At 30.7% G+C, this 144179-nt stretch overlaps 1 long non-coding RNA gene and 6 other non-coding genes across 7 annotated transcripts; all 7 read right to left on the bottom strand.

Annotated features, from left to right (window-relative positions):
* Positions 1-47530: 47530 nt before the first annotated feature.
* LOC132918349 (uncharacterized) lies at positions 47531-100796 on the bottom strand. Its single transcript, XR_009660455.1, has 4 exons — positions 100573-100796; positions 83933-84036; positions 70003-70236; positions 47531-47690 (listed from the first exon to the last, which is right to left on the bottom strand). It is a non-coding gene; the product is annotated as an uncharacterized LOC132918349 (long non-coding RNA).
* Positions 92703-92774, bottom strand: Trnap-ugg (transfer RNA proline (anticodon UGG)). The gene has a single exon. It is a non-coding gene; the product is annotated as a tRNA-Pro (tRNA).
* Trnap-ugg (transfer RNA proline (anticodon UGG)) lies at positions 92919-92990 on the bottom strand. Its single transcript has one exon. It is a non-coding gene; the product is annotated as a tRNA-Pro (tRNA).
* Trnap-ugg (transfer RNA proline (anticodon UGG)) lies at positions 95317-95388 on the bottom strand. Its single transcript has one exon. It is a non-coding gene; the product is annotated as a tRNA-Pro (tRNA).
* Trnap-ugg (transfer RNA proline (anticodon UGG)) lies at positions 95546-95617 on the bottom strand. The gene has a single exon. It is a non-coding gene; the product is annotated as a tRNA-Pro (tRNA).
* Trnap-ugg (transfer RNA proline (anticodon UGG)) lies at positions 95752-95823 on the bottom strand. Its single transcript has one exon. It is a non-coding gene; the product is annotated as a tRNA-Pro (tRNA).
* Positions 95949-96020, bottom strand: Trnap-ugg (transfer RNA proline (anticodon UGG)). Its single transcript has one exon. It is a non-coding gene; the product is annotated as a tRNA-Pro (tRNA).
* Positions 100797-144179: the final 43383 nt, after the last annotated feature.

The following is a 144179-nucleotide window of genomic DNA, read 5'->3' as shown; positions in this document are numbered from 1 at the left end:
GTCTAACATTTTTTAATATAAATAAAAACTACTTATTAAAGTCCTTGTATATAATGTTTTATCCTTAAGAGGATGTCACACACTGTTTGTTTTCTCTCTCTAGCCCACGCGCAACATAGACCAGAGTACCAAACGCATTTACGCAGTCTGAGTAGAACTCTATCAGTTTTGGTTCTAAAGTAAATATATCTATTATAAAACTAAATTTCTGAGTACAAGACAATGAATTTTTTCCATTATTCCCAATACAACGTTAATTATATCGTTTAGAAATAACTATAAATTTCAACATTTTTAAATAAAATAACCTTTAAATTTTCAAAATTTTAATTTTTTTAAAAAAACTCATCGTCTTGTACTCAGACATATTATCAACATTTAATTATATAATAGGTTTATTTACTCTAGAATCAAAATTGAGCGAGTTCTACTCAGACTGTGTAAATGCGTTTTGTCTATGTTGCGCGTGGGCTAGAGAGAGAAAACACAGTGCGCTGACATCCTCTTAAGATATTTTAATTGTAATTTAATGAATTTTTAAGTAGGTACCTATATAATATTAATTTACAAATGTTAGTGGCCTTAAATATATATATATATATATAAATTATCATTTTGTAAAATCTATTACAAAATTGTGAAAATGCCTTTTCAAGTGAAGCAATACATTTTTTTTTGTAGCGTTTAAGTAGGTTTTTATTAAATAATAATTATTTAATAGGAACCTACTTAAATTATTGGTCGCCTTTCTTGGCTATCCGATTTGGGTTAGGCATTACACTAATAATAACTTAAACTAACATTTTGTTGATATTAAAATGATATACAATTATAAGTGATTTTGAGCAAAGTGATGAATATATTGATTTTACAATGATGTGCGTTTTTTTTTGTCTGTCATTATTTTTTTCAATTTTAAATAATGAAGAGGGGATGGTTTATATAGTAGAAAATTGGATCTATTTAGTATTTTGAGAGATCAAAAGTAAAAAATTCCCTGTACTTTTTTATAATCGGAAAATAACAAACAAAAATTAAGGGAAAAGGAAAACTTTTATACAAATCCAATTTTCAGCAAAATCGATTTTGTTTTTATGTGTAGGTAACTAGAACAAAAAACCGTAGATACCTGAAATTTTTATCAAATGGCCGGTTACATTGTTTTATAATCATTATAAAATTTAAAAAATATTTTAGTTATATATTTTGAGCTATTTATAGGCATGACAAATTAAAATATTTTTTAAAAATTTTTCGTGTTGAAATGTTTGAAAATGTAATACAAAACTCTTCACAAGTTTTTAATCACTCAATTAAATAATATCGAATAACTAAATAGTCACAATATTTTCTATAAGCGTTTAAAGTTAGAATTTGTATAAAATTCGTAAAAATGTTTAAAAATTAAATATTTTTGTAAAAATTATATCGCATCAACCTGCTACAATAATATTAAAAGTAAAATAAACAATTTTAATAGATATTATATAGCCTAAAAAACATGAATTAATATATTATACTTATAGTAATATATGCTAACAAGTAACAGATCGTTTCGTCTCTGTTTAAAAACCTTTTTCCTATATAATCATATTATTGAATTTAAATTTAACACACCCATGATTGTGACCCATTCGACACCTAAAGTACATTGTACATGTCTACAGCAGAACGGTATTCGTTTGCCTATTTACTTAAGACTTACCTCTTTTATTTCTAATAGTCCAGACTGCCTTGCCAAAATATCTGGGCGTAGACCGTTTGGACGAATCGACCCAAAATATGGTCTGTTTGAGCGAATAAATATATACCGTTTGGTCCGTTTGGGCAGTATGAAAATGCTTATAATATACATTCAACAATTAATTATTTTAATTGTCGATAATAGTGATTGATAATGATTAGCAATAATATCATCCGTATCTATCACCAGGTTTTTACCTCGCATATAGGTGAAAATAATTTCACTCGCTCAAACGCCTCAAACGGTACAATTGTACAAATGATAGTCGCCCAAACGGACTATTATTTTTTTGGTCAAAATTATTATCTTCGCCCAAACGACCACCGCCCAATTATCTGTGTACACTGTAATACTGTACATCAAACAACACACCTACTATTTATACTTAATATTTTTAAAATATTTGATTAGTTAATTTTGATTAAAATTCGATTTTATATTCATATTTTTATAACATATAAGTACTTACCGATATAGTTACCTATTTGCCTTTAACCTTTTTTTTTTAATTCTTGTTAGCTTCCACGGGTGCACCATGTAGTCACCAATTTTTTTATGCTTTTGTTATTCAATTATTTTTTACAAATTTTAGAAGTATAAAAAACAGAATAATTTCTTTTAAATGGTTATATTAAATTTAAAAGTGGACTGCTTAAAAAAATTTTACCAAAAACAAAAAAAATATAAAAAACGGCCAATGAGGGGGCATGGCCCCTGTACCCCTTTGGATATGCCACTGATAGGTACCACCACACGAACTTATGAGTTATTGAAATTTTATAATTTTTTTTTTAAATTTATTCAATTAAAATAATATTCACTACCTATCTTTATTATTCTTATAAAATAATAAATAAATTTGATAGAAAAATATGACAAAAACAAGAATAACGTGAGAAGGGAGGTCCATCAGTGTAGAAATCCTCTGACAGGGAGGGGGATAGAGACTTTTTTTAGTTAATTAATTTACAAGTCGGGATTCACCAGTTTCCTTTTTACTCGATGTGGGGGAAGGAGTGATCTGGGACGAATTCATTAGGTCTATGGTAGATTTGTGTGGTTTGATTGATTTGGTGTGGAATCTTTTTATATTAATGTTTTCTGTTTTTAGCTGCTACAATAGAAATTATTTCAATTTGTAAGTCTTTGTGTACCTAGTGAGAAGTCAGAGACGCGTACCATGGCGCAGATGTTATTTGGCGAAACGAAATTGACTGGAAGGTCACCTGCCTGGATGGTACGTTTTTTGGAAGGCTTGGCACATCCTCATACTCGGATTATCCATTTCGTACCTGAGCAGAAATAAAACAATAATAATTCACTTCTAACTTATAAGCACCAGAAGTGGATTTTTCAAACGACAGCATATTCTGATAATCTATATGATATAACGTTCAATTATCCGCGCTCGATTATTCTTTTAACTAGCAGCAAAAAAAAAATGTGTGATTTACACTAATCGTTAGTAAGTATTATAGGTAATTATATTGTACAAATAAATACAATACTATGGTAGGTACCTTTGCCCGCGTATACACCTATAATTGCTAAGTCTGCAGAACGAATATCGGGAAAAGGGAATTGGGTTTTTCTCGCGTTTGACTCGAAATGTTTATAATTTATTTACACTCGTGTAGCGCTTAAAAAAAAAACGTCTCGCGAACGCGGACGCTGACGAAATATTATTATTTTTAGGTCTGCGCGTGTAGGAGATTATCACCGTTCCCCACGGCCGTTATACGTCTACATCAGAATATATCACGGTATAGGCAGGTAATGCGGTTGGTTCGGCGTTACAGCCGCACGCGCGTGTGCGATTCGCAAATAATAATATAATCTATGTATATACGCGTAATACCTTTATATATATTATATATGTGTGTGTGTGCGTATGTAGCTAATATTATAATGTACGCGCGGAGCGACATACCCGCGGAGCGCGTATTATAAAATTACGACGTAATAATGCGCCGCTAAGTTCGCGGCCGCCGAGCAAATGCCGGATTTAATAGAAACGTGCGGCACTTGAGCGGAAATGATTGCTTCTTTATCCTCTGGGGAATTTTTCGAGTACAAAAGGGTATAGTATAGTCGTGTTGTTCGCATAAACGGTATGGAATAATAATATAATGTTATAGACACACACGCGCATTTAATGTTTTAAAACAATAACCACAGTATAGGTACACTGCAGTTGTAGACTGTTGGTGGGTGGGGAGGGGGGTGGAGGCCGTGACTCGGGAGGATACTTTTATAATGTATATATATACTTGCGTAAATTATATTATAAGAATATTATTGTATGTTGAGATATTGTGTTATTTATAGAAATACGAATAACAACGAGCGACGTTCGTTACAATAATATTATGTTCTATCGCGTCGAGGCCTTGCAGGTGGCTCCGTGTTTTTAACGAGATCAATTCAGGTTTTTAATTAGTTATGCACATTACCTCTGTTCGAAAAAATTATTTGCGTTACATCAAATGTATGTTTACATTTTTTATTTTCTATTATATTTGACGATAAATTCCACGGCCTGCAACAGGAGTTGTATTACACATAATAAAAACAAATTCGCGAAAAAAGTAAAATCTTGCAACAGGTAAATAGGTGGTAGGTTAGGACGTTCGTGAAGTTGGCCCACCTAATATAATATAAGCGGTTTTATAATTACGAATGTCATATTGTCATGTCAGTGCTTCTTGAGTTAAAAACATCATTATTAAGCATCATTATAAAACTAGTACAACAATTGATAATAATTGAAAAATACGGACAATACCATAATATATAATAGTTTTATGAAGTGTGTGCGTGACAAATTGGATATATTTTTATTATATTTTATACTGCAGAAGTACAGTGGGTGAAAAACAAATAATCAAAATCACATAATCACAAAATCCAACGGTCATATTATAATAATCATAATGATCAAAATGTTTAATTAAATAAATCTTTGTTGAATAAAAAAAAATCAAATTAAGAAAAAGGGCAAGTTAAATTAAAAAATCTAAAATTTAATTTTTATCCATATCATATGTTTTATTTATCTTGGTCTTTTTTCAATTTTCCTTTTTGTTTATTCAACTTAAATTTTTTTTATCGGTTGATTTTACTATTTTGTTTCGATTTTTTAATTCATCTTGCCCTATTTCTTAATTTGACTTTTTTTTACTCAACTACATTTTTTTATTCAAAGGGTGTTATAGTTACACCAAAATTAGAGAATTCCATAAAGGATTGAAACACCACAATGGTGAAAATTCTTTTTGAGGTATGTACCTGAACATCTAAATGACGAAAACTATGAACAACGATTTCGAATTTAAATAATAAAATATTAACAAAGTAAATTTAAATTCAATTAATATTTTTTAATGTTATTAGATCTTTTTATTGAATAAAAAAAAAAGAAAATTGAAGAAAGACCAAGATGAATAAAACATGGATAAAAATTAAATTTTAGATTTTTTAATTCAACTTGCCCTTTTTCTTAGTTTGATTTTTTTTATTCATCTTAGATTTATTTATCTATTAACCAATTTGTAATTAATTTTTAAAATTTTGGCATATTTTCCTAATTGATCGGGGTAGGCAAAAAAAAAATATTGATTTGCAAATTCTAAAAACCAATTTGCAAATGTTTGCAAATTATTTGCAAAATTTTGGTGTCATTTTGAAATTCGTAGCTCAAAATGAGGGGGGGCTGCGGGAAATGATTTGCAAATTCTGAAAACCAATTTGCAAGTATTTATGAATTATTTGCAAAATGAGTACATAATTTTCAAAAAAATCGGTCATGGTGATTGGTGGTGGGAGCCAACTTCACGCACGTGAAAATTATTGGATTTTGTTATTGATAACTATAGTTATAATTATGAAAAAATATTTTCGATCGAAATTTCCAGCTTCAAAAGGTAATGGTGGCCGCCATAGTGACTTGCAAATATTTGATATAATCATCATCGTTTGATACCAATTTTAAAGTTTTAGGACAACTTGGGTGGGCTAATTTCGTAACTTTGAAAGCTCTTGCTGGCCGAGTAAATCACTTGCAAATTCTTGCTAATCGTTAGCTTTCGTTTGGTACTAATTTCAAAATTTTTGGACAACTTGGTTGGGCTAACTTCACAAATTCGAAAGTTTATATAGCGGCCATTCGAATGACTTGTAAATTGCAAAAATAGGCCTAAGATTACTTGCTAATCATTAGCTTTCGTTTGATACCGATTTCGAGGTTCTGGGTCAAAGTGGGTGGGCTACGTGAAGTTGGCCCAACTTTCAATTTTTTGATTTCACGGTGAAAGTTTGGACTTGCAAATTCTAAAAACTGACTTGCAAATACTTGCAAATAACTTGCAAAATAATGGCATAGATTTAAAAAAAATTGCAACACTTAGGTGGGCCAACTTCACGAACGTAGATCAGGTATAGTATAGGTTTAGTATACCTTCTAGTGCAGATCCAGTTTGGGCAAACCCGGTAAAGTCGTTTTTATAAAGTTAAACATTTTGATCATTATGATTATTATAATATGACCGTTGGATTTTGTGATTATGTGATTTTGATTATTTGTTTTTCACCCACTGTACTTCTGCAGTATGATGTTTTTAACTCAAGATGCACTGACATGACAATATGACATTCGTAATTATAAAACCGCTTATATTATAATATTATATACGAGAATTTCTAGTATAGATAAACTTAAGTCAATAACCCGTTATTTTAGTATATATAGTATTACTATATCCATATTGGTACTTTAAGTTTTTACTTTTTACTTGCTTTTTTCCCGACTCCTGACAAGCATATATTAGGTAAACCAAAGGAAATTTTACATTTCGTATAGAATGTCGAGCATTTGTGGGACTCCGCAGTTTTCTTGGACGTTTTTTGTTTATGAATTATTTCCTGATTCAAAAATATTGATTTCGTTTTAAAAGACACTGCAGGAGCATTCCCCAATTTTAATTTATTGCGTGGCAACTTATATTTCAACATTAACAACTTTGTCAATTTTATCTCGAATACAAATTTTGATTTCGATTTTATGAACATTATTGGAGCACTATATCCAATTTTTATTGGAAATAATTTTAAAGAATAGACTTTTTTTGAATTCTTGTGCTTCGCTTCAACAGCACATATCTTTCAAGTATCATAATATTATAATAAGGCCAATTTTGCACACGTGAATATTCGCTTTTTGCGGTAATTACTATTGTATTTGATCCATAACGCGTTAATGACATGCGAATAACGCGTTGTTTTCCGTTTAACGGAACAAATTGTCCGTAAAATAATATTATACAGAAAGTCGTATTCGTATTGTACTTCGGTGATATTTTGCGCTACTTTTTTCAGTTTTTAGGTAGCTTTAAAGTTAAATTAAATACATCAACATTTAAAATACTAAAATATATCAGACTCTGCAACATCTATTATAATAGGCAGGTACAGCATATTGTAAACAATATGTATTATATAATATGTATAGATTACTCATAGAAATATAATACATATTATACACTCGACGCACGCATGCGCGAATATATAATATATCGCTCTCTCTCACACACACACACACACACACACCCACATAGGTATACGTTGCGCTGCCGACGGAAAGTACACGGTCTGTGGCCTGCGGGGTCGGTGGGCGAGCGGGGGACGGAGAATAGAGATAAAGTTTTGCTCGACCGCGTCCTGCGGGATTACCGCTGCCGCCCCCCCACCGCCGCCGCGCGCAAAGACCTCATATGGAAACCATCGTGCGCGGATGACGCAGGTCGGGTTGTGGGTGGCGGGTCGGGAAGCATCTCCGAGCGGTTTATATGTACATATATATATATTTATATATGAATATACACCAAAGTCCCTTATCTAAGCCCTATTCCCAGAGTTCCCTTTTCTTATATATACACACGTCCAAAAATCCTTTGCGCTCCACCACTGTCCCGCCCGTCACAGTGGCAGACGCCGCCGGCCCGGACCAGGACCGACGGCCGACGTTGAATGATGATTTTAACCCTCTTATCAGCTACTCATCCATTTCCCCTGTCGCGGCACACCACTACTATACCGTATATATATACATATATTTACTACCCGCCACCCCCATGTGCAGCCCCCGTACTCCTCTAACGGTCTTTCGCCCGCCGCCGCCGACTATAGGTTTCTCCTTCATCCCTTCGCTGCATCACTCCCCCGCGGCTTTTTAGATTTAATGTATCCATAATGCGATACCCCCGGTCCCCCACCAACCACAGCCATCACGCCGCCGTCGAGTTTCCGATGATCCTATCCACATCCTTCGCACACAAACACACACACATACAGTCACCTCCTACCGCCACCCCTACCGGTGCAGATATCGTCTTGTCCGCCAGCAGCACGCTGTATATATTATAAAAACCCACACACCCACATATACCCACACGCAGAAACTGCCAAACATACAGCTGCACATACACGCACACATATTATAATATACACTGCGCACAACAGGCCTGCGTGTCGTGGCTTTTATATGGAAATTTCTAATCTGTCTTTTCATTAGCCAGCTATCTCCGAGAGAGGCTGCGTCGTGCGGTATACGCGTATATATATATTATACTTCGCAGTCTGCTGCCGACACAGTCTGTTGTGTGCGTAAACCACAAAAACCGCACTGGCTTTTCGCCTCGTCCCTTATTATATTTATACACACACGTATATATATATATAATATTATATGAACTCTACTCTCGGTAAATATCATCCAACACCACCGCCGCCGCAGGGTTAATTAATATTAATTTCCTGATGCGTATATTATATATAACGCATATAACGATCACACGCTAGCGCCGTTATAAACTGTAATATTATAGAGAGGAAGAAACTGTGCATATTATTCCGGAGTTATGATATGCATACTCCTCTAGCCGTTCGAAACTCACCGGGTGATAAGCCGTGTGTATAAGAAGAAAAAGGGGTTTTTTCCCTCCCACATATTAATGCTGCTAGACGACTGTTTGCGGCTCTCGTGTGTGTGGGTCTTGTACTCGGTTCTATATAATATATAATATTATTACCATTATATATATGTGTATATAATATGATATAATATATATGTGTATATTATGTGTTCACATTGTAATATCGTCGATGCAACGAACCACCGGAGGCTGTTCCGGAAGTCCGTGATGGATTCCAAACGCGCGGCGCACTATAATAATAATATAATGTATAAATATATACGCCGCAGAAGTAGCATCGGCAATATCAGCTTTGGCTGTAGTCATATATTTTGTCTTTCTCGTACTTACTTCTGCCATTAAAATATCACCAACGCGCGTGTATCCTACTCTATATAGGACATATAGGTACACTCACACACACACACACATATTATATGTATTATATATTTGTATATACTATATAATATAGTGGATATTTTATAAACATAATAACATTTATCTGCAGCAGTCGCGAGTGGTACGCGGTGAATATGATGGTGGTGATCGCGAATTTTAATCATTTTTATGTATTTCGTTTGATCGGAATAATAATAAAATAAAAAAAAATACCGATGTTCTGTTTACGGTTAGATTATTAGGTATTTATGAAAAAGTGAAGTTTTAATTATGTACAAGTAGATACGATTAGGTTATTTGATAATATATAGCTAAGATATAGCTAAGATAGGTAACCTATCCATAGTTCCGACTTCCACTACTTTTTAATATCGCTTGTCACAAAATGCATAACGAAAACAAGTCAAATATTAATACTATACAGTATACACTGTATAGTATGCACTATATATGCGTCTTTTTCTATACTAAAAAATTAAAACATGTAATATGTTATATACAATTTTAGTACTAAATACGTAACTTATTAGTTATCTTCAATCATCATCATATAATTCAATTAAAACTATAATAAATAGCTATATAGTTTAATAGTCAAACGGTGTAATTAATTAACACATCGCGAATTTTAATATTTCAAATTTAATCAAAGTTCATTAGAACTTGTATGATGAAGTGTTAAGATATATAACTTAAGGAAATTATGTTTTTTATACTACTTGTCTACTTCGCAGATGACAGTCCTTCAGTCTAAATAAAAAATTAATATAAACCAAGCTATTATAGTATTATAAATTTATAACTTAATGTCTTAAATCTTAATATAATGGAAAACGATTAATTGCAGGTACCTATACAAACCAACGACCGTGATAACATGTTTATTAACAAATATAATATGCTATACGATTTGCAATATTTTATCTTTAATTTTACACTTGGATTTTTATTTGTTTAAGTAGATTCAAATTAACATCACGATTATTGCTCATTTTTTTCATCAAAGTTTAGTTTTCCATTGTTTCGAAATAGTTTGAGAGCGCCTTTTTCTTTCACAAGCAAGTTCCATCATTCTATAATTGCGTACAGTACAAACAACATATCAATAATAAACATTTAAAAAATAATCAATAGTTGACAATTTATTTTTTACGATTTATCCGAGTACATAACCTTAAAACAAACGATAATCAATAAATATCAACGATAAATTGGACGGTATATGGTATATTATATCTTACGAGTTATAATGTGGCTGTTATGAGTTAGGTATCCTGAAAATAACCAATGATGAGTTTCCAATTTTCAACCAATTTTTCTAGACTGTTTTTCAATGTTATCACTTGTCACATATATTATCATTATATTATCGTGTCAGAGCTCGTTATGTATGCCATATGTGTATGCTCGTTAAAAATAATTCTATTGCGGAGACTTCAACATCATGCCAACCATATCTTCTATCTTTATCATATGTATTAGCAAGTATTGTACATTTTTAGATTAATATAAAACAATTCAACTATAGTTAGCTGATTTGTAGTAAATTCCAAGTAATATAAAATTAATAAAATTCGAATTAGGTTTTATGTTAAATTTCTCGTATAATAAATTGACTGTCATCATAATGTAGGTGTGTATGTGAGTTGTCACGTTACTATTCACGAGAATACTTTATTTTATTACTGTATAGTTTTCTCTCAAAGATTGTTTGTGCAGGAATTTTTATTTCTTATTCGTTTTATTGTTCGAACGAACAAAAAAAACAAATTGTCGGACAGTCAGTTATAGCATATTATGCACAGCTAGAGTTTCAAAAGTGAATATTTATTAATTTGAAAATTTGAAAATATTTTTCATTAGGTACATTACAAAAATTAAATAAGAAATTTTAATTAAAAAAAAATAAAGATATAATATAATTTATGTTAATTTTATAACACGTGAAACATATGATGTTTGTCAGTGATGATAACTAAATGTGTTATATCCAATACACCTAGTAAACAAAATTATAAGTTATAACTAATTTTATTTAGATATAGCCGATATAGGTAATATAATAAATTTAGAATGTGTATTAAAATAGACTCTATTGAATACATCAATTATGATGAACATGATATTATTATGAAAAAATGTTTATGAATAAATTTATTATGATCACACGTTATTATGAATAGGCAATTTTAATACAACACCGAGTGTTTTTCTCATAATAAACTATTGCAATGTTGTTATTGTGATCGGAATACCGTAGCCTTCGGGGCATCAACAACTAAGAAATGTTCAGTTATAATGCAGTGCAATACTTACAAAAATAATGAATATCATAATGATAATGATCTGCGTCGAAAACTACGTTGCAGCCTGTAATGGCAAACTGAATATTATATAATATAACTAAACTATTGTACGCAAGTTAGGCGTCATATTATTATTTTGACTATTTGCTTACATATTTTATATAACGTTGTATATATTTAATTTTAAAGATACTTTTGGCAGAACAATCCCCTGTTGTGTTCAAGTTTGAATTTTCTTCGAAAAGCGACGTAGACAATTATTTCAGTTTTCTAAGTTTCTTGCGCAACGTGTGACACGACATAGTTAATGTATTTTAATTTACTAAATTCAGTTTCTAATGTTCGTGGAAATTGTCTTCGAATAGTTCACCAACTTAAGGCTGCATAGCATTTTATGGGATTAGCGAGTAATCATTATTTTTAATTAAAGAAACGAGAACTCTTGCACTTTTTAAGACATATTATTATTTATCTTAATGATTTAGATAATAATTAAAATCATAATATTATTACTTGTTGAAATCAGATTTATTGTTTATGATCAGTTTTAAACAAGTTGTATTGTTTTCGACAGGTTATAATGTATATTTTTGTTTATATTGTAGACGTAATATTAATTTAAAGCAATGTTTTCACGTTTCAATAACTTCGCAATAAGTTATAAATTATAATTTATACCTACATGTAATTAATGTGACTTTGTGTAGATACCTATTTTTTAAGGTAGTTTTATAGTGTTCTGGCAACGGAAAATTTTGAGTTGGATGATGAGATTGATATTTGTTCTGACATATAAAATTTAATAAAATATCTGATACGAAAAAAAATCTTCAAATTAAAACAAATTTTGAATTAACAAATTAACAGTAAAAATACTTATTAAGGTGCTATAGTTAAAACAATGAACATGTAAAATAATTTTGATTATATTATTGTATACCTTTAATAATTATATTATTTATAATATAATATATAAAAAAAAAATTAAGTATAATATTTAAGTAATTAAGTATATACAATTCATTTATATGTGTGTATTAGATAAATTCACGTACGCATCTGTTTTAGTACATATAATTATATTTTTAAACCGTCAACTTGTTTACAAAATGATTTTATACCGTACTTACAACATTATTATAAAAGTAACCACTCGAAACTTTAATAGTTGTCGAGTTTTGCACATTTTTATTTTTTACATAGGCAATTATTAACATGCGTATATAAGAGTATTTTTCAAAGAGCAAAACTTGCTATACAGGGGTTTTACGGGAAAAACTGTTTATGTGTGATATTTAAATAAAAAAAAACCTTTCTTTAAAATAACACACGTGCGTCGTGCATGTGTAATAATTGTATAAAAAAAAAACTGCTTTTGCATGTATAGTGTTTGTAAAACACATTTTTCACAATAATAATAGCTCAGCAAGACAAAATGAAGACCTTTACGGTTAAAAACCTTTTTTACGCGAAATTTTAAATGAAAACAAGCTCTCTCTGTGAATAATATAAAACTGTGCGGATGTATGACATACTATGTTATTTATAGTTTTAATATATTCTACTGTTAATAAAATTGTAATTTTTCAATAATAATGTTTACGCGCGTACGTACCACTTTACAATTACCTAATATACAATAATTATCGATGATGATTTGGTTGTATTGAACATTGACTATTGGCTTGAATTTTTTTTATCGATCATTTTCATTTTATCAGCTTGACCACATACGCGTACTTCCAAATATTTACAAATATATCGTTTATAAATTATACTTATACACAAACACAATAAATAAAAATAAAATGGGCATAATATTAATATTATTTTCAAAATAACAGAAGACCAGCTTTTCTATAGCCCTTTGAGCGACGTTAGAAAAGCCAACTTCAATTTAAGTTATATGACAAAAATACAATAAAAATGAATAAAAAATATGTCCCAGGAGGGGATTTACGTTAAAAATGCAGATCCCCCTGTGTTAAGGCTCACGAATTTACGATTCGTATTTAAGGATATGTATAAATGTCGAGACACTGATTGGTCGACTGTGTAGATTTGAAATGGACGTTATTATATTAGTTTATGAAAATAAAATCTAATTATGTAAAATTACAACGTAGTTTTTGAAGAAGGTATACAAATTAAAAGCTACAAATTCTAGTGGTTGAATTTATTATTTTTATAGGATGATGGTTTTTCAAGATGAACACCTTTAGTATTTTTTTATTTTTAAAAAACTTAATTTTTTTTGTATAATTTAATAATCAGAAATTTGTATTTATATTTTATTATTTATTCAGTTATTCTTAAAAGAAATATTCTTAATTAATATATTCGTAAGTACTAAAGTCAGGAATTATTATTAATTAAATTGAGGAAACATAATATTTTAAATCCTAGATTACAGTGGAACGTCATTTAACCGTCACTCCAATTAATCGTTATACTTAAAAATAAATATATTTAAATTGTTATAAATGAAAAATATTTATCATTATAGAAAATTTCCGTGATGCTAAAAATAGAATTAGATAATTCGGCACACTCATTCGATAACTCATTCATTCGGACGCATATCAGTTTGATTTTGATCACCAAGCCAAGTGGTTGATGTATCATTGTTGGAAAAATGTCTACACATTTTTTTCGTTTTTTTTTTATAAAATTTTTCATACATCCGATTAACCATCTATTTGATTATTCGTTGGGTCTTTAGTCCAGTGGCTCGCGAATAAGCGAAGTTCCACTGTATCTTATTATAGTACACAATAAATTATTAGGTTGGTTTTACGGCCCTTAATTTGAATTTTGTTTATGCACGAACATGCACGAAGTCCGGTAGTTTGTGCTCAATTTTTTTCGGAATATTTTTGCAATAACAAATTTTGTTTTTTGAGGGGAAGGCCGTAGAAATAAAAAATGTAGATTATTTGTGCGCTATTATTTTTTTAATAAAAAAAATGGACGACAGAGAGCCGTAGAATTGGTACAGTGATGTTATAGTGTTAGGTATGTTAGTGTATCGTTTGTAATGAAAATTATTTTATGTTGAAACATATTATTATTTATATTACGTATAAGTATAGGTATTCATAATAACTGTAATGCCAAGACTCCTCAAAAATCCAACAAACCAAAGAAGACTTATATATTTTTATACCTTACAAGTGTAAGGTTGTTATGCATATAAATTATGCTTAAATATTATACTAAATTATATTTTATAAATAATAGCCCTCTGATTCGGATTTTTTACAATCTGGTTGAGCAGATCGTTACTCACAATTATTTCCACGGATATCACAAAAATAAGTAACCCTTCAACTCATTGAAATTATATTACCAAATTGAAAGTAATATAAACCTCCATACAGCAGTAATTAAAAATTTCTTCAAAACTCAGCGCTTCAATATTATTTGATATTTCCGTTATTTTCATTTACATTTGGTTCTATAACTCTTGTGACGATTCTTCGTCGAAAAAATTGTCATCCATTTCATCTCACATACCTATGTACATTATTATTATACCTTTTAAATACATTTAGAGAAATCGGATTATTAACTATATGAATATTGTAATATATGTATTATTGTATTATGTACATTGAACGTATTATACAAAAAAATGGACCAGTGGCATTCAATTATTAACCCTATGACTTTCAAGCCGTTTTGAGTGTAAGGCTTTTATATACTATCTAATATATATAAACAGTATGGGTGCAGGCGCAGAGTAGGACTGTAAACAATTTTGCCAAATATAATCTCGAATGCAAACATGTTTAATGCGAAAACTTGAAGCCATAACAGATTTTTGTACATGAATGAAAAACTAAATAACAACCTCCAGGCGCACAATAACAATTTATTATACATTTCACTAGTCTCTTTCGTATAAGTGTTCTTTGCGTAATAAACAAGTAGGTGAAAAAACCGAGAAGGAAAAAAAACACTTGTTATATACGCGTTTAATTATGCACAGGAGAAGGTTAAGCGTATAACTAACATATTTTATTTACTTTTCAAATTTTTCGTAGTTAAACCGTCTCGGAAAATAAAACTAAATCATATTATGTATATTATAAACTATATAATGTGATTTATATCTCAAACTAAAAGTTAAATCAACATATTTATTAACAAAATATTATGTTGTATAAATATTGTGTATGCCACGAGTGTTTTTACGGTTTTAGCTCGATTATCAGTATCGTCCTTATAATAAATTTATAATAATTTAATAGTATTGGCGATAGTGCTATAGTTCCAAACACAACTGTTTTATTTTCATTTTTTATACAGTATAAAAACCTTTAAATATTCATATTATTTACAGAAACTTCGTATTTTAGTCCAAAAGTTTATTTTTAAACAAATTTCATAAATAAATATATGTTTTATGGAGTATTTATAGAATTGAGTCCGATTTTTGGAACTTAAAAGTTTTTTTAAAAGACATTCTGTGTAAAATTATCTTGACACCTATATTTTACATGAATATAATATGACAGAAATGAAACTTTAACACGGGATTAACCCTTAGTCATATTTTTCATTTTAAAATCGTGTCGTGTACAAATTATGAGTAATTTATACCTACGCAAGTAGATATATTTTCAGTATTTAAATACAGTTGTATACGAGGATACCCTTTTCAAAAAATGTTTTCGGTCAATTCATATACGTCATACTTTAATAAATTTAAATTGTTTTGTTTTTGATTGATTATTACGAATTAACTTATAATATGACAATAAATAAGTATTGAGTTATTGAATTTTTTACTATGCTAACTTTTATTGTACACCATCACTCGACATCCCAAATTGAAAGTTTTAACGTTTACTAATTAAAGTACTATTACAAATTATAATATATTTTTCTCAGCCACTGTTTAATCGATTTAGTAAATCAATAAGTGACTATAATGTTGTATTGTAATTTTAGTTGCTAATGTATCTATATTTAATTGGGCACATATAAATTCTACCGATTGCGATCTTTTTAGACCTTTTTTTAAATTTTTTTCATGAAATTCCACTGGTACCTATGTAAATTTTTATTTTTATTTAGATATTCGGGATTTAGCATTTTGCATTTGAGATAAATTAATTAAGATTACAGTGTAGGTATGATATAAAATTATTAAACACGCAATTACAATAAAACAAGTAAGCAATAATAATAATAAGTTGCAATAGGTAATAAGTACATAATTTATTTATAGATTAGTGAGATTTATAATTTGTAAGTACATATTATTATATTTAGATACTTATATCATTTTTTACAAAAATTTAAAAAAAATATATAAAATAATTAATAATAATCACTAGTTTGGTAGTTAAAAAAAAAATAAAATAAAACACACACACTTTACAGTTCTATACTTCAGTATACTAAAAATAGCTTTAATCTGATTTTACCATTTGTGAAGCTAACATATTTTCAGGTAAAAAATACATACCAGTGGAAAAAAAATCGTACCGGTGGAATTTACAATCATCAATTTAATGAAGACCCTTCCATTTTGAGAAGTTAAAACGTTCCAACAATTTTCAAGAAACATTATAAATTTCAAAATAATGCTGTCTGAGATGTATTGAAACATAATGGACTAAAATTATGTCTACTATTGCATATATTATCTTTTATAATGGGAAATATTAGATTTTTAGTGGATATATTGTTAAAATTGGATCGGCCGATGAAAAAGATATTATTTATTTTATAATTGATGCATATTATGTAAATACTATATCATGTTAACAATGATAAAAAAATTTTTTTCAAAATAACTTAATTAAATTATGCACTGACATTGAGTTGTAAACTATAGAAAATAATACATTTTTAATCATTTTAATTTTTAAAACTTTCATTATTCTTTAATACTTAGTATTTACATTTAATAATGTTATATCAATGTTGTAGAGAAATATAACTGTTCTTCATAATATTATTAAATGTATGATGATTTTTTTTTCTTTGTAATATTATTAGAAGTATACAGTGGTAAGCGGAGCGATAAAAAAATTGGTTTTTTCAACGGTGTGTGTTTTTGTATCTATATCATTATTTTTATCAGGTTCAGTAGAAATGTGTCAAACTTCAACTTTAAAGGTGGTTTCAAATTAGAAATTATTGGTACTTTAGGGAGTTAAAAATATAAAATGTATAGAAATTTTTAAAATAAAAATTGGGGAAAGTATATAGATTATGTTTTCTTGTAATATAAAAATAATTTACCGTAGAGAGAGAGACAAGAAAGTTTCACCAAATATTTATATTATATGATATTATAATTTTTAATATAATAACAACGATGTGGATAAAAACTTTATATCGATATTACTGAAACTTTAATTTTGAATTCTTTAGAATCCGTGCTGAAATAGAAATATTAATTTTTATAGTAACTAACTGAAACTTACGAAACCATTAAGATTCCAGATTTTAATTTGAACCTAATGTTTTAAAGTATCGATATTGTCATTATTCGATTAAATTAATTATGTTAAAGCTAAAACTGTGGACATTATTTCGCATAAAATTCTGAATAATATTGACGATGTGTCAATTAACTTGAACACTTTACGCGTATAAATCATACCCATAATATAGTTTGGTTAACTTCGAATATGGTTTGAAACATTATACCGAACAATTATTTTATGATACAAGTTTTAGAACAAGCGAGATGGAAAGCACCAATAAATACTTTGTACGACCGTCGACCTAAATGTTGAATTGAATTAATTTTTTTTTTTAATAATATGTATAAAGCAATATTATTCATTTTAAAACGTTACATCCAGTATAAAAACTATTTAATTTGATATTATTATACGGTATATTAATGTATTATTGTTACAGATTCTGGTTATACGAAAGATCTTAAGATTTGGAACTATATTCATGTTTTTTTAAAAATTTGTTTAAAGTGTAATAGTTATTTGTACTTATTACTCAGTTGATTTTTAAATTATTCAACATTGTTGGAAGGTTTAAGTAACATATTTGAATCAAACGGTCCATTAATTGTGTTATTACGATAATATAGAAAGTTTATTGAAACGATTAAGATAAAAAGAATCCCTAGTCGTTTAATTAAATTCGTGCTGAAAAAGAAAATAGTAAAAACAAATCAACAGTTTTATTTAAAGGTTAGTGTTCACTAATATTTAAAAGCTTGGGTACAAAATAAAAGTTTAAATTGTTATAAAGCCATGAAAAATAAAATCAAAATTATTACTTTTTAAATACTTAATTTCAATTCTTATTTATTACAAAACATTGCTCACAAATAAGTTTCATTATTCAAATTAGCGATGTTTATTCGTTCGTTTTTGTTTCTTAAAATTAGATTCATTTACAAATTACAAATAATAACAATAATTTAACGGAGTACTAATTTTGGGACATAATGTTATATTAACAAGATAATGTGCTGGCCTATTTGTTTTCTTTCTCTGACCCACGCGTAACACAGTAAATTAATTTTCAAAAGCACTAATCTTGTATTGTTTAGTTTTAAATTTTATTATTAGAGTGATAATTATAATTATACAACTATTAAAGGCCTATTATCATTTATCATAGGCTCTTATATTGATTTTTAATCTTAATGTGAGTCATTGATTAATTAAATTTAATCAATATGTGAGTTATACTTATAATTATGTAGATTATTATATTTTTAAAATTTTCATAACTCGTTTTAAAATTAAAATAACAATATAAACCTAAAAGATGCCCTTAATAATATTTTTACGTTTAAGTTTGACTATAGGTCAATTCCCTTTTACAGTAAACTTTACAACGCACATTTAAAACATATGTATAGATGTAAAGTTTAGAATAACAATGTCGTATATTTCATCATACTCTGCAGATTCTAGATTGCATTCTTGGAGAGAGAAAACAAATAGTGCGCTGACATCCTCTTAAAATATGTTTTATGCATTTCTCGAGAAAAACGTCTCCGTATTTATTCTAAGAATTTGTCCTTATTTGCCAAATAGGATTTTGAGATATCTATTGGCTGTGAAAGGGTTAGTAGGTATAAGTCATTTTTTAATTCAATAATTATTTAATAATTTTGATATTTTATGGTATTGTTGAAAAAGTTTATGAGAACTTTAGAGATGAATATAATATATATGTCTATTTTACAGGTAATTATGATTGATTATTTTTGTTAAGTCATTAGTATTTCTCTTGCCGTCAAATTTGGATTTTACTAGCCGTTTGAATATAGAATAATACCTGAGTGACTACTGTTAGTAACGTCGAAAGTGTTGTAAAGAAGAAAATGTATGTTTGGGGTAAGAAGAGGGTGACCCTGCCCAGCAAACGTAATACACACACATGCACACATCTACAACCAACACACAGTCACACATACTTCACAAGCCATAACACGTAGGCACACATACACACACATATAATCAATGAAAGGGTCTCTGGTTTTGCGCATACGCTGTCGGACCCCCGAAAAGTAAGTTTGACCCACGCGCGTCGTGGCATCGGAGACGTCGTGTTTGTAGAAAGAAGTAGGGGAGAGGAGGAAAGAGAGAGAAAATGAAAGAGATCGAAAGAGAAAGAGAGATAGAACTTTTGTCCACGACACGCGTGCAGATATCCTACTTCCATCCCTGCTTCCGCCAAACCACCTCTCTCTCGCCCACTACTCCTGATCCGCCCATCGCTAGGACGCGGGCCACCGCTGCTGCTGCTGTCGGACACCCTCGCATGCCACGCGGGCAAAATCGATCGAGGATGCCACCGCACGGTCGTACGTTCCTATATATTATAGAGTAGAGCCCGCCCCCCAGTCGCGATCGTATCCTTACTTCGGCGATCGTTATGTATAGTAGATAAGACATATATATATATATATACATATATATATATAACAGAATATAATTTGCAAAATTTATTATCGTTTTAGTATGTGGTAGAATATAATATTATAACTCGGCCGCTTAGGTTAGGCGCCTCTAACGGTATTCACGATAAAATATGTACGACGTGTACGTAAATATTAATTTCAATAAATATATATAAACCTACCTATGTTATGTCATTACACCACATAACTGGATACCTGGTTCGAGAAGCGTACACACGAGTGGAATGTGATCTACACTGATAAAACAAGTATCGTTCCCCCTTGGAATATTTTTATGAATCATTCACTTGTATTGGTGATGCTACAACTACAGTTTAATTAAAACAATTGATCGGTTTTCAAATAGATATATTATAATATTCACGTCGAATGAAATCAAAATGTTGTTATTAATGTTATTATACATGTATTTTATGTTGCGTATTTACGTCGTTATATTTAGATACAATAACTACCACTTGAATCAAGCTAAGTTTTCGTTAATAGTTTTTATGTTCTATAGTACTTACCAAATTGTGTTACTATAGAATACATTAAATTATTTTTATAAATTGTGTTAATTAAATCAAACGATTTGTTTTTATATGCATTATGCTATAAAGAAAACAATTCAAAGTAGTTTCGGTTCAAATTTGGCATTTCTGGTATTTTGGGCTCTATAGCTTTTTATACCAGTTTAAGGGCTCTGCGAATGAAATAGTTTCATAACCACTATGTTAGAATATATTTTCAACAAATACATTTTTAAATTAAAACAAATATTAATTTTGTTAACAATGTAGAGAACTTAAACACTTTAAAATAATGATATGTATAAAATATTTTTATCAATTGAATACTAAGCCACTAAGAAGAGCCCATAATAAATAATATATTGTTTATATCAGAACGTTTATAGTCTTTGTATCTACGAGTATATATGTATTATTTTTGTTTCTCGTCATGAAATGTATTTAATTTATTATGTTAACAGTTATGATAGTAGAAATAAATTATGTTTAAAATTGTTACTGAATTTATATTTGAATAAATTCTACAATTAACAGTTTAAAACAGCATTTTTAAACAAATAAATGCGTACAAATGTTTTCTGATTACAGTCTACAGAATACAGATGATATATTATAGGTACTTTAGTTTAAAATTATATTAAAATGAGTCCAAGAAACAACATTATAATATTACAATGTTTAGCCATTAATTCTGACGCAAATAATTTTTCATACAGAAAAAGTTTAAATATTTTATTTTTTTGATTTATGTGGTGCATACAAAGTTTTGAAAAAGATTTTGGTGAATCTATGTACTTTGACTGATGTTTAAGTGAAAATTATTAAAAACATTATAACAAGTTTTATTAACTATAATGAATATATACATTTTCACATTTGACAAAAATATTATCTCATATTATTATACCGAATGTATAATAATAAATTATATGAAAAATATTTAAAAAAAATAACTTTTTTGCTTTGAAAAATATTTGTTTAAATTGTTGGAACATAATATGCTAATCTGCGCAGTGGTATTAAAGTATTAATTAATTTAGTGTTTTATATATATTATATTATACCACTTGAGCAAATTTGACAATGGACTCATTAATAGAGAATTAAATATACAATTTTATCATTTTAAAATGTATAGGTATATTAGACAGTGAAAATCTGTCAATTTATTTTCAAAATCTTGTAGTTTATGCAGTTTTGTTCTTCACTAAAGAGTTAATTAAAATTGGATTTATATTTTAGGTGGTTAATTGAGTGGCATACATTGTTGACGACGTTGACGTACGCGACAATGAAAGTTAAGATTTTTTTTTACAATATAGGTGTGTATAATAATTTATAACATACTTAATATTCTGTTATATATTATCTGAAAAGAATTATTCATTGTTAGAAATGTAATTTGAATATTTTTCATACATTTTGAAATACAAAAAAAATATAATTATTTTAATATTAAACTAAATTTAAAAATAATCTTTAATTTCTTAACGGAATGAGAAATTTATTGATTTTATAAAATGATGTCCTTTTGGAATGCCCACACTCTATACATTATTTATTTTTTTAATTTAAAGATTCCTCTAAAATATTACACACACCGTCATCCTACTATTATACTAGAGATTTAATACTAGTAACTTAGTAACTAATATTACTTATTTAAAAAATTTAATATTGGGAATTCCCGTAAGGTTATCCTTGTTAATCTGGGTATGATGTCTAATTTCAAACGTCAGGATGTGTGTAATATATGAGAAACCATAAATCATAACTATAATATAGGTGGGTACATTTATATAACATGAATAAAAAATCTACATGAGAGTCCATTAAAAGAGAATTAATTTGATATGGCACTATGATTTAATTATAATTATAATATTAGAATAATATTATTATCTTACATATTATGAATATTGCTGGTATCTAATTTTTTCTAATTCCTTTCTCGTAGGTATTTTACAGTTAAATAATAAATATTTAATTATGTACACCTCATTTTTATGACGACAATATTATACGACTGTTAAGAGTAGTAATTTTTGATGAAATACATACCGTAGTGCAATAAAAAACTGTTTTGAGGAGAGGCGGTGAGTCAAATTTAATTTCATAATTTAGATAAGTACCTATTTATATTAGTAATTGTTAGTAATTTATTTTTCTATTATAAATACGATGTGTTGGACTAATTTTTGTCGAAAACGTCACATATTTTATCATATGTAGATAAATGAGTACAGAGTATTTAATTTCCATAATATATATACATATATATATATAATATATTATATCCATTTTCATCATTAATATGTATAGATTTTATTAATATTTTTAAAATCTCATTACGTGATTTTTTTAAACCTTGAAACATTTAACATGCACCATTGTATTTGAATAGATACTTATATAAAAATGAATACCTCAACTTTTAATTTATTTAGATGAATCAATTAATTTAGTACATACGCTGAATTTTGGAAAGAATAAGAATTTTAAAATAAGACGAAAAAAGTTTTAAATATTGAATATTTAGTTAAAAAATCTAGAAACCTGCTTTGCGTATATTATTGTGACTGTTTTATCGTAAACTATTTTTTAATCGACAATTAAGTTTTTGAATAGTGATATATTTGAAAGTTCTTTACTTTTTTCAAAACATTCTTCATATTATTAATTGCAAACTTTAAAGTAAAACATTCCTTATGCAAATTTCAATGTACAAACAATAATATCAAACTAATAATAATAAAGTTTTCTTTATGATTTTATAAACATTGAAAGTTTAGACGAGGAGATCATTTCATCACACCTGTTAGGTAAACTTAATTTTTTTTTAAATAATAAAAATAGTAACTATTACTTCAATATTAATTCATGAGTTTTATAAACCTTTTCTGTTTTAGAAAATTAAATATCAAATATATCATTAAAAAAATAAACAGAGGAGTCATTTTACTGTACCTATAAAAGTTATCGAGTGCACCTTGTCATTGAGTAGATGTTAAACTTGAATTAAATGATAAATCATTGTATAATACTATAAAAATGATTATGAGCAAACAGACTGTCTTTACTCTATTATATACATATTTCCTGTAATATTATTTTTTTCTTTTGGTTATAAGGTACATGTAAGTCAATACTACGATATTCTATTGAAAGGTGTAAATAAATTCATGGTATAAATAGAAAATTTAATTGTGCATACTGCATAGTGAATAGTAACAAACGTAATGACTAATGATGAAAAGTTTTGGTCCTTCTGAATAGTATTATTATTTTTTTTTTTTTAATTACAACAAAAAAACTAAAATTGTTATTTTTATTTAAACATTCATTTTTGTCAAAAATTGAACTTGAAGCACTCATAAAGTATTAATGTGTATTTACTCAAGTTTGTTTTTAAAACCAGCAAGAACTATTCATGCGGAACTTTATATTAAATTTTTAAACTTTTTTGTCGAATGTACAATTTTTTATTATTATTTATAAAAAAACTAAACTAAAAAAAACTAGTCGACAGTTTAAACTTTAAAATGTCTATGAATAGTTCAAAAAGAGCCAAAATATTTTGAAAATTATATTATGTATAGAAAATTCTGCTAGTATAAATATTTGATGAAAACGTCAAGTATTTACGTTGTATAAATATTCCGTTTTTTTTGATTATTTACGTTTATAACCACATTTTAGTTTTTTTACTTTTGACACTTTAAATACTAAATGTTTCTAATTTGCTATCAAAATAACTTTTAAAGTTAAAGATTGAATCATTTTTAATGGTTCAAAGGTGATAAGAGATCCTTAAAAAATACACACCTTTATACGTCGTTGTTTAAATAAATACATGCATTGCTTCCGCTCAAAATCTAAAAAAATTTAAGTTTTTCTCCAGAAAGTTTGGATTTTTCCAACTTTGATAGTATTATGAAACTCTCAAAAAATATTTGAAATACAAGACCATTCTATTTTTGTTTGTTATTTATTACATCTGTGTATGCTAATATTTATGCACGTTTCTTGTTTATGTTTATTTATTTTTTTAATATTAAAATGAAACGGATTTCAATGCGTTTAATATAATAATATATATATATATATATATATATTATTTAGAACTTTAAAAAATACAATATTGACGTCTGTATAAATTGATTTTAAAATATTTGATCAGTTTTGAAATATTGGTTTTTCGATTGGGATGAACGTATAATAGATCGTGCGGAGAATCTAACAATGATTAAAAATATACAATGAACACGAATTTAAATGTTTTATATAATAAAACTTATGTGCCATATATATAACGTATAAATATAATATGATAAAAAAAATAAAATTGAATTATTAAAAGTACATAATACAATAAGATTAAGTTTAAAATCTAAAAATAAAAAAAAATAAATTTTTTTTTCAAACATTCGTGTTGTGGGTTATTGACGGTCCGGATAATATTAACTCACGAATAATCGACGTTCCACCGTTTTAATAATGCTATTTATTTATAAGTATAACAGGATACGTGTATTGCTTTAATATTTACAACAAAATAATACAACCTCAATATAACGGCAGCATATTATATTATCTACAGTATGTAATTCTAATGTTTATTAAAACCAAATACCTGAACATAATATCCGTATTATTATTATTATTATAGTGATTATTATGCTAGCTGTTTGATAATACGAGTGAAGGTATATATAATATACATGGAATATACACATACTAAAATATCACAAGAATTATACCCAAAAGCCTCATCATGTTGTTATAACATTTAACTGACACGTATATATTATAATAATATATTTGCTTTATCACTGAGAACCCTCGCCCCATTTGAGACACTTGTAATTCAACCTTCGGCTTAAAATATATCATCCTCGAATATTCTATATTATATAGTGCCAAACGCGCATCATAACATCAATGGGATGAAACACATCTGAAATGATAGAAGCCGCAAGAGAACAAAGAAGACACAGTGCACACAGTTATTCGTAATCAAATTACCTTATGAAGACCTCCCTACGCCATACAATATTATACGAATGTAATTTAATATAATATAGACACATATTAATATAATATTATATATTGTATGGTTTGCAAAACGTAACACAAACATACAACGCAGCGTAGTGTGTTAGCGAACTAAACAAGTCTACTATATACACTCTACTATAGTCTTACAATATATAAGACGGACGACGGTATATACGGTAGTTAAGATGTCGAGAAAATAACAAATATTTTGAAAGAAATGAGTGTTTATTGTTACTTTATTATTTTAAACTCAAAAAACTGGATTGCAGAGTTCATTATTATTTAATATAAAAAACTCATAAAACATAATTTATCATAATTAAATATAAATATATCTACTTTATTTAGGCAAAATATTAGATACGCATGACTATAGACACTGTAAATTAAATCGAGCTTATTTGTGTATTACCTATCAATATTCAATGCGATTATAATACTATACTATGGCAGCTGTTGTACCATCAAAATACTTCAGAATCACTTGTAAATTATAATTTAAAATTTCACCGACCACGGTATATCACATTATATTATGAATATTAAATCATTAATTTATCAGAATAACTGAACCATATGCGATTTTAATTGCTATAAACATTTTCAAAAGAAACCTTCGATTTCTCAGACGCAAAATGTATAGTTCATTTACGAGCTGTGTGTATGCCGTAGGTATATGCATCATATATTTGACACAACTCAATCTATGCCTAGGTGTATTTTACGAATAATTCTAATAGAAATAATGAGATCGTCAAGTAGCCATGGTATATAGTGGGTATGGGTAAACAACTAACAAGCGTCAAATCCTTATCGCGTCGAGAAGCGATTTTAAGTGCTCTTCAAACAGACAAAACGGCCGAAATGGAACTGAGCACTGGGGAGTAGATGCACATTAGATAACATCAGAGATGTCGATGGGGATCCAGTGTAGTGCTTCAGTCGGAAGTCAAATATGCTATTAGTCCTGGAACCCCTGTTGAGTTAATAATAATAACAGAAAAAAAAAATTTGGTACTCAAGTTAATTATCTAATTTTCTATTTTCAACGACTGTTAATAGCTAAACGACTGAGGGAGAGACCTGACATAAAATATACAATTACGAACCGATTGGCTTCATGAGAAAATATATTACATTTGCACTATCTTATCGAAATACATTTGCATTCAAATCTCTTTAACTTACTTTTAGATGTCGAAGCAAACCCTTTTACATCCGGTTTCGTAGCTATTATAGAATATATTATTAGTATGACCAAATTCGTAAATTCAAATACAAAAATAAAAAACCAACTTCGCATATAATCATAAACCAAATTATTTCTTTGTTCGTTTGTTGTTATACGTATTCATATTTGGGGCTTTAGAGTTTTTCATTTGCAATAGTTTACATTTTCCGAGATCAAAGCATGTAGGTAATCCGAAAGTTAAATAAGAAACTTGACGGTTCAAGCTAGAAGATACCTACATAAGATAAAGTAACATATTTAGTAAAATTGGTGGAAATGATGGCTTTGAAGAAGACAATAGAGCGAGTGTAAGTCATCAAAGTAACCAGACGAGAAATTTCCTAAATGAATAGTTTAAACTTTATTACCTAGAGGCTCAAAAGTGTGTGTTGAGTTTTAAGTTTGGAATTTTTATGACTGAACTTTTTCTGTTAAACAATGAAGACAATAATTGTTTAAATTTATCACAGTATTTAATAATAATTAATTATAAAATATCGTGATCAGATTTAAGTATGATGTAAATTTTAATTTTAATAATTAAGAATAGTATTTTTTAAGTAAAAGCTAAACTAATTATTTTGACTTAAAAATATATCAATAAATTAATAATTTGAAAAGTATAATGTTCCTTTAAATATTAAAGTATTTAATGTATTTTGTTATTTATTAGTCATAAAGTCATAAGCAATAATAAAATAATCTCTAATAGTAGATAAATATTAATATTTATATTTTATATAAATAGTGAAACTAAATGAAATTTACTATAGGAGTAAAAAGTTAATTTTCAATAGTTGTTAATTTTAGTTGGGTTGATAAAGTTAATAATAAATGTGCAACGAGGTTTTTTCTTGAAACACAATTATAAATGCATGTTTGACATTTTACGGAAATTCTTACAATTTAATTTTAGAGCTGATTATTACCGGCTGGGCAAACTATTTGCTTTGTTTTATAAGCCGCATGAATGCATGATAACAAGGAATTTCATTATTATTCTGTTAAGAGTTTGTCAAACAAATGGTAACTTAGTTGCTGACGAATAGTAAAGTTTTAATAAGCTGTTACAATTAATAATAAATTTGTTGACATTGTTAAAAAAAAACTTCATTATTTGTCCTTTTCGATGAAAACTGCGAGATTTTATTTAACTGATTACTGTGATATTATGGTAGACATTGAATGTTATTTTTTTAATATTATTACTCACTTAATTGAGATTGTTAAAGTACAAAATATCTGCATTTCGAACATTTACTGATGGAGGTCAGTGAAACTTTACCGGTAAGAGTCCAAATATCGTACTTTTTTACAGTATAATTCACTAAAATTTAGTTATGTATTCTAAAATAATAACTTATTTATAAATTAATTAATTTAAAATTCTATAATATGTTATTTAAATGATTTAATTATTAATGTCACACATGACAAATGGCTATATTGACTGATTAATTTATTTTATTGTTTATAATCATTTTAGAAAAGCATATTCAGTTACAAAATCATAAAATTGTTTGTTTTTCTTTTAAATACGACTTATTAAATTATAGGACTTGTGTATAGAATGTTTGGTACTTGAAAATTTGAAACTAATTTTGTTAAAATATCATATGAGAGGGCGTGTGCTTACGTTCGTACCGGTGGTCAACCTCGGGGGACTGACTGAGTATTGCTTCGGGCCAAGTTTTCCCTCGCTTGTAGAGACTCAAAATTCAACAAAAGGATAGACGGTGCGTGGTGGACCAGACAGGAAGGTGTAGCCAAAGGGACGACTAAGAATAACAGTACATCGAGAATAAATTAGTGTTTCGCATAGCAGCTGCACACACGTCAATGGCCGGGCGGAGGTGACGGACTTTCGTGGCTCGGATGTGTCGAGAGAAAGAGGATACAGACGAATATAGACGGAGATTGTGTGAGTGCTAGAAAAAGAGGGAGGGAGAAAGACAGACAGAGCAAGGAGAGGGGAGAGAAGAGAACACAGAGAAAACTGATAAAGAGAGAAATGAGAATTCGGGCGTTCGAGCGAGAGGGAAAACTTTGAGTTATTAGAATTCCCTTGACAGGTGTAAGGCAGCGAGGGTTGTACGTGAAGAGTGTGCTGCAAGGGGTGAGTGTTGTATGTGTATGCAGATCAAAGGGAGGAGGGAGACGGAACCGTAGATTGTTGCGGAGGGATGGTGTTTGGCGAATGGGTTGGCGGGGGCGAGAATGAAAGACTCGGTTCGTTTTCGGCAAAAGTGACGTGTTGGAATTCCTGGGGAGAGGGTGGTTTCTGCTGCCCCGTAGACAAACACCAACCGACGTATACGCGTGCACATATAGGAATAGTAGGTAGAAATAAGAGGAAAAGAGCGAAATACGGCGTTATCGGGTCGGGTATAGCGTTTGGTCGGGGGGAGGGTGTGTAAGCCTATATGACGCGCACGCACACATGCACATATAAACGCGCACACACACGCCGTTAATGACGTGGGTTTCCTCTAAAAGGATACGGGCGGCGGGCAGCAGCAACAGCCTGCACGCACACGCGTATACACACACACGCGTGTGTGTTGGCGTGGAGGTGGTGCCGCGGGTTGTTGCGAGGTCGGAGGCGTAATGGGCAAAAGCGAGGGGCGAGGGGGGCGGGATGCTTCGCGGCGACGTGGCGGGTGGACCGTATACGGAGTGAAGTAAAGACTTACCCGTTCAGCCCGCGGTTCTCTCGTTTCCGCAGCATCCAGCCGCAGCCGACGCGCTGTCAGCTTTCGCAGCGTTACGCGCGTTTCGCCGAGACACGTTCGCTGCAGAAGTGTGTATATATAATATATAATAATATATAATACGCCGCAGAGTCGTTCGCACCGTCTCTCCGGGGAGCGACCGATTGGGAGGGATGGGCAGGGAACGACGAGCGGCAGTGTGACGCGTCCGTCCGCCAGGAAATTTCGCGTTCGGAAAAACATTTGTTAGAATTCCTGAACCGAATAACCGTAGTTGTGGTACACACACACACACACACACACACACACACACATAATAATATATCTTATGTATATGTGTATTTGTACGCATGTGTGTGTGCGCGTGTACGAACGTCGTCGTCGTCGTGTCTAGGGAGAGTAATATATGTTGTCGCGGCTATCAATCACACACACACACACACACGCCCTCGCTAAAACGTTCCCATGACAACTGCCCCCGGCGTATCCCCGAAAAACCACCCGTGCGTTTTGTGGGTTTTCCCGGGAAATCCGTCATTGCTCGCGACCGTGGTATTTCCACTCACTCGGTACTTTGTATAGTATAATATATACATATATATATATATACTCACACACATGTATAACGTATAAGCAATAAGTATACGAGCGACGTGTACGTACGTATTGTTGTATAACCAACCAGCGCGCCGGTGGCGTTCGTCGAATGCGAATTAAACGGAGAACGCGCCGAGTTTTGTAATACGGTATTGTGTCGCGGCAGCCGGAACTATGTACGACGCAATTTTATAGGTTTCGGTTCGTCACGATGAACATTTAAGGTTTCAGTTACAATCTAAATCAATCGGTGTACATATATGTTTCCGGTTTCATTTTCTAGACTATACTAAAATACATTTAATATGAATGTAAAATTTAAATAATACGGTACAATTTCATTCATTAATTACCTTGGTTCGAAATGTAATTTTTACATCTTACATAATAATATAACACATCTACGAGTATTTAAATATATGATTTTGGTGGTCGTAAAACTAAATTGTATATAAATATTGCAGTCGAGTATTATCTTTACGATGAAAAGTGTTCGAAAAAGCAAACTATTTGTCTGTATTTAATACAGACTGTATAGTGTATATATTATGATTTATAACAAAAAAAAAAATTATAACGCTAAATGTTAAAAACGTCTTAGGTAATACATTTTAAATGTAGATGCACAGTAGTATTGAATCCTCTCTCAATTTAACACTATATAGATAGATATTATACTTGAGGTTATCTGTGTGAAATTGAAATGAATAATTTTCATTATTTCACTTATTTTATCGAATCGATATTTTTCAAACTCTGTACAAGTAATTTTATAATCAATATCACTTCTCGAATGATACGTAGGTATTATTTTTTAAGCACACTCCAAGCAATAGTATCACGAGCAGTGTTGTAGGTAAATCAAGATTATCATATTATCTTTTTTATGCATCTAGATGCGGTTCCTTTTTTTTGTTGTTCTCACTCGTACACGACGTGCATAGGTACGGTTACAAAAAGGGTCAAAAATCGGTTTCCACACTGTCGTATATACTGCACGTTGGCACGTTGTTCAACCGTAAACTGGTCGACGGTTTATTTCAACGACACCCGTGGAATATTGTTTCGTGAATATAAGTAGGTTATAGGATGTACTATATATGCAAAAGGTCTCCGGAACCGGATTGACCACGCCTCCGGGTTCACAAAGGGCTTGAGGGGCAACCCGTGCCTGGCGACCTATTCCCTCGTGTTGTTTGTCTTGTTCGACAGGAATATTGTACAAATAAAATATATACGTGACACTTAACAGTTGACGAATCAATAGAGTACATACTACTATCGTACATTTTTTATTATTTGCTGCCGCCGTGACATGCATACTTGACGTATACTGGCTTTGAATAATAATAACTTATTATAAAAAAAACCGTTTGACACTTTTGATTGAATAATCAAAAAAATTGTTTGTCTATTTTATATACTCCAGTTTTCTAATATAAGAAACAGCAGATGTCTATTTGTAGACAATTACAATATTAGAACGTATAGCCCTCCCCTTGACGAGTACTGAATATATAAAATAACTGCAACTTTAATATGTCACTTTATAATGTAAAGTGATTATAAATTAGATTGGTACTGATCGTTTTTAGATTTCAGTTATTTTAAATCGAACGATTTAACTAAGATACTTAATTATTCTTATATTATATTATATTCATTGACGATTGACTAGATTGTATTAAGGAACTGATATCCATGTGATTTACCACTAGTGCAAATAATTATAATAAAATCGAAATCAGTCAATATTTTATTGTTCATATTATTGATATTAAGTTAACTATATATCATTATAAAATATTATTCTCTACTTGATGTATTATAGCAACGGATCACAGACAACAAAGAATTATTATTATTTTATACTTTAATGGTTAGAAAAACATTTGTGAAATTAAAAAAAAAGTTCCAACGCCTATTTAATGGTATCGATTGATTTAAATTAAATGTAATCATTAAAATATAATCGTCCGATAAAGAATAACGCCCGAAAAGGTTATTAAAAAATGCAGTCGTGATTTTAATAGCACACGCACACGAGGGAATTGGAATAAAATATGTATGCGCGTACCACAATGCATATTATTTAAACGAACAAAACGTATCCATATATTACACGACATAAATAATAAATATTATATATCCCGTCAGACGACTCGTTATATAACGCGTAGAACATTATCAATCGTCTGAAATCCCGCAGGAGACTTTGCACGTTTTATTCGCGCGTTATCAGCGTTAAATATTTACGCGGAACCGCGTGCAGCAGCGACGCCATTATATTAGGTGTATATAATGTACGACGAACTCGGCCGTTTGGCCGGCGCATCAAACTCTGCGACCATAACATCATACGATATTACACTGTATGCCGTGATGCTGTGTATAATATTATAATATACGACATCGTATATATTACGTACGCTCGACGTGCCGTTAGTTAGGCGCCGGGAAGTTATTTTAGCGTGTAATAATAATAATAATAATAATAATAATAATAACAATATTATACTGTACAGGTATAATATTATGCTTAGTATTACGACGATGTCCGTTCGGGTCTAGAAGTCGCCCCCGCCCCCCCACGCGGGTAGTTTACAATATTATATAGTCGTATATACCGTCGTTAAATCATTAGCCGGCGAGAAAATTATCGCGCCCACTGCACGACCCCAAACGAATCAACAAGTGGATTTATCTGCAACAGTTTTATATACGACAGACGTTTTACTCATTATTTACAACGTATATGGTGTCAATAATATAACGGTGAGTATATCGTGTACATAAAGTATTCCGTAAACTCGCACAACGCATTATACATTGTATACGATTAATAAGACAAAACATAATAAGAATAACAACAACAACAGTAATAATAATAATAATAATAATAATAATTATTATTATTATTATGTTATTCTCGTGTTGGGACGGCGGAGGTGGCGGAGGGATGCTGTGCGCGTGGCGGGCAGAAGGCTGTAAAAGTTTTACGGCCAAACGTGCTCCGAACGGCGGCGGTACGTCGTTAAATCATTTGGCGCGTAAAACGAGCAGCAACGACGCCCGAGCGGAGTTTCGTCGTCGACGGATACGACCTGCGGCACGGGCAATATACGTATATAGGTCGGCCGGTTTGGTGGACAACTCAAAGTTACCACGGACTACCAATTTTCAGGACTTTAAAATCTAGCTGGTCAGAGAATATAGAAAGCGAAATCAAATAAAAATGATATCAGTTGATATAATATTAGGTAATTGAACATTTTTCGTGAGACGGCCGTCGCTACTGCTACCGGTTAGCTCGTGCTTTTCTTCGTATACTCTAGCCAGGCGTTTGCCATTAATTATTCTAGACATGTGAGAAAATTCGGTCTCAATATTCTGGTGGGGACGGTGAGAGGGAGGTTGTACGATTTATGTATTCACATTTAGCCGCGAAGGGGTGTACATCCCACGGCCCTTAACGACTCTTTGAACACACGCTTGGGGGTGGGGGGGGGGGGGGTAGGAAGAGGCTTAGCTAAAGTTGAAATTATTGTATTCCGATTATATTTTTGAAGATAAAATAATATCCATTGAATTTATTATAGATAAAGATATAAAGTATAACACACGCTTTAATTATTTTGAAATTAATTTTTCAGACTGAAAAAGAGCTTGGAGGGTGTGATTTGCAGATATAAAGTTATATGTGCATTGTATTCATCGTTCACATCCACAGTAGTACCTATATACATATATATAGTAAGGATTTAAGTACTATGAAGTGTAATTTACGTTTTTACTTTTTATATATTTACACATATTTTAAACGTAGGTACCTATAATACGAACAAATTATTTAGAAATCTTTATTTAAAAGTAATATTTTATATGCTTACGAGTTGTTGGTGTTTTTGAGGAATCAACTTGCTAGCCTGACAGTTACCGTTTGCAGAGTGTGCGAGTGCGTTTATAATAGATGTGTGTGTGTGTGTGTGTGTGTTAACACACGGTGGATGATAAATTATCTTTTTTGCGACATGAGAAAGTCGAAAAAACGTTGCGCCTCAAATAAACTACAATATTTAAAAAAAGCGTGTTTATAAAAACACTGCAGTGACCCTGAATTAATTTGGTCTTCATCGGCATAATAAGTATGATAATATATATTAAGAGTGTTATAACGAGATGTTTACGTTAAGGGGAGAGGGAAAATAATAACAATTATAGGGAAGTTTCGTTATTTTGAAGAAAAATGTTTTGTTACCATCATTATTATTATTATTATTATTATTAGGAATTTCACAAACAATTGAATAATAATATTCAACTGCAGTAAGTTGTGTGGGTTTTCCAATCGACTTGGTAATTTTTTGTAGATTAAAAATATAATTCGATAGTTAAAATTGTTTGTGTTTGTCTTGATTATAATATTCGAACAAGTTGGGTTGAAAAAAAAATTTGAAATATATATTATAAATAGTACATATATTTCTATTACGCCATGTTTTTATGATTATTATAAAAACATAAGTTATTATTATATCAACGAGGTTTAATATTTTGTTAATCAAACGGTGTACTTTTAATTTTTATTGACTTGAAACGATTTTTTTAAATACATTTAAGTTATAAGCGTTTAAACAATATATAGTACCTATCTATAAATATATTATTATATTATTGTAATTTATGTCTAGACGCAATATCGCAGAGTTACACATAAGTGCAGAGCTTTGTTAATTATCCGTTTCCGTATTAATTTGATTACACGTGTGGTAGGTACACTACATGAATTATATTTTTTATACACACAAAATAAAGTTTACCAACAATTTCTTATAATTTCATAAACCGTATTATTATATAATAAGTGAGTACCTGCTGCTTAGCAATCACACACATTTCGTTTGCAAAAAAAAATACCACCGACGACTTTAAAAAATAGCGTTATAATTATTCATACAGTGAAAAGGTGTGTATTGTTTAAAATATATTCTTGAAAACCGCATCATATTGAATGTATAATACTGCTGTCTGTACGGAAATTGCACAGGCGTTTTTAACTGTACCACTTGTACTGTACATAATTGTTTGGGTTATCACTTGATTCTCGTCGCGTGAAATTAAAGTTATTACAAAAACCATTGCCCCGTTTCTTAATGGATTATTTAAATTAACGGTCTTTATGTTCGCCAAAAACTATATATATATATGTATATAAAAAACAACAAGTCGAGGGATAATAATTATCACCCTTGCAGCCTTACACAACATAGTAATGAAAAAAAACATTTACTAACTTAGCATTCAACTGCCAGACGTTTTTTTTCTTTTCTTTTTTCCAAGACAAAAGTTGAACGAGGTCATTGTGTCATTTACTTGAAGTTTTCCCTTATTATTATACAGACACAGACGACAATAATGTATTCAAATAACGTTAATTAATGCGATTTGATGTAAATGCATATATATATATATATAAATATACACACGCACAGATTGATGTTAATTTCACTCCGATAAGAAGTTATCCAAAGTAAATGAACACTTTGGAAATAAATATTGATTTCGTTCAAACGTCTCGTGTTCTCGTTTAATGTTTGCAAGTCGGTTGACGGTGCGCTTTTATATATTTACACTGCGCGATCGTAAATTAATAATATGTTTAACCTAAAAATCAACAGAACGATTTATTACATAAAGTTTTGCGATTTATTTACCTATTGAAATAAATATATTTTATTTTGTACCGTCGCAGTTGCTGGAAAGAAATCGTATTTTCGACGTTATTAGCAGCAATTTCTAAAATTGTTTATGTCGTCAGTGTACTAACGGCGGATACTTGAAATCAGTTAATATTTAGGAATGTTTAATACTCACTACTTGCTACTTGCTAGGAATATTATATTAAATACACCTCAAGCTTCACAAAATCAATTTATTACGAATATTAAGCATGCAATTATTAGTTTCAGAATTTATACGCTTCTTTCTGGTTCGTTCGGAAAATCGTTTTTCTTAAAAAAACTGATACACTCTGATCATTATCACTTAATACTATTTCTGAGATACCGATTACGGTTTTGTATATTTTTTGTTTTTTATCTTACTTGCGCCAAAATATCGTACGTTGTTTTACGTAATGTCAAAAAATGAAAAGGTATAAAAATTATCGAAAACTTGCAGGTATTGTACATCGCACATTAAAAGAACTTTTTACCCCAAATTCTGGCTCTACTTGAAATTTTAATAAATGTTAAAATATTCACCTAAAACAAGTATATAAAAATATAAATCATAAATATAAATTGGCTTAGTAAACTACATTTTAAATAATAGTCACGATTTATTATAGAACACATGCACATCTGAATTTGTTGTAGTTATGAGTCAGTTACTTTAATTGTAAAGATCGTCGTAATATACATATTTTTAACAGAAATACCTATACATTATTTGAAAATTTAATATTAATATTGTAAAATGTAGAGCTCAAAGTTATAGTAAAAAATTGCTCATTGGGATTTCTTTCAGTTGTTGTTTAGAATATTATATTGAAACGATGTACCTACCACAATAATTTAACGTAAAGTTAACGGCCGATGCCAATTATTGTCTTAAAAAAGGGCAAAATAAATAATAATGATGCAAGCAAACAGCCTTTTAAAATACATTCATGTAATATAATTGTGTGATACTATTTTTAAACACCTGAAAAAATGTACACACATTTTTTTTAATATTCAAATAAATGTTGTTCATGTAAGTGCTGCAAGTATAGGTGGAGAACGTTTAGATTAAAAAGGTAAGGTTAAATATGATTTCTATAATTGTTTTTATCCTTATACTTTGATACAATTTTAGTTGTTACAAGCCGCAATAATTAGGTTTAGAATACATTTGATATATTAAATTAACACACAATAAATATAAAAACTGGTGTTTATGCAAATATAGGTAGATATGCATTACACATTTTTCGTTTAATTTGACCATGTTTACTGATTCATTTAATGTTTTTAAAGTGCGAGGACCATATTGCTTCTTGCTAAGCGGCGAATGTTATTACCTTTTTTTGGAAATTAAATTATGAACAAGGTCGAATAAATAAAATAAATAAACGAAATGAGATAATATTTTACAGTTTTTCTTGAATTTTTTTTTAAACAACTGTTTATACTATTTATATGGGCTACGCCAGGATTTATATTATATATTTTAGGTTTCTACGTTTTTTATGTTAAGTGGCTGACGCGTTCCAGTTTTATATGATATCGAATATAACATTAAACGCCACGCATAAAACGAATATTCTATCGTTCGGTAACGTCGCGGGCAACTGATTTACGTATATATTATATAATAACATATTATGTCATCTGCGTATCGAAACACATAATAAGTTGCGAGAAACGGACGAAAGCCTATCACCGGAGTCGCTGTCTCCGCGTACGATGGTATATATAATGTGTTCTTATTATAATTTAGATAACGTCACACGCGGCGTGTACGAAATTCGGTCGCGTCGTAGGTACAGCACCTTATCGACGTCCTCACTCGTTGTCGAGTGGCTGTACGCAAATCGTTTTATCGCCGTACAAGCGCAGATCTCGCTCGTACATATTTTATTGTACACCGCGCGCGCCCCGAAACGCGTAGTCGTGCCGGCAGCAGCGACGCACACGCTGTATACAAACGGACCGAGCCCGGAACCGGATGTTAAAATTTCCCGCGTCGGGTTTTCTGCACAGCACAATTCGGTGGCGAGTGTATGAAACTCTCGTATATAATATTTTATAATGCGCGGGACCGCGGCGAAGGTGGCACGCACACACGCACAGATAATATTATACACTTATATATTCATAATAATATATAACAATGTGTATAATATTATGTATATATATATATATGTATATGCGCGCTGACCCGCAGCTGTTCGGAGGGGAAACACCGTTTTGCGCTTAACAATGGGGACAAATGAGAGGCCCACGACACACACCCTCCGACCACCCCTTTCGAGTGCCCCCCTTCCACCCCTGCACGACGTCCGTCAAACGCATACGTATTTATCCATTCGGACTCTGTTCGAATTATACATAACAAGGAAATAAACACGACGGACGGACATGTTACACACACACACACACACATAGACAGGGTGTGTGTGCGTGTGTGTATGAGACCCCGCGGACCCCAAGGGTTCGCCCATTGGTCAGCGAGCACCCGTGACCCTCGGTCATAAATCACACCGGCCAGTCCGCGCACGCTTACTACTATTTTGACCACTGGCGGTGGAATTTTCATTCACTTCCGCCGTACACAATATATAATATATGTATATTATATTTTGAACGTTCGTAGATGGGTCGCGGGGGTAGTAATAATAATAATAATAATATGATAGTGAGCACACACTACGGACACGACGCATATTATAATAATTGTTTTTTCGATCGTAAAACGGGGCAACATGTATGAAATATGCATTAAAAAATTTTTAAATATAATATTATGTAGGTAAGTTATACCTATAGAGTATTATTTTAATTTTTCATCGAATTTGTTCCTATTTATACGCCGCATTTCTATAACCGTCCGAATAACACAATGCAACTCTTAGAATTGGGTTACGCTTATTTCGTGGGCGATTGTATACACTCTTCCGATTTTAATTGCCTGTAAATTTTGCCAGGTAACTTAAACTCTCCCGAGTCTCAAAAGGATACATTGATTTACAGTTACATCGACATAAAAAATAATTATAATACAATTTTATTTTTTATATTTATTCATAATATAAATTATAATAAACAATAGAAAAACAATAAAATTAATCAATTTCTTTGACTGTAATAACTTTGATAGTACATTATAACATTTTTGAACTAATAATAGTAATAAACATACTAATATAAAAATCGAATACGTTTAAATGTAATGTTTATAATAATTTAAATATAACATTTAAAAAAAAGTTATGATGTCTATTGTTTGGTTTGTATAATCTATGTAGATAGACTTTGAATTATTTATCTTTTTTGTTTCTATAGAATTGGCATATTATTTTTATGTTTTCAGAATTGTAATAAGTTATCAAATAATAGTTATATGCCATACAATTTGCATGTATAAAGAACTGATAGTACTTGGACTGATCATCTATAAAAAAAACATTTGAACATTTAATAAGCGTTGTATTTTTACCGTGAGGTAATAACGGTAAAATTAAAATCTGTGCATGGTTAGGTCCCATTTGCGTTTTCGTCCATTTTTACGGTAATTGCGGGCGACGCCCAAGTCCAAAACCGAGTAAATATATAGGTATACTCAGTATGCTATACTGTTATTGGTGATACCCTGCAGCAAGTAAATAAAACTATTTTACACTATAATACGCACTACAGGTCTACCGCCGAATTAAATTTTGTGGTTTAATCTTCTCACTATAATATAAACGAATATATACGGCCGATGTGTATTTTGATCGAATCGTGCACGAAATATCATAAACGAATCGATATAGCGACCGCGGTTGTGTATACGGTGTTTATTGAGGGAAAAAAATGTCTTAAACAACCTCGGGCAATTTACACTTTTATACAGAATATACATGTCGTCGCGATTACTCATGTGTTACACTATAATACGACGACGACCTTACAAACAAACGGGCGGAGAGATAAAGAAGAAAAAATATATCTCGTAAGTCGTTCGCGTTCACCCCATAAATGGTGAACGATATACAATTTTTGTCGCTGCGCCGTGAATTACGGTAAACGACGACGAGACGACGTATGCGATTCGATAGATCATCGCTGCTGCTGAGTAACGGTCTAAGATAATAATGTTATTATCATAATGTTATGTACGATTTAATGCGGTCGCATAACTTCCCGGACTTCCTTAAACGTCGCCAGCTCGATCGGCAGTCTGTGTACTTAAATACTTAAGCATTATATACACTGTGGGTGACGGATATAATATTGTATAATATGTAGGCTCCGAGAACGTACTTACGTGTAATGGGACATTGTAGAATATTTTTTTTTGGGCGAGGCTTAAAAATTGTCTGTGCCTATCAACAACCCCCATCAGCTTACAATCAAATCAGTATTTATTTTAGTTATTTGAAGTTCCTTCATCACCTCACCGACGGTTCGACTGACGCACCTTCACTTATTAACTTCATCAACTTTTAAAAGCCTCTCTACGTATATTTTATGAAATAAAATACAATATATAACTCATTTTTGTTATTTCATGTGCATTCGATTTATAGAAATACGCCTAGAATATAGTTTACACCGCTATAATACTTACACTTTTATGAACTGTACCTTAAGTTCAACGTAGTGCATTCGTTTTTAATATATAACCTTAACTCACTGATCTTCGGGTATTAGGTACGCATCCGACCAAACCTGGACCCACTCACTGATTTTGGTTGAAGCACATGCTTCAAAAAGCAATCTCCACGCCACTGCGACTTTAAAATAAATATCGTATTGTATTTCACGTGTACGGCGTGTGTAGTTTATAATATTATAGAGAGAAGAACCCGGAAGAACCTGATGGGTCCCTCGACGAAACACCTGCGCGCGCGGCTCGTATACACGTATTGACCGAAGGTATAAACCGGCGCGCGGCTTCACCCTTTCTCGCTGCAATTGACCCGAATGTAACCCTCGGCGCCCTTCCGTATCCATCGGACGTATATTATTGTCAATCGTTTTTACATTTTTATTTTATTTTTTTTACAGTTCCTTACCGGTCTTCGCTGATTGTACCCGTGGTATATGACGATATACCGTGTTCAACGCGAACGGGGTAACGCGCGTTATAGTTATCTATATTAATAAAAGGGAACGTGTGTGCGTGTATGCGATCCACAGCCCAGTCTGTCGCATACAAGTTTCTGATATTTTGTACATAGGGGTAGGGGTAATCCTGTATCCGAGGATGAGTACTTTGAACTCAATTTTCAAATTTTGAATTTTAAAGATAGATACTCAAATAGAATTACCGGTGGTTAAATAAAATATTCATTATAATTGAACATAAAAAAATGTAGACTTGTATTTTATGTTTGGTAAATACCATTGAAATTAATGTGTGCAAAATATGTTTAGTTTATATTTAACGGAGTTTAAGTTAAGGTACGTTATTTAATTTGTCAAGGGAAACGCCGTTAAAGATCAGCTAAGATTTAATTCATTAATCTGCTTTATAAATTCAAAGGGCTAAACCCGATGACCCACAGTTTTCGTAAAATGTTCATCAATAGATTTACCAAGATCCACATAGGTGGATATATGTATATAGCATCTTATTATCTACTTTTATATTTTCAATACGGAAATACATCTGACGACTCAAGTAAAACTATTATTTTTAAATTTGTGTATTGTCACGATTGATTACAGAAAATAAAATAGTTATTATGATTAGACATAATTTTATATTAGGCCAAAACAACTCAAATAACAAACTATGTGTAACTTATAAACGAAGTTTAAGAATGGGTAAATCCACAAACATTTAATTTATCATGGACAACGCCGTACAGGATCAACTAGTATTATTATACATTGTATTTTAACAATCCATACGCGAGCAATATAATTATCCCATTATGCTACATGATTTATGATTGCGTGCCATGTTCCGCAATTAGGATGTACCGGGAATAACCGATCGGTTTTCAGTTAGAACGACCTGCAGCTATATACTATATTATAATAATGTATAGTATCTATATAATACGCGCTGTCCGAATTCGGAAGTAAATCAATAATTACTACCGGTCGCCTTTAACAGCAGCATTTCCCCATATACATACTTGTGCGCGCGCGCGCCTTCTCCAATCGTTCTGTCGGAACTTTAAGTCCCCTGCATCCTCGCCATCCGCCCGCATTATAATATAATATATAAATACAAGTTTCGGCGATTAAATCGGCCGCCACCGCCACTCAACGAAGCGACGGAAACATTGTAAAGTTCGGTCTTTATCAGTGTCACGGGCGGAATAATTGAACGCACTTGGAGTTAATCCGCTCACTGCAGCAGCCCCCCGTAATGGTCGCAATATATTTCTTTCGTCTCGAGGCCTACACGATGTATAATACATCATAATGCCACTGCTCCGAAAATAGCCGCTTACAATCGCATAATATAATCATCGTCGTAACTATTGGAGTGAAGGGGCTTGGGACCTTGGCCCCGCTAAGACGTGTATGGCCCCTCTATAAGTGTTTACTTTTTAGCCCTTTCTGACTAAAACCAAAATCCTGTCAAAAAACTGTCACGGATGGGTTCAATTTGAAAAATAATTAAAACTTACTATATACTTTAGCTGATCCTGCTCGGCATGGAGCACAACAAATTAAATGCGAGTGAATTTATCCGTTTTTAAACTTAGTTAAATGTAAACTGTAAGGTTTTTAACACAGTTATTGTGTTATTTGGGTTATTTTTACCAAATGCAAAATACAAGTATGAAGATATATATTCAATCATAAAAACTGTTTTATTTTCTGTAACTAATGGTAACAATGCATTTAATTTAAAAAAAAATATATTTTTTTGTAAGTCAATTATATTTAACATTTATTTGTTAAAAAGTAAAATGTAGCTATGCCACTAAAGACCTGATGAATCTATTGAAAATAATTTTATGAAAATCGGTCGAAAAATGTAAATTTGCATAAAGGTCGTTCGTTTTAGGTTTTTTTGTTATCATTATATAGTATGATATATATTTTAATAATTATAGGTGATTCTGCATGGCGCTGTCCGTGAAAAATTAAATAATGCTGGTGGATTTACTCCGTATTAAACTCAGTTAAATGTAAGCTATTTTTAATTTTAACACTGCGTTGTTAGGGTTGTTTTAATCAAGTATAAAATTAAATCTAATTTTTTGTAATCCAATAAAGTAATTATGCCTATTGACCTTCTTTAAAATGCAAAATTTAAAAATTTCAAAAGTTCACATCCTTAGGTACCTAAATAGAATCAAATTATATATAATTACACTTCATAACCATAGAAGTCTTATTATAGACTAAGTTAACACACACGCACACAAACATCGACTTTTGTATTATATGACGTATTGTATTTAAAACATTAATATTATGAATGTATCTATATGAAGAGAATCAAAACATATATTAGGTTGAATATGAAATAAAATAAATTCAGTTATCTGACTAAAATAATTATCAAGCAAGATTATCAATAATGAAATTTTATTAACATTAACATTTAAATATATAGACTTTGCAGTTATAAAATACAATAATTATTGTATAGTTTACATTTCATTTTGAATGATGAGGGGGGAGGGAATTTAATGTATAGATTATCTCCAACTTTGATTTTACAGGACTCTTTGTGACTACTAAACTCAAATAAATTTATAATGAATACAATATTTACTCACCATGGGCGATGGCTTATTTTGAACTTTAATTTAAGGATATTAGTACCTGTGATTTTTATATCCTATTCTCCTAGTTACGTCCTCGCCAAATATATCATAATATTAATATCGTATAAAAACACAGGGACTTACAAGTTATCTGAGACTAAAATAGTGGGGATTATATTGGTTCATACGCGATTCCCATAATTTTTGTCATTCAAAATTCGAAAGATTCTGTTTACTAGAGAGTAATGATAAAAGATTCGGAGTTTGCGTCATCTCATCTTGGGCCGGTGTATACTCAAAGGAGAACTAGAGATTTATAAAGTATAATATATAATTCTCTTTTAGAATATAGGTCAATTGGTAATAAACTAAATAAACTCGTAATGTACACATAATACTCCATGAAAAAATATAAGATACCTAAGTATTTTTAAAAAAAAAGCACTTAATTTTATTTATACATAAATTATAATAATAAATCAAAACTACATAATACGTAATTGTAAAAATTATTTTAAATTCGCTTTATGTACAATTATAATATTTTAATATATTAATAATACAGACACAATATTCATGATGTCTGACCAGACAGTCTAAAATTTAAATGGTCTCATAAATGGTATAATACCATAATGCTTTTATCCTATTTAAAAAGTGTTTTCCACAACGCTCACATACAGGTATTTTTTTACATCTCTAAGCCCACACACGCGTCTTGCGTACGGTAATATAATAGTCCTACGTAATGATATACGTAGGATAACAATAAGACCGAAGTAAATGTGGGCGTATATATGCTCATCGTCCTATAGCATCCTATACTTAAGCGTATCGATTGAAATACACAAAACCATGGCTAAGCTACTCACTTAGTTCTGAGCTTAAACTTAAGTGTATAGATATTGAAATTCGAAGTGTCTAAGTTTCCATTTATAATATTATACCTGCAACAGCTGTTACCTAACTAACTATATTTACTACCACGAACCTACCTCATCGTGTCACTCGCACAATCCTTTAACCCGGGTTATCTGCAATTTATTATTTTCAATATTACAACATATTTACGTCTAAAGATATGTCGTTGTTCTCTGTGTATAGAAAATCCTTAAAATTCCGCGAAACGAAGCCACTATAACATCGAAACTGTTCAGTCACTATAAGGCGACGGCCGACGGAGCATTATGAAATCGACTTACATAAGAAGAAAAAAAACTTCATATTTATTTATATTTTAATCAATCCTTCAAAGTTGTCCACGTTTGTTGTCGAGTATATTTTTTTTAAGTTTTCTACGGATATTTTATCGTGAGACGCGAGTTCTAGGCTTATAGATTTGCGTGAAATTATTTAGATATTATATTTTGTAAGTGTAATACTTATGAATCTCTAACAACTATTTTATCGAGTAATGTAATATAATAACCTCGTTTCGTACCATCGTGCACATCAACGTTGTATATCGCGCACACTAAACGTCCCGTCGAGGAGTAGATACAACGTAAAAAAAAAAAATAATTGTATCGCGTCGGATACACGTATGGGCTCATTTCTTACGCAAAGCTATCAACGAAAATAAAATAATCTATTTTTTAAATCAGCCGTTTCAATGCACTCGCCCAGCAGTATATATAGGTGCGCGTGATGTTCAAATGCGATGATATAATCATTATTGGCATTGCAGCTTTATTCATTTTTCTCGGTACGTGTTATGAATATAAAATGCGAGATTTTACGTTAAACGCGTTTCTCGTCATCAGCCTGTCCCTAATGCGCGTCTTATTGAAAACACTCGGGTTTAAAACTCGAGCAAACAAAATCATGGCCTACTATATACATAATATAATGTGATGCTCCGACATTAAATTATATTCACTTCTCGAGTGAGTGTATAATTAGTATAAGCCTAAATGTTTATACACACATAGTTCTGCAGATAGTTGTAATACAACCGTAAATTATTACAAAAATATCAAATTTGCTATTGTAATTATTTATTGATATTTATTTTATGAGCTATTTGAAAATATATTTAATTTATTAATTAATAGGTTACAAAATTATATCAGCAATTATCAGCTATATAGACATCCATAGACACGTCGGGGCTATCGATATTAACAGAGGCGACATGTGTCAACATTATTATTGGTAAGAGAAATAAACCCTGTCTTCGAAGTGGTTTACATTAAGTAAGCATAGTTAGAGGTGTTAGGGAGAGATGATCGAGTACTTCGTTGGTGGATCTTGAAGTTAATTTTACACAAGATGATATTTAAGAGGGGTCAGCTTTCTCAGACGGAAATACATCTTGCAAGACTTTTAACATAACCGAATATGACGTCTGCGTTTGGTAGCAGTGTCAATAGTCGTGCGGCGAATGGCGTAAATGGGAAACGCGTATACATAGTATATTATGTACGCTACACTCGGACGTCCGCCACCATTGGTCAACGATAATCACTAACCGAAAAGCGTTATCGTAGGGCGTTTGGTCAGAGGGTGCGTTGCTCCGATTGAAACGAGTGCCTACTCGAACTGCAATTCCGCACATCTGGTGTGGCTAAGTGTATGGCTTGCATCGTCGACCTTAAACAGTTAAGCTTCGATATATATAATGAAAATACGTAGTTATACACTGTGCATAGCGTAATATAGCAGGCGTCCGCCTCCCCAAAATAATGGCCGTATTGGAAAAGTCATTAAGCAGCCCATAATGACATAATGGCACATAGAATGCGTTGAATTCTCGTACATAATTTAATGTTAGTGTACACGCTAAATCACTACTCTGCATACGGATACAAATATTCAACCGTTTTAAATTATAATTATCGTTTATTTTTTTAATACTCCTCTCCCCCCCACAAAAAAAAAACATAATTAATTGTGCTATATCTAATTGAGGGCTTAATTTATTATTATTATATAATAATATAAAAGACATTATAATAACTTATAGCTGATTTTATATCGCACTTAACAACTATTTAGGTTGAATGAATGATATAATTTTTTTTTTGTTTGATTTGTATTTTATTCAAAGAAACGAAAAACACACTAAAACGAAATTTCAACTGTCAATATATCATCAATTAATTATATTTGTCGGTAGTGCTTAAAATATTTACATATTGTTATACGCATAATAATGTATTACATTTTTAACTATGATATTTACACGAGTAATTATTAGTACTCGACTTTTAGAAATGTAACTAAAATTTATTTTTTAAATGATTATTTATAAGCAAATTTGTATTGATTGACAGTGAGGTTGAATAATTATTTGATATTTTGAAGTATATCAAATTTTACAAAATAAAAAGAACGAGAAAAAAGGGTCGTGCCATAAAAGTTGGTAATTTAGTTTTAAATACTTTTAGAGAAAATAAATCTGCAAATTTTAACTTTAAATAAGAAGCATGATGTCCAACACTTTTATTTATTACTATTGTGTCTTTTATTTTCGAAGGCTGTATCTGGTTTTATATTGATTTTATTAGAATATTTTCATTTCATCAGGTTTAATGTACGTATGTCAAGATTATTTTGTTTTTTGAAATAAGGATAATTTTATAGAAGGTATCTACTTTATTTAAACTTTATTTTGTTAAAAAAAAATTAATTAATTAATAACTAAATAAAATAATAAAAGAAAAAAGTTATATTTATAAATAGTTATTTATGATTAAAAAACATAAATATAAATTATTTTAAACATTGATTTATTATTTTATCTGTTTCTTGTTTACTGTGTTGTAACTTGTAATTCTAAATTGACTGCAATGGTCTGTAGTGAAAAATATCTGAAAAACAAATTAAAAACAATAGTTTAATAATCGATGAGTACCACACTGTTGATTTTTTTGTTTACAAATGTTTTTTTAAGACTTTAAAATGCTCAATTTTTGTTAAGTGTACATTATGAATAGTTTAAAACGTAAACACGTTTTGAAGGAGTACCGTAAAAACAAGGAAACATTATTAAACGGAATTAAGGATAACGTAAAGCCAAATTAATGAATTTGACAAACGGACGGTAGTATAAATGTAAGCCAGGGGATGTCGAAAGTAATGAGAACCGTCAAGGGTACATTACCGTCTTCGTTTAAACAAATGTCGTTTGTATAATAGATGTCGGAGAATATATTATTTGTTGTGACACGATAAAGATAACTTTATAATAATTTAGTATTGAAACGTAAAATCTTTTTTCTCGTACCTTATATTATACCTTACTAAAGTAAGTGACAATATATGCGTGTATAGATTAAAAGACATTTTACATAATTGTGACACGAAGCTTCAAGTCCTCTATACTTATTACCAGTATGGTTATGTGGTATAATATACTGTATGTATTCCTAAGTCCTAACATAATATACATACACTTGTTGTGCTTGTATATATGTAAATATAACTATATCGTTCGAGATTATAAATTATTCCGTTTGATGATGTAATACGAGTAATACGACGTGTATTTGTGTTATACATTGTTAAAACAATATGGCATAATGTGCCAGACAAATAATATGATGATAATAATTTATATGTAGCCTATATAAATGTATAATGCATGGTATGATGTGCGCAGAGGTATATGCTTGGTCGTATCGTATCATCAACATCATTAACATACGTTATTATTTTAATAGTATAATATACAATATCCTATACATTATTATTGTTAAATAATTATCTATAACTTAAGATAAGAAAGAAAGGAATTATAGGTAATATATAATTCAATACATTTTATTATTATGTTTGGCATATATACAACCGTTTATTGATAGATCTGCAAGTTATATTTGAAAAATGGTATATTTATAGTATATACATATCCTAGAACGGCTAGAACAAACACATAATATTCCATACTATTTAGGTAATTTAATTAATTTTCTTTTCTAGTTTTAGTTTTACCTATCAAATTTTTTTTTCGGAGGTAACCGTTAAACAAAATATATTTATTCATTTTATGAGAAAATAGTAATTTATAGTAACTATATTATTGCGCAAATACGCGGTAACGTGATTCGATATACTTTACGCCTACGCAACAATAATATGATATGGCCGTTGTGTATAACCGTAAATAAACCGTCGTAAACGGTTCAGTAAAAGCTGAATGAAATCCTTAGCCTCTTACGGTCTTAGCACAGTTCACGTAATACAATACGCAATAAGTAAAAACAACACATAATAAACATATCGTATAAACGTATAATATATATATATATATATATGTGTGTGTATATACAGTATATACCTACGCATATAATGCTGTTGTGTACCTAGTTATTCGCGACTCTCGAGACCCCGCGCCCGAGAAATAATAATTCGCATACATATTATTTATTCGTATATGTAGACCTTTGTCGCGAGTGTGACGGTTAATTTACCTCGACGTGACAATAATAAAAGCGAGACTCGCACGTCAGAGGTCTCCCCAGAGCGTTCATTATTGTTGTTATAATAATAAAAGCGCGTACGTGTCCCCGCTTGTACCTACCACGTGTACACACACAAACGTCTAACCGGGTGCCGTCGTGTCGTTTTGTCTTTTCAGAGACAAATTGACGCGGAGATGAAGACGACTATACGACGACGATGGACCGGTGGGGGGGAGGCGGTAGCCGGAGGCGAGAAAGTCGCGAGGTTAAGTATATATGAATACACCTATATGTATATATTATTCGTATTTTGCATATACTCCGCGCCGTGTGCCTGCACCGTATAACAACACAATTTACTTTCGAGGAAAGAAAAAAAAATACGTAAGTATATACGTTTTCGTCCTGAGAGACGCGCGGCAGATGAGTCGTAGGAGTGGCGGGCGAGAGGCGAAAAAATAACTCCCGCTCGTTATCAAAATGTCAGTTTCGATACTCAAATTTGCAGATAGCACACGTGTACGTCTATATTATATTATTACGTGAGTGTATTATGTGCGCGCGGGTGTGTGTGTGTGGTGGAGACTGGAGAGATAAAAAAATAAAAGCACATTTACTGCTGCTGTACTCGTATTTGCGCGGGCGAGGCGAACACTCTGTTATTGGTAAACGACTATAATATAATACGAGTGTAGCTCGTATTGTTATAATAACATTACACGTGGTGAGAGATGTTTCGGAATGTTTTGCGTGGACCGAAAAGGCAAAAGAATGATTTTCCGTTTTGTTTACAACGGTCCTCATTTGACGGATATCAATGTCAAAATACGATATCGTTGTCCTCCCCAACACTCTAATTGCATATCACGCGTAATTTAATGCAGAAAATAATGTATTATTATTACTCGTTCCGCGTGTAAGACACTCGAAACCTTAAATATAATATTGTCAATGTTATAAAACGAGCATAACGAGGAAGAGAAAAAAAACTCATCCAAATACGACTGTTTTTTTTTCTTAGGAACAAATCGACGTAAAGGATTCATATGAAAAATTTGATTTTCCTAGTAAATACTTTTTATTTTCGTTAAAGTTATTTTTCCAAGCAACGCATACCTACCTGGTCAAAACGGTTATTTTACGAATATTTTGCTTTTTCATATTCATTCACTGGCAAGTTACAAATCGTGTACTTATGTTATTTATAAACTCTACATTTCGAAAAGTGGTAAGGTATTATGGGTTATAATTTATAAACTGTTCTAAAAACGCGGTGTATGTGTCTCATTACCCCCGTTTCTAATGGTCAGAAGTTTTAATTCTTATAGTATGAGATTACATCATGAGAAAATACATTTTTGATTTTGAATCAATATACGCCGTTTACCATAAGATTTATGAAATATGAGCATAAATTGTATAATGTAATAAAATATTAATGTTGTATTACATGTAACTTTTTATCAAAATATAATAGTATACCTATCTATTACCTAAATGTATTTATATTTTATCGGTTAAACATTTATAATAATAAGTATGCTTCTATACTTAATACGACTGTACAAGTATAGCGGAGTTTTGTACTTCCCGATGTGATATTTGTACACATCCGCGCTATACACATTTCGTAGTTATAAAAGTACTACGTGTATTGTTATTTGTCCATTACGGTATTACGCATAAATATCATTATACAGTTTTTTTTTACCATTCTTGATTATTATATAATATTTATTATGTATATTTTATTGCCGTTCGCGTCGATCGGGGTATGCGTATATTTTGTGTACTGAAATATTATTACTACATTCAGCCAAGGAGGGACACGATATTGTTATATTGTCCGATTGCTCGCCGACAATCGCGTGTCGAATGTCCATTAAAAAGTGTTCAATATCAATTTGCGCCCATGTTTATGACTGTTGTTTTTAACCCCTTGGCCCCCGGAAGCGGAACTGGACGCCATAAATCTCCGGACACTAACCCCCATGCCCCCCTCACACCCCATTGTGTGACGCTCCCGGTACAAGATATTTTCCAGCCGGTGCGCTGCGCCTGCAGCCGATAAACCAGTTGGACGCGCTGACCACTGACCCTGATCGATACATTTTTTCCGTTTTTTCTCCCTCGGCACGCACACACGCACACATAATGCATACACCCGGGTTGACCACCCAATTACCGGAGACGCCTCTGACAAACGGCTCGTGCGCCCTCCCACCCCCTCGCCGCAGCCACGTGCCCACCCCAATCGGCGGCGTGCCCATCATCGATCGCCGCCGAACAACCGATTTTTAATTTTCGTTTTAACGAAAACTCGCCAAACCGGTCATCCTCGATCGAGTGTGTACTACTATTATTGTGCTCATACATATTATTATTATTATCATCATCGAGTAACTTTTGTGCACGCGGGACGGCTATATACACGCACAACGCAGTGAGTTATAATATACTATAATATGTATAACGCGCACACCGCGTGCAGATAGACGAGGTGAGCATACGCGCGGTGGTTACTCGTGTAGTACAATCGTGTTTATATTGTCGTAACGACAATGCCCCGTCGTACATGTATATAATATTATACCGATAATGTGTTTCCGGGTTCAATATACCGGCGACGACGGTAAATCGGTTTTTAATCGTTTAAGGGTCGGTTGTTTTTTACGATTCGTTTTTTTCCGCTCGCACTCTTACAAAACCATCTACATAGAAAAACGTTCGTGTAACAATATAATATTATATAGCACCTCGCATTATTATACACTGATTAATTTCGTGTTGTGAAATACATGTTTTATAACGTGCAATGCGTGCGACTTACAAACAAACCATCGAGAACAAATAATAATCGACTTCAAAAAAAACCAATTAGACAACAATAAAATTATAATACGATTTATATATATTTATTTATACATATTAATCCAAAGTCGCCAAGCATTTCATAGTAATAACAATATTGGAAGACATGGCTTCAGCTATACTATGGGTTCTATTTGAGAATTACTATTATGGTGTAAAGTATTTTGAGTTTGAACAGCCACTCTTTTTCTGTATACAGAGCTCTTACTTTGAATTTTATTTTCGTAATTATTCTACTTTTAAACTAACTTCAGCGAAACGCACAAATAAATTACACATATTCGTTACAGACGTAAGTACTCTGTAAAGTGTCACTCATTTTAAAATCAACTTTTTTTATTTTATTAAAATTTGTAACTCGTGGTTATTACTTTGGTATTTTTCAAACGTATTTTTTTTGTCGGTAACTTATAGATGGGTAATACTTTTTTTTATTTCTATAATATGTAATATGTATATCTAAATAAAATAATATACTAACTTTTTTAGAAAATATTTGTTTCGAAGCTATGTTGTTTAATAATAACTTATTTTAACTCAAATAAAGTATAGAAAATGATAATTTTAAAGTATGTTGAACAATAAGCTGTACTTACAAAGATCATCTATTAATAATAAGACTGTTAAAAGACAAAAAGAATTGCATATAATTTATACGTATCGATATTATTATAATACAGTGTATCTTTCTACGCTTATGACATATTTGCTTGGGATTAATTATTTTTTCTGGTACAGAATGTTTTATTGTACTATAATATTATTTCATATAATTATAGTACTAGATGTTATTAACTTAAAATGCAATACTGAAGTGTTATATAACTATGTAAATTTAGGTTCGTGTACCGTTCATGGTTTAAATAGCTGATAATTAATTTAAACAATTTTAAAATTTTAATGTGCATAGTAGCAATAATATATGTTATGATAAAAAAATTTTAGTCAATAAGAAAAATATCTTTTGATTCACAAGAAATAACTAAATATCTTGTTCCTTAATCATTTTAAGAAAAATAAATTACTGCTAAAAAAATTGTCCATATTATTTATTACTAATAATTCTTAAATTGCTATAATGTTTTACATTTTTAAACTTTTTGACTAAGCCAAAAAATTGTTATCAATATTTACAAATAAATATATCAAAGTTTAAATGTTTAGAAATAACTTAAAATGAAACTTAATATTTTGATAATGTTATCAAATATTAATATGTAATAATTTAAATAATAGTGCAAAGTTTCAAATTCTTACAATTAATTATTTTTTGAATTACAACCAAATAACAAAAATTTCCGAAGAATAATCATTATTTTACATGTAATCATCTTATTTCTTATTAATTTGAATTTAAATAAAACTCGTGAAATATAAACGCTGAAACGCTCCACAAAACTTTGCTTTTTAATTCCAACAAGAACATTACTAATGATGAACCTTTATTAATTGTTTAAGTTTTTTAACACTACCTTTATAAAACAAATATATTCATTTCTTTGCTCAGAAACTAAAATAAGAATTTAATGAATACTGGTAAAAATAGTCAAAATACTATCACTTTTTTACCCGTATTTTACTACAACAAGCACCTATTTTAAATTATTATAAAACACAAACACTGATTTACAAAATAAATGTTCTGTTTTAGATCTATAGTTTGTGTAACGCAGAGTAATGAAAACTTTACAATAAGTTTATTATAACCTCAGTAATAGTATCTGTTTATTACTCAAGTGACGATATTAATAAAAAAAAGTTTTAAAGCTTTATAAGACTTAATTTGATTATTTTTACTACTATAAAATACTATAGAATTTTTTATTATTTTCATTTGAAAACCCGTTATTGGTTTGCTTGTATAAATGTTGACTAATTATTTATGGAAGATTATACTTTAATTATCAAACAGTTTATTTAACTTTGTAAATATTTTTATTGCGGCTTTGTTAAAACAGTCATTGACGTTTCTTTGAGATTACAACACGCTTAATTTAAAAATAAATCTGTTAACAATCCAGCGCGATAACTGCTCGACTTAGTAATTTTCTGCTAAAATAATACTACAATTATAAAATATAATATGAAAATATACTTTGTATGTAAATTATACGATACACGTACCTATTGGATCTCTGATGTTTCGTTTCCAAAGTATATTATTTATTCCTTTTTTTTTTTTATCCTTTTATGTATTACGCAACACTATACCCATTTATATATATTATAATATTATAGGACTAGCGCGCGTCACGCGTTTTGAGATGCTCGCGCGTATATATATATGCTTTTAACGGTGGGAGAGGGAGTTATTTTTTTCTTATTTTTATTACACGTCATGCGCGCTCTCCGGGAGTTCTGCAAGACGTGTAATCGGCTAAAGATAAAAAATACCTCTTTTTTTTTACGGTCCTTTTTTCGGTCCTTGTTACTTTCGCGCTAGGGACGGCGGCGGCGTCAGCGGCGGAGGAGACGGTAAAACCAATTTCCTAGAATTCAAACGCCCGCCTGCCAAAGAGAGCCCACGCATGTGTGTAGGTCGTGTATATACTCGTGAGCATATACACACAGGCGCATACACACTCACACACACACACACTGTTATATAGTACATATACGTACGTGTACTTGTTATGGAAAAGGAAGCCGATTGGCGGGAACGTTGGGCCCAATAGGCTGAGAGGGATGATATATGGGCGGCGGACACCACCCGCCGGTCACAGCGTTAAAGCCGTGGCGAGGGCGATGAGGGGGTTGAGGGCGGTTTCACCCACAGCGCACACGGTAAATAACAAATGCCTCCGGGGGTGGTATGTGTGAGGCGGGGGTGTGCCGATTGTGTGTGTGTGTGCGTGTGTGTGTGTGCGTGTGTATATGTTATCGTGTGTGTGCTCTTTAGAAAGCATCCCTCCGGTCGTTTTATTGATTTATGTGTGTGTATGTGCTTGTGCGAGTGTGTGCACGTTCGTGTTTATGTACAGTATACACATATGTATGTGTGTGAGTGCGTGTGTGGGTCTTCTTTGCTGGCCCAGGGACGTGTGTACGTGCGCGCATGCTCACGTACGTACGTGTGTGTATAAAGGTTTCTTCCGCGAGGGATGCGAAATGCTATTTCCATCCCTTTCCGCTGACGCCACCGTCACCGCCACTCGCCCGCACCCAGACACCATTAGTTTGCATATACTCCTTTGAATGTTGCCTAAACCACCACCACCCTTTCCGAAAAGATAAAATAAAGAAATTTTCTCTCTTCGGGCTGTTCCCGGGCAAAAGTTCTCTCCCTCGGCTTTTCCTGTCACTGGACTAATCGCATTTTGGGCTTCTCACTCTGAACCTTCACGTTGCATAACCTTCTTATCATTGACAGAATGACACGAATGATAAAAGACATTTTCCCATCTGCCACTCTTCGAATGACTACTGAAATGGTTTACGTACATATGTATAATATTATTACTTGGATTTGGAAGTTATAGAAGTTAAAATCGATAAAATGTGCTCATAACAAAAAAGCTAAAATGTAAAATATGCTTAAAAAACTCTCCAAAATTTAAGAAAAAAAGTTTAATTTATTAATTGTTAGTGCGACATATTATAAATCACATTAGGTATATTAATATATGATAAAGTTATTATTTTAATAAAAGTAACTAGGATACCATAAAATAATAGGTATATGGTAAAAATCATAAATAATATAAATAAAAAATAATAATAATTACAATTATCAATGAAATTGTACCATTTGTAGATAATTAGAGAATGTATAATTAATTTTAAATAATTATACAACGTACGTTATATATTTATAACAGCTATAAAAAATAGCACATTTAAACTATTATATATTATGTAGGTATTCAAATATTTAAAATCGTGTACATAAAAAAAAAAAAATACATTAAGCATTAAAATTGAAATTAGATAAACAAATATCTGAAAATAAGATTTTAAAAAAGAATTTAGATGATCTATATTAAATTAATAAACGTGTTGACTTAAAAGCAAAACTTTAAAATAATTAAGATTAGAAATTGTAAATGTTAATTTTTCTATCGTTTCATTTTATTAAATACAAATCATATAATATTCGCTCGGCTTTAAATTTTTATTCGTGTCAATCAATTCAACTTATGAAAATATTTTTTATAAAATTAAGTTATTAGTTTTAATTTTTCAAAATTGTAATTTTTTAGCTTTCATTCTAACATAAAAACCATTAAAGGCATTATAATATATATTTAAAAATGTAGTTAATATATTCATTTTATATTATGGATTAAAAATTAATATGACTACTATAACTGTAGTCTGTACAAATATATGAATAATTTAAAATTAATAAAAAAACCATTATTAAAAATTAATTTAATTTATAATTTTTAAAGCATCAAAATATTCAAGACTATAATGTTCGCAACCCTATTTTTTAAAAAATATTTTGAAGAAAAATAAGTTATGTATAATATTATATTATATTAAATCTGTTATCTAACTATTGTAATAATATTCAGTTGCAGTACATTGTTTTTATAGCAAGTCACAGGCATATTATTTAATAATTAAAAACAAATTAATAAATTAATAATTTAATTAATAATGATTAACAAATTTAGAATTGCAATCAATATAATATAGTATTATTATTTTATACTGTCGTATACGTCACGCGATGGTTTACATATAAAATAGTTATCTCGGTATCCGATTCCCAAACCGTCAAACAAGTAGTATCGACACCTGCGGTAAGCGCTTACTCAACAATCCTTTGGTGACCACGATAACGAGTACTACCCAAAGGACAATTTAATAAGACCTCGCAGAGTTTATACGTTACAACTCTAAGGTTGCTTTACTCTCAAACAACTGACCACGATAACGAGTACTGGAAGAGAAATAAGGTATTATAGTGTCTTGCTATTTTCTACTAAAGTGTTTCCTCGCCACAAACGCTTGGGTGCGTACCTCGATATTAGAATAAAAACTAAGTTATATTAATTGAAATAAAATAAACATATAACACAACGAAATAATTAAAGATATTTTAAAATAAAACAGTTGTCAGCCGTAACACACCACGACTGCCCGATCGCTCCGTTTTTGTCATCGCCGTCGACAATTTAATTATTAATTTTTGTCGAATCGGTATTTGTTGACTCCCGCTTCGTATATTTTGTTATGTATACAACATTACAACAATACATTTACATGCAAGTAATCTATGTACCCGAATGCAAAGCAATATTTCTATTTTTTTTTCTGGCGATAAAAATATATTAAATTATAGTTTATTAACTCAAATCAATTTTTAATTATTTAAAAAAAAATGTTTTTATTTTTTTTAAGAAACAGTTGTACCTTCTGTGATATTTAAGATAAATAAATTTATATTAGGCAAAGCAAAAAAAAAACATTTTCATTTCTACAACAATTATATTACATTTTAATTATTATTATTACACTGATAATACTTAAAAAGAACTTTTATATAATTTCTTACTTTTATTAGATATAGATATTATTTTTATCAGTTAATTTTCAATTAAGTAGTAACCTACAACATAGTCGCAATTTATATTATACTACTGTGAAGAAAAAATATTATGGTCAGTACTCTCGAAACTGATGATTAGAGTTCGAACTCGTGGGTGTGAAGAGTGAAATTTGAGAAAGAGTGATGACGACGCATAAAAATATATAGGAAAGAAACTCAAGGGAATGGAATGCGCGAAATGGAAAACAAACAGGAATGATCGCATGTTGGTACAAAAGAACACTTCAACGACTTTAATGTTTTCTCAATGTAAACGACTTTCGGGCTACGCGCCACTCGGGTTTCCTTGAAGTGAAATTCAAAGGTTTAAAAATACAAAATAAGTATAGCAAAGGGAAACTACGGTGATTTCGTGCTTTTAGAAAGCTCTGCAAATTATGTAGTTGGAAGTACACGTTGGGGTACTTAAGCTGGAAAAAAATCGTTTCTGAACCTTATTATTATTTATTTGAGATCCATTTGTTTTATTTTTTGAGTGTCTAAAGTTTTAGTATTATACGTAAACGAATAACTTTAGTTTAAACGTTTATTTTAAAGAAATCGATGATAATTTTTTTATTCGAGAAAAATACAGATCTATGAAATAATTATTAATTATCATTAAAATCATATATTTTATTTTTGCATAGTGTTTAATTATATATACGGTCCTAACCGTCTAAACTATTAACAAATTATATTAATAAAATAAAATTATTTTAAAACAATTGCTACTCGAATTATAATATATATTTAATTAAAAATTATAATAATATTTACGCTTCATTAAATAATTAAATAACTTAAAAAAAATGGATACTTCTTTAATGTGTATTTTCATTAATAATTATTTTCCATACAGCCTAAATATTATATATAGCTTATTATGAATATGTATAAAAATAAAATTTATATTATAATTATTATTTTAAGTTATATCTTATGTATGCTAATATTTAATTAGGTGTAAAAATATTAAATTACATTGTAAAATAAATTGTATAATTAAATAGTTTTAAATAATATTAAAGTTATGTTTTTTAAACGGTGTCAGTAGGTAATTCAAAAGTTTTAATGTTAGTTTTAGATTTAATATTTAAGTTCTGGAAAGGGTAGGTATATAAAAACTTAATGCGTGTGAAGAAATCTTATCCGTTAAAAACAGGTTATTTAACAACAATTTATTTTGAGTGATTTTACTAAAGCTGTACAATTTCACTATTATTCATATTAAAAATAAAACATACGAATATATTTAACGAAAACTCTGATTATTATGCTTTAAAAAATAAATTGATTAGCATGTTATATAAACTACTTAAATAATGTCTGTACTCTGTAGTTACTCGTATATTTTAATCCACAAATGTAATATTTTATTTGGTTTACAATTATTATTTATTCACGATTAATAGTATCATTTTAAACTCTATTGTAATATAAACTTCGTGTCGAATCAATAATAATTATAATAATAAGCACAGATTATTTTCCTGTTGTACAAAAGAAATAATAATTTATCATAATATAAAGGACAAATACAACGAGTGTGTTACGTGTATAAAAAAAGTGATGTTGCTAATTATGACTATATTATTCTGATTGTTTTCGATATTGTAATTTGTAGCAATAACCATTTACATACAACGGTGCAGTAGCTAAAGAATGTTGTTCAGTTAGGGTTTTCTTTTAACCGTTGAAATTAAAATTACCATATTGCGTATTGTTAATAGGCCTTAAATAATAACGAAAAAACTTCATCCAACAGAATGTTAAAGACGTGACTTTGGTATAGACACCAACTTGGGCACGAAGTGACGTATATGATGTTAATAATAATGATGAATTATCCATAAATATTCGTACAGAGATAAAACGAATTTCCCCGGTCCGCTGCAAGTGCAAGACGTGTGTGTGTGTGTGTGTGTGTGTGTGTGCTTGTGTGTATGTGCGTGCAAGCGCATGCGTGCGTGTGTGAGCGCCAATTAAATTTTCGGTTCACAACTCCGGAATTGTAATTACAATAACAATGCGGACCTAAGATAAACATCGAGATTATACGCGATTTTGTCGAGAGTGCCTATACACGTTTACTTCCTATCTACCAACTATATGGGTTAGGTAGGTACTCGTCTTGCACCCTCCGCGGCACAGCCAGACCGAAAAAAAACACCCAATACAATACCTAATCCCCCGTTAATCCGAACGGTCTATATCACACCAGATACGCTGTATACCTATAGTCTATATACATGTATAATGCATTGGTAATAAAAAAAAGGTGTTTTCTCTTTTACGCGGTACGGCCAAGTACTCGGCACAATGGTACACTGCGTGATTTATTTTTGCCGTGGCCCCCAAAAAATCACGTTTTATCTGCTCATCGACCGCAAACATCCTCATCAAATTTTCATCTTTAACCCTTACAATAAAATATATAACAGTAGTGTACACACACGCCGAGTCAAATGCCTACGGGTCCTTTTGTTCGGTTATAAAATACAAAAATAATAAGTATAAATATATTTTCGAATTTTTCGTCAAACAGCTATTGAATTATTTTATTTAGAATTTACCGACGCGCACACAATGATATGCAGCGTACCTACAATAATGTGCTGATGTGTGTTATATCGTATAATACGTCATTGGAGTGTGAATAGTAAGCCAATGTACATAAAATGCATGAATACAATTATCGTCGTAACATTGTTCGCACTATACACATAGGTAATTTAGTATATACATATTTCACGCGTTTCGGATAGTCTAGTGTAGGCAGATGTGGGTATACTATGCGTAACTCGTTTCAAAGTTTTTCTCGAAATATTTGAATATTTCATTATGATTCTTTGTAACGCGATTTTCAACTAAAATACATTTATAACGGTATATAAGCATATTGTTAAACTACTGTGTAAATAAAAATAAAAAAAAAAAATAAAAAATTAAGATTAATTCCATCACTGGGTATTGTCTTCTTTCATTAAGTTCTTCACAGTATTATTTGCTTATCATAATATATATATTATTAATTGTGTAGTAGCGTGTAGACTGTACGTATATAAGTATAACAATATATTATTTTATTTAAAAAAGACATAATTTTATTTTATAAGATCAGTTTTACCTAATAAATTTGATTCAATGCATTAAAAATAATAACTTCTGTGTGGTGCGGCAAGAAATATTAATTGAATATTTGTAATTCGAAAACTATTGCAGTAATTTATTTTCTAAATAATTGTCTTTATTACGAAAATATAAGTGTGATTTAAAAAAATGAACATTATTTTAATTTTATTTCCGTGATTATAATACATTTAAAATACAAAAGGCAAGCGTATGCATATTTTCTGTAATAGAAACTTAATAACATAATCAATTTAGTTTTAATACATTATATTATATACAGTATAATCATAACAGTATAGTTATAATTTGTAAATTATATATCTAACTTAACTATTTTTTATTTGTTGTTATGTTATATTTACATATTTCCTATAAATTTTCCAGTTAAGGTATAGATTACAGAAAAAAATAATATTATTACCATAAAGGTTAGGTAAAATGACATCACAATAATTTCCCGTCGTGGTGTCATGATATTAATATTATGCTCTTATATATATTATTCTACTTGAATTTTAAACGTATACCATATTTGATGTAATATATGTGCGTATCGTACGTGTATCATACATGATATTATAATATTGAAGTTTTCAACAGTAACTCGGGACCATGAGCTGTTAATTCTGGGAAATGTCAGTAATATATATAGTAAAGAAGGGTGGTATTTCAGGAAAATGGGGAGTTTCTCTTCGAAAACTATATCGTTATGGTCGTCGTCGTCGTCGTCGTAAGAATAGATAGATAGAACGTATACACGGATAGACGGATAGACAAGAGAGGGCCTGAAGAAGTGAAAACAGAGAGAAAGCGCGCTGAGCGGAGAGAGAGAGAGAAATAAGAGACAATGATGAATTGTCACGTTGCCGCCGCGTGAAAACAGACTACCCAGCGGCCGGGAGTCGGGACATAATCGAGGTTTCTCGTCCTCGTCCCTACCTCTGCAACAGCACCCCCCTCGCCGACTCGGAGGTCCCTCCAGTGCCACAGCTGGCAGCTTTCGATAAGAGAACGCACATATACACATATACACGCACACGCGCGCCAGCACGCACCATCTGGGGACTCGGTTTGCCGGCAAGAAGAACGCTCCGCTTGTCAAAGTCGAAAGCCGCACATGAATAATTCACCTACCAAAACTATTGTTTTCGCGCGCGTTTCGCAGACGTTGCCGTGGGGGTAGTTGCCGAAGGGGTTACGATGATGGACGTACGAGAGGACAAGACGCTCGGCGATAGTTATATATATTATAAACATTTCTCCTCCGCCACTCCGTACTTATGCGCCTTAGATATGTGTTTATAAATACGTAATACAATATGTGTATGCGCACACGCATGTATATATATATAGCCATATTGTGTATACGTAGAGATACGGCACGGTAAACAGCGACATCGTGTGTGTTCGTCCATCACTCGCTTGCATCAGCGGGCACTGTTTTAAACAGTATAAAGTTTAAGCAAGTTCGGCAGTATATTGCGGAGTATATTATTATTATTATTAAAGTTGTTGTTGTTTTTGTATTATTTAATGTCTAAAACCCTCGTAACATGTATATTGTTATAGTCGAGCATGCATTATACACACTGTGTCAGATTCAGATATATTATTAAAATTATAATGATAATAATAATAATTATTATTATTATTATAACGTTCTATTACGCGAATATTAAAAAAAAAAAAAACAAAATTTGAGTTATTAAGGTTTGGCTATATATAGAGATTACAAAAAAAAAAAAAATCCTTAATTGTAATGACTTGTTGATAAATCTTATTTTGCACAAAATATTTTTTTCGCGTCAGGTGTCGGAAATCGTTTTTTATTTGTTGGACTTTATATCGGTCGGCACATTTATGCGATTTAATACCTACGCAAAGTTTTCTTAAACATCCGTAAATCACTATATCACTTTGCAGATGACCATCACTGTATAGGGAAATATTAAAACACGAAAGCATAATGTATTGCTATTATCACGATTTTAACAGATTTATTTACAAATTATAATTTATTCGGTTATAATTATTCTTCTTAAAATTGGTTGTTTATTCTAAAAGTTTAGTAGTCGCGGCTGCATGCAGTATTACAATGCGTACTTACATTATTGCTATTATACCGTCCCATAGTTATTTCGGAATTAATTTGTACTCGATAAATTAACTAAACACTAAAATAATTATCTGATGTACCTACTATATTTTTATAATATTATTTAATCGCTGTAAGAGTTTAATATTGCAGTTTGTAGGCCAGAAAATTAAAACTCAAAAACATCAGCTTGGTCGTAATATTTTAATAAATTATATTGTGCACATTGGCTATTATACAGGCGAATATAAACTGTACAATATAATATTATTGTATTAATACGTCGATCGAGTCGTCGGCTGTGATAATAATAAAATACAACTGTTAATATATACACATAATTTCATAGCTGTATAGGTTTATAGTGTTTATACGTATATATCTATAATGTAACAACATTAAAAGCGCTTCGTCGTTAGACGCGAACCAAAAACAGCACCGCCGTTAATTTATAAGGTCGTATATAATTGCGTTCAGCTATATATAGATGCTATGCATAATATATTTGGGTAATATTATCCATTATATATATATATATACCAGGTATATTATACCTATATATGCACGCATTTTCCGGCGGTTACGGGAAACTCGGTTACCACGAAGGCGCGAACAGCACAATATATATAATATATATGTATGCGATGTATGCGTATGTATATATAGTTACACACACGCCGAAGGTGAAAATATAATAATATATTCACCGGAGTATACGTATATATTATATATAATATATATACGCGGGGGCGAGGGACACTTTTGTGGTTGAAAATCAATAGCCAAATTTGGACAGCAAAGGGGTTGGCGGTGTCGGTGGATGGCGAAGAGGGGACGCGAGAACGGAGCGGAGACAAAGTCCGTGCGCGGCGGGCAACCCTTGCGGGTGGATAGCGGGGAGGTTTCGTCGTCGTCGTCGTCGTTGTCGTCGTCGCTACCGCCGTCGTAGTCGAGTCGGAAGACGCGTGTGATGGGGCGAGTGTGAGAGTGAGGGGTGTGAGGGAGAGCGGCTTATTGCTTGGATGACGGCCAAAAGTGTGCCTCGGGTGGAGATACGCGCGCGTACATAGCGGACGGTAAAGGCAGGCCGGAGGTCCTGAGGCAGGACGGTCGGGGGCCGGCGAGTAGAGGGTGGCGCTCGCGTTATCGGCAAAAGCCGAATGGTCTACGCACGCACTCGCGCCCGCATACACATACGCTGGCGGGCGGGCGAGCGGGGGCCGCTCTCGGGGGTGAAAGCGTTTCTCACCGGTCGAACATACGTATATATATATATATATATATATTTATACGACGGGGCCTTTTCCGCTGGCGCGCGCGTTTCCATGGCTACGACGGCGGCCGGACCCTTTGCCGGAACCGAAGCCATCGGAAAGTTCAATCCCTCGGGCGTGTGTATACATATATAATATATATATATACGCACACGTACACGTATAACCGCAACCCGCACACGCTGTAGCACACGTCACCCTCAACTTTCTCTGTGTGTTGTGTACGCACGTATATGTATGTATGTATGCATATATATATATATTATACAACCACCACGCCGCTGCTACCACCGCCGGCCACACGCGCGCGCTTTATACGTCAGGTTAGGGGTAGTCTACGGGTCTTCGTGGGTGTGGGGTGGTGGAGGAATTCAATTTCCAGACCGCGCGCTATAACGCATGAATAATTCAAGAAAATAATAATGTGCGTGGTGAAATTTTCCGTTATTGTTTCAAAGGACTGTGCAGCAGCGGTTTATACCTATGTGTGTGTGTGTGTGTGTTCAAGAAGTAGGTATACGCTATATAGATATATAGATATATATATAATATATATGTGTATATGATGAGTGTGCGCCACACGTTACCGTCGTTCCTTTTTATCGTATTGACGCGCGAAAGTAGCTGACGGCTGCTAAACGGTTTTACCTTTTTCTCCGAGCTCGATTGCTATTCCGACGAATGCATAAACAGAATGGGTAGTTATATACCCCGAGGTATATAGGAGAGTGTATGCTCGTATAATAAGTATACGTTCAGTATACGGGGAAATTGTGCGGGGGCCCACGATTCGACGAACCGCACGTTTTTTAAGCGATAATATTATATTCACTTATATATAGTCGAGTATAATGTTTGGTCGGTCAGCCGTTAATCTGTCAAGTTTTTCGTAACAAGCTCGAACGATGAAAACAAAAATCGAAAAACGTAATTTAAAAAACTGTAAATAAATTAATTTAATATTATACGTGCACCGTCGACGATAAACGTCATTATTGTTTTTTCAAATAAAATAGTTAAATTAAATCTGAAAACGAAAGTGTGGCGATTAAATGGTTTTTATTTAATAAAAGTATGGTTTTTTTTATTTAATTTTAATTCAGTTTGTTATGATAATACACCAACTTGGTGACAGAAATTTCCTATCCATTTCATACCTACCAGTTTTTTTATTATTATATTAAACTTAATAATAGTAATATCTATGAAGTTGCGAAATGCTTTGAAATTACCATAAGAACTACTATTTTTAACTTCGTCAACGATATTTTACTTCGCAACTTAGACCATTATCAGTCATAACCCATAATAATATGTGGTTATGCTAGAATTACAAGTCATAAGGAAAATTAATGTTAACAGAATACTTGACAGAAAAACGATAAAATAAGTAACTTGCACTTTTGATTAATTATAAGTTTTATGAATTATTTGGCTGACGCATTGACGTCGGCTGGTCTGAGTGCAATCGAATTAACTATTATTTTAAACTTAAATTCTGCAACTCCAGAATTAGCTCTTTTTTTAAACTCGAGTGTAAAAATATTGGCCAATAATCAGTGCAGTTCGAACTTACTTTAAAGTTTAAACCTATATACTTACGAATTACGACGCAAAAGATTCTGGTATATCGTGTACTGCATAAGTATTATGGACTATGGTATATGAATAATAATAATAAAATTGTTTGCTCGTCGGTGTTGTACGTTTCTCTGAAACGCCATCGGGTTCTACACAATATATTATATGTCTTCATATAGTTGTATATAATATCATTATGTTATATAGTATCAGAGCACACATTGCGTATTAAAATATTGTATACAATATTAAATTATACCGACAACAGAACTGGCGTTCGATTATATCAGACGCTAAAGAATAAAATCGTAACACTGTGTACAACGCACGCACACACGCACCGACATCCCGGATATCCTACATATGCATGAATAATGCACAGGAAACCCAAAATACAAATGTTCTCGTACACGTTGTTATATTTCGGGTATTCCATAAAACGCGAACCGGCATTGTGTGCGCTTGTCGCCGATCCCTGGGACCCACAGACAGTCACGAAAGGGTTTCAATATTTATTTCCCTTTATTATTTATTAACATTCTCGCCAAGGAATCGATTTTTTTTTCACGGACCGTTACTACACACACCTTTTATTATTCAAAAAAAAAAAAGGACTGTGTGTATGCGGATATTATTTTATACATAATATATACGCATATATATGTATATGAAAGGGTTGAGGGTACAAAAAACCTGTCTTCCTTGAGAAGAAAAAAACATGCCACTGTCACACATCCCGTGAAAGGGTTACATAAAATATATACATATTATATATACGCTGTGAGACTACCGGGGGGAGAAAAAAATGCACGCATGACACACACGACCCCCAGGAGTATGTTAATATAAACTACCTAAAAGGGATGCTGCGATTTGAATAGAATGTGTTTTGAAAATTAAGGGTTGTATACGATAACTAGGTTATTATTGTACTTTTTTTTCACAGTGAATGGAAATCGGATACAACGGTGCCAGGGAAGGACCCATTTTTTATGTGTCGACCCTGATTTTTTTTTTTTTTTTGTATGCAAAAATCTAAGTGTGAAAAAGATCAACGGGATCCAAACACACACTGCATCGTTAGACCGGAAATATTTTGAAACTACGGGTGAATTTTGTTTTTTTGTTGTAGTTGTCTCTTTGCCCTCTTTTTTTCCTGGGCTATGTATCTCATTATATTTTTATTATTATTTTTCATCCCGTAGGGATGTTGTATTATATTTTCATAGAGTCGCTCGTTAGGTGACAAACCCTTTAGCCAATAAGTATTCATATTTTGTGCATAATAAAAATACCGCGTAACGAGCCATCACAATACAGTTTACGGTTACATAAATGAAGTCAACTGATAGTGTACGCAGAACGGTTTTTGTAAATAAATATTAGTATTAAACAATATTTTTTTAAACATTCGAGTCAATGCACTAAACCAACCAAATTATGAGTTGGTTAAGTATACCAAACAATGTATAATATTATATTATATTAAGTGCGCTTATCACACAGCGATTAACAAATATTTCTAGATTTATTTATGTGAAATTGTACCCGTTTAGCATGGAAATGTAGAAAAAATAGTTACTATATAGTTGCTATTTTATTTTATATATTTACGAAAGTGCAGTGATCTGCATGCTATGAGTATATAGTTCATAAACCATGATAACCATTCAAAATATTTAGTACATGTACTTTAAGCTGTTTTACGAGCAACATTTTTCAAGGAAAATGTAAAACTATGAAATTAGACTTTCAAGAAAGGTAATATAACCGTATGAATATACTGTACAACGTATTAAAAGGGTTAAAAGAATATAAAAAATGTGATTTACATACAATGATTTTGAATGTTTCAAACGTAAATGGTTTTCAAAACTGTAATGCAAAAGTTGTTAAAAAGTTTAGAGACTCTTAAAAAGAAAATTTTGATTTTAATTTCAAAAAGTTAAATTCGTAACCGGTTGTATACATTTTGTTCCGTTTCGATAGATAAAAACAACACGATTTTCGTAATATAAATTAAATGTATTAACAGAACGGTCTAAGGCCATCGTTACAGTCAGAATAAGTAATTTAATACGTTTTATACCGGTAAAACATCACTAGTCGAGCTCTGTGGAATAACTATGGACATTTAGATGATGTAATATATTTAGCAAGAGAACCGAGAGGTAAGATCGAGCAGGAGATCAAGAAACGGCAACGGGAGCAGTGCGCGCGGTGGCTATGAAACGAGAAACCTGTTGACGACATTATAAACGTTTTAAATTAGTATTTATGTATATATATATATACCGGTTAAGGCGTCTGGGTGCAAAAATATATTATTAAAAAAAAAAAACAAATATATAGTTATATATATATACTATACATGTATATAGTCTTGGGGTGGCGTGTCGCGGAAATGAAAAAACGAGACAGAAAAAAAATCGCTCGTCGTCGATTTCGTTTATTTTTTAACTTAGCTCGTTGAAATAATAATAAATTACCTCATGATTCGTCGTCGTCGACAAAATATATAATATATATATAAATATTATATGCAACGTAATAATAATAATATATAGTAGCGGTAGGTCAGGATGAGGAAGACGACTATACGCGAACTTGAAACGAACGCGGCGGAATGATAAACGGCGAGAAAGCCGGGGACGATGGTGGGTGGTGATGATGGAAAATGAAGGGAGTGAGGGGAGAGAGGGAAAATAATAATAAAAACGCGGGAAAACTTTTTCTCCCATTCATAAGGCTAAATTGCTAGTTAAAATTCCGTATCGTACGCACGTCGCACGCCACCTCAACCACCGCCGCCGCCGCCGCCGCCTACACTGCTCGTCTGTACACGCCAACGATATAAATAATCTGTACGAAATTATGTATTTATATATTATAAAGTGTGGGGACGAAAACATTGTGCTGCCTCGGTTTGTGCGTAGGGCGGGTCCTCGTGTAACACAAATATAATAACTTATGTGAACGGAACATCGAAACGATTGTCCACGCTCCCGTACGTGCTTAATAAAAACTTAATGAATAATTATTACGTCTGAAGTACCCGTTGGATATTCTCGTTTAATGTCGCGAACACAAGAATATTGTGTTGAATACGTAGAGGTAGAGCTAGGACGCGCGAATATGACGACTAGTTTTGTTCCGTTAGATGACTTATAACAGTGTCCAATCCAATGACCAATATGCATTATAGGTACATAATATAACATAATAACAATATATGTTTACTGTATACTAATCATAGGTGTAACTTGGTTTGGTCTTGGGAAGGGCGGTTTAGTCTCCCAAATACATATTGCATAATAAATCCCCAAAAAAATGCTTTCTACGATGACGCATAAAATTGGATAAGAATGAGTATGGTGCAAGACTGTTTCTCAAATTTGGTAAATGCTTATATTTATTGTATCATTTGAGAAGTATCCTGTGGCAATATCAACATTTTTTTTTCACAAATTCTACTCAAAATCATTACTATTATTTAGTTGACTTTGAACTTAAAAATGTAAATCATCGAAAATATCGTGGCGCTTAAGTGTATTTAAAAATTATAATAATCAGAAATTGAACAAATACATTATTAAAGGAAAAAGGGGGGTTGCATGCTTGGTGACTCATACCGGATAAATATTATATATTAAACATAAAATATATCGATGTAATTTATATTTATTACAAGCCATTTTCAAATATATTAACTTAGTAGAAGGGTGTAGAAGAAATTTCCACACAGAGTATAATAAAAAGAAAATATGAGGGTTACATGCCCTCTCTCCCAAAAATGGCCCTAGTTGTGCACGTAGTATCATGATACTAGTTAATGTTAATACCTACACGTATAATATGTGATGCATGTGAATATTGGTCTTAACAACTTATTTGCTGTTTGAGATAACTTCTTCGAAATAAGGTTTGCAAGTGGCTATAATATCCAAACGATATTCTCTTATGAATAGAATTTATTTGATTTTCCTTTTAAAGAACTTATCTATAGTTGTAAGAGAAAATCACTAAATTATGCGAAATCTCGTCTTTTACTTGCTTGACTTGTATACATGTGAATCGCGTTTAAGTAATGGGAATTAGAGCTATATATTATAATACAAATAAATTATGTTTAAAACTGTAGAAAGTGAGTCAATAGTTTTTAAACATTAAAGCAGTTTTAACAAAAATTATCTATTAACTTGATATTGTATCGTTTAAATTCCTTACTTAATAATTATTATTATTATATCGCTGAACTTCCTTTTCTGTTGATGCCGATAGTAAATACGGATGTTTGAAATGTGTGATCCCACGTTGAATTAAATATTAATATCCCTTAATCCGCATCAATAAATAATAAACATGAATTGATCTAGTCATAAAAATCTGACTGTCTAATCGTACAGGAACAGATACAAAGTCCAATCATTGTCGATCGTCAAATATTGTTGAGAATATATCCTGCAATAAAAATAATAATATTACATTAATATAACTTTATTTGATTAAGTATAATATTATTACAGTCATTTAAGTTTTTAGACGTTTTGTACACAGAGTTTTATAATAATAATAAATTGTTTTACAAACATAATGTGTAAGATTTCATGTAACGTTGATAGATTATATTTTTGAATTTCAACACCATATGTACATTATAATATACAATTTGTGTTATTTATTTTATTTATATTTGTATGTGCAAAAGCAGCTGATTCGTATTTTTAAAGTAAATTCAACATAATATTATTTTGTTTATTTAAGTACATTTTCGTTTGAGTTGGCCCGTTTACAATAATATTTATTGAAGTATGAAAACGTACATATTTCGCAGTTTGTAAAGTAACTCTCGAGTGTGATGTAATAATATTATGCTTTTGGGGCGGGTATGTGACTTATCAAAACGCACCCATTCACCAACTACAATATATCTATTATTATGACTCTACGGATATCGCTATTATAGACGCGCGCACCCCTACCTATGTATATATATATATATATATTAAAATAATATCTTATAAATGGGTCAAAAGGTAAAATTAATATTCGTCCACAAGAAATGACTGTAGCTGCAGAGGTCTGATATTTAATTTATTTCTAATATATAGGTGCATAAGGTACACATATTATATTATAATTGTAATAATGTTATTATGCAAAATGTGTTTTCCAATAAATTAATATCGTTTCCTACGCGGAGAGGACGACAACTCGAAATATAATATAATAATATATACGTCGCATGCTTATTGTTCCGTGAAACGCGATTAAATTATCACTCCCGAACTATATAATATAAACGTGATTCGGGTGAATTTCTATACAACACGACGATAATTGTAATATAAAATTATAAACAATATATAATGTACATAATATAGGCAGAAGATGTATACATAATACGTAGGAATAATAATTATTTTAATTTGCACATTTGGTGAATACTCGTCTACATTCCTTCATAAATTTGCAAATCAGCGATTAAGCTGAATGTGAAAGGTCCAACTCACCGTTCCAAATATTTAAGCTACCTAATCAAATAATTCATAAGTGTATAATAAATATTGGTTCCATGACTATTGACTACCTATTTTAGCTGTTTATATTTCAAACAAAGTCGAAATCAATAGATATTACTGCGTTGTATTTTGTTGTATTAAATGTTGTCAACTGTTTCCAAAGAACCATCAAAGTTATATAAAAATCCTCTCTATTACCGTCTATTTTTATGCATATGAAATATTATATTCTACTCAATGAATATAAAATTGTATAAATTATGGTTTAGATGACCCCAAACTATAGCGGTGTAAGAGAAATTCTGTTTTTCAGGGCTGATTAATGTATAATTACGACGTGTTTAGAGGCGCGTACTGATTTTTTAGCAGGCGATACCAATATGGTTTAAAATAATTTAATAGTTACATGAAAGTATCTTTTCCATAACTCTTAATATCTTTTATAAATAATACTTATCTCAAACGTGTATGATTTAAAATATTTTATTCTATACAATTATTTTTACATAATTATATAATACGCATTAAATTAACGTCCATAGGTAAGTGTATACATATAGTTATGACTTTTAATTATTATTACTTAATACTTAAGATCTAACGATCTTCGTGGAAATTAGATCAGGATGTACATTTTTAAGCTCATCAGTCATCAATAACATATTTGATATTTATATGAAATTGTTGATTCTTGCTTCACTACTATCGCATCTGAGTACCTGACCTTATGTGTTTCGCGCAATTTTCAAATTAGTTTTTAAAAAACTTAGTTTGGAAAAAAGATCTTCCACAAGAACAACAAGTGACTGGAATATTCACAATTTTACGATTTCACTAATTTAATTTTGATTCTTAAAATTGACTATGTACTCGCATACTCTGAGTAATATTGCTCAATGATACCAGCTATACTATATACTACTATGATAGACATAGTTTAACTATGTGTACATATATAATACAATTTTTTATTATGCTAATAAGTAATATACTTGACATACCCTGTTGATTAAAATTAGTATTATTCTACTCTAACGTACACACAGATAATATAAAATACAAATATTAAAATAAAATTCGAAATTATAAAAACCGAACGACCAATATCTACATTTTTATAAAATTGATTAACAGTTGTGGACGTGGGGTGGTTTCGATCTCGGTACTCCAAGCAATCAAATAATGGTTTAATAAAAAAAATTTTGGAGGTTCCAATTCAAATTCTATAATTTTTTTTTTAATAAATTACGGTTCAACATTTTGCAATCGTTACAGCCATCGTTTATAACGGCGATTCGTTTACGATATATGTATATACGATATGGTTATTGTCGTAGTCACGGAAATGCCGACTCTCGGACGTTGACATTTCCGACGTGCGCACAAGCAAATAATATAAGAATATTGTTTTAGAAACGCATCCGACGACGACAGCGACGACGATTGCGACAGCCGTACGTTGATTCTACCGTGAGAGAGGGGTGTAGGTTTGATTGTTTTTGTGACTCGATAGCAATGCCAGGAAAAAAACAAATCGGCGTATTATATTATGACGCTGTTAAAACACGCGTGCGTGTGTGGAACGTCGTTGCGTATAGGAATTTATTTTAAATAGACGAAATAATAATATCTGTCAACGTCACGTTTAAAATATTTAAGTCGAGGACGAGACGCGACAAAAGGGGTTCAATAGGAATAATAATAATAATAAAAATAAAATAAAAACGAAACGAAACGTAAATAGAATCGGACGTATCGGTAGTCGTATAATGTATTATTGTTTTCTTTCGGCGTTGCCCGCGGGACGTCGCAAAGCCCAGACACGTCGGCGGCTGCGAGTTATCAAAAAATCATTCGTCGCCGTTTTTCAATAACAATAATACTATAATGATTATTATTATTTGTAAATGACGGCTCGCGACGGGCGCGCTTTAATCAAAAAGTCGCGCGCTTCCCGCAGTGCGTGTTCTACTAGATGACGTATTCGTCATCGCGCGTTATAATATTATATTAGTATATAATAGACGTGCGCTGCACAATGGCTGGCGATCAAAGTTCCAAAAAATTCGTTTCGAAATATCCGGACCGAACCTTTTTCTTTGAGTTATATCGAAAGCCACCTCCGATTTCCACCTACATACTTATAGGTACAAAACTTATAATACAACAATATATTATGACTCCTACCCTGGTAACAGTAATGACATGATGATTGAAAGTCAGTGTAAATTGTTTATTGTATAACCATTAACCGACTATGATTTTTTATAAACGGTTTTTCTAAATTTTATTCGTGATTATTTTTATTTCTTAAATTTTATGTTTTTATTACATCATATAATGGTACGAATCAAATAAAAATGCTGAATGTGCTACCTAATGAAATTAAATAGTTTTTTTTTTTTTAATAGTATAATCTATAATTTTTGATTGAATTTTTATATTATATCTGAATATTGGCATTATATTATGTATCATGCTTATTCGAAAATTCGGTATAATTATACAGTACGTGTGTTATGTTACAGCTATAATGTTTATGATTGAATTGGAAAAATAATAGAAACATGGAAAGGCGTGATCGAATATAAAATAGCGAGTATCCGTGGAAACATTTTCAGTATAGTTAATTTCGACTTAGAACTACGTGAATATAAGGTACGGTATAATATAATAGCTCTGAACAATAATTCGTCCAAACCGCATGCAAGAATATTGTACATAGTTTTGTACATAGTTTTTCGTTTTCCTCGTGATCGTAAAAATATAAAATTTACCTACCTAAAAATGTATATTATGCGAATTTGCATAATATTATAAAATGGCAAACGTAGGCCCCATCATCACGACGGTATAGTCGCAGCAGACGCACATCACACACTATAATAAACGTCTGGGTTAAATCAGTAAGAGTATTATTACTTATTAGCACGAAATTAAGATGTGACTATTAAAGTGCATATTTAATATGATAAAATGGTGCGTCATCGCATTGTGAATTGTTTGCTGCCGATCTGCTTGAAACGTACGTATAATATACGTAAGACGCATAGTTTCGAGTAGTAATTTAATAATTTTTGCATTACAGACGGGTTTTCCTCTGTCCTTTTTTTGGCATCTTTTTGAAATTTCACCGACGTACACTTGAAAAATGTATGAGAGTACAGGAGAACAGAAAATAAAAAATAAAAACGTTTCAGATCACGTCGTCTGCCGTTAGTCAATGTGTTTCAGCAGAGACGGTCGTTTCCAGAGAATGTGTGTAATATATCATATACACCATATACTTACCCCACACTTGGCTGTCGTCTCACCCCCGCGGAGGCGGACGAGTATATATCGCGATTCGTGACTCATACGCACTTCCATTAAAAAAACGTGTGTCGTATATACGATTTCTTTTTATGCGTTTCGATCGAAATGTGTCCGAGACATTGGCGGTGGCGGGCAGACCTGTTTATCCACCCCACACGAACGGAATAATAATAATAAAAAAAACGAACGAACGGCCATAAAAACTCTGCGCTCCATAAACCGCCCCCGTCGTAGAAACCACCCCGGGTGTATATGTGTGTGTGTGTGCGTGCGTGTGCGCGCGTATTCGGGAGCTTTAAGGCCGGGGAGACGGGTCATTGGTCGGGAAAAGAAAAAGTCCAAGGAAAAAGGGTCCTTTTGAAAGAGGGACCATATATAGGGACTCTGCTCCCTTTCTAACTCTCCCTCTTGCTCTCTCTCACTCTCGCTTTCTAGTAATATATATAAATGCGCGTGCATAGTAATAGTGCAGCCATTATAAACGGCATCGGCCCTTATCGCAACGACAGCGGCGAAGAGCGCTTTCCTTTCCGCCCATCGCGCGCGCAATATAATATATATATATATATATATATATATATATATATATATACGCGTACATGTATAAAACGCACACACATAAAACTCCGGGAAAAACACTATCGACGTTTTCCTTGAAATCCCTTTACGGGTATTAAAACGACCCGGCAGAATTCTCTCGGCACATTGTGTCGCCCCGCAACCTGCGCCCCACGCCCGCCGCCGCCGACACTCACTATGTGCATATTATAATATACATCGCCAGCCCGATTCTCAGCCGGCACACCGAGCGTTTCCCGCGAACGCTGCACCCCCGCGCCGCGACTGCTGTGCTGGACGGGCTCTCGGGGGAGAGTTTTCCTTATTTATAATGTGTTTCTATCTCGCGTGGATACGGTCCATATACGACGACGGCAGCGGCGATACAGCTCGGTGGAGTGTGTAGTATATGTTTATATATACAATATATACATATATATATGTATGTATATGCATGTATGCGGGGTATACTCCACGGGAGAGAAACGTACACGCGCGAGTATAATACATATATACATATACGGTGTGTATAATGTATACGCTTGTATATTTTTATATGTTCCTATATTATACATGTATACGTGCATATAACTCGAGAGCGTTTTCTTTTTAGAAATGTTATTTACTCCGAGTGTCAATAAAAATTGATGCATCGGGCGCGCATTAGACGATAATATTATAGTATGCGAGTGCTGCACGTGTGAAGAGAAAATGACAAATACGTTTTTCGTTCTTCGACGTCGTCGTCGTATATTATGCACCTATCTACATAATATATTAATATTATTACATATAATAAGAACGACGACGGCGACGTCGTAGCGCTGAAGACGGTCATTTTTCGTCGATTTGACGGAGCGGATGCTGGATGTGTCGATTTCCCCCGTTCGTCACGCTCTATACTGCTGTAATGTAATATAATATTATATAGATAGCGTCAGCGTCATAGTATAATAACAGCAGCATTATATCATCGCGATCTCGTGTACTCGTTATCGTCGCACACAGCATGATATAATATTTTACATTATAATATCACACACATCGCATGACTTTCGGAATGACATTTCGTGTTCGTAGATTAAATATTAATAATACGAAGTCTATGATCAGTTTTTTGGCGACGCCGCCATTTCATATACTACGCCACGTTTATGACGTATAAAGCGTAGGTAGGTAGACAACTTATTGTACTTCGGATCGAAGCACATCGTGTATATGAGGCTTATTACGTATACGTCTCAAACAGTTTATACAATATTTTTTTGTTTAACTCGACATCGTGCCCTCGCGGGTACCCGTGAATTCGGGGACACAACAATATCACTACATTTATTTTTTATTATATACTTCATAATGTACGCGGAATAAGAGGACTTATGACGCACGTCATACGTTTTATAATAATTATTGTTAATCTTCGCGGTTGGCATAGGTACGTTTTATTTGTATGTGCTCCGTGCGAATCCGATCAGGTGTGTGCTCGATCGTGATGCGATTAACGCGAATAATATCCTATATTATATTATACGCGTTATAATACAACATGGCGTCTGTTCGTCTATGGGTAAAAGGCGACAAAATGCGGAACAAAAACGTAAACCAACATTACGACGTCTGGGTGACCCTATTATTATAAATATTGCGCGATGTTCGATGTACGCGTCAGAGTCGACATGACGTCTCTACGTGTATTATAATACCTACATAATAATCGACCAGTAAATAAAATAACATACCTAATAGTAGTAATAGTTCATAATACAACAGTCTTAAAAGTTATGTGCGGATATGTTTTCTGTCATGATTTCGTGAAATATCTCAACATATACAACACTATAACTTCAATACATGTTGATATTATGCGTATTGCAGTAATAATGTAATAATATTCTATTTAATTTATCTAATATTATAATATGCGAGTAAAATATCTAATGTAAAAGTCTTTCGAGTAATGCTTAATATTAATATTAATACTTATAATATATATATTACATTAATTCATAATAGTATTATAGTCCGCAGTTTAGAACTTTCACATTATCTTAGTTGTGTCCGTCCGTCCATTTGTTACCAGAGTACATAGTTACGGTTATTGGTATTAATATATTTATTTATTATCAGTAATGAGTAATGACTACTCATTATAATCGTTTATGATCGTGTGTATCAAGATTTTATAACGGTGCAATTCAAATTAAATTCACACTAATTTCCAGCCAATATTAATAATAGGTACCAACCAAAATATATAGGTTACCAGATAACTTTTAAATTTTACAACATTGAATTATATTTTCAAAAAAATTATATTAGATCATCTGATATCAAAAATACAATCTGGATATCATATTTTTAGTTATTAAATTAGAATACATTTTTATTGAATAATAAAGACAATTTTGAATTTCGTTTTACAAATGTTGTCTAATTTATTGCATTTTTTTAAAAACCCCGTCTTCTTTAAAACACCGCCCTATATTATGTTGCTTTGAATTGGTAGTTTGGTACACATCCTACATTTTGACTGATATATGACATGAGATCTTCTTGTATACCATCATCCGTTATCGACGCGGAACGAATATAATAATTATTAATATTAATACATATTTTAATTGGCAGTGTTACAATCCCTTCACATCATTATATTGCTCTGGGTAAAACGTTCTCGTTATTATATTCGCCGTTAAGACCCGATAATTATTGTAATCCGCGACGGTTCTGATTACGGTTATTTACATGGGGTGGTCTGGAAATCCTCTGCCAACGAGCCGAAAAGGATTTCCGAGTAACGCGATACCGCGTGCTCTCGCGATAACGGCAACGACGGTGAACACATATTATTATATTATTAATGTATTAATAACGCTCGGCCGTTTTTGCAGTGCGAGTTCCGCGTTTACGAAATTCGTCCGACGATAGAGACGGCGGCGGTTATTATTACGCGAGTTTTCTGTCGAGACTCGCGAGACTATATCGTATTATTATTATTATTATTATTGTTATTATTATTTCAGTAGGTACCTATACACACCGTAAACCGGGCGGCGCCCGTTGTTTGCCCTCGTTTCAGCGTATAGACATACTGCCGACTGTTTGTTTTTTGACTCGAAAAGCAATACACTCGGCGCGTCACAGTCATATATTATAATATCACCGTATCCGGCGTCGACGAAAACGGTTTTAGGCCTTACAGAGGAGCCTCTCATGATGGTTAATTAATCGAATCCATTAGCGCGCGTTATAATATTATACAGTATATTATATTATTATAATAATATGTTCGCGCGCACACTATCCAAACTTCCAAAAGTGTAAACGGGTATAATGTGCCCGTGTGTTGGAGTTGACGTTTCTGCTGCTGCTGCTGCAGGGTCGGGGTCGTGTAACACACACGCACGCGCGTCCATGCGATTTACATATTAGAGTGTATACGCTACACACACACACACACACACACACACACATATATATATATAGATTGAACCCGAACCGGCAGAAGAGCGCGGCAAAGGACGATCGGGGGTTGGCGGCGGTAAGGGCTGTCCTTTGTTTTACTCGGGCGCGCGTTATCCTTCGGGTCTACCCGCCGCCGCTACTCGCCTGCAGTGCACAATACATTCGCAACCCTTAATTAGCTGACGGCTGGACTGGCTTTCCTTTCTCCCGTGGGTATCCCTTTTGTACCCGCGGCGCTGTATATATGTATACGTTTGCGCGAGTGTGTGTGTGTGCGCGCGTAGGTATATGCTGTATATGTATATATGTATATATATTATCGCCAGTGCGTATATGATATTATATATATATATATATATACATAGTGGCGCGCCGCCGGTGGCCGGGCTCGACCAATGGCATTCAACGTCTATTGTTTTGCCGGGCGACCCGACTATATATATATATATATATATGTGCACGGCTATATAATATTATAATACGCGCGCTGCGAAACTCGCGCTGCAGACCTCATTTGCACCCCCTCCCCCCCGCACACAGACACCCTTCCCGAAAAGTACGCGTATTATTGTTATTACTGCCACCATACAACGTCGGATATACATATACCTATATTATATATGTATAATATTACATTGTTTCTATGATAAAACCGGCGAATTCATAATTCCGTTTTTTATTGTCTTATTATTATATTAATTTATATTATTTTTTTTTGTTTTCCACACCGATTTAATAATATATTGTATAATATATGTGTGATGATAATGTGTATTATAGGTACGACTATGTATATATATATTATGTACGGTGGTGCCCCACCGACGTCGGTTTGTATAATGAATAATAATATATGCAAACGGGCGCGGCTGCAAACGATATTGTCGTTACGACAATTTAACGCGCGCGCGTTTCGGATGATGAATTATTTTATAAAATATTATACATTCATATTAATATATAACATAACACGCCTGATGTATACACTGCAGATCATTGACGAAAGCCGATATTGCACGAAACTAACACAAGATACTCAAAAACAGTTATCTCATAAAGTAGAAAAATGTAGACACATCTTGCAGACATTTGGAAACAAATTTCAAATTTACAAATTTGTAAACAATCGGCACCTATATATAACTATGTAACATATAGAGCACCATATAATATTATATTAAATCATACAATTAATTCATTCAAGATATACATTTTTCAACGATTATTAGTCTTCTCAGGAATTAACATTAAAATAATAAATATCATATATACTTAACAAATAGACGTGTTATTATATTTATATAATTTGATTTTGATCTCCTGAGCCCTCATATGAATCCTCTCAGTGAAGCTCAGTATTTATATGTGAGTATGTGAAAATAAATTGAACTTAAAAAATAGGGGCTTTGTCTTTATCAAATGCATTTGTGTTTTTTTTTTCATGATACAAAAAGTCGTCTTAGCATACGTTCAAAGTTTAACTCATTTCATAAATATTATGATTATTTTTATTTATAATTTTTTTTTTTATATTTAGTGTGATTTTAAACTGTTTACCTACCTATCAATTATATTACTTCTCTTTCTTTACATAGGTACCTATATTATGTTTATTCATGTACCGTAACCAGATATTTATTGCACTCAACACTTTTATATTTTTATATTATACAACATATTATGATACTGTAATGATATCATGTTCCTTAAAATTCGGGTATTTTCTTTAGGTGTGTATATGATGATATTATTCTGACCATAAAACTATTCAGATTCATTTTGCAGCGTAGTATTGTATGTACATATTATAAATGTAGTAAGTTCATCGACTGATTTCACGATATATGCAACATATTATTGAAAATTGATAAAATATGTTTCAGATCTATATGCGCGGTGAAAATAATATAACACAGGTAGATGATACTTAGTTATAATGTGCGTATCTCGTTGCGATCGCAAATATCGCACAGCACATTCTGACATTCATATTAGATAATATGTGTACGTACCTATACATATATCATAATATATAACGATTACCGTGTTTTCTCATTCACCTGTATTAGTTAAATAATAAAACGAGAAAATACGGTAGTCCCTTACATACATAATATATTATTATGTTATACGTCCCTGATAAACATGTATATATATCGTCATCGCTTTGACACTATTGATCGCCGTGTATTATTGCACACCTTATTTCGAGCACTTTTAGACACTAAACATCCACGCCAATGCCCCTTAGTTTGGTCTTTGGGTGGAATCGTGTGATGATAATTTTGATAATATTTTTCTCGTTATAGTACATGATGTGATACGGTTGTAGTTATATCGCGCCACCCGCTAAGTCCTTCGTCACTTTCAAGTGCTGCGATATGTAATCATAATAATATATTAATATAGACGAACGTTAAGTATCATCATGTCGCTGTACTGATCGCTTGCACCAACTGACGTATAATGCTATACGTGTAGCAGTAAATCATTACGGGTTTCCATATGACTTACGCGAGTGAACTATTTCAGTGTGATCAATACATACGAATATAATATATGCTGCTGAAGTGGTTGATGTAATGCAATATCGCAGAAATTCGTACTATGTACACTGAAAATTTAAAAATATCGGATATATTATGTGAAATAGCTTTGTATGTGATGACAATTATATAATCGATAGAAAAAAGTATAGCGGTACCGCGTTAACATATCGTTTTAGAGTGTTTAATAATGAAAATAGGTATTGCAGAATTTGAAGTTTTCGATCCTCAGCTAATTATTACATATGATTTTTTTTGTATTTAAGTCTTGAAATCGATTAGAGTCTCAAAAAAAAATTATCAAACCACTAATTTGAATGGAACCGAATTATTGACATTTTACATTAAGTCTCGAAATTCGTTTAATGATAAGTACTTTTCTATATGATAAAACAAAATTAATGCCTAAATGTTTAACTGCCTTCTCGATAATAAATAATCATTAAATAGTTATCAGTGTTATCACCATTCGACTTTCGTCATAAGATATACAAAAAGTTCGTATTATGTATATATTTAATGAATACATTTCTAATTTAATTCGTAAACAGTCACGAAATACTGTATGTATGCATTAGGTATGTGTATATTGTGTTCTGAGTGACTTTATACGAGAATATAATATAATATAGAACTTATAATTTATGAGTATTCACTGCAACGTTGTTTTTACCATAATATATAAATCCTTTCAATATAATATGGGGTATACCGTTATTTTTTTCACCCTATCATGTCTGCAGCTATTACGCCACGACATCATATAATAATAATATTATACGCGGAGAAAGAGAGAGACGGAGTGAGTGAGCGAGCGTGTGTGACAGAGAGCAACCCCGTTGCTCGTAATTAATAGCAGATTCCTCACATATTGTAGTGTACGGTAATTGTTTTTAGCCGCTATACACGTGTTATCGTCGCCATACATAAATATATATATATATACATAGAGAGAGAGTTTTAACGGCCTCGTCTGTGCACGGTTACCCGGCGGCGGTCGTTTTTACCATATATATAACATAATGCGATTTTAAACGCACTAAAATTCCATCACGTACGATATTTTAATTAATTCACGTCACACGGCGTAAGTTAGTATGGCTTTTATGGTATACTGTCCCCCTAATTGATGGCCGCATATCTTGGCAGTTTTGAAATTTTGATAAGATCTTATACAGTTTACGACATTTTTCCGTGTACGTATATATATGAAATAAAAAGTAATAATAATAATAATAATAATAATAACATAATATTTAAACGAATAACACCTAGTGCTGTCCTCTGCGCAGTGCGATGGCTATTTTCGACGTAAATAACATCGTACGTCATTGTCGCAAAACAAAATCACACTTCAGGCGTTTATAATATATATTTTATACGAGTGGAGTGAATTAGAGCAAAGCAATAAACGAACAACATTAATCTCGGTTTACGTGGTCTAAATAATATCCATAGTTATAAAATGTTTATATATTTTACACGGTATAAACATATTAATGTATACTTAAAGCGGTGTTTACAGGCAAAACGCGAAAGGAAAAGTTATCTCGTGGAAAAATATAATATATTATTATGTATATATACATATTCTAGAGTGGCGGGTGGAGAACTTTTATGAATAGGTTTCGGACGCTAAATTATACGCGTCGGCAAGTGCAACAGTTAGGCTGCAAATGAGAAGACGAAGAAGAATAAGACGAATGAGAGAGGAAAAGTAAAAAATAAAAATAAATAAATAATAATAACAACGCTCGACGAGCGAAAATTATGCCATCATCAAACGGCGACGGTGGCGATAGTCGTGGAGGCGGTAGCGCGAACGGGAAGTGGAAACAACAACTACGTGTTGAACGCGGAAAAAGTATAATAATAATAATAGTGATGATGATGTAGCGCCGATGAGGCTGTCACAATAATAATATAATTATCACGAGCTGCGGAGGAGACGATTGTAAGCGGACGAACGACTCGTTTTCGAAAAACGTTCCGTCGTCGAGTGATGTACCTACGAATATGTATTACATTATACAGTTATGTATATATATATATACACTTGTGTTTGTATAGTATATTATGACACTGCAATCCATTATATACTATTATAATTTATAATAATTCATAATTATATCACTTTTATAATAAATTTGTGCCTGACATCTCAATATAGGTCACTTGATCTTACGCTATACGCTATACTGTGACTACTTTTTTTGGAGATATATGACGGGCAAAAGATAAGCTGTGTATACGTACAAGGTACAACCATTATAATCAAGCAAAGTGAGACTAAATAATTAACAGAATCAATGATAACGTATATGCATAATATTAATTTGAGTTCCAATTAGATGTTGTTCGTGTGACTTAGGGAAGCCGCATATAGAACATTTATTTTATGGGAGTACCTTTAAATAAATTAAAAATATTATTATTTTGTTTGATGAACAATATTATATTACTGTAAATAACCTATAAATACTAATAATATATAATATGCATTTAAAATCGGATGAATCAATTTAAATAACCCTGTACATTTTATTATTTTAAATCTTGTAATTCATAAATAATTCAATCTGCTAGAAGGAAAAAAGAGTGTCTTTCTCTGTGTAAGATAAGAGTAACTTTTAAGTTTTTTTTAATTTGAACCGGTAGGTATAGTGCAGCTATTAACACAATAGTCATAAAGTCACATGCCAACCCACGCATTTATAGTATACTAATTATTATTATAATTAATTAAGTTACCTTTAATAAATATTTGAAATAATATCCTGTATTTTTATAAGTAGAAGAATTCATCTTTTTTCAAAATATTGAAATATTCACTTCAAAGCCACCAGACATCAAATCTGTAAAAAAAAAATTACTAATTTAATTTGGTGATGTTACCTACTTCATTAACTATACAAATGATTATTAATGATCATTTTTTGTCGAGCTCTGTATATTGAAAAAATATAGTATAAAATACGTTAGAAATTGTAAATGTAAAATATAAATAACTATTAAAAAGTTGTCTAGTTCCAGTTTTTAATATTTTTTAAGTTGGCGACAAAAAAAAAACGATTTTCAGACCAAATGTTGTATTGGTGCAATACTACGCGTACGTTACAAAACGCGAGTAGTAGATAATAATTACTACAAGAGATAGCTGCTACGGGTTTGAGTTCACGCGAATAGATCGGTTACAAATATTTATGTATTATTCTATTAAATAAATTCCAAATAATTTTTAAAAAAAAGTAGCCCGCTTGTGTGGAATAAAAAATTGACCGTTGGCGCGTCGGCAGTCGTGCTGTATATAAAGGCGCGTCTCTGCTGCGTGGTACTGCGACGGTGTAATCAATTATATAATATTATTATATAGACCGCAAATTAACTCGGATTTACGATATTTTGAACGCGAAACGACCTCGGGCAAGTGTAGAGATCATCATATATGTATGGGATATGTTGTCGTCGTCATCGGTGGCGGTGGCGACGGTGGCGGCGGTGAAAGTGGTGGAAAATAAAATGGCGGGCCGCCATCCCCCGCGGTCAAAATACGCGCACAGCGTACGACCGTCGCCATGGTCACCACCCTCGCACGCGCCCCGGCACCGACAACAGCAGCAGCCGACGAATGTCCGGGACCCGCCCGCGCGTTTGACGGTAGCGGATTGTCTTGCGGGGGTGAGTGCTGTAGCATTATACATATATCCGAAAAACGCGGCGTACGTGCGAGTTATATTACGCATAATATTATTACAGGACGATTCTTATTTTATTTTGTAAACCGAAACGTTCTTGGAAAATACGTTTTAAACATTTAAACTGCAATTTTAAATCATATAATTCAATCGCATATGTAAAATACATAAACGCGTTTGTAAATTTATAATTTAAACGTATATTTTGTATTTTCAGTAATAAGGTATCGTATTATTCGTATTGTCTATAGTTGGATCGTAATAAAAGAATCCTTCGAATTATGTGTACTATACTGTACTGTTCGATGTTTACCCATTGTATTAGTTAGCTTTGATACATAATATCTATCTCAAAATTATATATGACAAAATAAAGGTGCTATTATTACGACACAAATCCATATAGATAACTATAAAATATGATGCTCGTTTTAGAAAATTAAGGCCTACTATACAATATATATAATAAACAGGTAATTACCCTTTTTTTGTGAGCAATATCAGCTTTACATTATTTAAGTATTATACAATAATCAGAATTAAAATTAAAACAATAATAATGAAAATGCAGATACAAAATAATAATAATTTGACAACGGTAAATAATAAAAGTTACAAAGAAACAAAAACTAAATCGATAATAACATAATAATGGTAATTAATTTACAAATGAGTTTAAAGCTAAATACATTATATTTCTATTAAAAACAATACGGTATATGAAGAAAAAATCTACATGATCAGTAATAATATTTGCTTGTTTTTAATGCTCTAGGGAAAAAGGAAGTGGAGCTATAATTATTTTTATGAAACGGTACGTGAAATAAGTTTGAATTTCTTAAACGGTGATTTGTTATATTAAACTCAATCATAGAAAGAAGATCTGGAGAAAATATATGACCATTCAACAAATCATAAATAAACATGGTATTTTCAACCTGCATGTCTTCTTACCTCACAAGATATCAAGTCCAATTCACTAATTCGCATATCATTTACAATTTATTTGAAATAAATGGAACATTTAGATTACCTATTATTATCTCATTTATTGTTATAAGAACCAACATTTTAATGATAGTGAATTTAGAGGCTTTTTTGTACAATTATGTATTTCAATAACTTAATCGTTTCATACTTTCATGTAACAGATGAAAGTGCGTAATTTTTATTTTGTATTTTAAAGCACTTCCGGGTCATTTTATTAATATTTAATAATATTTTTTTGCATATTAGCATAATGTTCGAGCTTCTGGTGTAAATTAGGAAATTTAAAATACTTAATCGAGAAATATAATGTTTTCATAATACATTATGCTTTTATAGATTTTAAGTATTTTTCATCCATATATACAAAATGTCAATATTGTTCTATTTATGATTAAAAATACTCAATAATGTATATATCTGCAGCGATTATCTGATGTGAACATGACTACGTAGTGTGTTATACTAAAAATCAAATAACAACTAATTGTGATCAGGTAGAATATTACATCTTGATCGCGTTTATTTCGAGTAGACGTCGAAAGTTGAAGCGTCATTATCCATTCACTATTGATTTTCTATCAGACAAGTGTGGGTAATTTTTTATGAGCATTATATTGTATTGAACACGTATTCTCGGTTAGGATTTTTAGGACATTTGAATCCAGACTCTAATTATATTATATTATATTATATTGGCGAATTTTCGTCACCAGCCATCCGTTCAGCTATGTAATTATTATATTATACGCGCAAACGGTATAGGTATACTGCTTGTACACAGTTCCGAATTTGTTTCCCGAGAGGGTTTCGTGCATGATCTCTGTGACAATATATAAACTCGCAAATATATAATATATCGTCGCCGGCGCGGAGGGTCCTGCTTCATCGGGGCCCGCACGCGTGTGTTCCTACTACGTCATTAATTCAATTCATATATAATAATATATTATGTGTATGTGCGCTAATAGCGATATTATAAAATTGCGTGCCACTACGTGTCGCACGCGGTTCGGGAGTAATAAATTTCACGTCACCCCCGCCTCGGCAGTTTATAGGTATAAGTACATATAGGTATAATACGTGTACATAAAATATTATAATATTATACTATATTGTATACATATATATGACTAACCTATTAATGGTCAATGGTCCGGTGCCTATAATATACACACACGTACACATATACAAGGCGTGACCCTTGACCCTTGGCCCTTGGCCGGGTGCGGTCAACCCTTTTTTTTTTCCGAAACCTTTTTGCGCGTGTGCACAACACAACGCCCCATCGTACGTACTATAAACACTCGGTCGACGACGGGGTCATCGCGGCGGCGGCAGTGGCGGTGGACAGTCATTAATAACAATCATTTCCTTACCGTCGACCCAACGACAACAACGAATTATTCACGAGACATTAAGTCGGCCGACGAAAATATTTATTGTCATTTTATGGCACACGAGCGCCGGACATCCGGCACCTACAATAATACTTGCGTCCATTGTCCGCGGTGCACCGGTTAATTGGCGTATTGGAAACAACAATAACAATAATAATAAGTCAATTTAAATAAATACAGATTACGGTATATAGGGGGTGGTAGGAATGAACACTACAATATATATATATATATATATATATTGTATATACAAACATAGTAATAAAATACTAAATAGTAATATTTGTTGATTACGAAAAACCTATTATAAATGCAGTTACTGAAGTTTGGCCATAAAGTAATATTATTAGTTGTATAGTTTTCATTTGACTAATTCATGGCGGAGGAAATGCAATCTCTTGATTATCAAATATATATAAAGAACTAAATTCGAAAATCAGCAAATGATTACGACACACAATATTGGTCTTTTTATATGTTTTGTCTTGATAATTTTTTTTTTTAATACTTTTATAATATTATTTTACTTATATAAAAACTTGGAAAAAAATTTTGCGTAATGATTTAAATAATTGTAGGTGTAGAATTATTATTTAGCTGTACCTATAGTGTACACATATTATGATTACTAAAAAATATAATATTATTAAATCTTATACAAGAGTTCTCAAACTATAAAATTCTATATTTAATACCTGGAAGGAAAAGAAATTACTTTTTTCTAAATTTGGCGGAAAAAAGTATTAGTAGAAAACGGAAAGTTAATTTTTGGCGGAGACCCCCGTGCGTATAAAGTACTCATATAGTCGTAAAGCCACATGCCCACATAGGTTAAATTATATAGCGGCTACCTATATTATATGATATGATATTCTACACGCGTTTATCTGATAAGTGATAATACGCGTTTCAATAAACAGTGCATAAGTAGCTGCAATCCATAAAAAATAAGACTAAATTTATTAGCCAGGACAGCCAGGTAGAATATGAAAATAAACTTCAGCGGTATTATTCATTTTATTGCCGTAATAATCTTGCAGATGTTATTATGTTAATGTGCTTATTATGTACAGAAATTATTGTTTGTTAAAAATACATTATCGATCAGTAAATATTATTCCTATACTATTATTACAACCTAATCTATATATTATAATCTATTCAGTTCTATATTTATGAATACAAAATATTATCATAATGATTAATGAATTTGTTTCGATGACCTATAAAGTCCAACCGGGTACTATAAGAATTTGCTTATACAAGTGGTAATACTCTTTAGAAATATTTATTGATTAAATTTAAACTACCATAACTTAGTAAAGTTTTTCCGCTATTCAGCGGTTTTAAATTTTAAATTAAATATGAATGCTAGTATGCTACAACCTACAGCAGGGGACAGGAACCAATTATAGCGACCGTCAAACTTTAATAATTATTATTGTAACGTGTTTAAGAATTGAGAGATTTCGCTTCGTGTAATTTACAGCGAACTGTTGATGCAAAACAATATAATTTAATGAAATAATCAATATTAATACATTATAATTCTATGTAATTTACTTAAGATTTACATCAAGAAATTCATCAAAATTCTAACTTAAAATGCATATGTAGGTATATAAAAAATTATGATTAGAATTTTTGTGCAGAAATAATAATACATTTTGTGGGATTTTGAATTAAATTTTTAAAAATGTTGACCCAATGAATAATTTTGTCTAACCTCTATGCAAATGATTGTTTTATGGGTGAATATCCAATGTATCGTACACATTTTAAATTTAAATGCTGGTAAAAATTTAATTTGACTTTCCGGTAAATTTTTTTTTTCTAAAATTATATATTTTTAATAATTTAATTAAATTAATTATTACATTTTTAAATCTTATTTTTATAAAAAAAAAAAAATGTTTATGAATTTCCGTCTGCAAAATAATTTACATATTTTTTATGAATTTTGTCAAAATTCTAACTTTAACTGGTGATATAAAAATGTTGTGACTATAGATTTTCGATATATATTTTAACTAAAATGTTGAGTTTTGTTTAACTTTGTATTAAACCTTTAAATTCTAATAACTATAAACAGATGAAAAATAATCAACATATAGTATATGTATAATATCATAATATAAAAAAAAGTTTAGCTGACAATACATAATAATCGGCTAACTACAAGATATTTATTCAATATTTTATTTTTATTTTTTTTAGTTAAATAAACAGTCTTAGAAATAAAAAATATTATGGTTAAAATTATCTCGTACAAAAACAAGTTATTGTGTTGCAAAGAATTAAATTGAATAATATTATGATTTAAAAACGTGTTATTCTACTCGTAAATTAAAATGATTCTTGTATATGCGGAATTGTTTATTATTCGAATTGCATCGGAGTGATATCTAATAGAAACATCGTACTATATGTTATTAATACGATTGCTAGTTTTATTTTAAAATATTATACATTTACGCGCGAATATTACCTCTACTTATTAAATAAATATTTATTTTCTGTCACGAATGCGATTTGTATTACACAATAATTACGACATTTTCAAAAAAAAATCTTTTATGGAGGTAAAATATAAATTACATAATAGTATAATATATAGGTATGTGTTTATAAATATTATTACGTTAAAATAATGTAGCAAAGTACAAATTTTAAAATATTATTTCATGGTGAAATGATATGATTGGACGTGACGATTTATCATGACGTATTTTATTAGTATATTTCACAGAGCACTAGACTTTATTGACAATGAACTACAAAAACAATATTACATAATCACCTATATTTTATACTTTTATAGTTTTGTAGTTATTGGCTAAATCACAAAACACGTTTAAAAATGAGTTTAATTATTATTTTTTAATTAAACGATAAAATCAAAATTTATATAAAACATATTACTATACTGCCAACGATACATTTTCTTTTAATTTATTGCAGACAATTTGTAGTGTACGATTGTTTAATTAGAATTGTTTTTTCACCATTGGAATATGATAAATAAATATATTAAATAAAGTTTTGGTGTCTAACTAGTAATTACACAGAAAGTATATTAATAGTTGCTTTTAATTTATTAAAAAAATTGTAAATACATTTAATGAACACTATTTCAGAATAATATTATTTTACGAAACGTGTTATTAGAACAAGCAAAATGCATTATTGTATCCTGTTTTATGAATAGTAATTAGTCCAAGAAGGTAAAATAAATCGTTACACCTGAGGGGGAAGATGAGTTTTGCAAACTTGTTATTTGAGTAAAAGGCCCCAAAGGCTATGAATCATTAGAGGAAACGAGTCTAGAATTTAAACAAAGAAAATTCAATTTACAGTGAAAAATAAAAATACCATTATGAGATATACGTAAGACACAGGATCGACTAAATCAAACAAAAATAAATATTTCATCTAAAGCTGGGCAACAGTTGTATCTTATTGTATGCACATGGAAAAACATCAAAAGATAATTAGTAATATTAATATTATATATGATTATTTATTAGATCAATAAACTCAATATAATAATATGATATTATTATAACTCAAATTAATGTTAAGTACAACATTATAACACTTAATAATATACGCATATTTTAAAGTATCATTTTATTTATTTTTTCATATTATGAGTTATAATTGAGTAATACGAGAAAATAAAGAATATTTTAATAATAGTAAATAAATGTAATTTTTTTTTGTTTTATGTATATCTATTTATTAATTTAGCGGTATATAATTGTTTAAATTTATTAAATTACCAAATAATATATTGAATTAGCATTGTAATTTCCAAACTTCTGAACAAAAGTTATTTATTTAATTTAACTGAAATAATATAATACTAAATTCTTATGCTCAACTGAGTTTTTTTTTAATATTTGATTACGAAATACTGTAGTACCATTAAAATATTGTAGTAAAGAATAATATCTGTACTAATGAAAACATATTTTGTACTTATAATTTATTTTCCATAAGATTACAGGGTATCTCCTACATGTTCCCTCACGCACACCCAACAGGCTATTATATTATAATATTTGAAATTATAAGCTTTAAAACGTGCAGATGAAAATTATAAATTATACTTTTTTAAATAATAACTACATAAATTAACTCATTGAATCGAGTCCTATAAATCTATAATTTTAATTAAGAAACTTGTAAACAACAGTTTTAATATATTTATTTTGAGTGTAGACGATTCGAAACATTTAAAAATCCCTATTGATAGGTATACTCGTGCAACAAAGTATATAATTGCTTTCCAAAATTATATTTTTTAAATAAATTAGAAACAAAATTAGATTCGTTTAATTTATTGACGAGGTAAAACGTGATTACTGATTGCGGTAGGACAATGAAATGTCCCGTAGACGTAGTATAATATCTTCTATATTATATGTGTCGTTAATTTGTGAATTTATTTGACTGAATTCAAATATAATATGCACGTTACAACACAATTATATTATATTATAATATATTATACACACATACGTCTGATCTACACCTATTTATAATAATGAATCTGGATGTTGGTGGTTGCAGGTATCTCCGCCCTAGGCACCACTGCAGCAATAGAAAGCTCGCCTTAAAATATATAATGTGCATAATATATATGTATATATGCGTTGTATACATGTACATATACGATTCGCGTGAAATTAATTGCGACGGGGTAACTCCTTAGATTTAAGGAACGGCTTCCATGCGCATATATACATTATACACAGACGGGCAAAGGGTTAAGGGTGCCTTTGATGTGCGTCGCCGGCCCGCCACCAAGGGCGGCCGCGCGTAACAGCAGTATATAACACATACACACACACTTATAATATATATATATATATACGCCCTGGAAACCCTTAGGGGTATTTCGTAAATTAGTTCCAAACGCAAACATGGAATTTCTATATTGTTTTTGTCCTGTCACGCCATATATAGATATATATATATATAAATAATATAAACTGCAGTATACACGCACTATTATACATATATATATCCAAGTACTATACCTATATATTATAAGCATATATTTTACTCACGAAGTCATGTATCTGAAATGTATGTTACGCGTGTGTATAATATATAATATATATTATATACAATATATATTTATATATATAATATATATAGTAGCTGGCCGTCACATGCAAACAGCTTCGTGATGGTGGGTGGTTTTTGCGCGTCGGTGTTCATTCAATTTGCATAATACGAGTATGTATAAGTAAACGTGGTATAAACCTTATAAACCTGTATACCATAATAATTTGAGATGCAATTTGTAAAAAAAAGTGAAAAAAAACTATAATATATTACGAAGTACAAATAAAATTTTTATTTTTATTATGTGAAGACAATGAAACTACATTTGACAAAGACAAAAATTTTATAAAAAATTTTGGTTTCGGGCCTGTCCGGGATTTGAACCCGGGACCTCTCGCACCCAAAGCGAGAATCATACCCCTAGACCAACAGGCCGCGGTGTATGAGTGTTACGAATAGTCGTGCTATGAAATGATCGAACTACTACAGAAATTCTCCCACTAGCAAGCGTGATTGTAAGAGAATGTACATAAAAAAAAACTGCAAAAAAAAAATTTTATTTACAAAAAAATTATTTTCGGGCCTGTCCGGGATTTGAACCCGGGACCTCTCGCACCCAAAGCGAGAATCATACCCCTAGACCAACAGGCCGCGGTGAAAGATATTTATGAACGATCGTCGTTTAGTCACAAACACGCGTGGCTGAGACGTAAACAAGAAAAAAAAAGGTGGACAAGTGGGTATATCACTCTGATGTATAGTAGAGATGGAGAGTAGGTCACTGGTCACTATAATGGATGTGTTAAATTTGAATGCAATGACCAGTGCCGCAACTATTGGGTGTGCATAGGTGTGCAATGCACACGGGCCTCCAGCTCTAAGAGGCCTCTGCAACCAAAATTGAAAATTGAAAAATAATTGTCTGTGTTTTTTGCTACAAATATTTATTGATTTTATGTTTTTCCTTTTAAATAAAATTAATTATAAGCATAATTATTAAGTAGAGGATAAATATAGTATGCAATTGCCAAGTATTACAATAATAATATTAAGCATTTTATAATGTCTATTGTCTATTATAAAAAAAAAATTGGTTTTATACAGGTATTGATAATCGATATATTATATGCATTATATATATATGATATATTGTCTTATGTGATGAGTAGGGTTCTGAATTTAATGCTCTAAAAAACCTTAAAAAATGCATTTAAAATGCCAACAATTATAGCATAATGTATAAAATGCACTTATAATGGTTTTTAATTTCATTTCTATATTTATATTGATATTACTGTAGGGCTGGAATTTGTATATAAATACATATTTTTATTAAAACATGATACATTAAGTATTGTAAGTGATAAATTCATTTCAAATGATTTGCAATAAAATAAAACATATTTTTACATATTTCGTAAATTTTGACAATTTCGGTGGTTTAGTAGGTGGTATTATTATACATTTTTAGTAATTAAACTTCGATAATAGTACTCGTAAAAATTGTATGTGAATAATGCATAATATGGGAAATAAGTATATGAAAGTATTATTTAAATATTAATAACTTGATTATATAGTTTATCTTATTTGTTTGATTGTTTCTGTGCGATAACTATATACATTAATGATCTTAGATTATACTTTATATTCACAATATTATTATTAGACAAAATAATATTTATGAATTTTACGTAAAATGTATTTGATTTACGAAAATTAAATAGAAATTTTTTTTTTATATTATTAGTTATTTTATTCTGTTTAATTATTAATTATAAATACTATATTATGAAGTTTACAAAATATTATGCATGTGCTTAATCTAGACATAACATTATTTAATTGGTTTTGGTTTAAAAAAAGTTTCAAATTACTACTAAAAAAATGCATTAAAAAAATGTCTTCAAAATGTATTTAAAATAGCATAAAATTTAAAAAAATTACATTACATATACACAAAATTTAATTTTACTTCATATATTAATAATATAATAATAAATGGATAATTATTCTTTATTGTTACAATGAATCTCGAGAGCGTGCTTCAAATAAAAATGCTCGACTGTTGTCCGCCAATAAGTTTTTGTAGATAAAAAAGCTCCTTTTCATATAATGTTGGCATATAAATATTTTATATTATAAATCTATAATCTTTAATTTTAAATTCATAAACACGAAAAGTGACTTAAAAACTCCTAAAATGCCCTAAAAAATTAGAAAAATGACCTTAAATTCAAAAATTGTCAAAAAATGCAAAATAAAATCGTGATTTTGATATATGTATTTCATAAACATTTGAATTTTAAATGCTTATAAACAAAAATTGTGACAAACGATTTTTTTATTTTTTTTTCATTACAATAAGTACAACTCATAATAAACTTTGTATTAAATTTTAAAGATTTTTGGAAAGCCATATTGTATTTATCGGCATTTCAAGAAAAAAAAATTAGAAAAATCGAAAATTTCAATGGTTTATAAATAGTTTAAAAAATTTTTAAATATTTGAAAATTTAATCGTCAATAGATAACGCTAATATAAACATTTGGCGAAAAACAATGATTCGTTTTTGAGTTACAGCAAAATCAAAAAATCGATTTTGTTGAAAAATGGTTATGCGTAAAAATTCCCGTTTTCCCGTTATTTTTTCAGGGTTTTTCCCGGCGCTTATGAAAACTTTTGACCCCAAAAATTACCAACTAGATGAATTTCCCTTTTCAAAGAGGGGCTGAAGTCAAATATCGAAGCATTATTACTACTCCAAAACGTGATGACAGACACAAAAATAAAAAAAAGAAACACATTAATGTGTTTCACTCCGTTCAGAATCTAAAAAATATATAAAAAAAAATTTAAAAAAATATAAATAAAAATAAAAAAACACATCATTGTAATCAATACATTCAGTTGTATTCCGTTCAGAATCTAAAACTTGTAATAAAAATAACGAAATAAAAATTAAAAAAAAATTTCGGGCCTGTCCGGGATTTGAACCCGGGACCTCTCGCACCCAAAGCGAGAATCATACCCCTAGACCAACAGGCCGCGGTGCTTGAGTGTAGTGAATGCACGTGGCTTAACGCGAGCGCGATCCGTTGTTGGCAACTTTCCATTACCTTTCAGTTTTCACTCGTGGTCAGATGGACCGGTTTATCGACGATAAAAAATTAAAATAAAAAAATATAAAAAATAAAAGTTTATCGGGCCTGTCCGGGATTTGAACCCGGGACCTCTCGCACCCAAAGCGAGAATCATACCCCTAGACCAACAGGCCGCGGTGTTTGAGTGTAGAGAATTTACGTGGCTTAACGCAAGCGATCGGTTGTTTGCAACTTCTCATTACCTTTCACTCGCTGTCATCTGAACTGGTTTATCGAAGATAAAAAATTTAAAAAAAAAAAGTTTGCTGGGCCTGTCCGGGATTTGAACCCGGGACCTCTCGCACCCAAAGCGAGAATCATACCCCTAGACCAACAGGCCGCGATGTTTAATTATTTAAAACTTTCACCATTTAGAACGATGTCTGTGAAAGGTAACGTATCAACGAGGACCGGTCCGAACGAATATAAAATAAAAACGTTGAAAAAAAATGCAAAAATTTATTCGGGCCTGTCCGGGATTTGAACCCGGGACCTCTCGCACCCAAAGCGAGAATCATACCCCTAGACCAACAGGCCGCCTTGAAAGTAACCGTCATTCGTACTCTCTTTAAGTTACATTTAAATATGTGTTTTATAGTTGTTTTTATTCATGTGATTAACCGACTCATTATATTCGAGAATTCCCCTCCTTTTCTATTTCTCTCGTGGCTATCACTGACGTCGTTCACCAACACCAACATCACTGGATGCTGTAACGCCGCTCTAACAAATATAGGTACGCGTGACGGTGATTTTCAGCTCGTCGCATTCCATTAGATACGGAGTGTCGGAATACCTTCCTTCCTATCAATATATTGTAAGGAATTTTCAAATGTGTAATACACATTGTGGTATAGGATGATTCACCAAGTTTGTTCACCCATATATTTTCCTTTGTATAATACGATCGTAATAATAACGATGAATTTTTAGATACCTACTCAAATTCTGTAATTTTGGAACTTTAATATATACAAGTTTATCTAAGAACCTCATTATATCAGAAATTATGATTCATAGATTTTTAACACCACTTTTAAATGTTCTGTCGGGTTTAGATGTATCGATTGCGCCGAATTTTTTTACATATTGATTCTGCCGGTTATCAATCCGCTAAATATTTGTTAATTATTTATTTTAATAATAACAAAATGTAAAATTCTTACATTAATATTTTTTTATTTTTATTTTGATTACACAATCTATAAAAATGAAGTACTAATAAGGCTAATAAGAGTAAATACAGACATTGAAGATTGGAGTTGGAGAAGCCACCCACTGGCAACACTCCTTATTTACATTAATATAAAATTAATTTGCAGTTCATTCGTAACATTTTACTTTGTATTTAATTGCTTATAACTTATAACTTTCTTTAGACTGTAATATTTTTGCCTTTTTGGCGTTATCTAAATAAATTGTAAAAAACCAATCATTAGGTATTTGATTTATTTTATTTTACTCTTTTAACAAAATTTAAATTGTATTTAATTGTACTTTTTTGTCATAATATATATTATATATGTTGTTATATTTTCCGTTATAGACGACAATAATTAAATTATTTTGATTTAAATTAAAAAAAAATATGGTAAACTTGTACCTATACTGTTGAAAAAAAATACTGTATAATAATATGATACATCAATTATTGTTTGATAAACAGTCGGCGGAACCAACATTAACAAATATTCAGTGGAATCAATATAGAAAAATATCAAGCGGAATTGATAACTGTTGGAATCGAGGTTAGGTTATTGCAACAATTTGTTTTACTGTGTATTATGATTTATGAAACAGTCGGTGAATTTTTTGAAAATATTGATGTAGGTTTATCAATATTTAGTTAAATTCATGATCTTATGGAATTCATATAAATGTTAAAATATTATACACCTGTAATAAGTAATATGTAACTCTACTTATTTGCGGGCTGTATGCAATCTACCTTAATGTGGAAAATTCGTTGCTACTTATATAATGGTTTTCTTTTATGAATTCAATTCGATTATTATACATTTGCTATAAAAATTTTAATTTCGTTTTAATTCAAACATTCGATACTTAATTTCGTCCGTTTAAATGTTCTTTGAAGAGTTTATAACCAGTGTAGGACAGACAATATGTCAAGTAATAGGTATGTCGTACTACCATTAGAATATATTCTAAAATCAATGGTATTGCCTATACCTACTACAGGTTTTAATTTTTAAAATAATTTAATTTCACTCACTTTAGGAACATAATTTATTCGAATAATAAATAGCTAATATGTACAATAACGGAAACGATTTATTACAACGTAATAATAATTTCCAAACAAAAAAACAGTGGAACCAGTATATTTTTTTATTTATTTTTTATAATATGTACTTCATTTTAAAATTTCGGTTCACCAAAATAAAAAAAAATATTAGATTTCAATTTGATTGTTTAAATGTTTAAAATACAAAATTACGGTTTAATATTACACCATATACCTATATAATTGTAATTTACAGTATTAATAAACTATTAACCATTATTTCCGATTGGTAAGGTTCCTAAGTAATAACTTTTTAAATTTGTATAATAGAAAAATACAATAAAATAATATAAGGTATATGTTATATTATGTATTTGTTATAACTTATAAATGATTATAATAATATAATATAGGTAAATTTCTTTTGATAATAAATACAAATTATATTATATTATAATATACTCAGTATGGCATGTGGTACCTACATATATTGAAAATTATCAAGTTATTTCGATTGAAATTGTGTACAAGTTGTACATAAGTTATTGTATACCTATATTATATAGGTACCTATAAAATCTAAATTATCATTTGAAAATACAAGCATATTTAATATATTATACAAGTTTTAATATTGTTTTTATTTATAAAGTAATAGTTATTCAAATCAATCAATAAATTTCTACAAAAGAAAACGAAAATTACCTAAACTAAAAACAATTATACTGGTAGTTCAGAAAAAAAAAAACCACGGTATTTACCTATTCATTGAATTAAGTTACAACATTTGATAAAATTGACTTTTTTATTTCACAATATTATATGTTTTAATACAAAGACAAAAATTAACAATATGTGACTGTACGAGTGTAATACTAACAATTTAGAAAAATATAAATGTTTTATCAAATGGAGAATTTTTTTATTGGTAGAACTTTGACACAACGTTTGTATTATAGTTAGTATTAAAGTGAAATAATATTAGTTTTATGATAAGGCTCATTATATTATTAGTTTTTGGTAAATATCTACTAGAATAAATTTTAATTTAATTGCAATGTTTATTTTGTCTTATTAGCAGTTTTTGTCGTTTTTGATAATATATAATATATATCAGTATAAAATAAGTACCTATACATTCTACACTAAAAATACTTTTAATATATAACTACATTAGTTATTATTTACAATGATATATATAGATATATGTATATATATATATCATACTATTTTTGGCGTTAAAAACATTAAGAATTAAAAATATATATTTATTTTTTTCTTAAAATTGAAGCTTAAGAGATAAAACCAAATACCAAGTAATTGGTTATTTGAAATGTGTCTGTAAAAAAGTTTAATAAAAATAATAAATTTATTATCGTATTTAATCTTTTGTACTATCTATAGTTACTAAAAATATACATAATACTAAAAAGCTATACGAATTTATAGTAATTTCAATGATATTAAATATTAATCAATACAGGTACCTAATCCACTATAATAAATTTCAGTATATTATAATGAATATTATATATTATATTATATCGTATATAATTGATCATAATATATACTTAATAAATAAAAAAAATACTTTATTTTTTAATATGGAAATAGCTGAAACTCAAGTAAAACAAAGTTTAAATTTAAATTTATAGGAATATGGAATACCTATATATTGGCAATATAGATATATTTAATTTATATACAAATATTTAAAATAAATAGGCATGACAAAAATAGCGAATTCTTTTAGAAGTTGCTAATACATTTTAATTTTATAATATAATACATAAATAGCTAACGGCAATTTAACTATAAAATTGTCGGTCTCTCGTAAAAGATTAAATCTGTTTCAATTTTACTCTCTAATAACATAACATCAATTCAATCTTAAAAACAATATATTTAATATTATTTTTGTAGTAATGTTTTCTACGAACTATACCTGAACATTCTATGTAAATCTTCTACATGTAAAATGTACCAATATATTGTAGAGTTTTGAATATTTTATTTTAATTCATGATGTATCTGATATTCATACACGTAATATCTTAAATTATCGACTTACAGTATTTAGTTTTAAAAATTTACCGATTTATATTAAAAATGAATTGTATATGCCAATCGCTTAAACATAGTAAGCATTCAATATAATATAATTTATACGACTCTAAGTTATTGTATTTTTACATTTATAATTTATATATTTGATTTATAGTTAATGGGTAAGCTAGAAATTAATTTCAAGACATTACAATAAAAATATTAAATGTTTATAATGCATATTTGTGATATTTTAGTTTTAAGAGTATATATTTTTTATAATTTATAATTTTTATTTATACAATTTAAAAATTCGTTACTTCAAATGCATCTATATTAATTTTGGAAAAATCTCTGTTTCCACTTTATATTATATCTTGTATTATTCTTTTAAAAATTTCAAATGTGGATATTTATTTTATCGTTGTGCAGTGCAGTTTATTATTAAATTATATTCCTCTATTAGTATTTCATAATAATATATTTATACACCGTTGTATTCTGTTAACGTGGTGATGTATAATACAATATTATTACTATTATTATTATTGATGATATATTTGGACAAGCCGGCACCGATTGTGGGCGGAGGAAGAGCTAAGAGGTCAAGGGTCCGTGAGGGCGAAACTTCCCCCAAAATGCGCGGGGCTTGCGTGTTATGACGTGGGTTCCAAACTGGTTTGGGGCGTTTTACAGTAAAAATAACAAAATATAATAAAATAATAATAATAAATGTCTGCGGACGAACGGGACAATAATAATATAACATTTTATAATACTATAATATATAGTACTCACCAGTGGTTTTAGAGTGCCGTTTTTCGCTCGCGTTCCGTGTGTCCTCCGCCGTCGACTAGTAATATTTAAATATGCGCTCTTCTGTGGTGCGTTTAACCCTTTCGGTGGTGTTTTTCGAACCACGTCGATCTAAATTTGCCTTTTTTTTCCTGTCACTCTCTCTCTCTCACACACACACACACTCTATTTCACACTGTATCCCCTCAACCCCCGTCACGACACCCGTTCACGGCGCCCTTCTATACCCTATATGTATATTGTATATATTATAATATTATATACACGCGCCGCGCTACCGGTTCCCCGCGAGAAAGCACGTCGAATGCGGAACACAGCCTCCTAGCTAGGATCGAACGCATAAATTTGCATACCCTTTTTATTATTATTATCAAACATAGGTAGACATGCATATTATATATTATTATTATTATACTATGCGTGTAATATATATAAGGTATACTGTCGTTACGAATGCACCTGGATCGACAAACCCGCGCACTCATATATGTTTATAATATTACGGATTCGTCTAAATCGGTGCTTCCAAGCTTATAATATAGCTATACCATCATATTATAATATGCGTACGACACGACAACATAATATATTATTAGTATCGCTGTCGTATCATAACTTATGATTAATAAAACAAATAGTTGCGGTATGTATATATATATATATAATGATGATTACAACGTACGACGGCTTCATATTTTATTCGTCTTTCTTACATGCATATTATATAGGCACAGTATTACAGGAATATCATTGCGTATTGAGTAAAATATGTCTGACTTGTAGGAAACTAGGAACAAACCCATCGCACACAATATGATAGTTACTTTACGGCGTTACTGCGAGTATATGCACTATGCAGAGTATCCCAAAAAGAACGCTTTTTTAAATCGGTTGCCATTTTGTTTAGTTAAAAAAGCTAATATTTTTAAAAAAAGTTCTTTTTGGGACGTTCTGTATACTGACGGTTATAAGACATAATCACCAAAGTTTTAAAAAAGAAACATAATTTGTGCCAATATTAATATTAATATAATATTTTATAAACCTATTTAAAAATCGCCAATATTCCACTATATAATATAGAATAATCAAAATTTATATATTTTTTTTATTAAGTAAAATGGACAAATCGCCTTAATTTATAGGTTATTGATATTACATGTATGACGTATATATATGTTGGCGTTGCGAATAATACAATTCATTTTATTTTTCTTATTTCGTTTTGGCGTTTTTGTCTTCTACCAATACTAACTTCCATTTGAAAGTACATAGATATCATAACGTACCGTCACTTTTGAAAGTAAAAACAGACGTCTCATAGATGGTAACTTCATCTTTATGCACACATGGTACTTGTGGTAGTAATTCTACTTGTGTGATTGTGTGATAGCTAGGTATGTATAATAATACTATGCAAACGTGAAAAAATGTAACTCTATTATTTCTTTCTTCGAGTAGTTCGAAATTAATTGAAAATTTGAAAATAATTTATGAAAATTGATACTGATCATTTAGTGAATTATGTTTTTTAGAATTATTTTTAGAATCTTTTATTGTTATACGTATAATATATAATACGCATGCGTGTAGACTGTATAGTGCATATGAGGGTAATGTTGTAAATAAATATTATATTTAGTAATTTTTCTTTTATCGGTGAAAATATATTAATTTAGAACACAGATAATATTAGCTACTAAACATAATATATTAATTGAGTATTGGCTACTGCTTAAATTAAACGCTGATTGTGAACAATATTCTGCAGGACAGGTACTTTATATCAATATTTATTAACTTGAATATTAAGCAATAAACCCATTATAAATATTTTGAATTATTAATACGTACCTACTTTATTAAAATATAATAATTTAGTAAACTTGTAAAATCATACATTTGCAGTGTTTTACATTCTAATTTACATTTCTAATTTCATAAAAAAAAATTTAATGATTCATTAAAGTTTGATGGATTGATCACGCACAGACCACTAAATCATGTTCATTAGACTATTATCTCACTATTGATATAATAAATGTTTAGTGATAATTTAATCGTACGTAGGTTATACAAACGAGCAGAAGTACTTTAATTTATATTTTATTAGGTATAGGTACATATATGTTTTAATTTGTTTTTGCTTTTAAATATATTTAAAACGTACATAATGTAATAAAACGTTGAAAAATATATTTTAGAGATATATTATATAATATATAACTTAATATAATGTCTGAACGATTATTTTTATATTATAATGATATATAGGCATATATAGTTACAATATCGATGATATAACATCGAATAATTTTGCAAAATTGAGACAACTTAAATTTATGACAATGAAGTATGTTTTTAAATAAACAATTAAAAAAGTTTTGACCTATAGACAAACGTGAAAATATGTGTTAAAGAAAAATCAGTAAACAAATTGTTATTTCCTGATTACGTATTGTTGCCGTACAAAAAATGCAACGTCTGGAATGTTTTTAATCTGTTGTTTTTGTTTTTGTTTTCTTCTCTCGTTTCTTTTTTTTTTTAATCGACGATAAATATTTATGGCACTTGTTGCATGCAAATTAAATCCAGCCACCGCTGACTGAGGGGATGGATAAATTACTTCTTTTAACAGTAATAACAAAGAAGGCAGCAGCGGCGTCGGCGTGGTGGTAGGGTGAGGAACGAGGTGCAATAGAATAATAATAATAAAAAAGTAAGAAACTTTTCCTCGCGGCGAGGGTAGTTAAAACATTTGGCCTTGAGAGAAATATGAGTCAAGGTCATAATTAAAATAAAAAGAACGCAAAAAAGTTCAACACTCCCCTTACCGACGTCGCACGCGGTCTTTAGTGCAGTGGCACGCGATAAAAAATAAAAAAAACACTGCGTGCAATAATAATAAACACAAAAGCACTCCTCCTTTCGCCTTCATCCGCCATTCGTTAAATGATTATGTTTAGCACATTTTTTAAGATTTATTTTCTTTTCACCCTTGACCTAAATTAAAAGACTCGAGTATTTTATATACTCTTGTTGGTATTTTGTGAAACACTGAGGCCCACGAGTCAGGTTCAATCGATTATTATACGAGTACTACCAAACTTGCAGATAATAACTGCGCTGATTAAATTACAGAAACAAATGATGAAGGGTATATTTTTGGTAATGATTGATATTTTTACTCGACTGTAAGCAGTGTAAGCTATATTCAGAGGCACAATAAATAAAATAGATATAATAATATAATTCGTTTTTTAAACTTTCTAAAATCCTATACGAGAAAAATTAATTAGATATATTATTATTCTCTTAAGACATTATTGTACTCTATTGAAAAACAATTTTACAGTATATATATAACACATGTGCGCGTGCGTGAATATTGTATAAACAATTTGTTAAAATAACATGTTTAATAAAAATTATTTCGATTCTGTGTAAAAGGTACGTATAGCAACCAGGAAGTACTTTATGTATCCTTACAATACAATGCAATGACGCAATATACCTGTTACTATATAATATATAATATTAATTTATTTTTCTGTAATAAATGGATGTGTTATTTTATAGGCGCACGACAACATGAGCGATTTTATAACAATAATGCATATGTTATCATATTCCTGTTTAATAGCATTAAATAATATTTCGAGAAATTGATCAAATGTATTCATCTTATTACAATACATTTCATTTATAATGTATCTCAACGTACACAAAGTTTTAGCTGCATATACGGCATACGCGCAAAACGTGCAAAATCAATATTTACATTTTTTTAAACATATTATTAAATAATGGTTGTTTCAGTATAATTTATTATTTAATAAACGCAAAATAGAAGTTATTCAGCTTTAGAGATTATATTTCGGATAATGTTTACAGAGTAAAAACACAATTCAAAAAATAAAGTGCCTTTCAATTGAAACGCTCTCAAGTTATTAATACTTTTACAAGTCAAACAACTAATGCGATGTAAATGTATATTATACAGTATAATATTCTAATTTATACTAACTTATTATAGAATATATTGATCTTCCGTTGCACAGAATATTCGTTAAGCCTTACAATATTAATATGCATTACGGAGATCTATTGAGATAAATATAATACATAATGACAAATATTCTCTGGTATATATATTATTATATCTATATTATTATATTATTATAATAATTGCTAATAAACAAATTATAGACTATGCGTCGTACATATGATATAGGTACGTAATAATTATGCATATTAATAGTAATATGATAATAATGCGAATAATATATAACATTTTCGCTTGGGAATTTAACATAGTTAATAAGTGCTCAAAAAGGGTTGTGCATAATTTTATTTTCATAGGTACCTACCAATTCGCACAATCGTATTATAGATACATGTTATATTATTTCGTTTTGGCATCATGTCAATAATAATGAGAATAATAATAATAATTTCGGTGGGTATACCCTCCGAAAATGAACACGTTTTTTTAATACACGCAACCGTGACCTTAAATTATTATGTATATAGGATGTCTAAAATCCTATTGTGGCTGCAGTACAATGTATATATTATACAATTCCGTCTCTAGCACGACGACGACACAGCTGCACCATAAGACTGGCACTATAACATTATACATATAATACTATTGCGCTGGCTTTCTCAGATTAAAATTTTCTCCGCGATCTGAACCGACTGTACCTACATCATCTACGATTCATACCTGTATGACTTATCCCTTCCGGGTCCCCGCGGACCGCGCGTCAGGTATACCGCGGGTATGGGTACATAATAATGTGGCATATATACGTATACGCAAATAGGTACGCGCATAATATTTGAATATAAACTATTATATACGCGGGACGGCTGCAGGGTCTTGTTAATCCCAGGTGGCCCGGACAGCAGCATCAAAGGGTTACAATATTCGGCGAGTAAAGTATATATAAATATATTCACAAAAGGAAATCGTTGCCGATCGATTGACGGCGGCAGCGGCGGCGGTGATGGTAATGCTATTGATTATTATTATTATTATTATTATTATTGTAGGTACTATTTTATCGTACGTGCAATAATATTGTATACTGCAGGTGAGATCTATCGAGATTTGCATTTCCCACGGTGACTGTTGTAGCGGATCCTATATAATATAATATAACAGTATACGGTATATGATGTATAAACGTGCGTATGATTTTTGCAACCACATACTAGGTATAGCATATATATAATATCTATATAAAATATACATCACTGTGGCAATACATATATGTATACCTACAACTATTATAAATTTATAATGCAAATAATTTTAGCCATGACAATTAGTTTTTACCCAACCCGCTTGTCTGCACATAACCCTGTCGCAAATATACGATTAAACATAAGAACCGCCTACGAGAGATATTATGTATTATTATTTTTGTTAAAAGGGATTCTTATTATATTATATAGTTGATAATAAATGCCCGTAAAGCAGTTATACATTTTATAAGGTAAACTAAAATGTTATAACATTCAATCTGAACATACTAACATAATCTAATAATTATTAAGATAAGACGCAAATATAAAACAAAAACATAAATTATATCTAACTTTTTGAATCCTTATTTTATAATTTTTGTAGAATCAATAAAATCAATCATTTTGATTCAACTAATATAATAACTATAATATTTGCAAATCATACCCATCCAGAAATTTTCTTGGATAATTATTAACGAAATTGTCTAAAAAAATGTTCATTATTTTTTACACCAGTTATAGGTACTATGATTTTCATAACTCATCTAGAAAATTTGTTATGGGCATGGCCTTGATATGTATCACATTATTCCTTACAATTAATATACAATTAATCATTATAATAGTACGTATTTTATATATTTGTCAATAATTGAAGATTAATTTTCAATAAAGCTACCTGTATTTCAAATAACGACAATATTTTTTATATGCGTTTTGTTTTAACAGCAAAATAATAAACTTAAAATATTGCTACAAAAATGAAGACAAAGACTGTATCTCTCACGATTTCGCTATTTGTAATAAAAAATGGTGAATGTTTATCTCGTTTGCAGATCGCTGCGAAATAAAATGTCTCCGTATAGCCAAAAAATGTAAAAAAATATGCGACTTTTCGGTATATCTAAAATGTTTAACAGTATAGGTGTCTACATATTTTATTATATTATATATTATAATAAAAAATAAAAATTGTATTATATTATATTATATTATGTTATATATATATATATATATATATATTTGCGTATAATATCACTAGCAACACTAACTGTAATGTGCACGCAAACCTTTGCAAGAATGACTTTTAAAGTTTTTTAAGTACGCTCCGAACAAGTAATAAAAAAAATATGTCAAACATTAATAATGACAGCGTATTATATTATACAATTGATATTACTTTGAGGAATATTATATTAAATTAGTTTTGACACCCCCGTAGTGTCGCTCGAATGTAAAAGACTTTTATAAAAGACTGTCGGTCGAAAACCTTTTGACACATATATAATATAATATATTTATGTGCATAAAATCGCACGTGCATCAAGAAGTTATAATATTAAAAATATATCAATAATACGTTTAAAATGAAAAAAATTGTCGATTGTTTATATTTTTTTGTGACTTTTTATTGTGGCACACAATATGGAACAAATCACGATATTATCAATATTGATATTATATATCTTATACCTACCTATAATATAAATATATATATGAACTTTAATTAGCGTGCACGTGAGACATTCATAATATAATATTACGTTTTTTTCTATATTATTTAGTCACGGAAAGTAATAAATTATATCATAATATATAATGTTTATACAATTATAATTTACCTAAATTTAATTAGCATTAATCATTAGACTTGAAACACGTTGTAGGTTTATTGTATATAGGTACTATTTAATTTATTAATATTATTTTAGTGATAGTATTCTAAATCGAAAAACAAATGAGTTCCACCCCGAAGTGCTATTTGATTTTGACGACCAGGGTCTGCAAGGCATACCTAAATATGGTCATATAATACCGTTTTCCCAAACAAAAAGTTTAATATAATAATTATGTTATTGTTGTATTTAACAAAAGTGATTAGTTTTAAGGTAAGTATATTTAAATTTTAAATCATTGAATATTAATATGAAATAATTTTATACAACGCCAAATTTAAATAAACAAACATTTATAATATTAAAAAAATATTTTCTATAGCAGCTATGTATATATATATATATAGGTATATTGGCGGAAACGAAAATTTAAAATATTTGTCTGCAAAAACGAGTAATTGTCTATAATCGCATACACTATGTCGTGTACCTGTTCGAAGCGAATGTTTATATATTTTATTATATCGTACACGAAACCGGCCGGAGCCGACGTGCGTCCAAGTCTCGGCAGCGGCACTGCACATATTATATATTAAAATATAATAACGACGACGATGATATACGTCATCATACGCGCATATCCGGTACGCCCGGCGGCGGCGGCGGTGGCCTGACCTGCAGCTGTACAATAGTGTGCCGGCCCGCGGGGTGGGCTCGCGGATATTATAATGCGATGTATATATATATATATGCACAGGGGAGGTCACGTTGCACGACGCACACGCATACGTAATAAATGTGTTTGGGCGGCGGCGGCGGTGGTGGTGGCGGCGGCGGTGGTGGTGGCGGCGGCGGTGGTGAGATGAAGCGCGAGACCGAGCGAAACAATATAATATATTATATGATCGATTTTCGCCCGTTGTCCTCTGCTGCTCGCGGCGTGTGGGCGCGTGTGCGTGTGTGCGTGATGATGTGATGTGGTGCGTGGTGGCCTCCCTCTCGCTCGCCGCCGTCGCCCGACCTCCGAACACCCACCCGACACCGCGGCCGCGTTCAATTCGCCCGGGCGGCCATCTTGTTTCGGGGGTGGACGGCGGTGTGCGCGCGCCCAGCACACACGCATGCACCACATTCGCGCCGTCACGTGTGCCGCGGACGACGACGACGACGACGATGACGACGAAGCCGTTCGCGTGTGTGCAGGACCCGACCGGACGTCCGCGGCGGACTGCTCGGGGCTGTGCGGTCCGCGAATGGCGCGGCGGACGGAGGCGATGATAATATTAATATGTCGTAGTGATATCGGTGCATTTGGGGCTGAGGGGGGAGGGGTAAACGGCATGCAAAATTATTTCGGGTTCACGCGAAACGCATATTGCTCGCACTTGTCATCGAATTTTCGTCTCGTCACCGTATATCTATTATATTATTATCGGTGATAATTGTTTTAATCACCGCACAAACACTACGCTATACTAGTATTTTTGCGGGTTTTACCGGGCGGAATAATATTATGCAGAACACTCTCTTTCCGCAGTTATAAATTTATATAATATACTGAACGGTGTTTGGGATTTGGATATTATTCCGGTCAGGTTTTCCGGCGATAACGGTCTATATTTCTATAATGTTCTTATAAATAATTTTAAAGCGAAACACCGACAGTCCACCGTACGATCGGCCAACGATGCGCGTAGTCTTGAGCGAAAACCAATACTATATATACACGACTATAAGCCCCTCGCTCCGTTGCAAAATGATTTTCCTTAGTTTCGCGTTCTTGGGATTGATAATAAAATATTATGTATATATATTAAATTATTTTTTTTCCTTTTCGACGTTTCCAGCCGCCATTTCCTGCGATCCCTCGGCCTCGCTTTGACGTCAAACCCCCGTTGTTTATCCACTCCCTCTCAACTACATTCCGTCTCACTGTGGATAGGAGATCTGTATACATGTACACATACTGTGCATCGCGTGACGGTCGTGGGTAATGCATTTTCTTTATGTCAACGTCGCTATACGTATTCGGAGGGAGCGCATGTTGGATCGGAGGTAGCAGATCCGGGAAGAATTGTCGAATAAGAGTATACACATATAGACATATGCCACGCGTATAATTCGTATATGTATAGAATTCCACTCACCCCATCAGCCTAGCTCAATCATTCCGCCCCCATAAGCTGCTTGTTTTTGAATTTTTCGTTTTGAACGAACACCTATAGAGGTTATATTGTAATATTATTTTTTGTCGTTTCACAAATATATATTTATATATTTTATTATGTTCAGGATATGATTCCCCGAGCACATGCAGACTCTAATCTTTTTATTTGATAATTAATTAATTTAAACTTTAAATTTTTGAACTCACATAAAAATTATTTTTTTAAATTCTTGAAATATATTTTTGTATTCGAAGACTGAGGAGTGTCACGTGGCTTAAGTTTTTAAACAATCAAATCACAAACTTTTTCTGTTAAGTATTCAACGGATCATTTTTTTCAATTCAATATGAATAGTTTTTTTTAGTAATTAAAAAGATTTTACTAAGAGTAAATATCCTTAAAAATGGCTTTACAAAAATATAAAATGTGCGTAATACCAGATTTATTATTTTTTATTAGGACCATTTTTATAAATAATAAAAATATCAATAAATAACTAAAATTTTTATATTACTATATCCCAAACATCTTTCAATCCCATTATTATACATATTTTATGGACCTATTCTCCTCAGTACACAAAGTTAAATAAACCAAAAACTACTCGTTCAAATTTGTATTTTGATACGTAAACATTTTCAGAACAATTATCTGTTAAATAATTTACTATTATAAGGAGGAGGTGGTGGTCATTTGAACAAAATTCTGTTTGTATCTTCTTAGCACACTTCTCGAGTAACACAATAAAATCTCAAGAATTTGAATATATGATCTTTAAGTATATTTTAAAAATATAAAAATTAAATTTTTGAAAACTACGTTATTGAAGAAAGAAAAGAAGGCAAGCATGGTTAGTGAATTATTCTGTATAATATATGTACCAAAACCAAAAAAAAGGTATACAAGTGAATACCATTTTGTTGCATGGGCGGATGGTATGTGTTGAGTGGATCACTGTGATAAATGTGTTAAATTTAAATTTAATGATATATCATAATATATGATACGAAAAGATTCTGAGCGGAGACGGTTTATCAGTTTTATCACCCTATATCACTAAGAATATTTCACGTTGTCTTCTTTCATATTGTTATTAGGTAAAGTAATTTATTTTACTACTAATAATACAGTAGATTGAATTATTTTTTTATAAAAATATTGAATTTTAAAATATTATTTTGTATAAAATATAAACAATAAACATATATGTAAACTGTTTAAGTCACCAAGAATAATGTTTTTGAGTTATAACAAAATAATAATTAATTTCGTTATTTGTCGTTTAAATATGTAATTTCATCAAAATTTGGACTTTAAATCCTTATTAACATAAATTGTGCTCATGTATTCTCCTTTTTTTTTTAGCCTAAAGAAAAGCTTATCTTGTATTAATTTGTTGAGATTTTTGACCAGGTGAAAAATTATTTATCAATATTTATGGAAATAAATCTAAAAAAAACCATAAATTTAAATGTATATAAAAAATCTAGACAATTATAATAATTATATAATAATTTAATAAGAGTCGAAATATTTAAAAACAATTTTTACGTATAGAAAATAATCATATAAAAATTGATGAAAATTCAAATATCAACAATTATTCATTTTAAACTTTAGTTACACACAAAAAAAAAACGATTTAGTCCCAAAAACTGCATAAAAGTTACAGTTTTTCCATAATTTTTTTTTTCAATTTTCCAGATTAAAATACTTTGAATTTTTAATTTTCACCTCTTTAAGATGCAAACCATATCTAATTTTCTATCACAAACCACACTTGAAGATAAGTATTTTTTTGACTACTTACGTAGTATATACATTATACATAGAAAAAATCTCGATCGTTATAAAATCAATACATTTTTCGTTTTACTCGGAATCTAAAATACAAAATGTTGACGTTTTTGTATACAAATATAGAATATAGTATAATATTTTATAATATACTCGCAATTTTTGTTGTGAGTACGACATATATTATAATAGCTTATTAAATTTATAAAAAATTATATGAAATCACAATTTGTTGTAAAATAATATTATTGCCATGCAATACTAACAACTTATTATCATTATATGACCAGGGAAAATATAATTACATATATTTATCCGTATAACAGATTTACTAGACAACAGAATGACAAAAGTCATCTAGGTTCATGCTATTTCTGAGTTTTATCACTTATAATATTTGTTTGTGGTTAAATTTTGTTTCAATAAAGTTTATGCAGGGTGATACATGTGTGCTTATATATTGATCTATACATATAGAATATAGACGAGTAGATATATATTATATATACCTAGCTACGAACGATTCCATTCTTCGGAAACACTTTCACTACAGATTCAAAGGCTTGACGACGACGCCAGGAAATGATACCGTTATTGGATTCCAGAAGATAAATGGCGTCACGAGACTGAATGGCACTCATGTGGCTGTATAGCGAGTTTCATATAGAATACACTTTATATATTATTAGTATGGGTAATATCCTATTCCCACTTCCTAGCGATCCTTCGTGTAAGTGCGTGGTTTTTGTCAGAGGAAATGTCTTTTGTTCAAAATAGAGATTTTAGGAGATGATATTGTGTATTATATGGAAGATTTTGTACATGTTTATATATATATATATATACATAGTAAAGTTATTGCCTAAATAGTAAATAATATATACTCGTGCACCTATAATATATTATACATAGAAACCGCTAAACGGCGTAGGTAATCTAAGTTGTGAAATGAAATATTTACACTATATAGCTTGATAACTTGAGATACTGCTGCCAATTTTCTTATACTGATTAATAGGTATATCGTTGTCGTGATGCAAAAATATCTATACCTATAATTTAAGGTTACAATTTTTTTCAGAGGTCAAATGAACCGCTGTACATCTCCAGAGTTATGTTTCTTTCACTTGAAATTTTAAATTTTAAAACATAAATCACAAAAAACGTTAAATTATACCAACAACAGATTTAGTCGTGTGCAATATTACTATAGATGTTTATTCGTTAGAATGTCTACAATAATATAATATTATTTTGCAGCTATTTAATCATATTCACAATCAGAGCCGCGATTAATGGGGGGGGGGGGCAAGGGGGGCAATTGCCCCGGGGTGGTAACATAGCTTAACGTGGCACTGTTCACAATCTATACTACTAACCTATATAACTATATAAGTATAATATGTTTGCAAATAATAAAGCTAAATTTATTGCGTCCAACTTTATTATAATATATACACACGCGTCATGTATTTATTTCTTTCGTTGATATTACTATAGTTCTATATCTTATTTGTCATTTGACTTTTAAAACTAATTTTTGTTTTTTAAATCGAGAACTGGTAGATAATAATTCTTTTCAAGAGAATTGAGGACCTACATAATGTTGTATTATTTGGTAAAATATGGTTTATAAAAAATATACGTAGAAAAATAAAAAGCTGCGCAATCTTTGTAGTTAAAAAAGATGAATAGTGTTAGGTTTCAAAATATACTATTAATAAATTTATATATTTTTCAAATTCAAAACTGTAATAAATGTTGTGAATCATTCAACCATGTTGTATTACAGTTTTCATTCTTCAACTTCTAAACAATTTAATTATATTTTAAATTGAATTTAACAATTTCATATAATTGTGTAATATAATACTAATATTACTATAATAGTTGTAAATTTCTAATATTGAATTTTAATTGTTTCTATAATTTTAATTGTGTAACAACTCAAAAATATAAATTGATCACCTCAACTGTCTCAAAATACCTATTGGGATACATTTTAGATAACTTCATAAAAATGAATGTTATAATAATAATCAATTTGTTAAAAGCTCCCACATTAACATAAATATTATATTATAAATTATAATATACTTAGTGTTTTATATGCAGGTCAAAGTTACACGTGATCAAAATAACTCGACAGTAAAATTTAAACTTATAAAGTTATAACAATGGAATCCCATGACAACAATTTCCCATTTTCAAACCAATTTCAACCGTTTATAACCGTGTATAAAAATACCTATAGTTTTAAAAATTTAAGTATCTTTTGTTAATAACTCAAATACTTAATTTTAAAACTTTTTGTTCATTTAGTAATTTATTTTGACAAAAAATGTATATATTGTATTGTACAATGTATATATTGATTATAAATGTGTGTAACTATGTGTTGTCATATTGGACATATTGACAAGTATAATAGATTTTTGATTTTTTCCCTAAACAAAATTGAAACTTTGTAAAAATTATACATATTATTTTACAGAGTTAAATAGTTGATTGTGCAATAAGCATAAAACATTCAATACAAAAAAAAAAATACTGAGTAATACCGCCAAATTTATATATAATATTATTATGTACATAAAATATAATATTACCTATTTAAGGAAAGAACTTACAATCTACACAATATACAGCCATTTTCTATTGTGGTTTGCGATAACTATTTTATTCTGACAACATTCAAAGTTTTAAGAGTTTTTGAAATAATGGTTTTGGGTCATTACTATAAGCCTGTATAGTGTATTTACATAACGATTAAAAAATTAAAATGTAAAAATATTGCTACAACTGAGAATTATTATAATGGACGACTTAAATTTAATACAAATACATTTAACACAAATAAGAATTACGGGTTTTCTAACAATACTTAAGTATCTTTTTGTTTTAGTATATTAAATTTCCTATTAACTTAGGCACCTTATTATAATATAATTTAAAATATAGTCTGTATGTAAATGCATATTTTTAAACCAAGGGTGTTATGAACTTTACAGCCTTTATTCTTTTCAAGGACGCATCATTGTGTAGTAGATACGTATATAATATATATATATATTGTCACTGCAGTTGTATAATATGCGAGGAAAACTTTTGTTTTTCACGCCACGCGTTCGAGAAAACCGCTATATCCGAAAAAAAGAAAATTAAAAAAAAAAAAGCCGTACAATAAACGTTTATGACCCCGAATGAAAGGCATGCAAATTTAACCTAACCTATCTTTTTTTCCTTTTTTTCATGCATATATTTCCAGTTCACGTATAGTGTTAATTCAGACATGGATTTAAACACAAGACATTTTTATTGTAGGTATAGGTATTTTACTAATATAATAATACTATAATGGCAGTGTGGTTATTTATTTGATTTATATTTTATACTATTTTTATATATTATATACATCATAGTATTATAATAACGGCGATTGACTGATTAAAATGTTGTATGCATTTAAAATAAAACACCCATTTCCCCTATCAATTATTGTGGCTTTTTTATGTCTATAGTTTTGCATAATACTAACCTACTTCAGATACTTACTGAATGATTCCGAATATGAATAATTGACAACACTACATTTTTTAATTAGTCTATTAACTATTTAATGGATAATTCATATGATTTTGATTTTGATATACTGTAAATATTAAAAATCTAATTATAACTTTTGAAAGATTATCGTGGCAAATAAATGTTCACGTCATTGTATTGTAAAATACAATGTTAATACATAATTTAAGCAGTAAATTAAGTTTCCGATATGTGTGTTACTTTTTCGTAAGTCCATGTTTAACTTATTTCTATTTTTTATCTCTCAAAAACTAAAATCTTTCAATACAAACATTAAAAATATTATGATTTGAAATTTGTTTTATATTTTGAGATAATTATAGTTATAATTATGTTATTTTTAGAAGCCGGATATCATTGCAAAGTGCATAATTATTTGTGCACTCTAGGATCTAGGACAAAGTATTCTAAGTACATAATTCGTTTCATGAAACAGATAAATAGATAATACAAAGAATTATTATTTAGTATATTCGGGTCATTTTATTAATTTTTAATTATATTTAACGTACGCTTTAAGTATAGTGCAAATTCAAAATATTATATTAATAAATATTATTTTTAAAACATTTGCTTAAATAGTTTTTAGATATATTTCATACATTAAATGTACAAGCAAAAGACAATAATATGTTAATTGTTGGAGATAGGTTTATCACGTTTTAAATTTCCAATAAGTTTTTTCTAATTTTGGTATGCTTTTGTATTATTGAACATTTTGTTAAGATGTAGTGTAAACAATTCAAAAGTTAAACAGTCATGTTTTTCTATTTCTCGTGAAGTTACAGGTCTATAAAAAAAGGTTAAACATTTTTAAAAGCATTATTGCGTCGAAAAAATAATTTTTAGGTTATTTTTGGTTATTATAACATTTTTTTGATAGTTTTTGGGATATTTAAATCTGGACTCTACTTATATTACTATACCTATATAATATAATATATTTATAATAATATCGTTTCTTTTTTCTCAAAATAAACGGTATCCAGAGTTGTAGTCAAGGATAAAATATTTAAATTTTTACAAAAATTAATTTCATTTCGTTTGTCGTACGCTCTTACCTCACTCGTTCTCACCTCTCAGTAAATAACCAACCAAGCGACAGTGCCTGGTATTTGGTTCATATTATCTAATACAAACATGTCTGACGGTACGGTTGCCTGATCCACACGCAATCGGGCGAAACATAAATTTAAAATCAATGATCATAAATACTATAGCTAATATTATTATGATTGTCACAATATACGCACAATATATGATGTTATCGTATTCAATAACATTTGGATTAAAAAAATTATAATATTATAATTAATATTTTACAACTAACTTATAATAATAATAAATTTAATTATAATTCAATAATAATTAAATCATAATTATTATTCACGATGACAATTAAGTAAAATGTTTGAAAGTAAATGTCTCTTTAAAAATTGGTAGAATGTAATTTTAAAATGCAATAAGATTTTTAGATTCTTAACAACACTTAATAATTATGTATTATGCTTAATATAAGTAATAAAGCCACAAGGAACTGCTGATAATGCAACATAATTGAAATAAAATTCATTTTTAATTGTTTTAAAAATACTTGCGATCGTATAATATGTATTATTATACATGGTTTATTTTAAATGTATCTATGTATTTATGTTATAAAACCAGCTCACTTTCCGTCGATAACATCAAAAGCGCTTATAATTAATTAATTAGAGTAATGAAATCTGCAGTTATAAGCAACTGCAATGCTTTGAAATCGTGTACAAATAAGGAACAATCGTATAGGCAATTCTAGGGCAGACGTGTCACATCAATGGTCTATGAGTGGGTGCGGAATATAATATATTTTATGATCTATTATAATATACTAAGAATATGCAATAATGTGATTATCGTGCGAACGCAGTGGATTTCTATTTTCACCATGTTTATAATTTGCAGTAAAGTACGTACACCGCGTGGCATGGTCGTAATTATGTTCTACTCCGATGGCCTTAATAATCTCTAGTAACCGCCTTTATTGCGCGCGATATGCATAAAGTTTAGAGCGCTCAAAAGCACCACATCCGTCTTCTTAATAGAGAAAAACTTTCTTTAACTAAAACCTGATTATACCATAAACTTTGGTAAACTATTTGACCTAAATTATTGAGTGTAGAACTCTTTTGTTATTCCTATAAAAGAACATATTATTATTTGAAGTGTTTCGATTGAATAGACTAGTCAATTATTTACAAAATCGGAACAGGGTTTGATTTAACATTTTAATGTCACTTTAATTGTGTTTAAGACGTTCATGATGTGTTTATTTGTACTTGTTTCTTATAACTTTATTAGTTATTATTGTTTTGAACATTACAATCTCAGACTTCTGACTTATACAAAGTTAAAATTATAAACATATATTTTAAGAACATGTATTGAAATATCAATCCCGTAATGGCAGCGTACACGTTCCTTAGGAGATGGCAAAAATTATTTTTAAAAAAAAAAACCTTATTTTAGTAGACTATAATGACAATTTGACAAATTATTATCATACAATGAAAAACTGCAGCGTTACTGTGCGATACACTCACATATTTACAACAGATTACAAACTCTTTTCCTTCACATACCAAAGTTGTAATATAATTTATTTTACTTTAATCTTACTATTTCTACAAAAAAATATAATATAAAATGAGTCGCATATTATGTGATGTAATGATTTTTAATATTATTATTATACATGAAAAAATCTATAATAATTATAATTACGTAAATAATTTTTGAATTTTATTTCTATTTAATGAAGATAATTTCAACAACCGATCTTTCTATTTTATTTGTTTATGTTTATACGTTTTAAGTAATATACAACTATAATAACAAATAAGTAAATACAAAATATTATGACAGAGTAAAACTCAAAAATGGAGACGAAAAAAAAACCACCCATTGATGATACTTTCTTTTTTTTATTATTTATTTTTATCAATCATTATTAAAAGAGATTACGACATCATTTGTCAACACTTCAGGCATATTTACCAAAAAAATTGTGCGATAGATCTAAAATTCATTTTTCGGACATTAATGTACATTTTTTAGTACATTTTAATGTACACATAAAAAAAAAAAATATAGTTTATTATTTTAATGATTATTTTCTCTTACGGTGTAGAAGAGAAGGGAGATGATGATTACGATTTTCCACCATAGCCAAATTATTTTTCAGAGTATCAGCTTCCTCTCATAATATGGTTGACACAGTTTTATAACCATGTGGTTATATTTTTGTTCGTTTTGGAGATATAATCGCATAATGTTCGATATGAACACAATTATTATACCTACCTACATCGTTTAAGTTTATTAAATAACCGCGTATACCTGAACGGAGTCATGCCGTTTATTATTATGAGACTTGATTAAAGTATTCAGGCTGTGTATATCATCAAGCGTATTACAATACAAACGAGCGCGTGCGAACCGAAACGATTAAGTTCGTGATAATAGACGATTTTTTTACGCGTCTGACAGTTTTATTACCAAAGTCATTTGGAGCAGTCATTCGAGAAACGTTTACTCGGGGTAGAGGGGACGGTTATTACGAGTCCGACCGAGTTAATCGGTAGCAATGTTCTTCTACACACACATTGACACGCGACTCGAAGAAAATCAAATCAAACACTGTATTATTATTATTATTATTTTTATTATTATTATCATCATCATCATTATTATACAAGAATGCGATAAACCGATACAACGGGGCAAGACAATTAATGTTAAAATAGGTTTGCCATACGATGCGCCGCCAGTGCCCGTTTATCGATACAATACTATAATATTACATACGGAAATTAATTATTATGAATATTATTATTGTTATTAACAGAGGACGCCGCCATTGTGCTGGTGGCAACCAAACATACGCCGCTGCTCACGTAATAGTAACAACCACAACCGTATTGTAATATTATAACGATCCGTTGGAAGGGGAACAGTGGCGCGAATCTGTTTGTGATAACTGATAAGTGTATTATAAAATTCACCACTACCGATTAACGTTACTTTGCAATATAGATAATATTATGCATAACCAGACACTCCAGTAAGTGTTACTCGTTACTAGATATATGGGTATCTATTTATAATAACGTTTAATTAAATTAATTAAATGAGGTAATAGACAATATAGCACTGGTTACACTATACGAAATTAACAATATAATATTATCATTGTCAATGTAAGGTGTTTTGAAATAAATAAACAATTTTTTTTTCCATATTTAATTTAAAGTGCAATATTAAAATAAGACATTATTACATTTATACAATTTAATTTTTCTTCCGTTACAATAATATATAATATTATAATAAATTACTACTATGATGAAAACAACCGAAATAGTTTTTCTAAAAAATGTTAAATAATATGTCAAATATTTTTTTTTATTTAAGCATTTCAAGGTTTATGTGAGTGAAGTTTCTATGTATACTTATATTAGTTATATTCGAGTACAGATATTGCGAAATGAAAATTTTTTTCTTGAAACATCATCTATAGTTAATTTGAATTAATATTTCCAATAATATATATTAAAAATTTAAAGTAATGACCTATATTGTTATTTGGTAAAAACAACTTTCGGCGAGGAGTCTATTTCAAAACGTTGTTTTTATTGTAATAATTCATTTTTTTTTATTTTTATTCTTTTTATCAAATGTAATAAAGCACAAACACGTAATACACGCGATATTATTTCAAATTCAAGGTTACAGTGGAATATATCATCGTACCTTAATATTAAGTATCTAAATGATATATTAATATATTGTATATTTGCTAGTCGCAATTCCCCGACTATCTCTGAAATGGTGGTGGGGATTTATTATCAAATGTTTCAATTGCAATTGCAATCATCACATGTGATGTTACCTGCCCACCCTCTGTATAATATAATATTATACTCATCTTCGTCTATATAAACATAACAATATACATATTTATTTAAATACTCAATAAACACAGATATTTCAATTTTTTTTAAATATCATCATTAAATTGACATTTTATTATAATATGATGAGTCTTTAGTAAAATATGTCTTAAGTTTAGATGTAAATCGAAAAAAAAATGTATATACCCATCGTGGCTATTTTCTTCGAACTAAGCCTACGCAGTACTACAGCAGTATAGCAATGTGTTCAAAAAATATGATTAAAATAAATATATCGGCCGAAAAAAACACTCTGTAACTTTTAACTGAGTCGTAACAATATTATATATATCATCAAAAATTATTAGTATTATAATTATATGTAGGTCGAGGTTTCCAATGCATTTCTCTGTCCGCGACGTGCTGCACGTTTGCGTGCACCGTATAAAACCGATTATTTCTCTCTTCATTTTTTTAGATTCCCTTATTAAGTACGTTGTTGTAGGTATCACAACACGTGTTTATTTTTTAAAGATTTGTGTACAACTATCAGCTACAGCTGAAAATAAAATAAAAAGTAATAAACAGAATAATTCGCGGTAGTGCTGCACCGCTGCAGCAATAACTACGCTTGATATACCTACACATTCGTTGTGTTCGTTCTTGATCTTGACAAATACAATATTATTTGGTTGGGAAAAAACCATTTGTCGACGTGATGGTGTCGAGTTGATATACTAAACGAACGTAACACGACTTTTTTTCGATACAAATCTCGTGTAAAACCGAATTTTATCATTAGATGATTAATAATAACACAATATAAGAATAATATAACAATATAACAATATTATTATTAATAATAGCGTGCACACGTTTGATTTTCGAGTCGATGTTTTAAATCGCATTTTTTGCATTTTCCAGCTATAATGCTATATATATATATTATACAATATACCTGAAAACTTTTTATAACGTCGTCTGATGGTCGATTCAGAATGTTAAGATTACGGTGAGACGTGTTTTTATTTTCACCCTTAAAAGCGTATTTCTCTGCAGCAAACTTTCGGAAAGTTTTTCAGTTATATAAAGTAATTTTACACTGTTGCGTGTAAGGCACTTCTATGTATCATTATATACGAAACAGTCCTTAAGACGTCATGGCCGTGCAATTAAATTATCAAACGGCTATGTATATATACATATAAAGTTATGCTCTTATACGTTCCAAAAGTACTCGATCATAAAATTCTGCAGGTCGCGTCTTGCGTGTTAAATTACAATTTGTGATGAGTATAATCTATTGTTATTATTATGCCGTATTCAATAAAACCATATAATTCAGTAGTATGAAGTTTATTTTACGGTGTTCATGAATAAAATCAAAACAATGATATTGTTATAATTAATATAATAATATTCATGACATTAAATAAAACTGACCGCGTGATGTTTTTCAATTAATATTTTCGTTTTATGGACATAATTTTATTATATTATACAAAGTAATGTAGTGATCTAACCGTGTTTAACGGGGGATGACAAGAATTCATTAGTATATTAATCAATAATCATATCCAACGGACGGTGACTACTTACAAATAAGTCAATCATAATATTTTAATCAACGAAAACGACGAACATTAGACGAATATAATAAATTGTATTTTAATATTCTATTACTGTACAAGTACATAATATTATAATATTAACAAATATTGTTGACGACACTAGTTGAAAGATGAGGAAGTCATGTATGAAAAAAATTGATTATCAATCAAAAATCGGCATTAAACAAATTGAATGTGATCTCTGGACGATGCTCGTGAGTCGTAAAGTGCTGCGCTCTATGGTGTTCGACTGCCGGACGGGCGTCGGTGCGATAATATAACATACACACTTGTACGTCTTTCACGATGCCGACCGGCGTTATAGACACCACTCGGAATATTGACGATAATAATAAAAACATCACGTTTATTATTACTATTATTTTATCTAATACTTTTTTGCGTTTTACGACGTTAATAATATAGGTAATATATTGTTTTACCTGATATAATAAAATGACGCGATACGATACGGAGAACTCACGTTCTTCATTTTTTTTTCCGTCCGGGCCGAGGTTTATTGCCCGACACACATTACACCACTCGGTTAACGGTCGGGTACAATAATATATATATATATATTATATATTATATGTATAGGTGGTCGGTGGCGAGGACTTTCGCGTGTACCCGGCCGTATCGGTGCTGGTCGGTGCCAGTCCCAAAAATTAATGCCCGGCGACGGAACAAGGGACGCCAGCGACTGTGAGAGGGCGGCGGCGGCAGTGGTGTGGTGGAGGTATAGGGGCGGAAGTGGTGGTGATGGTGGTCGGAATGATTGAGGTGGTTGGGGGTGGAAAGCGCCGCCGACTTTTCGAAACGGAGAGTGACGGGCAGGAAGAATAAGAAAGGTAGGACATGATAATAATAATAAATAAAAAAAAAACATCGCCGGCGAGCACCGCGACCGTTGTACCTGCACAAAGTATGTATAAGACACAATAATAATATATTATACTACTGCAGAGGGTCATTTCGTCCATTCCGGGGGCGATTGTTGGATCGATACTTTGTATAAAACCTCCAACCCCGCCGCAACCACCGCCGACTAATAAGGGTCGACGAACCCCGTCGCCACTTGTCTCCGCTAGCTATATATATCTCCTTATTTCGATGCGCCGCCGTCGCCACTACATTTTTTCACTGTCCGACGACCCATGTGAACCGTTGCGCAAATACTGTACGATATAGGTATATTATTCGGCCAGACAGCGATTGGTATTTGATTTGATATTGCATTACACTGCATTATTACAATATTCTGTATCCGAAAGATTTCACACTGCTGCCGCCGCATGTACCTATACTGTATGATGTGTATCACCGCGGAGACCGGAACCGAACCGAATAGGACCGGAAACTCATTATACGTTTTGACGTTGTAATTTTTTTTGGTTTAAGCAAGATGCAAGAAATTATTGTATTTACGTTTGTCATTTTTTGTTAGAAAATGGATGTTAAATATTACAATACATATACAACGCGGTTATTTCGTCGTTATTTACATTTTGCAGGAAAATACTCATAGCATTTCAATTTTTACATTCAAATTTTAAATTATATTTTCAAGTCATGAAAAGGTTTCAGTCCGTGGTATTATGTTCTGAGGGATTTTTAAAAAAAAAAAATTAAAAAAACGCGTTTTCACGCGCGTAATCCCATTCGTCACCGACACATGACGTGCACCGTATGTCACACATGCATCGTGTTATGTGCACTGTAGTCGTAGGTTTTTAATAATTTCCTTTTTCGGAAGATACTGAAATGGAAAAAAAGAACCCGAACGGAAAGGGAAAAAAGAAAAAAAAAACTACGTACATGTTATATTATATGCATGGAAATTCTAATTAAAACGTCTCGCGTTTAAGACGTTCATCGTATGTGTGTGAACGTGTCGCTGCCGTTTCCGGTGTTACTGTGTTATTATAACAATTTTTAATGATAATTATATAAGCGTCGTCGTAGAGTACTCGTTATGGTCGCCGTCTTCGTCATCATTATCATTAAATCGTGTTCGCCATTGTACGACACGTATGCGACTATACGACGGTCAGTAGCTGTTGACCGTTCATGCGTCCGTTGCGTTGACTCGGAAGTGTATTTTTGTTTTGTTTTGCTTTTTTTGTGTTTTTTTAATCGTTCCTATGAAAATAATAATACTAATAATTACTGCAAACACACACGACGCACCGGCAGCGATAATTGTTTTTGCGACCAACGACCCAGTCGAATCATTAGGATATTAAACTACGTGTTTAATACACCAATAACGTTGCAGTTATAACACTCGGAACCCTCTGCAGTTCCGTGTGAGTTGAGAACATTAGAATACCAAAACCTTCTTCGGATGGTTCAATTGGCCAGTTGGGTTTTGGTCGAAACTTTAAAATAATTGTCGGCTCTCGCTAATAAGTTATTTGAAACAACTGGTTTCGTTCGAAAACTGTGTAATTATATTAAAATACGAAACGATTGTAGTGACGGAGTCGTCGACGCAACACCATCGACGCCGGTGCACGGCTGCCGTAGATCACGATATATTTCGTACGGCGTGCACCCTTCGCGATACGTCGCACGAAATTAATTCGTTTTAATGATCGGTACTATTGATCGTACCACGTTTAGCAATCGATCGATTTACGTCACATTTTTATTTTTTATTTCCGACGTCGAGTGATTGCAATAATATTGCAATTCTCCGTTTCTCGGGTGCAGAATTCAATGACGTCGATTCACCAACAGTTGTACTCCGTTTTCGTCTTCGGCTAAACGTAAATTATTTGGTTGCGATATAAATGTATTACTATTGAAATGATTTTATAGCATCTGCGCTCAGTTATTTTGTTTAAAAAGATACTCAATTGTAGAATATACATCGTCATTTTTATAATGAATAATAATGTGTTATCATGTAACTTTGTGTGTCCGGTCATTTTTTTTATTTTGTACTGTGCACGCGACGACCGTGGCAAACTCAAACAAATATTCAAATTGACCTTGAATTAAACACAACACAAAAAATATCCATTAACAATCTTGTATATGTATAATATAATTTTAATGAACTTCAAAGAAACACGCTGAAGAGCCCTGTACCCAAACTTACTATTTTAGATGTAGCTATTTAGCTATATGTCGACATAGAAAACTTGTTATCTACCGAAAATGAGATAATCTTGGTTATACCGAACTGAAATATATTGTATCGAATACAATCCATTAACGATACTGATACACAAGTACACATCATTCTGCGTATCGGTACGGACAAATCGTTTTGTAATCAGTAAAGTTTGAAATAATATGGATAATGGTAGATAATAAATTATTAACTTTTCATACATCGACATAAGTGATTGAAAAAAATTCGTTTTCTACATACTAACCACCAGAGTCAAAATACTAAGAATGGCTCAAAATAAGATGCAGCAAATAATTACAAAAAAAAAAAAAATAATAATAATAAAAATAAAAATACTCGTAAATATTCTGTATCATTTAAAATTCGCGTTTCTGTCACAACGAGTAACCTACCATTGCGAGAGAGGAGGTAAGTACCTAACGACGATAAAAATTGTTAAATTACACACTTGTCGGCTGTAGTAGTTGTGCACATTATACTCATTACCTAATCTTAAAAGAAACGCAATCAAATATTAGTATATTTACTATTGTATATATATATTATACCAGCTGCAGTCAAGGTTGCCGACCAACCATCGATAATCATTAAAAACCGCACTCAATAATAAATATTCCAACATTATATATCATCATCGGCTAATGACCAAAACACGAAAACCCCAGAAACCGCAACTACTCAGTTCGTTGCTTTACCTAACATTATGCATTATACAATACGCGTTTGAGAAATCGATCAAATCGTACAACTATGTATATCGTAAAAATTTTACGTTTTTCGCAAACTGCCTGCGTACTTTATACACACGATATTTGAAAAATGTAAAACGTTATATTATATTATATAGGTATCGCCAGCGATAGAATTATTTCTTGTTTAAAGGCACACACTGCAGATATAGCGAAAGATCGACGACAATATATCTCTGCACGCGATGGGCGTATAATAATATTATATATATATATATATATACATTATGTATAGTTGTCGTATATGATATTATATTATACACTCCGAAGATATTTATTTCTAAATATTAGACGCCTTGCGCTTTTGACGAGTTGTGAGCATAATATCACGATAATATATCAGGAATGGGCACATCGTGTATTACCGTTATATAAGTACCCATCAGAGTGTATTATAAGACGTGTATACCTATAATACTTGCGGGTTACGGGTCGTGGTATATAATATACCTATGTATATTATGTGGCACCTACGACACTGCTGTATAGTAAACATCATCTATACACACACTTAGATGTGTACAGGCATCATATTATAATGATATTCAATAGTCCTGGAGATATTATAGAAAATAAGATATTACATTATTATACTGGCCGATAACAAATAAATAGCTAGGCAGCACAATAATGTGCGTGGCACCCCACTACGGCGTACAATATACTAATATTATATTATTATATTAATATCATAACAATATTGTAACCATTCAAAACGGTCTGTGTTCCGAAAAACGTAAAGAATATACGCGCCGTGAACGCCGCGCATATTTTAAACGCACACAATGTCAACATTTGAATAATATTATAATATATAATATAGTGTGATGGCGTCGGAGCGTAAAATACAAATAATAAAAGTAGGCATGTCTTATGGGTATTATACGCTCGTTCAAAACAATGTTTAAAACATTATTATTATTATTTAAAATATTGAAACATATTATGCGTTACGCAGACCACCGGTATTAAATATATGCGTGGTAGGTATGTACGCGCGTACAACGCGTATTATTGACGTGTTAATAATATCTGCTGTGAACAATATTATAATGATAAAAAAATAAATAATACACGCAAAGCCGAATGCTTTACAAAATAAACGCGATTCCCGAAAAAAAAAATACTGTAATTTGTCAAAAATATTACTTAAATAACTCATTGTAGTTATATTTTAATGACGCGTAATTATGGGCACCGCAGATAATATTTTTTTATTTTTCCGGAATTTCGGGAATTACGGAGTTAAATAATATAATACGTTATAGATTCCATAATAGCAGCGATTTGATTAACTTTTATTTTCGCCAAACAGTTTATACGAGCGCAGAAGGATTGAAAACATAAACCATACACATAATATTATACTACGTTTTGTTTGTCATAAAATAGTAGTATACCTTTCACACAAAATATTCTACGAGGCGCTGCAGTTATTGAAATATGCCAAAGTCACGAGCAAAACCTATTTCCGGTCTAAAATCAAAAGAATCATTGAAAAACTCACAGGGTGCATAAATGTTTGGCGTTGGTATACTTTATCTCGTCCAGACATCAACGAGAAACACATTGTGGCCCTTCTGCAATCAATGTACTTTTTGAAAACGTTCAGCTCAAAATAGATGTATGCCTTTTCTGTGTTACGGGGAAGAGAATATGAGATAATAATGTGCGGAGGACGCATACGGACCGAGACAGTCGTGGAGAAAAAATAGTGACACACGTGGTCATCCCCAAAACTAAAATTAAAACCAACTGTCTCATATTATTATATTGTATTATCCGTGTACGATGAATTTACGTGTGGTAATGGTTGTCACGCCGTTTCTCTTAAAAACTAACGTTTGTGGGGAGTTATATTATTTTTGTACGCTGTGAAATACCATCAATGTAGTACTAATAACGGTCGAATAAAATAATAAATGGATGATATTATTATATTAGCAATAATAATTCAAAAACTCCTATTTAAGAATATTACAATAAAATAAATTTGTGTATTTCAAATACTTTTAGAATTATTAAATATATATTTTTATATATTTTATTTATTCTCTGAGTTTTGTTGCTATACACGTTTTCCACGAAGATGTCCCATCCTCCAAATCAATGTTATAATGAGAATAATTATAAACGATAATATAAAATATATACTTATAATCTTCACACTGTTTAATTTAATACAATGTATTAAGACTTTTCTGTAATTAAAAATAATGCGTATTGTAAATCGTTATAACACAGCCAATGCAAATTCAATTACAACCTTGAAATTCTAAAAAAACCGTTTGTGATATTGTATAAGATATTGATTTTAATATTATTTTAGCATAGAAACTTTTTATTATTGTTATTTCACTAGATATTTAGATTCTATTTGAGACGAGGCAGGGAGTTATATATTGGTTTTACAATAAAACGTGTGTTTTTCTTGCCAGAAACACTTTTTACAGGAGTAGTAAAAGTGTTGCAATAAAACTTTCATGTAGTCGAATTTATTGGATATTACACTATACCGACTTAAAAAATGTTCAATACTTTATATAGGAAGACGTAAAAGTTACTGAAAATATGCAAATCAAAAAATGGTCACCAAACTTCGGTATAAGTGATTTTCTAGTGCAACAATAAAATTTATATGACCTTTTTCACATTTTAATTAATATAAAATACATTTTAATTATTAACTTTTTTAAATAATGATTCTTATCACTTCGTGTACTTATATTTTATTCTTCAACAGAGCAGTGTGACTTATTCATTTTACATTTGAAAAGATATAATCATATTGTCCATTTAAAAGTGTCAGTTGTACGCTTTAAATACTACTTATTAGTTCCAGACTTTTAGTGCACCCAGCCTAAATTATAACAAATAAACGGCGCGTGGTTATTTAATCAATTGTTCCTTTTATAATATTATATTGTAATACGATCGTATTTAGAACGCGACTATAGAAAGAATATACGAAAAAAAGGATGAAAATAGCACTTCGTTGTAAAGGGTATACGAGTATATATATTATCATACACTTCGGAGTGGTTTAAACAAATTAATGATAATAAAAAAATCGGTAATAAAGACAACCGACATTACGACGTTATTGTCATATTTTGTTCGATAAAAAACGAAGATGACGGCGCGCGCGTGTCGAATTACGGCGCCATACACACATAACAATATAATGTACCTACGTGTATATACATATACGTTGTACGTGTTCTGCGGGTCGGGCCACGGAATAAAAATCCCGTCACCAGGATACTCGTCTTACGCTCGTCGCAAAGGGTTGAGGCAGTCTGCAGGACACACGAAGACAACGCATCCTTTACACCCGTACACAGGCGCTGCGATTGTATGATATTATTATACATGTCGTATAAGTACGTGCGCACAGCTGCCGATGAGAAGCTGCACCAGTGTAGAAACTAGAAGACGAAGAAGAAGAAGAAGTCTTTTCGCTCGGGGGCGTTTGCCGGATCCTTATTATATTTTCTGGTAATAATATAAACGCGTAGTACATAGCAAAGAGGTAGACGTGCTTTTATTTTTTAGTATTTTTTTTTTTTATTCACCAAAAACGACAATAGGCGTATCATGCATGTGTGTGCGTGTGGAAGACGAAACGTAATATAATAATAATAATAATAATAGGTCAAGCCGTTATATTCTTTACACGCGCGCGCTGTCGGTAGAACGATTTTATTTTTTCCTTTATGTGCGTTTTTTACACGACTATTGTTAACGAGAGCTAGTAGTGTATTATATATGTATATATAGATGCGATATATATATCACCGAAAGGGGGAAATGGCATTTATACGCGCATTACCGTCGAGATTTTCCGCAGAGTTGGATTTCATCGTCATCGCACAGTATATTATGTATAGTATTATATTATTATTATATATCATACGATCGTCGCAGCCACAGAGCAGATGTGTTGTATATACGTGGGCCGTTCGCTCTCCGAAGGAATTTTTATTTTACGTATTCGTCCGGGGGTGAAAAATATAATAATAATAATAATAATAATAATACTACGAAACATATCATCGTCACAGCTAAATAATATTATATACCAATATAATATAGTCCGCCGGCCGTCATTTATATTTTTGTCGCGACGGCAAAACCGTCGGTAATAATACAGTACACTTCGTACGCGTCTAATATGTCGATTGCGTAAAATAAATGCTACACACACGTATAAATGTGTGTGTGTGTGTGTGTGTGTGTGTGTGATAAGTATAGGTACACCTATATACGTCACCTGAGGCGATCGGTCGATTTGGAAAATTGAAAATCACATCACGTATCGGGGTGGACGCCGCCACCGCCAAATCTATTAGCTAATTGACGGATCCGGACGACTGACGTGTAAAAATAAAAATAAAAAAAACCGTTGACCGGCTTTACCGCGATCGAAGTACATAATATATTATATATATAGGTATCGATGATCGTTGATCCGTTCGGATTGCGTAGGTGCAGTTTTCCAACTCACTCGCGTTTAATCAATAAATGACGATTTACAATCATAACGATAATATAATATAACTAATGGATTTCGAACGGATAACAAGAAGCGAATTATTCTTATTTCGTTGTATATTATATATTGCGTGGAACGGGACGACTTAGTATACATAGACGGAATCATTGTGCGACAGCACGGGAACGTTTCACCGGCAAAACAACACTGCTCAATGCCTGCAATAATAATAATTATTATTATTGTTGTTAAAATACAAAATTATATATACGGAAAAAATACAATTGATTGGCTGCTGTACCTACGTATACGCAACGTCTATCTTAGGTCGCTTTTTTCTACATCGAAAACAGACCATTGCCTACACGATTTCGACATCAAATTTGTGACTATAGTTTTTTTTTAAATATCGTCGTTGTTTTTTTACATTAATAGGTGTGTACTCGTACTATGGTTGTTTTATGAAAATACTTAACGCAGTGCGGTTAATGAAATCATAGACATGACACATCTTTATCTTGTTATATGTGTACCTGCCAAAGTACACGGAATAATATTATATGGCTTTATCTACACTAATGTTCTGGAAATTTACATAATTATGTCATAAACTATATAATATGTAAATACAAAAATCCCCAAGATAACACTTGTATATATTTAATAAGTATCAACTACAGTATATACTGTATTCTAAAAGATACTAACTAACTTATATTACTAAGTTGGAAATCTATATGGGCGCTTCGTAATATGTGACGTGATCTTGTCTTATGGCTGGTTATATATATTATTATATAGGTATTATATGTTTTTCAGTCAAATTTTTACTCTATTTAACGATACACAATAGTCATATTGACATATTGAGTTATAAGTATTTATGAAGAGTTAAAGACTAAATATTTTAAATATCACCATCACCAAAATAACAACCATAAAAATTAAAAATTCACGGTATGCCACGAATCGCTTATCGCCAATGGATCGCTTTGTATATTTTATTAAATGAATCGTTAAATTTGTAATGTCTTTGTAAAATTACTATAATAAATACCTACTATTGTGGACTTTTCAGAAGTAATTTATCTACAAATTCAAAGTTAACTCAATTAAATTTAGAAATAAATCAATAGTTTACTTATATATTATATAGATATTACCATATTACAGGTAAAAATATATAATATTTATTTTTTTTACTGGTCATAATAACAAATCGGTTATAAAGACCACTAATTAATTACTAGTTACAATTTATTGTTTAAAGAATTTACAATACAAATTACATTAAGTATATTATAAGATTGAATTTTGTTGATTAGTTTTAAGAAATTGAGAATTTCAAAATTTAATTTAGGGCTGGGCCTCAATGACTATCCAAATGTAGTGTCTAGGCTTTCGGTCGTGTCAAGTTTTAGATGATCCTGTTTATATCGTTGGCATTCGGTTATTAAGTATTTTATCAAGAGCTTAATATCATATGCTGCGCATGAGAAACTCGTAAGTTAATCTTGTGTGTTCGATTTTAGTCGTTTAAAAGTCGTCGTTTTTTCTCTTCGTTTTGTTAGGATTTTCTCATCAGAATATCAATAAGAATATTATCTTCACCATCGAGTATATTATTAATTTATTTAGAAAATAAAATTGATTTTCAACATAGTGTAAATGTATAATATATTCTATATTTTGATTTATAATTTATAATATTTTATTTAAGTTATTTTATTTCTTGACTTTTATAATATGTTGGTTAATGTAAATTTTTATTTATAAAAAACCGAGTGTTTATTTAAACTATTTCATATAATATATTAGGTTGCCTAATGATTGCCGATTGGCTACAACTGGATATCCGATATATATACTTACATATATTAATTTGAATTAGAAATTGGAAATATTATATTTCAGTAATATAATATTATCAGTTATACTCACAATTATATTACATGCGTAAGTCTAAACCCACGGTGTCGGGACTTCCGAATACCACGCTATGATATATAATAAATAATAAATATTATCTAGCTGCACGTGTGTATATAGATCGAGGATATCTGCAGACGCGTGGACACATGTGTGGCACACATACATATACACACACACACACACACACACACACACAAGCATATGCAGTATGCACGTGTCATTGTCTTTGTACACTGTAAATTTTTATTTTATTTAATTTTAATTTTTTTTTTTTTGTTTTGTTTTTTTGTTTCCTCAAGACTATAGGCGGCAGCTCTTGTGTCGGCGTTTCGGCTTGACCCGAGACAAAAGGGTAACGTTACTCTTTGGGCGTCCTCCTCTCCACTGCGCCTGCCATAATACCGTCATCAGACGATAATATTATACAATATGTGTGTATACGACGTTGCACATCAATCGAAATATTCCATTAGGATCTCAGTTTGGGGGCACACGCCGTGCTGGAGTGCGCATATGCGGCGGCGGCGGCGTGTACCGCGGCCGAACGATACTATTATACGTATGCCCATGTACAATAATAATAATAAAATATACACGTATATATATAGGTACACGCACACACCGCATGTCTATAATATAGCCGCTATTGTCTAACGCCAGTCCGTCCGAGTATAATAATAATAACGATAACAATATGATAATAACAAAAAAATATCGACGGCCGTCGTAATTAACGCGCACAGTGCGCGCAAAATATATATCGGCAAATCGGATCTCGTTATAATAATATATATTATTATACGTACGCCTATGCCACGCGATGAGTTCGATGCTCCCCCTAGATAATTTGATCACATTGTTCGTCGCGATTTATTACTTATAAATATTAAAATTAACACTGCACTTAAATAATATATTATTATATTACGCTTATGTAATATTATATAAATTGATTTTAAGTTCAGCATTGGCTCAGGGGTGATTGTAAACTCTCCCGAGTCTATAATAATTCCGTACATTAAAATTTAATGTTTATAATTATATGGTCATTTGGTCATACACATTTAAAAAAAAATCAAGTATATAAGTAGTAATATATGAGTATAATACGAGTTTTCAGTACTCTAAAAATTTGAATTTCTTATTCTGTGAATATCGTGATCTGTTCTGAATATATTACACAATTATGCTTTAGTTACTCCAGATAACATAATGAGCTGACCCGCGAGAATTTATCACCGCTCGAGTTCAGGTGCGACTAGAAATTTTTCAACTGGTTATATAATATAAAATAAATCGAAGAATATAACATATTATAGTTCATTCTGTATCAAAATTAGTTGATAAGTATAAGTATAAGTTGTTAAGTATTATTATGTTGTATTCATTTTTATGTTCTGTACTGAGCTCAATAGGATAGGTCTGAACTCGCATATTTATTAATTTTTTTTTATAACTTCAATAAAATAAAATCAATTTTTATCTAGGTAGTTGATTCTCTAAATTAATAATAATATGATAGGATGACGATTTATATATTGCATATATTGCAACTTATGTATTAAAGATAATAATATGCCATTAATAATAGATTTACAGGATACGGAACTATGTTTTGAAATTTGTTGTGATTAGTAGTCATATCTATCAATATTTATAATTTATAAAAATGGTCCAAATACAATAAATACTATAGATTTTATATTTGTGTAAAACAATTTTTTAAGGATTTTCACACTTAATTTAAACATTTCAATAATTAAGAAACTTCTCGTTTAAATTTAAAATTAGGTATACATAAATATTTTCAAAAATTTCATTTACTTAAATAATATACTATAAAAAATAATAGGGTTCTTATTTGAGAACATTTATTCATAAGGACACACTTTAAGTATATATTACAAATGATCTCTAGAATTCGAATAAATTCTTAATGAAATGAAACAATTGGAACCGATCATGCTTGGTGAATAACACCAAGGTTGTTTATACACATGTACATATATTATGACAGGTGTCATAATTTTGTACTACCTATGGTCGGGTGCGAAATTACACGCGTCCAGCTACAACGCTGCGCATTAAAAAGTTCACTGTGCAGACGAAATCGAAATCGAATTCGATATAATTATTATATCGGTGACTGTATTGGTATTCGGTAAGTCATATTGTAAAACAGAATGGTCGCGTTTATAGTACAATAAAAAGGTGAAGTGAACGTCCGAAGTATAAAATAATGAGAGTAGAAAAAGAGACTACATGATGTTGTGATGTTGATACCTATATTATACACGTATATATTAATATAATATAATGCAATAGAATTTTTAGTACACATAATGGTGAATGGGAGGAGAGAGAGAGAAAATGGATTTAGGTGGTCCATGAATGTACTTAAAGAAACGGGAGTGTAAGGATATAGAGATATAATATATACGTGATGTACTATATGTGTATGTGTGTATTGAGCCGCGGAGAGAATATTCGGAATAAATATGAAAGGTATATATAACGACTGGCTAATATTATAATGAAAATACGGGAGTAAATATATATATATATACATAGAAAGAGAGAGAGAGAGAGAGCAATGTTCGATAAAAAGTAGGTTGTCTAATGATTGGCGATTCGAATAATAACTACGTATCCGATAAAATATTATTGATATGTATATAATCTATGCTCACTATTTACAGTATGGTTCGTGCGAAAAAATACATAAAAATGCGTATAAAATATTTAAGAAATTACGTTACTTTATTATAAACAATTGTTATTCCGAAAAGTTTTTTTCGATAATTTTATAAATTATTTATGATTTTATTATATAAAACATAATAGTTGCTTTTTCAGTGGCCACAACGACTGGCCAACATTATGTGATGCGATAAAATAATTAATGATATTAAATAGTATAAATGCCGCGTACAACAATTTTCTGTATAATATTTCATTGGAATTTGCTACACGACTGTAAATTATACACCTGCATATCATATAGGTATGAGATCATACTAAATTAATATATTTATTTATATTGAAAGCAAATTATCATCGTGATTGCTATACTTAATACCCAACTAATAAGCTGTATTTATACCACATCAAGTTATCAACCTGATAAATTTCTAGTATAGCTGGTGCTGCACGTGTTTCGTGGTTTTAGACACTATACCGAGTAAACTTTTAAAGTTTAAGTGGCGCTCAAAGTAAAACTTTAAAGTTTTACAATAAAAATGAACCAGATATAATACAGTCTGTACAAATATACTACAAAAAACAATTTTTCATAGTGATTTAATAAAGAACAACAACAAATAATAGGCATGTAGATACTGCCTGTAATAATAGTGTTAAAAAAAAACAAAAATATTATGTTTACTCCATTTGACGCACAACAATAATTGTTGTTATTCTTTATGCTTTAATGTTTATTATTTATAGATACACTGGTATATCAAGAAAATACTATTGATAATAATTGTTGGAATTGTAATTTTATTATTATAAAAATATATTTTTCGATCTTGACAATTGTCACAGACGATAGTCGTGTACAGGAACCAATACCAATGTATAAGTGTTATACGTAGAACATGGTATTTATTATATATTTTAAGGCATATTTTTTATTTGAATAAAATTGCAATTTAAACAATGTTTAATTAATATTAATTCTAATCATCCATTTTATATACCCTCGTTTACCATATTATATATTTACTGTTTCTAAATTAATTTTACGAATTTAAACAGTATAGGTAATAAATACAGAAACTATACCACAATTACTTTATTATTTTATGATAATATTATGATTGTTTTACCATATATTTAAACAATTTATTGATTCATTATAAACATAAACATTTCAATGACCGATATCATAATGTTATAAATTATACATTATCTTGTGTCACACAAAACAACTTGCATTAACGTGTCACTTTTTTATATACCGATCAATAACTTACACTAATTTATTGTATTTTTAACTAATTAGTATAAATCACCAAAGTATGCAATACTACAAATGTTATGAAATAGACAATTTTATTTCGATTACTTAACCTGTACATTTATAATTATAGTTTTAATATTATAAAAGTATTAATTTTAAAATGTATGCTATAAAAAACAAATTTTAATTATTTTCATGAGTATAATGTATATACTTGTTTAAACAAGATTTTTAAGTATAATATGAACTCAAATCTCATAAATAATAAGAAATATTTACAAAATATCACGAAATAATGATAATAATATTATTTATTCGATATTTTTAAATCAAGTTCGAAATTGACGTTATTCATTCTTATTTATATTATCTTAAGACTCAATATAATTCGAAAAAATAACAAAAACCTAAAGCTCCTATGCATTTTATGCAATAATTTTTTGTATATTTTAATACTTATATATACATTTATTCAACCTACCACGGAATAAATAAAACAAAATAAAAAAATATAGCGTAAAATTACAAGTTTTTAAATTTGTGTATAGTTCATAAAAATTTGCTGACTAGAACAAAAATTAATAAACAGAATAATAAAAAATTCCTGAAATAACTTTTTCTGTAATTCAAATATATATTATTATTATGTTGGTTTAGTCTAACAAAAAAATATGTAATGTATTATATATTTTAAAATGTATTAATTATGAATTGTTAAAATTATAGTAAAAGTAGAAAGTAAAAAGAGAAAACTAAAAATTTCAAAGTAATTTCATCATGTTCTTTAAGTTCTATAACAGTAATAGTAAAAATGTCTTTTTAAATAATTGTAACCTTTTCCTTTTATATTCCATTATTAATACACCACTAGTATAATATATGGAAACGAAAGTTCAGTCCACAAATATAACACTGCAGGTCACGGCATTCATTAAAATGTTATACTAATAAGTAATAATGTATAATATTTAACTTTTCCTTGAACCCTAGGACCCCCCCCTCCGAATTAATTTTTTTTGAAAAATAATTGACTTGATAATATGCCTTGAAATTGAATATGGATTTATGATACTCGATATAGTAAACAAAAAAAAAATTCATAATGATATACGTATAGAGTATTAAAAATTATATTATATTTTCACTATGGCTTAAAATAATTATCGCCATGTCATTTAAATAAGTCTTACACTGCATATCATAGAAATTTAATTCGTTGCTGTAAAGTGTAATTAGTCATAGTATATTAGTATATATTTTATACTTTATTTACCAATATTGGTAGACGCATGTATAGTTTATTGATAGAGTGATAGGTATGGTGAAGGTGGACATTTTTATCAGTTTATAATTAACAGCTTTGAAAATAAACGCATAAACAATTTTAAATTTTCACATATTATATCAATAATTTCCCCACTGATGTACGAAGAGAATTTCTAATCCAAAATATTTATGGTTGAAAAAGTATGACGAGTGACGACTAAATAAAATATATTTTCATTTTAAGTTAATTTCAGTTTTTGAATGAAATAAATAGGAACTTTTGTAAAAAAAATGCTTATTGCCAACTTAACTATCATTACGATGACGGGACGTCCGGACTCCGATTTTCCACATACCCCACTTCCCTTCTGGATTTTTTTTAGAAAAGGATTCCTCTTCCGATTATAAAATTGAAAATATAAGTATAATGTTAGTAAGAATAATTATAAGTATTTTGTGTAATAATCAAAATCCATTGTGCGTAATATTTAATAGGTACCTATATATACGATATTGACGTGTATTATAATACTAAAACTTATATAATCTCAAAAATATTTTGCTTCCGGTATAGTGAGACTTTAAAAACAGGATAAATATCATTGAAAAAACCTAACTACTATAAAAAAAAAGTCTTATGCAAAAACGTAACGTTTAAAATTTTATTATTTTCATTTTTTAAATAATAAGATAAACCAGTATATATAGTAGTTGAAATAAACTAAGTGCTTTGTGCATGATATTTTTATACATGTTTTCGAAAAGCGTTTCAAAATATGTGCGTACGTGAGCTCGTATATCTCATTTTAATATATATATAATATACGCTCAGTATTACCATCAAACCAACTGCAGCAGCAGCAGTAGTCGACCACAGAGCACACACGTGTAGGTACCCGTGTTTTTATTTTTGCTCGCGCCAAGTTAGTATCTCCATAATAATAATAATAATATCATATTGTATACTATAATATTGCATCACAAACGATGATTACGTGAACTACATATTATTATTATAAGCCTTCGGAACAATCGCCTCGCTTGGTCGTCGTCGTCGTCGTCGTCGTCGTTATCTGTATAATATACTTGATACATGATATGGGATTTGTACGCGGTATTCCCATACGCACGCCCGCGCACTTGTGTAATAATTACACACAGACGCGTCTCATTATTGTACACGATAATATATAATAATATATAATATACGGTACGCGCGATAAGCTCCGGTCAATATTTACCGTACAACGTATAGATATAATAACGCAATATATATATAGCCTCTCGGAGTGTATATACGATATATATAATTGTTATATATGTGCGGGCTGAGCCGTGTGCGCGCTTTAGTGTCGCGTTGGCTGAGGTGTCGGCGTGACGGCGGCGGGGGCGGCGATACCGGCAAGGGGACAGGTGAAAAACACCGGCGGAAGTAAACAAACACGCGCCCGGGTCCACGCACACACACACACACACACACACTCACACGCACATGATATACGACGAGTGAGATTATTACACACAAGTAATTTTTTTTTTTTTATACTTCTCATATTATATATTACACACACACACACACACACACACACACACACATATATATATATAATATATGCTTACAATATTTGATATTATTATGACGTTTTTTTTTACATTTTTTTATTATATTTATTTATACTTAGGCCACATAGGTGCTTGTGCGCGCATTATCGCAGTCACGTCGGCAGCGGGTGGCCTCATAATCGGCCGTTCGGATTCCAAGACACTGTGATGATGGCAGCTTGCAGCGGGGCCGTCGTAAACATTTGCCAAAAGGATATAATATAACATTAAGTATATTATACGTGTATGTCATATACGCCGCCGTCATATTATTACTATGGATAGTTTATATATATATATATATATATATGTACACGGTTTACCATTGCCGGCTATACGTGCCTATTGTATTATACTATTATTATATAATATGTTTATATATATATATATATAATAAGACGCGTATCACGTATATTTACGCATATGAATTTTTTCAGCCTTATTCTTTTCTCCGACGAATTGCACGACGACGAAAACAGAAACCACACGGGCAGATCACACCAAGACGCACGTGCCCCCCGAGATAATCCCGTAACCTTCAACCCTCCCCTAGACACGCGAACAACGGGGCAGAGCAGCTGATGCTCGTGTTTAACTCTCCGAGCCGTCGTCCGATTGCGAGTCGGTACATATTTTTTACGGCTTTCCTCACCTCTTGCCCATCGCCATAATCGTCCCTATCTGGCCGTCTTTTTGTTTTTTTTTTCGGACATTTTTTCAACAAGATTTCTCAATATTATACGATTCTACGTTACATACCAGTGTACACCGGGAACCAGGTTTCGTCAAAGTCGCACACACCCTTTCGGAGGACAAACACGAGCGATAGTTTCCTTATCTGCTCGCGTCGGCCACTTAACTCTCTTTGTCGTGTTTCCAGGTAAATGACCTAATCGGTGGAAACCGTTGCGACACTAAACTCCTTATCACCCAAAACCGTGTCAACAACAATAAGCGTGTATATTCTTTTTTTTTGTTTTTAATTTCTTATTTAAATCTCTAAGATATGTTACGCTCGAGTATTATACGTATCCAAATGGTTGTGAAAAAAAAAAAACGAAAAACAAAACCATATTGGTGTATTTCTTTTAACTAACTTGGATGTTTTAAAAACATCAAACTGCAGTTTTAGCGCATAATGCATTTTTGCCAGTCAGGAGTCACATGAAACAAACAATTTCCCTGACATACTTATCAATACGTGCTATTATTGTCTAGCCTTTGAAGTTTATTCTATTCTTTATTCTTTGTTGTATGCAGAAGTCTTAAATAGCGTGAATAATTAGGAATCGAATACTATTAAGACATTTCTTTTATTTCTTTTCTTCAAATCGATGATGTGGCTGTTAGTACAATGTTTAACAAGTACAAATAGATATACAAATTACAAGTTATAACTTTTTTAAAGATACAATCATATAATTTACAAATATAATATATTACTATTATCTATTAATGTAATTTATAATAATGTTAAAGTTATATTATAATATTGTACTCGCTTATCATGAATTAGCATACATTATATCATTATTATATACGATTTACAATCAACGTTTATAACAGTTACAATCGGTGGATGTAAAATAATACAATAATTTGTCTATTTGATTTTTTTTTTAGATAGTGTTATTCTTATGTATATTTTTTCTTTGGTTAATTTTTACCACGGGCAGTCAACCCACTCCATTTATTAAATTTATTAGATATTGAGGAAAATTCTATCGTGTGATCGTTCAACTGCAGTTATAAAGGAATCCTCTCGAACGATGCGATTATACACAATGCATTAATTAATGTAGATTATTATAGTTTTATAATATTTATTATTTGTATGATTAATTTGATTTAACACGCTAAAGTATGTTTTATAGTTGATGTGTGATTTGTCCTCTATGTAATATATATAAACATATGTATATACCTTTAGGATAGTATTATTACTTATTAGTTTTATAAGTTATAGCTATACTATTATATATATCACCCTACATATACAATATATACATTTACGCGCAGATGTGTACTTACTGCAGTACAATATCTATATAGGTATATATGTTAAGATCGATATATATACTAACCCGTTAAATAAATGACATTTAACGCTATATACGACTACAATATGTATGCATGTATACAATGTATACTATATACATGTTATGTACAATCATTCTGCTCACCGACGTCTCAGCACTGAAGGAAGAGGAGGAGGAGGAGGAGAAAAAAAAATAAGAAGACAAAAAAGATGGATACCTGGGTGCTATTATGTGTATAATATAGTTAAAGGACATCGGTGCGAATGATATATAAAAAAATATTGTGATGTAATTCGATACGATGGCCATGTGTTATATAGCGTGCGTATTGAATCGAAACTATTTGTATGGAAAAAAACGCGCTACACTACGTTTAAGTATAATAATAACATATAATGTATATATACGCGGTGTATTTTAATAATGGTTCGTAGGTGTGTACAATAATAATAATGATAAAAAACCGTATTACCGAGGTGTGTGCGTGTGCGTGTGTAGGTTATTATAATCGGACGCGTTTTAAACGGATGAAAAAAAAAATTGCGTATAGGTATACACAATCGAAGACGATCACACCTTTCCAAATAATCTCAATGGACGCGTCGCGTAATCCGAGACGAGTTTGACGGGTGCCCCGAGACGGACGGGGGAGGGACTGCGCACAGCATCGGGGCATATTTGACGGGTCCTGGCCTGGGCCGCGGAGGGGTCAAGATCCCACGACGATATATTTTTGTTATTTAACGTCGCCCGCGGGGCACAATGGACCGTGTCGTGATCCTTGTCAAAAAGAAAAAAAAAATCGCAAATAATGGTGTCATTACGTCGAAGGTATACACTAAATTTGTGCATGAAAATCGCCCACCCGAACCTCTACCCCCCCAACTCCGCCGCAACCCTACACTCGACCCGGCAGTCTGTCTGTCTGTCTGTCTGTCCGGACTTTTCAATACGACGCGCGTAACACACACACATACACGTATGTATATTACGTATAAATATATGCATACGGGTGTGCATCAATATGCGTTGTTCGTGCTGTGTGAATATCGAAGGTGATGGACACGCCGTTGTCATGAATAATATAATATAATATAATACCTACACACACTCGCGCTCAATAATCTTTCCGAAGAAAAAATAATAAAACGTTTTCAAGCGCCTCTCCGAGGGACGTTGCGCGATGCAATAATAAAATATAATATTACGCAACTATACATAAACAGTATACGTGCACACCGATAAATTCTTATAATTCTTAAATAGGCAATTCAGTATGTTGGACAAAATTTCTGATAACGTATGAATACTCGTAATGGTTAAAATAATGAGACCAAATCTATTTGAATTATATGAATTGAGGGGGGGTCAAAGTGTAAAATTGGGAAATGTGCTTCGGCCGATCTCAAGTATACTTAATGACAAGACGAATTTGAATCTGTTTTCAAAATAATTATCGTTTAAATATTTCGTGATAAACGTAATTGAAGGGTTGGTAGGACGGATAGGGGAAATAATAAACCTGTAGTTTACTATTTCGATATAATAATACTATATACATATATACCTTCAGAGAAGGTCCCTGTCCTTGTCTACATAATATAGTGTTTTAACCGATTTAATAATAAGGCTTGTCGAGTTGACGTGTTCGTGTTTTTTTTTATTTACTGTCAAAATTAACTAGTTTAATGCGCTTTGTAAAAATAATATTAACTGACAATTTAAATTCTAGACATAGACGTTCAGCTAATATCCTATAACTTTTATGAAACGCAATTATTACCAATATTCACGACATTCACGAGTTTGAGTGGTAAATAAATATGAGTAAAATTGACTTTTAGATATTGCTAACTATTTATCGACCTAATAAGGTTCGTTGCATAATGTAAGTATTCTGCAATAGTAAATATTGCAGTTAAATACGACATCACGATAATGATAATATTAGATACTTTTATAATTATTAATAATTAAAATGTTCGTATTTTATTTTAATAATAAAGTATAAAGTTTCTGAACTTGTACTGAATATAATAAATATTAATTTTACATAACAATATCTTACAGTCATATACTATGTAAATAATAATTAAATTATATACACCAGTATATATTAGATAACCATATAGTATAGATTAATTATGACAGTTAAACTTAAAATAATTTTTTTAAGATAATTAATAATAATTATTATTAATTTAACAATTTAATATAATTTTTATAAACAGTTACTTTTATTTGTTTTTTCAGTATATTAAATACATTATTATGAAAATTATATTTTTCAAAAAATAATAATTTTGCATATAAAAGATTATTTTTATGAAACTATAAAACATCTTATTATTAATATTTTATGTGCATATACATCCAGTCTCTAGTTAAAATAACTTATAATATCTTGTTACATTTATCAATTATCATAGATTTTAATAATATTATACACAAATGAGTAAATGACTCAAGTCTAAGTTCTATAACTAAATTATGTAAGAGATAAAAATATTAACAACATAATTTTTAATTTGTAAAAGTTGTTTTATCAATTAGGTAGAATTTAATAGTATGTTATTTTTCTTTGTAGAACCCTATTTCTTGTGGGTTCGTGGCCATACCTCCCCCCGCTTAATCCGGATCTGAATACGTCGGTTATAGCGAATTACTTAAATACTTATAATGTATAACGTTACTTAATATACTTTTTAGTTTTTTTTTTTTTAATTTAAAATTGTATGGATAGTTTAAACATGAATTTAACTGTTAACGTATACAATATTTATTATAGCTGTATATTTTATAATTTATACTATACATTGTATAAACTTCCTCTATGAATTTTACTTTTGACCCAATTCAAATCGTTATTTTATGTAACATGTAAATATTTTTTGTATAGCTAGTTAGATCAGAGATTTTTTGAAACTGGAAATTACAAATTTCAGCGCACTCATTTGAAATTTAAGTTTAATAAGAATAATAGAAATAATTATTGTTTGACTGAAAATTACATAAGTCTGTGCTTTAATTACAATTTCCAAATATAGTGTTTCCGTGGAGCTTCGTGGTTAAGTCTCCCGTACAGTAAAATAATATAATTTCTACATGCTACGCTATAGTAGTGTATATCCTACGTTTTATATTATTATTATTATGTACAACTTTAACGCAAATAGAGAGAATGTAATAATAATAATAATAATTATTATTATTATTCGCGTATTTTGCCGTGGTACAAGTACTTTGTTGTCAAAGAACGGAAACGGCTTCACCCGGAACCATGTTTCTACTGTGTATACTAATAATGTCAGTGATATTAACAACAAATATACATCATCGTTGTACACTGTCAACGATTTATATTTTACTGTTGTTATTAAACGCGACACGGCGTGATTAACAGGTAATAAATTGGCACTTTATCATTTACTAATTGT

This window comes from Rhopalosiphum padi, chromosome 1 (genome assembly GCF_020882245.1).
Source record: "Rhopalosiphum padi isolate XX-2018 chromosome 1, ASM2088224v1, whole genome shotgun sequence".
NCBI classification, from domain to species: domain Eukaryota; kingdom Metazoa; phylum Arthropoda; class Insecta; order Hemiptera; family Aphididae; genus Rhopalosiphum; species Rhopalosiphum padi.
This window is presented reverse-complemented; position numbering and strand designations above follow the sequence as displayed.